This window comes from Erpetoichthys calabaricus, chromosome 11 (genome assembly GCF_900747795.2).
Source record: "Erpetoichthys calabaricus chromosome 11, fErpCal1.3, whole genome shotgun sequence".
Lineage (NCBI taxonomy): Eukaryota > Metazoa > Chordata > Cladistia > Polypteriformes > Polypteridae > Erpetoichthys > Erpetoichthys calabaricus.
The window spans coordinates 62,126,684-62,231,070 of record NC_041404.2 but is presented as its reverse complement, the minus strand read 5'-3'; the positions used below and the strand labels follow the sequence as shown (position 1 = coordinate 62,231,070).

The window sequence follows — 104,387 nt, the reverse complement described above, 5'->3', positions numbered from 1 at the left end:
GGAATTCCAAAGCCCCGGCTTTCAAAGCTGTCGTCGCCCCTGTCAGGTCCCGTCTGAGCAGCAAACCGCAGCAGTTGGGTCGACTCCGACAAGCCCCCCTGGTTTCCTGACAGGAATTCCACTTCTCCACTTGTTTCTCATTTCTGTTTTCTCAGGGCTAAAATGACTGAACGATGCCACGGCGCTAACTCAAAGCAGAAGGTATGGGCTACTCGAGGTGACAGGACGAGGGGTGGGGGCCGCTATTTCTGGGCTACTACAGGTGGGCGAGGATTGTGTTGAATTCTTCACGTCCCAAGGATGAACTTAACGTGCTGAAGAAGGATTTGGGCAGTGACAGGGCGGTCATCAAAACTTTTTGGAAAGAAATCGGTCGGACCAGACGGAGACAACGGGATGGCACCATCGTCACTCCCATTAAGTTTCTTGTAAAAGGCTGTCGGCGAAACATTTTAAGAGCTTCTATTAACACTGCGAGGAGGATTTAATATGACATAATGCGTCTGGAATATCTGTGCTGCCAGGCGAGTGCTGCTCCGCAACTGTAGTGTGCAGGGAATAGGAAAAATAAATAATAAAAAAAATACTCCACGTCACCCCTCAAACAACTCCAAGTCAACACGACGGCTCTTTAACTTTAACAGCGGACTAAAATGAACAGGCCACCCATTTCTTACCACCCGTTTAATTTACTCAGGAACATGGAGGGCGTAAACCTCCTATGAAGAACAAAAACTTTGGAGGGCGTTTTTCTTCGCCCGGACACGGGTCACCGGGGGCCCCCTCTGGAGCCAGGCCTGGAGGTGGGGCTCGATGGCGAGCGCCTGGTGGCCGGGCCTGCACCCATGGGGCTCAGCCGGGCACAGCCCGGGGCTGGACTGTACCACTCTGGAGTTGCCCCCGGTGAGAGGCGCAGAGCGGGTGTGGGTATACTTCTTGCCCCCCGACTTAGAGCCTGTTCATTGGGGTTTACCCCAGTAGATGAGAGGGTAGCCTCCCTCCGCCTTTGGGTCCTAACTGTTGTTTGTGCGTATGCGCTGAACAGCAGTTCGGAGTACCCACCTTTTTTGGAGTCCCTGGAGGGGGTGCTAGAGGGCATACCTTCTGGGGACTCCCTCGTTCTGCTGGGAGATTTCAATGACAGTGAGACCTGGAAGGGCGTGATTGGGAGGAATGGCCCCCCCTGATCTGAACCCGAGCGGTGTTTTGTTATTGGACTTCTGTGCCCGTCACTGATTGTCCATAACGAACACCATGTTCAAGCATAGGGGTGTTCATATGTGCACTTGGCACCAGGACACCCTAGGCCTCAGTTCGATGATCGACTTTGTGGTCGTGTCGTCGGACTTACGGCCACATGTCTTGGACACTCGGGTGAAGAGAGGGGCGGAGCTGTCAACTGATCACCACCTGGTGGTGAGTTGACTTCGATGGTGGGGGAGGATGCCGGTCAGGCGTGGTAGGCCCAAACGTGTTGTGAGGGTCTGCTGGGAACGTCTGGCAGAGCCCCCTATCAGAAGTAGCTTCAACTCCCACCTCCGGCAGAACTTCGACCACATCCCGAGGGAGGTGGGGGACATTGAGTCCGAATGGGCCATGTTCCGTGCCTCTATTGTTGAGGCGGCTGACCGGAGCTGTGGCTGTAAGGTGGTTGGAGCCTGTCGTGGCGGCAATCCCCGAACCCGTTGGTGGACACCGGCGGTGAAGGATGCCGTCAAGCTGAAGAAGGAGTCCTACCGGTCCCTTTTGTCCTGTGGGACCCTGGAGGCAGATGATAGGTACCGGCAGGCCAAGCGGAATGCGGCTTCGGTGGTTGCTGAGGCAAAAACTCGGGCGTGGGAGGAGTTTGGGGAGGCCATGGAGAACGACTTTCGGACGGCTTCGAGGAGATTCTGGTCCACCATCTGGCGTCTCAGGAGGGGGAAGCAGTGCAGTGTCAACACTGTATATGGTGGGGATGGTGCGCTGCGGACCTCGACTTGGGACGTTGTGGGTCGGTGGGGGGAGTACTTCGAAGACCTCCTCAATCCCATTAACATGCCTTCCAATGAGGAAGCAGAGCCTGGGGACTCAGAGGTGGGCTCCCCCATCTCTGGGACTGAGGTCACCGAGGTGGTTAAAAAACTCCTTGGTGGCAGGGCCCCGGGGGTGGATGAGATACGCCCGGAGTTCCTCAAGGCTCTGGATGTTGTAGGACTGTCTTGGTTGACACGCATCTGCAACATCGCATGGACATCAGGGACAGTACCTCTGGATTGGCAGACCGGGGTGGTGGTCCCCCTCTTTAAGAAGGGGGACCGGAGGGTGTGTTCCAACTACAGAGGGATCACACTCCTCAGCCTCCCTGGAAAAGTCTATTCAGGGGTCCTGGAGAGGAGGGTCCATCGGATAGTCGAGCCTCGGATTCAGGAGGAACAGTATGGTTTTCGTCCTGGTCGCGGAACAGTGGACCAGCTCTACACCCTTAGCAGGGTCCTGGAGGGTGCATGGGAGTTTGCCCAACCAGTCTACATGTGTTTTGTGGACTTGGAAAAAGGCATTCGACCGTGTCCCTCGGGGGAATCCTGTGGGGGGTACTCCGAGAGTATGGGGTACCGGACCCCCTGATAAGGGCTGTTCAGTCCCTGTACGATCGGTGCCAGAGCTTGGTCCGCATTGCCGGCAGTAAGTCGAACCCATTTCCAGTGAGAGTTGGACTCCGCCAGGGCTGCCCTTTGTCACCGATTCTGTTCATAACTTTTATGGACAGAATTTCTAGGCGCGGCCAGGGCGTTGAGGGGGTCCGGTTTGGTGGGCTCAGGATTGGGTCACTGCTTTTTGCAGATGATGTTGTCCTGTTTGCTTCATCAGGCCGTGATCTTCAGCTCTCTCTGGATCGGTTCGCAGCCGAGTGTGAAGCAGCTGGGATGGGAATCAGCACCTCCAAATTCGAGACCATGGTCCTCAGCCGGAAAAGGGTGGAGTGCCCTCTCAGGGTTGATAGCGAGATCCTGCCCCAAGTGGAGGAGTTCAAGAATCTTGGGGTCTTGTTCACGAGTGAGGGAAGAATGGAGCGTGAGATCGACAGGCGGATCGGTGCGGCATCCGCAGTAATGAGGGCTCTGCATCGGTCTGTCGTGGTGAAAAAGGAGCTGAGCCATAAGGCAAAGCTCTCAATTTACCAGTCGATCTATGTTCCTACCCTCACCTGTGGTCATGAGTTATGGGTAGTGACCGAAAGAACAAGATCACGAATACAAGCGGCTGAAATGAGTTTCCTCCGCAGGGTGTCTGGGCTCTCCCTTAAAGATAGGGTGAGAAGCTCAGAGTAGAGCCGCTAAGTCAGATGAGGTGAGGTGAGGTTTTCCAGGCACGTCCGACCGGGAGGAGGCCCCAGGGAAGACCCAGGACACGCTGGAGGGACTATGTCTCATGGCTGACCTGGGAATGCCTCAGGATTGCCCCAGAAGAGCTAGAAGAAGTGGCCGGGGAGAGGGAAGTCTGGGCATCTGTGCTCAAGCTGCTGCCCCCACGACCCAACCTCGGATAAGCGGAAGAGGATGGATGGATGGATGGACATGGAGGGCGCACCTGAACGCCGGCCCATCTTACAACACACATAAGGGCACTCATACTGGACCCGCTAGTGCAATTCAATTCACATCTTTGTTATATAGCGCCCTTCACTGAGACAAACTGAGTGCGCCTATGTAGGGCAATCTGAAAAGTTTTAAAATTCTGAAGTTGAATCTAAAGGGCATGTCACATTATGTGACTTCTCCATTCCAGTCGTGTAGTTTGACAGCCCCAGCCACTCGGGAAGAAGAACTGGAGTACCACAGGAAAGTCCATCGCGTACGCTGAGCAGAAGGCTGGCAGTGATTACAATGCAGGGTGCTGGCCTGACGGGCTACCTGCTGCGTCGCCTGGCAGACAATCACAGGTGATGTCATACAAACATATGCCACCATGCAATCTTCATAATCCTGTCACATTAGGAAGGGCTGAAGTTCATGACACGCCTTTCCCGGGTTGGAGCCTCTCAATCCATTAGGCGACATAGGGGGCATCTTAGAGGGCCCTCATCTGAGAGGTGCCATTTATTGAAGATAAGCTGGGACAGAGGGGGACCACCAACCCCCAAAGTCATTGTCCGCGGTGTGTACACAAAGTGGCGCAGATTGTGTTTCTGAAGGATACGGAAGGGAAGGGGACCAAACACAGATGACATAATGGGCACCGTCGCCCACTGAGCGCCGTTTACTCCTCTAATTTAACCCTTAATGACACTTTACAAAAGTGAAAGTGCGCGCGCTCCTTAAAGTCCGAGGCTTATGCACAAAGGGTCACCGTTTGAGTGATTAGAGGGGTCGCTCGCTCCGAACACCGTGGGGGGCATCAAATGTTCGTGGAAGTCACATTAATTCTAATTACCCGCTATATGCTCGAAACCTCAAAGGGGTCTCCCTCTACCCAAATCCACAACCAAGCGTCGATGATCAATCACCAAAAAAAAAAAAAAATCAAGAAAAAAGTTCATCACGAGACCCCCCGACTGTCTAAAGTGGACTGTGGGCCGCGACGTGGAATGTCATCGAGTTCGTTTGGTTTAATCGATTGAAGACTTCATTGACCAACATAACTCAGCACAAGAGCGACCCTGCGAACTCCACCGATCACAGCGACATGTCTGCACTCCGCGCCTCCGCTTTAGACGCTCAGTCGTCACTCCGGACGCTCCAGCTCGGCTCCCGCAAGTCGTTTGTAGCAGAAGCGCTTTCGGCGAGAAAACTGCGGTGACGTGAACTCATCACGCGTGCCCCTCTTAGCTAAACACATCGTGAAGGACGAGCTTCATGTGCACAGAACAAAAAAAAACAACAACACTGGGCTGCTGGGGTTCGCTCTGTGCCACTTGGCATCATCAGAGCGTTGTGGTACCCCTAACACTGGCACCATCTGGCAAAGCATGGAACAATGGAGAGAATGGAAAAGTGACCGCCTCGCAGTGTGGCGCTTTCACAGCACTAGCAATTAAGAAAGAACGGCCCAGTGTGTGTGTGTGTGTGTGTGTGTGTGTGTGTGTGTGTGTGTGTGTGTGAGCCCTGCTGATGGGCTCAGCTGAGGTCCTGCCCTCCCAAACAACATCTACCTCCATTAAAGACGATGTAGAATGTTAACTTATCAGCTGATCGTTTCATTATAAGATTGTCTTCCAATGTGAGCTGCTCGACTGAAAAAAAGCTCCGTTAGCAGGGCACAGCGAAGGGGCATCAAGCTGCCAGTTCAGTCACCGCCCTGAGCAGTTCGTTAAAACTGTGCCCTGATATTGTAAGTCGCCAAGTGGTATAATAACGATAAGGAAAAGTCATTCAGTGTTTTCTAATATACGACATCTCACCATGAGCATCATCTAATGTCAGGTTTAATATGGTGCCTTTAGGACTGAGCGACATTGAAAGTAATTTCAAAATTATTTAAGGAAAAACATCAGCCATTTATGTTATATTAGGATCTTCAGTAATGAGCACCACCTGAAAAAAAATTGGTGTTCTTTGTTAAAGAAACTGATAGAAATGAAAGGCATTTATATAAAAAGATAATGAAGATGCAGCTTAACATAGATAGGTAGATATGAAAGGCACTATATAATAGATAGATAGATAGATAGATAGATAGATAGATAGATAGATAGATAGATAGATAGATAGATAGAGAGATAGATAGATAGATAGATAGATGAAAGGCACTATATAATAGGATAGATAGATAGATAGATAGATAGATAGATAGATAGATAGATAGATTAGATAGATAGATAGATAGATAGATAGATAGATAATGTGAAAGGCAGTATAAAATGGATAGATAGATGAAAGGCACTATATAATATATAACAAACGCCGGGTGAAACTTTACACCAATATAAACAAACAGGTTTGCTTTGCCTAATAATGTAATTCACTATTTGTATTAAACTGAGCCTCTCACTGGTCGTTATCTTTACAAATGCTAATGAGCTTACTTTTTATAGCGTCTGTCACACTGAGCATCATGGAAAACTGTCAGTCATTGTTGTTGTATTAAGACCAACACAGAAAGACATTTTCCGAGACAGAAGTTATGATATGACAGATAATCACTCCATTAAATCTAACGAAAATTTCCCATTTTTTTTTATAGTGCCTTTCATGTATTTAGTTTCTTAAATGCTGCAAGAGAATTTACTGATCAGAGGGACACCTTCTCACAGGCAAATCCATCAGCACAACATGGGGGGACTCCTGGATATCATGGATTTGCCCAGATGTCACTTTTTGGTGCATTCACATTGCTATGAAGCGCCTACTCTAATAGCCGTGTCTGTCTGTCTGTCTGTCTGTCTGTCTGTCTGTCTGTCTGTCTGTCTGCATAAAACAATTCAGCTTCCAGTGACCTAACTTGTTAAAATTTGTCACACTTACTCTTCAGGGAAACTTGTTGTGACAGTTCAGCTCTTGTTGAGTTCTCTTAAATTCAGTGCACTGCACGCGTTTTTCCAATTACGACATCTCCCATAGAGAAGCGTCTGTGAATCTCTGAACTTGTCTCTTAAAACAGGAGAAGCACTCTGAGTGACTTTAGTTTACTGTTTCACTTTTATGTTGAGATGAGTTTCTTCCACTTGTATATATTTTATTTGATGTTATTTTTTTACTTATTTGAGAGCCGCTCTGCTCCTGATGGTAAAGCAGTGAAGTAGCGGCAGTGATGTGTTGACAAAGCAAATACACCTGGGAAGGGGGCGGGACCAGATGTGGGCAGGGTTGGATGACCAAACATTACCATTTATGGAAGGTTTGGACATTAGTTGTCTATTTAATTATTCAGTTCACTAATTATGATATCCTTTATGTATTTAATGTGTAGTGATGGCGCTGTTTCTTTCTTCATTATTAGTGTTGATCAGCGAAATTTGTCAAAGTGCCCTTTGCAGTGAATATGCTGTATTTTCTGGTGACCTTTTTCCACTGAATATCTTCCTGGAAATTCACCCTGTGGCCAGCTTAGGAAAACATTTTTGTTCCCCAGCATCTCAGGATGCTTTGCAAGGCCAGTGTGACATCATAGGGCTGTAGTAGGCTTATGTAGAAATGTCACACGTGCCATACTGTAAGATTGTTGTGGAAATACTTCAGGCATGCATGACATCACAACCCAATCAGTACTCCCTCCTTCCATCCTTCGTCCATTAAAAAAAAAAAAAACTTGCACATTTTTTCATTTGAGGGGTACATTAGCTAACAATAATTAGGATATTATGAGTACTGCTACCAGATATATAACAATGTGCTAGCCACAGCATGGCTAATTTGCAGGCATAATTAGCCATGTGCTGAAGCTACCATCCAACACAAGCCTTAAAGGAGCTGCCCTCCCCCCCCCACAAAGAAAACACATGTGACCCTGTGAAACAATAATAATAATACAATAATAATAATTATAATTAAGATGTATTGGCTGTTTTACAAGGCCTTTCTGTCTTTTTCATGGAAAAACAAAGTAAAAGGCATCTGCATAAAAATTGGAAACAAAAAAGCCATTTGAGCGCCACCTGGTGCCCAGACTTCAAAGAGCCTCCTCTTCATTGCAGGGCTTATGTTTGTCCCAGCGTTGGATTTCTTTCTTTCTTTCTTTCTTTCTTTCTTTCTTTCTTCATTTATTTATTTACTTATTGCTAGTTTGTAGCCATTTGTTGCACTTTGTGGTATTCATTCCATTTGCTTTCTTTGTTTGATGCACAGTGACGCAGCGGTTAGCACTCACAGCTCACGTCAAGTTTTGGCCCCAATAATCAGTCCAGCATGGTTGACAGATGCTTCCCTAATCCCCGGGGACACTTCAAACACCATTGCACCCTTATAACCCACTCAAAACTTCTTCAGTTCCTCCTTTCCTATTGACTTCAATGCATTCCGCGGAAATTGGTGAAGTTTGTCAACACTTCTGTGATTTTGCCGAACTCCGCAGAACTGCCAGATTCCGAAAAATGTACAGCCCAATGACTGCTTTAAAACAGCGAATTTCACAAAAAAAATAGCCGTTGGTTGACAAATGACACACCTTAAAATTGAGCGAGAGGGTTAGGTACATACCAATGCCCTAGTTACCCCTTTAGAGTGATTGACAGGGTATGTACCATCACAACAGCCAAGAACACGTACAAGTGTGAAATAGCAGGAGAAAGGGGGCCAGATGGATGTAAAACATATTAAAATTCGTTGGAGGGGGACTCAAAAATAGACCGAAATACCAGATTGTTTTTTAAAAGTGGCCGCAGAAGACGATCAAAACGAGCCCAACTGGGCGAGAAAACCGCGGACCTGGCAGCAGTGACTGCGCTTGGTGTCGTTAGGGGCGAACAGTCAGCCGCTGACTCCGCCTCATCGTGTGCGCCTCTCTGCGCCTGCGCATGCGCGGCGTCTTCTGTGGCTAGTGGTTTGCTCAGCCGCTCACTGACTGACTGACTGCAGCTGCTCGTTGAAATCCAAGCGGGTAAGTGGCGTGATGTTCATGTTCGTAAAAGTAAACCATAAAAGCAATTTGACTTATGAAGAAAAGTAGGAAAGATGGCCCGGTGACACTTAATGCGGGTTCTCCGCGCTTCCCTTAGCCTAAAATCAAGCCCACGGATGCGTTATTTTAATGGCGATTCCGTGTTCCTCTTGACATTGTAATTAATCGGCAAAGCGCCACACTGACCGGCGTTCTGTCACGTTCGGACGCAGCCGGAGATTTTAGCCTGAGATATGAAATCTGTCGGGTGCGGCGTTATAAAATTTGATGTTTTAAGAAATTTGAACGGCAGTACAGAAATCATTTGAGGGGGAGTCAGGGGTCTGTGAAAGCAACTTCAGCCACACGATATTGTAAAGGGGGAAGTTCAGAAACGGGATGTGTACATCACTAGTACGTGACATTCATTACATTCTTGTTATTTTTGAATGACTTGCTGTTACCAAAATATGTAATAAAACTGTGATGCCAAAGTTGGGAGCATGCGCAGATAGCGGGTTGTCGCACACAGCACACCACGAACCACCTGGATTGGGACCCCCGAGAGTAGCGGGTGACACCTCAGCACCACACTGGAACAGTAACTAGAAAATGTAAAAAAATACTTTTACATCTAAATCTGTGAATGTTACCCCGTGCCGACATTTTGGTTTCTTGTTGTATTGGCACCTTCTGTGTTGAGCGTCATATGACGAAGTGTAAGAAGATCATTTTGTTGTCTTCATTTTTCTCCTCCTTAATTCATGCTCTGCACAATTTTAAGTTTGGAAGATATCAAACTCCATATTGTATAGCGTCTTTCATCGCCAATACTTTACTCAAAATACTTTACCAAGTATATTAAGACTTATTTTTTAATTTAATTCCCCACCTAATGCCGGTGATTGGTTATTTTGCACCCTAGGCCAAGCTTATTAGTGTGCCAACCAACTATTTGGTAGTTAGCCAGTGCGGCTGGGCCCCCCCCCCCCCATGATCCACACCCCCCAGGCGAATACATTATTCACCCTATTTGGTGGCGCCAGCCCTGGTTACCCCTTGCTTTAAAGAAGGGCATGGCACAGTGGTTCAAGCTCCTGCCAGAGACCTGGCTTCAGGCCTTACCTTTGGCGGTGTCTCTGCACATTTAGTGAGTTGGTGGTGCCCAGTTATTAAGCAGCATCTGTTCCCGCAGCCGTGGCTCCAGACTATAATAGTAAGGAGTGCATTTGAAGAGCTGCCCCCTGGGGATTTGGGAGGAGATGGTTTGATAAACTCCCAAAAATCCACCAAGTGACAGAACAGCTGACAGCAAGGAATGGGGGACGGGGCTTAATATGGTACTCTTGGGGGTCTCGGCCTGGCGAAATGGGCCTCTGAAGCATCAATACTACCCCAGAGTAAAGCCGGTGGGACAGACAGCACCAAACACACAGCCTGTGGCGGCCCTGTGGCACAATCCCAGCACTCGGAGAACTTGGGCAGCACTGAGCTGCATTCGGACACAGGCCCGTGGAAAGAGCCGTCTCCGGCGTGGCATTTCTGCAGGAATACAGTGCTGCTGTGGCGGTGCTTCAATATCGTGATTAGATTCAGAGAGGCTTTTTAGTAATTAAGATAAAACATGCAACTCGTATTAAAAGCCGAAGGCCAGTCTGCCAGCTTATGAAGAGCCCACGTGAACAAAAATATTAAAACGGCAGCTAAAAATAGTCTGAGACGGAGCAACGGTCAGAGACGGGGGGCCACTGGGCACTTAGCTGTGACGGAGGCCGGGAGGCTGAGGGGCAAACAAAGATGACCAGCATTGGGCACTAAAGGTGCATTAGAAATAAAAATGTATCGCTCTTATTAATATTATTATTATTACCGCTAAGTTGGGTCTAAACAAGGGGGGACTGCGGGCAAAGTCCTTAGTTCAATGGTGGGTGCTGTGCTCTGCTTTTAAATGAATGTTCTGGAGTCACTCTGTGAAGGTTCAGTATTCATATATAATTAATTAATTTAATTCAAAAGATCTATAGGGTATGACACACAACACACGCCAAGAGAGAAGAAACCAACGGCGGGCGCAGAGCAGAGAATCACCCGTCGACATGGAAAGAGCAAAAGCCGAAGGCGGGCGACTCATCACACCATCTGTCGGCTGCAGCCTTTGTTCTGTAATAGCGACTTGCATAACCATACATACTGTAAGAATACAGCGGGTTGTTTATTTATTTATACAGTATATTATACACTAGGGGTGGCACGGTGGCGCAGTGGGTAGCACTGCTACCTCGCAGTTAGGAGACCTGGGTTCGCTTCCCGGGTCCTCCCTGTGTGGAGTTTGCATGTTCTCCCCGTGTCCAAAGACATGCAGGTTAGGTGGATTGGTGTGCTTGGTGTGTGTGTGTGCCCTGTAGTGGGCTGGCACCCTGCCCATGGTTTGTTTCCTGCCTTGCACCCTGTGTTGGCTGGGATTGGCTCCAGCAGACCCCATCACGCAGTAGTTAGGATATAGCGGGTTGGATAATGGATGGATATATATATTGTGACAGATAGGGGGCGCTGTTGACCCCTTGAACCCTCAGACCACACATCAGACACGAGATAAAAGTCCAAAAATGAATATTTATTATAATAATAAAGTGCACAAAGCACCCCCACTGCACAATACTCAATAATAAACAATAATCAATTCACAATCCTCCACTCCCAGTAGCTCAGTCACCCTTCCTCCCAACTTGGCTCACTGCTGGGATTTCCCAGAGTCCTTTTATAGTCCATGACCCGGAAGTGCTTCTGCTCCCCCCCAGTCCATGTGATTCTTAGCAACAACAAACAACAACAACAACATTTATTTCTAGCACACATTTTCATACAAATAATGCAACTGAAAGTGCTTTACATGATGAAGAAAAGAAAAATAAAAGACAAAGTAAGAATTAAAAAAAGACAACACTAATTAACATAGAATAAGAGTAAGGTCCGATGGCTGGGGGGGGGGGGGGGGGGGGGACAGAAAAAAACAAAAAAAAAAACTCCAGACAGCTGGAGAGAAAAAAATAAATAAAATCTGCCGGGGTACCAGACCATAAGACCACCCAGCCCCCTCTGGGCATTCCACCTAACATAAATGAACAGTCCTCTTTGTGTTTAGGGTTCCCACTGGAAGGACTTGATGATGATGGTCATGTAGACTTCTGGCTTTTAATCCATCAATGTAGGAACATCACGGTGCTTTGATTAGGTGGTTTCATTAGCACTTCCAGGTCAGATCAGAACTCTTCTTTTCTTCACCCCTGAAGTATATCATCTCTTCCGTTCCCGTGATTGGGAAGTCCTTCAGGGCTATATGGAAAGTACAAGTTCCTGGGCTTCCCTGCAGCATCCCCTGGCGACCCCCACGATATCCAGCAGGGCTGTGAAGAAAAACTCCAAGGTCCATGATGCCCTGCTGGAATTCGGGGTACCTCCATGTTGCCGGGAGGGCTCCATCTGGTGGTGTGGGGGTATTGGCCAGGATAAGCGGCCGGCCATATACCACAATATATTTATATATATATATATATAAATAAATACGCCCAGTGCTGGCTGGGATTGGCTCCAACGGACCCCTGTGACCCTGTGGTAGGATATAGCAGGCTGGATAATGGATGGAATGGATAAATCATTTTAGGGGGTTAACCACCATAAAAACTGACAAAGTCAAATGGAGCATGTAGTGCAGAGCAACATCATATTGAAAAAGAAAATAATGCAGACAAGTAAATGGATAGATAATGTGAAAGGAGCTATATGACATGAATAGATTTAAGAAATTATATAATAAATGTACAGGTGAAAGGTGCTATATAATACATGCATAGAGTAGATAAAAGAATTATGTAATTAGTATATAGGTGCTATATAATAGATAGATACATAGAGCAAATAAAGGAATTATCCATCCATTATCCAACCAACTATATCCCAACTACAGGGTCACAGGGGTCTGCTGAAGCCAATCCCAGCCAACACAGGGTGCAAGGCAGGAAACAAACCACAGGCAGGGTGCCAGCCCACCACAGGGCACACACACCCACACACCAAACACACACTTGGGACAATTTAGGATTGCCAATGCACCTAACCTGCATGTCTTTGGACTGTGGGAGGAAACCCACACACACACGGGGAGAACATGCAAACTCCACACAGGGAGGACCTGGGAAGTGAACCCAGACTGGTCTCCTAACTGCGAGGCAGCAGTGCTACCCACTGCGCCACCGTGCCACCCATAAAGGAATTATATAATTAGTATATAGGTGAAAGTTGCTATAAAATAGGTTAGATAAAGGAATTACACAATTAATGTATAAGTGAATGGTGCTATATAATAGATAAAGGAGTTATACATATATGGGACTATATAAAAGACAGAAAAAGGAATTATGTAATTAGTATTTACATGAAAGGTGCTATAGAACCAATAGATTGCTAGATAAAGAAATTATATACACATTGGTATGTAGGTGAAAGGCACAATGTAATAGATAAAGGATTTACATAATAAATATATAGATGAAAGGTGCTATATAATTGATAGATACATACAGTAGATAAAGGACTTATATAATTAATATATAGATGAAAGTTGCTATATAATAGATAGATAAAGAAATAACACAATTAATGTATAGGTGAAAGGGACTATATAAAACATAGATAAAGGAATTATGTAATTAGTATATACCTGAAAGGCGCTAGATAGAGGAACTGTATAATTAGAATGTCGGTGAAGGATACAATGTAATAGATAAAGGATTTACATACTGTAATAAATATATAGGTGAAAGATGCTATATAATAGATAGATACATAGAGTAGATAAAAGAGTTATATAATTAATATATACAGTAGGTAAAAGATGCTATATAATAGTTAAAGGAGTTCTAAATATATAGGCAAAAGGGACTATATAAAAGAAAGATAAAGGAATTATGTAATTAGTGTATATATATGAAAGGCACTAGACAGAGGAATTATATAATTAGTATGTAGGTGAAAGACACAATGTAAAAGATGAAGGATTTAAATAATAAATATATAGATGAAAGGCGCCATATTATATAATTAGTATATAGGTGGAAGGTGATATATGATAGATTGAACTGACAGGCGATATATACGTAAGATAGAATTTGAAGAGTGCTGTAGGCTGTAAGATACAAGCAGGTAGGTGACACTCTGTGACAGATAAAGGGATGTTTTATATATATATATATATATATATATATATATATATATATATATATATATATATATATATATACCTATATAGGTCGGTACTGTAGATAGATATAAATGATGATATTTATGATAAATAATGTGAGAGACTGATAGGCAGGCAGTCCCTTTATTTTAAGAGACACTGTGTCATAAATAGTTAAATGTTGAAGGTAGAATCAGTTTGATAATTAATGTGAATGATGCCATATGTAGATAATGGCACCATGTGATAGATACTGTAGCTAGAGAGCTGTGAAAGGCAATATATATGAAAAATCAATAATGTGAAAGATGTTATAGATAGAGCGATGTAACACACAGAGATGGGAAAGGCACTATATACTGGAGAGGCTGACAGATGATATACAGTATATATGATAAAGGAGTAACATGACGCGTGCTCTCCAAGGATAGCTAAAGGCTCAATAACTAAACGGGTGACCGGCTCAGTTATACACAGATAGCTGATGCCTAATTCCTCTTTGCCATTTGGCCCGTGCCGCTCTGCTGGCATTTTAAAGGCGTCTTTGAGTTCAAAGTGTTTTATGAGTGCATTTAAAGTAAAGTGTGAAGCTCTTCTCCAACAATAAAACGCAATATAAACCAAACTCTCGATCGGGTCAAATGCTGCATCTCTGCAGAGGTCCTGAAGAAGCCATTTGAAAGCATTCGAGTGCCCGTGTTTTTCCTGGCTGTCCAATGCCGCACTGGCACCCCTAAGGTTGTCGCCCTGTGTTCTCTCCTTATTGATTTGTTTGTATTCCTCCATGAATGGAGTGACCAGGAGAGTGCAGGGCTGGCACAGGCTCCCTGTCGTTGCCGTATTGTTTATTGCCCTGCCAGTAAAGCTTTGCTGAACTGAATTGATTGGAGCCGGCCTGGCACTGGCAGCGTGTCAAAGAGCAGCCACCTGCCGCAGTTGTCACAAGCAGTTTCTGCCTCCTGCATCAGAGTTCAGCATTTGCTGCCTTTCTGTGTTTCCTGCTTCACTTGATTTGACTTTGGTATCAATAACCTTCAGTCAGTCCTGGTGCCCTTCTGATGAGCGGCATTAAGTGCTGCCCTTCAGATTTCATTCTAGAAAACATCCAAAAGGCTTTGTCTTTGATTTCCACGGCGCCATTATCATCAGGCACGCCATTAGCGGCAGGTCTGCAGGGCGCAGGCTTTCATTCTGACACATCCTTTAAACCAAAGTCCGGCACGTCGCTGCTGTCCGATGACAGTGGTTGTCTTTTATCATGCAAATGCCAAGTTGAGTACTAAAGACTGGCACAGGCATCTTAAAGGAGTGACATCATTCCGGTGGTGCTGAAGTGGCACAGAGCCACGGGTGACTTGGTGGGTGTGATAAATTATTTGAAAGTTCCTCACCTAACAAAATTCCTCGTTGTCTTTCTGGCTCTGTCACTTTTTCTCAATGGCCTCGGTCCACGGTGTCACATTTGTTAATTAGTTCATAAATCAGAAGTTTTAAAGCGGGTAATGGGGTACATGTATGACCAAACACTTGTGGACACCTGACCATCACATCTATATGAGCTTGTTGGACGTCCAGTTACATTAATATAGAGCTGCCACCCAATAAATGGCATCTGTGAGGTCAGGTGCTGATGTTGGATGAGAAGACCCAGTTCTCAGTTGGCATTCCACTTCATTCCACGTGTTCAGTATGGCACGGCCACTCGAGTTCCTCCATGTCTTTCTCACAATTGTCTCAAATGTCTTTGTCTGCTGTAGCATTAGCCGGACCCTTCACTGGCACCAAGGGGTCTAACATAAACCCTGGCATTATCGCTACACCACCAAGCCTGACAGTAGGCACTATGCAGTCCAGATGGTGGTGTTCTCCTGGCATCGTCCAAACCCAGAGTGCCGGAGAGTGACGAGTGCTTTATCACTCCACGTCTCCACAGCTGCACAGTCCAATGTCAGGAGGCGTCTTGGTATCAGCCAAGGAGTGGCACTTTGTGAAGCCCCCGATGCTCAGTTCTTGTGCTGTTGTTACCTCCAGAGCCTCTTGTGAGTGACGCCACTGAAGAGGGGCCATTTTTATGTGCTTCAGCACTCGGTGGTCCCGCTCTGTGATCTTCCACTTTGAGACTAAGAAGTTGTTGCTGCCAGATGCTTACAGTTGACAGTTGACAGCCAAGAGCTCAGAGGGGCTCTGAATGGGGTCATCGTCGTCAAATCTGTACAAAGAAACCCGGGGACACGAGAGAGAGGAGCCACGGCTGCTGAGAAGGTGTGGAGGCGTTTAATTCTGAGTAGCTGTTTGACTGTTGAAGGGGACATTCAGTTACGACTTCATTCATTTTTAAATTTCATATTTCTCTAATAGTGTGAGTCTGCGTGATGTGATTGAGAAGAATAATAACTCATAACCCGCTCTATAAAGAGAAACACGTGTGTGTAGCTCTCTGTATTAACTCACGAGCATGAAAGGCGACCTACACTGATGGTGACGGCCTAATTCTTCTACTGCTACCCCATATCAGTCGCATTAAGGGCTCGGAAATCAACTGGCTATCGTAACTTACCGTATATACTCACAGATGAGTTCTCCTGCAAATAAGTCGGGGCTTGCTTTTAGAGTATAATTTCTGGTATTTTATAATAATAATTTCCTGTCTTGCTATATGGTGGTGAGACATGGCTGCTATCCAGTGTCCTGAGATGAAGACTCGACTCCTTCATGTGTGTCTCTTCAGACAATCCTTGGGTCCCGCTGGTTTGACTTTGTGCTGCTCATGGAGTCCCGAATGAGGCACATGACCTGTATGGTGAAGGGGGTGTCAGTTACGGCACTAAGGCCATGTGGCGCCATTACCCGAGGGTGATCAGCTCATAAAACCCTCATTGTCGGGGACCCGAGTGGCTGGACCAGACCAAGGGGTCGCCCACGTAACACCTGGCTGCGACAGATAGAGGGTCATTTCCGGAGAGTGGGACTGGACTGCATGTGTGCCTGGGGGGTTTGCCAACCGGGATCCCAAGTTGTTTCATCGTGTGGTAGGTGCGGCAGCGTTCTGTACCAGTGCAGGCTCCCCAACTTGACTTGACTTTATAATGTTGGTCGTATAAGTCAAATGCGGAAAACTCACGCTATTGGTCCAATAGATTACAATATGCTAATGCCCGCCCACCCGAGAGCACACGGCCTTTTCCATCTATGTGGGTGTGGCAATGCGTTGGATCAGCGTGTGCTCCTAACCCCTCTCTCTCTCTCTCTGTTGTGCCCACATGGTATTTAATACCTGCACTATTCCGAAGCGACGTTTGTACCATTTTGTGTTTTTGTATTTCACACCCTCACACACCTTTATTGTAAGAGCATCCCTTATCTACGATGGAGCGTCTGATCAGAAGAAAATAGGAAGCTGGTTTTAAATTAAAAGTCGTTGAAGTACTGAAAGAAATTTGGAACTGCGCTGCCGCAACAAAATTCGACACATCTGAGAAATTGATGAGAGACTGGAGGAAGCAAGAAGATGTAAAAATAAAATGTAAGTGTCGCATTTTTGAACGGGCGTATAAGTCGGGGTCTGATTTTATGATCGATTTTTTGGGTTTCAAGACCCCGACTTATATGCGAGTACATACGGTAATCCTAAAAATTTCAATGAAATGGAAATTGAATTTTTATCTTTAAACTCAGCAAGAAGGGTGCTTGGCGTGACATCTGGACAGAGGAAGGAGGAAAAGGAAACCTGATGGTGGAATGAGGAAGTACAGGAGAGTACACAGAGGAAGAGGATGGTGAAGAAGAAGTGGGATAGTCAGAGAGATGCAGAAAGTAGACAAGAGTACAAGGAGATAAGGCACAAGGTGAAGAGAGAGGTGGCAAAGGCTAAAGAAAAGGCGTATGATGAGTTGTATGAGAGGTTGGACACTAAGGAGGAAGAAAAGGACTGGTGGGCTACAGAGAGGGGCCGAGCTGGGAAAGATGAGCAGCAGGTTAGGGTGATAAAGGATAAAGATGGAAATGTACTCACAAGCGAGGAGAGTGTGATGAGCAGATGGAAAGAGGACTTTGAGAGGCTGATGAATGAAGAGAACGAGAGAGAGAAGTGGTTAGATGATGTGGAGATAGTGAATCAGGAAGTGCAACGGATTAGCAAGGAGGAAGTAAGGACAGCGATGAAGAGGATAAAAAATATAAAGGCCATTGGTCCAGATGACATACCTGTGGAAGCATGGAGGTGTTTAGGAGAGATGGCAGTGGAGTTTCTATCCAGATTGTTTAATGGAATCTTGGAAAGTGAGAGAATGCCTGAGGAGTGGAGAAGAAGTGTACTGGTGGGCCGATATTTAAGAATAAGGGGGATGTGCAGGACTGCAGTAACTACAGGGGGATAAAATTGATGAGCCACAGCATGAAGTTATGGGAAAGAGTAGTGGAAGATCAGTTAAGAAGTGAGGTGATGATTAGTGAGCAGCAGGATGGTGTCATGTCAAGAAAGAGCAGCATAGATGAGATGTTTGCTCTGAGGATGATGATGGAGAAGTTGAGAGAAGGCCAGAAGGAGTTGCATTGTGTCTTTGTGGACCTGAGAAAGCATATGACAGGGTGACTGAGAGGAGCTGTGGTATTGTATGAGGAAGTCGGGAGTGGCAGAGAAGTACATAAGAGTTGTACAGGATATGTACGAGGGAAGTGTGACTGAGGTGAGGCCTGTGGTGGGAGTGACAGAGGTGGGATTACATCAGGGATCGGCTCTGAGCCCTTTCTTATTTTCAGTGGTGATGGACAGATGAGATTAGACAGGATTCCCTGTGGACTGTGATGTTTGCTGATGACATTGTGATCTGCAGGTGGAGGAGACTCTGGAGAGGTGGAGATATGAGAGGAGAGGAATGAAGGTCAGTAGGACCACCAAGACAGAATACATGTGTGTGAATGAGAGGGAGGTCAGAGGAATGGTGAGGATGAGGGAGTAGAGTTGATGAAGGTGGAAGAGTTTAAATACTTGGGATCAACAGTATGGAGTAATGGGGAGTGTGGAAGAGAAGGGAAAAAGAGAGTGCAGGCAGTGGGTGAGTGGGTGGAGAAGAGTGTCAGGAGTGATTGGTGACAAACGGGTATCAGCAAGAGTGAAAGGGAAGGTCTACAGGACAGTAGTGAGACCAGCTGTGTTATATGGGCTGGAGACAGTGGCACAGGAGACAGAGCTGAAGGTGGCAGAGTTAAAGATGTTAAGATTGGCATTGCATGTGACGAGAATGGACAGGAGCAGAAATGAGGACATTAGAGGGTCAGCTGAGGCTGGACGGTTGGGAGACAAAGTCAGAGAGGCGAGATTGCGTTGGTTTTGGACATGTGCAGAGGAGAGATGTTGGGTATATTGGGAGATGGATGCTAAGGATAGAGCTGCTAGGCAAGAGGAGAAGAGGAAGGCCTAAGAGAAGGTTTATGGATGTGCTGAGAGAGGACATGACGGTGATGGGGGTGACAGAGCAAGATGACGAAGACAGGAAGAGATGGAAGAAGATGATCCGCTGTGGTGACCACTAACAGGACCAGCCAGAAGGAGAAGAAGAAACACTTCCCCATGAATCCTGCCATCGTGCAACGGGTACGGCAATGCACTGTTATCCGCATTTGCTCCCAGCCTCCTCCTGTTTACTGATCCCTGTCAACATGTGCGAATAACGCAATATCACCACATAGTTCAGGCAGTGCAAGACCCCAGAGAGTTTTTACTGGCGAGAGACCAACTATGGAGGACGTCTCTAGCAGTGAATTTGAAGAGTGTGATCTGAGATCTCGAGTCATAGAAGGTGGCAGTCAGCTTCTGTGACATCGGTTTTAATGTAACTTCGTTTGAGAGACGCCGATCCTTCTTTAGTAATGCAGTCGAAGCTGAGAGTTGCGTCCTGTGGTCGTATTGATGGTGTAACTTTGATTCGCTCCATCTGCATCTCCTATGCTACAGCAGTATGATGATTGATTATTATTGATGGATTATTAATTTATGTTGTAGCCCGTGTAACAGGAATGACCAAGAAACATCGGGAAGGTTTGGGACAGCCACCCATATAATATTTCCCGGCTGCAAAATTGATTAAACAGAACAGACATGTTCACACGACCGAGTCCAAACCAGAGCTGACTATTGTCTTAAGATGGCGGCTTTTTTAAATGCCCACAGAGAATGTGATGTCATCAGGACCACAACCGGAAGTGACGTCATTGGTTGTCCCAGAACCGGGCGGGATTTCCTGAGAATGGTCTGCAAGGAATTGAGAGAGAGAATCCGTGCACTTCGCCACCCCCTGGTCTGGCGTGGAATTACATCTATTCAGGCCCTTTAGTTGTCCCCTCATCACGCGTGTGTGACACCTGTCATTTTTTTGCACTCCCGCTGTTTGGGACGAGTGAGCACCCATGGCCCCTACACAGACTCCTGTGAATATTTTCCCTTTTGAAATGCATGCAGAGTGAGGGTTCAAAAGCAAATCCTGCACACCCCATCTAAACCGGCTAAGGCAATAGTCAAGTGAGTGTTGGGGTCCCGAGGGGGATGCCCCGTTTAGTAAGACTGTCCGGAGCATGAAAAGAAAAGCGGTTGTCCTGCACAAACAATAACAGCAAGCTGGTACTCTGCAAAAACAGCCAAAGACTGGAGGGGCTTTGACTTCGTCTCTAACTGCTCTGAATCCGAACGCCGGCCAACATCCGGGTGTGCACAGGCTTACATGATCGGACCACTAGGAGGGTTTCAAAGGTTGCGTTAGAAATGACGTCAGTTGTCCTCTGAGGGTTTCTTTCTCCACTCTAAGGAATTCCAGAGTAGCAGCAGACCTCCGGGGCTCCGTCACATTTCACAGATCCTATGACACTTAGCGCTGTTTGCATTATGAGGTTACTTGATACGCCCAGCTCATTTGCATCTTTACCACCACACCCACTTTGAAGGCGGTCCTTGCACTTTGTTCTCATGAAAGATCCTTACACAGCTGGTCAGGATTAGGATTGTGGGAGGAGTTCTCTGACTCATGAATAATGTCGACTGTTGAGAAGGTGTGTCTTGCAGTGGGCGTGTCACGTAGTACAACTGATGCTCAGGTAACGACACTGATTTCCTCAGATTTTTTGCTGTGTAGACCATGTGACATAAGCATGCATGTGTCCATCTTGCAGAGCCGCTACACCGTGCGCCAGCATTGGTCTCCGCCAGCAGTTTTGGGACGTCACCATACGTCTAGACCAGCAGTTTGGTGATAGAAGTTCATAGGTCGGCCCAAATCAAATTGACTGACACACTAATTGTGTCCTGGGTATGACATTAAACTGCATCCGGTCCTGCAAGGGGTCCTCCAACTTGTAGGGAAATCAAGGAGATTAGCACTCTGGCCACCGTAAAAAAAAACTTGACAAAGCTCCGAGACGACAGAAGGGACTCCTTTTTGCTCTCTGCATGAGTAGCTCTGCTATTGCATCATGAAGGGGATGGGGGAAAGCCCTCAGGAGCCCCATCTCTGGATGAGTCGAAACCATTGGAGAGCCAATGGGGTCAGGTCTTTTGGGGATCGGCACTGGTGTGGTGCTGAGGCGTCGCCCGCTGCACGGCAGCACTCGGGCCCAATTTGAGGTGGCCCATATGGGTGGGCGCATGGAACGTCTTGTCTCTCCGGCACGATGATCATCTTCCTCTGTTGTCGGAGGAGCTGCGTAAACTCCGCATTTCAGTGACAGCACTCTCTGAGGTGGGCAGACCGGGGACTGGCCAGATCTGTGTAGATGGATACACCTTTTATTGGTCTGGTCAGTCTGATGGCTGTCATACTCAAGGAGTAGCTGTTGCTGTAGTGGATTTGCTTCTTCCGATGGTGTCCGATGTCACTCCTTTCAACGAGTGTATTATGGGGCTCAGATTGTGGCACTCCCTGGGTGCCTGGTCTGTTGTCTCAGTGTCTGCTAGGACCCCGCGGTGAGTGATGTCTCAGCGGGGGAGACATTTTATTCGCAGCTTTGCTCGGTGGTTGATGGGTGCCCACAGGGTGACACTCCTCTGGTCATGGGTGACTTCAATGCAGCCACTGGCACTGACAGAGCTGGCTATGAGGATTGTCTTGGTCCCCATGGGCCTGGTGACCATGGTGAAAGTGGCACCATGTTCTTTGACTTTGCAAAAGGTCAGGAGCTGTGAATCGCTGGATCCTGGTTCCAGCGCCCTGAACCGCATCGCTGGACTTGGTACTCCAATACTGGTGGTGCGGTGAAGGAGATCGATCACATCCTCGTGGACAGATGCTGGAGGCTCTTGCAAAACTGCAGGGTCTACAGGAGTGCCCAGTTTGTGAATTCTGACCACAGACTTGTTGTTGCTACTCTTAGGATCCAGCTGAGGTCCAGTGAGTTATCACCTGCTAGGAAAATGAGCCTGGACTTGACCAGACTCCAACACCAGGCTGTTTCTAACGAGATTGCACGCAGTTTGTGTGAGGAACTTCGCAAATTTGGGTATGACTGCCGACCCTAAAGTTATGTGGGAGACCTTCTGTGACAAGACCCTGAAGGTTGCTGAGGGTTGTGTTGGTGTTACCGGTGTTGTTTCATCTCGCAGGGCACTTTGGATATCATCGAGAGCAGTCGCAGCGCACGACTCAATGGCAACTCTGGTCTGTACCGGGAACTGAGAAGGAAGGCTGTGAGGACTCTGAGGGCAGATAAGGAGGCGTTTGTTAGATAAATCTGTGAGCAGGTGACACACCATCTGTGGTCTAGCGACCCATGTCCTGCTTACAGAGGAATCAAAGCATTACACACATCCGAATCTGTTCCTCAGAGAGTCACAGTCAGGGCAGCTGATGGAACGGTCCATACAGATGACACTGCAGTTGTGACCCGCTGGGTCAGCTATTTAGAGTAGTTGTTCAAAGCTGATCCTCCGGCTAGGACGTTGGATATCTCTGGTCCACAGTCCTTGAGGCTGATCCTCCAGTTAGCTGTGAACCCTCCAGTCTCGCTGAGATGGCACAGTTGGTGAACCAGCTGAAGGGAGGAAAGGCTGCAGGGGTCTGTGGTGTCCAGGGTGAACTTCTCCAGGCTGTCCTCCTGGCATTGCAAGCAATCTTTGCTTCCATTTGGGACATGGGCATCATCCCAACTGACTGGACAACGGGACTTGTTATCCCTATCTAGAAAGAGAAGGCTGATCGCCTGGATTGCGGCAACTACAGGGGGATAACGCCGCTCTGGGTGCCGGGTAAGGTCCTTGCTAGGGTCATCCTCAATAGGATCCGTGATCACCTGCTCACCTACCAGTGACTGGAACAGTCTGGTTTTACACCTAAGAGGTCTACCATAAACCACATCCTGGCACTGAGGGTTCTCATGGAGTGCAAACGTGAATATCGGCAGAGTTTCTTTGCAGCCTTTGTCGATTTTCACAAAGCGTTCGACTCAGTTGACCGAGTTGCCCTGTGGGACATCCTGAGGGTTCACGAGATCCCCTCAAGGTTGCTGGATATCATGGCCGGCCTGTACACTGGTACTGGGAGTGCTGTGCAGAGTGGAGGCAGGACCTCTGAGGTTTTCCCAGTTGATTCTGAGGTTCGTCAGCGGTGTGTTCTGCTCCTACTCTGTTCAATGCTTGTATAGACTGGTTGTCGGGCAAGGTCGTGGGGTCCAGCGGCTGTGGGGGGCATCTGTTGGTGAAGAGAGATTCATGGATCTTGACTTTGCTTACGATGCTGTGATCTTCACAGAGTCAATGGAGGCTCTGATCGCGAGGCCCGCTTTTAAGGACTCGTAACATCTGAGGAGACGCCTGCTCTTCTGCCCAGGTCCGAGTTTATAAGGGAAGAGGCAAATGTGGACCCCGCGTGCCTCGTCACCGCCAGGTAAAACGTTCATTAATCCAGAAATATCTTTGTTAATTTTTAAAAGGGAAGCCGTTAACAACCAGTGCCGTTCACTATGGAAGCCGAGAGGACGTGCAATATCGTTATTTTTTTAAATCGTCTCCTCGAGATAACAGACTAATTTCATGGAGATCTTGAGAAAACGAACTTTGTTTTCCCGAGATAACGGAATCATTTTATCGAGATCTCGGTAAAACAAAATATCTTGTTTTCTCGAAATTATGAAATAATTGGATCTAACGTTTAGCTTATTGAAGCCACGTCCTGCTTGAAATGGCAGAAGAGCAGAAATCAGCGCGTCACATTTAGGGCTGATATGTTTACGCCTTAGTTTAGAAAATAATAACGTTAAGTGTCTCCGCCGTTGAAGAAGACGGTTAGCAAGGCTCCAGCTGTATAGGCGTCCCAATGTAAGCGAACCTGATGCCTGCAGGAGCAAAGGTTAAGTTTCGTTTTCTCGAGATCGCCATAAAATTATTCCGTTATCTCGAGAAAACAAAGTTCCCTTTCTCGACATCTCGATAAAATTAGTCTGTTATCTTGAGGAGAGCATTTAAAAAAAATAACGATATTGCACGTCCACTCTCGGCTTCCGTAGTTTACTGATAACATTTAACTGGTAATATCGGTTAAATATCATTTCAAGTACAATTAGAAGTGACGTAGCTCGAGTTCGCGCCACTCGGGGCGGGGCTTCAATTTGCCGCCCTCCCACGTATCTGAATATGTTTCTATTTTATAGAAAATTAAAATGACGTATAGAGAAAAAATTAAGATACATTTTGCATAGATTTATTTATATAGAGAGAAACAGCAATATTTTTTTCACATATAATTATTTATAAGCATCAACTAGACAAGAATATAGAACAGACGCACTGATAAGCCGTGTTCTGATTATTAGTTTAATATAATTACGCTGCGAAAACCAGAACCGGTGTGCTGTACAAGTGATAGGTGGGGATGAGCAAGAACGCATTCGGATTGTTAACGAAACGAAATTATACATTGTGAATTAGTTGTTTATCTTACTAGGAATTATTATCGGTGTAATGAATTTGTGAATTCCCCCTTAGGATTAATAAAGTATATATTTACCTATCTATCATCTAATGTTTCTGTTTATTTTTGTTATTGCCTCATAAATTTCAACTGCCGTCACAGAAGGACAGTCGGAAAATGATTTTTGAAGCATTTGTGGATGAAAATCAGAGAATTCATTCATGAGTGATATTTTTCCGAATCCTGCTGCTTACACGGGAGCCAATAATGCCGCCCCCAAAAATGTGCCACGCGGGGCGGACCGCCCACTAGCTACGCCACTGCCTAAAAGAATTGCCATACAGCCAAATGCATTCTCGCCATGATGAGAACACTGTGCTCTCAGCTACAACATACATTTATTTTCTTGCCACTAATCTTTCGAAGAATGGCGTCTATATGTTGTTCAAACACACGAGGCAGATGAGTGTGATGAAGACTGCGCTCGCCTCCTTGTTTCCAATGCTTAATAAAGAAAGGCCGCATCTTCGTCATTTTTTCCGCGGTATGTCTGACTTACATGGACACAAACTGGCGTCTTGCATCTGACGGTTTTGTTGTTTTCCTCTGTTGTTACCTGAAAGGGAACACTTTTTGATCTTAATGTCTCCTGGTTTTTGAGATGGCTTTTAGCTCTGACGTGGTCATTGCAAGGATCTTTCCATGTCCAGTCTATAACTTGCAGAAACGTTGTCCAGATTCGCAAAAGTCGCCAGGGTGTTGTTGTGCCCTCAATATTGCAGTTCAGTTCGTGTTTCTTATTTTTTTTTCGTCGTACTTCAGGTATCTGAGCCTGATCGCTTTGACATTTCTGTCTCGTGCAGCGAGCTAATTCACGTGCCTTTAACGAGACGCGCACAGACAGACAGACAGAGGCGCGACTGGACTACGAACTGCGTTCGCTTCAAACTAGTAGTGAATGATACAACTACAGATTATCTGTCCGTCCATCCATCCATTTTCCAACCAGATGAATCCGAACACAGGGTCACGGGGGTCTGCTGGAGCCAATCCCAGCCAACACAGGGCACAAGGCAGAGAACCAATCCCGGGCAGGGTGCCAACCCACCGCAGGACACACACAAACACACCCACACACCAAGCACACACTAGGGCCAATTTAGGATCGCCAATCCACCTAACCTGCATGTCTTTGGACTGTGGGAGGAAAAAAGAGCGCCTGGAGGAAACCCACGCAGACACGGGGAGAACATGCAAACTACAAGCAGGGAGGACCACTACAGATTATTCAATCAATTAATTTGCTGGTAAATTTTCTAACAGTCACCCCTTCAGTGTCTAAATTCCGTTTTGAAATCTAAAATCCGTTTTTAAGCGTTAATTCCGTCCATCGCAGAACTCATCGGGCCCGATAGGTGCTGGTAGAAGTGTGACTGTGAATTGTTTGTTGCGCCCGTTCACTCTCGTTCGGCGTATGTCGTGGTCTTTCCATCTCGGTGCCCGTTACAATACACGGTGGTCCAGATCTGATTATGCTGATCCAGATCGTCTGGATGACTTTGATTTATGCGGGGACGATTCCAGTTCGGTGCAAAGGCGATTCTTCATGTCGTCAGTTCGCACACTTCTCTGAGAAAAGCGTTATGTAAATGTAATGAATTATTATTATTATTATTATTCTCGATGGTCCAGGATTTTTCTGGTGATTTTCTATGTAATAAACTTAATAAGTTATAGCGTAATGAAAATTGCATAATTAGATCTGGACCACCCTATATTATTACGGTTTGCGTGTGTCAAACATTTCCAACAATGCATTCTGTACGGACTGCACCGCCAATTCTGATTTTGATTTCTTATTAATTGGCCCTAGTGTGTGCTTGGTGTGTGGGTGTGTTTGTGTGCGTCCTGCGGTGGGTTGGCACCCTGCCCGGGATTGGTTCCTGCCTTGTGCCCTGTGTTGGCTGGGATTGACTCCAGCAGACTCCCGTGACCCTGTAGTTCGGATTTAGCGGGTTGGAAAATGGATGGATGGATGGAAGGGTTCTATTCGTTGTGCACTTTTAGAACCTCAACTGGTGAGCGGTGAGCTGAGACCACCCGGACTGGAAGCTGGTCGGCCATAAAGCGTAACACACACACACACACAGACAGATAATTTAGAGAAGAGAAACCTGATTTTCCTCCCACCTTCTTGGGATGGGTGGGTTTTGGAGCAGACAGAATATCTCCGCTGACACTGCGAGAGCCTGCATCCTCCACAAAGACACTATGGTGGGCTGACCACAAAAAAGTCTCCAACGGTAGTGTTGGCTGCCAGTCTCCACGACGAGGGTGGCATTGATTACTAACAGTCAAACAGAAAGAGGCGTAGGCGTTAAAACGAGAGTCCCGTCCGTTACACGTGCTGTGCCAGCGCGTCGCCAGCCATGCAGTGCCGCAGGTGTCATGTTTCATTTAAAAGATTTGTGTTCGCTTCCTTGCCAGATTATTAAACACGACAAATAGAAATAATTAAAAAACAATCCGTAAACATTATTACATAAAAATCGACTGAAAAAAAAAAGAAAGGAGAGTCTCCTGCTAAAAGCGCAGCGCACAGCAGAAAAAGTCACAAGCTGGCGGGCGATGATGAGACACGTGATGACGGGAGTCCCAAAGTGGAAGTGGCGGAATCTTCTGGAATAAACTTGCTCGTCTGCTCGCTTTCCTTTTAATTTCCTGGCACCACTGCCTGTTGTTTAACCCTACAAAAAAAAATAAAATGGGGTTTTCTGAAGATCGGCTCGCCACCTCAGTCCAAATCGAGATTGTGTAAGAGGGATTGGGGACACACATGTGGCTGTGCCTGTTTCAGTGTTGACAGACCACTTGTCCGACGGTGATGACATTCGGTTCATTCTTCACTGCTGCTTCATAACGTATGATCGTGACCCCATGAAGACCTGGCATGTGTATGGCATCGAGATGATGGAGAAGTGTGAAAACCGCGCTGAACCTCCGGTGAGCCATCGGCCACAGTTACTGGTGAAGGTTTACAGTGAAGACGCACCAATGAATAATCAATCAGCCAGTCCAGCGCATTCATTCACACACTGGCACACATGGCAACAACTCAGAGAGCACCTTATCAAATAATGAATACCTAAACCACTTAATCTGGACATACAGTATAATCAATTGTCAGTCATTAAAATCAAGTGACATCTCATTCACAGGATGTCATGGATGGCTGGAGCCCTTTAGCCGGCTAGGACGTCACTTCAAGGATCAAGGGAACGAGTATGGACAGATCATTACCTTCCCCAGAATGCTAGATGGCAGCCCCCCTGGGTGGCAGCGGTGCCTCAGACTCCCGCAGGGCTTCATGGGAGATGGAGTTGGACAACAGCCCCGTTGGGATCCGCCAGGGGGCGCTGCAGCTGTTCCTGAGCCCGTGTGAGCAGCTCCACACCTGGAAGTGCTGCAGGAAAGGGGGAGCAACCAGCACCTGAACAACTTCCATGTGCCTTATCTAAGGGGCCAGCAGACAGCACTCAGTGAGTCAGAGCCGGGTGGAGGGAGATGAAGCTTGCCGAGGAGGAGGAGTGGAAGAGGAAGAGTAAAGAGAATTGTACTAAGGTGTGCTGTTTGTGTCTGGTCTGTGTTGTGGGAACGGGGAAGACGCTCTCCACGTGTGAAGATACAAAAAGTAAAAGCACCCGTGTTTTATAAGTGTGCCTCCTGTGTCTGTCTGTGCCGGGTTGGGTGGCTGGCTGGCACGCCCCCTACTGGTTCTGTCACAAGGTGCAGGGTACTCTTAAAATGAACGTGCCAGAAAAGTTCTGGAGAACAACGCCATAGGGTTGACCCCCAAAAGAACCGTCCATAGGAAGATAAATATTCAGTAAGCACAGGTGGAGTCCACCTGCCTGGGCATTTCTGCCCGACGCACCTCTGATGGTACCACTGTGCCAGCTGCTGGGAGCCACCCTTCATTGCTGTGCCACGTCGAGGTGGTGGAGCAGCGGTGGAGATGTCTCAGGGTCCCTGCTTTATCGTTTCTTCACAGCCCAAGCCAAAGACTCCTTTGTTCCATCTCTTCTGCCAGATCTTTCAGAGCCTGTGATCCCCAAGAGACTTCAGGACCCTCTGGATGGATATTCCTGGATATAATCCTCCATTCTGCTAGTAGGCACACAATTGCCAGCTCTGGCTACATCTCCTTGTTTCTCTCAAAGGCAGCCACCATTCCCTCGTCCCATGGAACAGCCAGTTCTACCATAATGACCGTCCTCAAAGAAGACAACTGGCCATAAGGAGGTTGTGGTGGTCTCTTGTGGGAACTTCAAGTGGCCGTTGAGAGAGCAGCTTTATTTAGATGTGTAACGGGCTTCATGAATAACCAGTAACTAATGATAAGACATTTGTGAAATGGCAGTGGACTGATGACAGGTTGGGTCAGGGAGCAGGCACTGGTACAGCATGTCACCGCAGCCACCACACAATGAAACAGCTCAGGATCCCGGTTGGCAACCCCCCAGACAGACACATGGTCCAGTCCCACCCTCTGTCTGCTGCAGCCAGGTATTAACATGGGCATCACCTTGGCCTGGTCCAACCACTCAGGTCATCAACAATGAAGGTCACCCTCAGGTAATGGCACCACATGGCCGTAGTAACTGATGCTCCCTCACCATGCAGGTCATGTGCCTCAGTCAGGACTCCATGAGCAACACAAAGTCACACCAGCGAGACCCGAGGATTCTCTGAAGAGACCCACATGAAGGAGTCCAGTCTTCATCTCAGGTCACTGGATGGCATTCATTTCTTACAAACCTGGCGCACCAGGACTGGTCAAGTGCATCACCGCACCCTCCACACAACAAAACAGCTCGGGATCCCGGTTGGCAACGCCCCAGGCAGACACACGGTCCAGTCCCACCCTCTGGAAATGACCCTCTATCTACCACAGACAGATGTTACATGGGCATCCCCTTGGCCTGGTCCAGCCACTATAATCCTCAGCAATGAGGGTCACCCTCAGGTAACGGCGCCACATGGCTGTAGTAACTGACCGTCCCTCACAATGCAGATCGTGTGCCTCAGTCAGGACTCCATGAGCAACACAAAGTCACACCAATGGGACCCAAGGACCCTCTGAAGAGACCCACATGAAGGAGTGCAGTCTTCATCTCAGGTCACTGGATGGCGTCCATGTCTCACAACCAGGGAGCACCAGGACTCTAAAGGCTTGAACCTTTGTCCTTTTGCAGATATCGGGAGCACCACACACCCCTTTCTGGTGACCTCATGAGCCCCCCATGCTCTCCCAATCCTTCTACTGACTTCATAGGAAGAGTCACCAGTGTCACCTGAAGGTCACTAAACCTCTCAATGACAAGGTCGACACTCTCTCCACAGACAGACACACTGCTGATGTGCCCAGGAGGTCATTAAAGGCCTGGATGTTGGTTTTCATCAGGACCCTCCCAAGCCCAGACACTCAGACCCTCTCACTCAGTCTACAGGGAGTCACACTGCTCTTGGTGCCAGGTAAGGTCCTCGTTAGGGTCGTGACTTGCTCACCTTTCAGCGACCAGAGTAGCCTGGTTTTACGCCCAAGAAGTCGACCATCAACCACATCCTGGCACCGAGGGGTCTCATGGAGCACAAACGCGGGTATCGGCTGAGTTTCTTTGCAGCTGTCATCAATTTTCATAAATGTTTTGACTCAGTTGATCGAGCTGCCCTATGGGACATCCTGAGGGTTCATGGGATCCCCCCAAAGTTACTGGTGTAACAATGCGCTATATAGGCGCCCGACCCGACACAGATGGACATAGAGGCACATATAAAACCAATACAGACTTTTATTGTCCTTCACCCGTGGGCGTGCGTCTCCCCCGTGACCCACAGGCAATACACAGTCCACAAAGCACTTCTACAACAGTCCCACAACACCATTCTCCCTTTCAGCACCACTCCTCCTCAAGCATAGTCCTCCTCCTCCCGACCCTGGCTCCCTGAGTAGTGGTGGCTGGTCCTTTTTATAGCCCACCCAGAAGCGTTCCAGGTGCTTGACCACCTGGTCCTAAATGCACTTCCAGGTGGGGATGAAGATTCGTCCAGCCAGGCTGTTGAAACCAGACAGCCACCCTGTGCCCCAACCAGGCTGTGGAGGACTCCATCTCCCATTGAGTCCTGCGGGAGGTTAGGGAATCACTGTCGGCCAGGGAGGCTGCCACCAAGTGTCCTGGGGGAGGTACTGAGCTGCCCATGGCTGCTCCCCTGGAACATAAGCAGCAGGGGTGTCCCGACCGGGCATGGGACCCAGCCGTTCGCCATACTGGATATCATGGCCGGTCTGTCCACTGGTACTGGGAGGGCTGTGCAGAGTGGAGGCAGACCCTCTGTGTCTTTCCCAGTTGATTCAGGGGTCCGTCAGGGGTCTGTTCTGCTCCTACTCTGTTCACTGCTGGCAGGGTCGTGGGGTCCAGTGGCTGGGGGGGGGGCATCTGTTGGTGAAGAGAGATTCACTGATCTCGACTTTGCTGACGATGCTGTGATCTTCACGGAGTCAATGGAGGCTCTGATGGGGATGAAGACCTTCACAAAACTAAGATGAGGTTTTCTTCAGGGTCCTGCTGCAGGTCGACCTTCTACACTTTCAAGATTTCAGTTTCGTCCGCAGATCGGTCAATGTTTTCAAAGTCCAAAGACCCGACTTCAGATGCAAAGAGCCCTTCTTGGAACTACATGGCTCTCTGTGAGGCTCAACGAGGAACCACACAAACCAGTAAAGAGCTAATTCTGAACCAGTCCAGGATTTGTAAAAGTGTGGATAAGCAAGTAAACAAAACTGACTGAAGGATCATTTGTGAAATTCATAAGAATTACAGAAAACTTCATCATACCTCTCAAATCTGCCATTGTCTTTGTACAATGAATGTCAGGCAATTCACTTATCTATTAGGTTACGTTGTTCTATTGGCTGGCATCTCGTTTCTTCTGCCCTGTGCCCGATGACTGATTGGCTCCAGCTGCCACCCCTGACCCTGCTCTGGATAAGCAGATTAGGAAAACACATGGATGGACTTTTAGATTTAGACATTTTTAAATATGCGAGATGTAAAATGTTACGTCAAACTCACATTCACTTACCGACTGGGCGTCGCAAAACTGAAAATCTTCAGCTTCTAAGAATTGTCAAATTCATTTATATTTGTAGTCCGCTGTTTTGTCGTGTAGGGTCCTATGGTGACCCTGATTTCCACTGTTTATTGTGTAGACCTTAAGAAAATGGCTCAAATCCCATACCCTTAGCACTATCACCATTCTGACTGTTGAGTCAGACATTTAACTTTCTTTTGAATTGTTCTTCCTCTCTAGTCATTCTGGTGTGTGTCTGTCTGTCAATCTATCATATAGTGCCTTTCCTATCTATCTGTCTGTTATATAGTCGGTCACTTGTTCTCCAATATTCTCTGCTATATCCTAACACAGGGTCACGGGGGTCCAATCCCAGCCAACACAGGCAGGAACAAACCTGGGCAGGGTGCCAGCCCACCGCAGGACACACACACACACACACACACATAAACACTAGAGACAATTTAGGATCACCAATGCACCTAACCTGCATGTCTTTGGACTGTGGAGGAAACCCACGCAGACACGGGGAGAACATGCAAACTCCATGCAGGAAGGACCCGGGAAGCGAACCCAGATGGGTCTCCTACCACAGCGCCACCGTGTCGCCCTTCTGTTATATAGTGCCTTTCTTATCTGTCTATCTGGTTGCAATGTCTATGTCATTCCAACAGATGGTGCATCACAAACATTAATAGTAATAAAATGCCTTGCAATTTTTCATTCCAACAGATGGTGCATCGCAAATATTAATACTGTGATTTTATAAATCACACCAAATCCCAAATGGTTTATAACAGCATTATTCTTGTTTAGATTATTATTTTTTGTTTCTTTGTTGCTTACTCTTTAATATTATTGCCTATTTGTTTCTCTTTCTTGCAATGTTCTCTTTGTCATCTTGTAAAGCACTTTGAGCTCAATTGTTTGTATGATAATGTGTTACAGCAGTAAACGTTGTTGTTGTTGCATTGCGCACTGCACACCGGAGGTCTGCGTTGATTAGTTAAATTTCAACTCATCTTAGACGGGCAGCGCTGCCAGTAACCCCAAATTCTGTGCCAGATGTCACTCATTTTACACTCCACCACATTCTCTTAAAAAGTATACATCAACGGAAATATTTATAAATCAATGCAGAACAACCAAATGACAAGCAAAATGTTGAGTTGCAAAGCTGGAAATTAGAATTGCGTCATTGGCGACCCCGGCATGTTTGTGCCACTCAAGTGATAAGTAAACATGGCTGCCCCACGAAAGCTGGTGTTTCAAAAACAAACGCTAGCTAACTGTGACCCTGTAGTGCTATAGAAGAAGAGACCGATGAGCCAGAAAGGCGCAACAAGTACGTTGTCATGTCTGTTTTATGCGCTTGGACAGAATAATGAGCGCTGTTTGTGCTTCAAAACTGCAATCAACCACAAAGTAAGCATCGAGTATACGAACAGCAGGGTGCATGGCGCTACCATCATCAGTCAGTCCGTTCGTTACCGGCTCTTCTGCCTTCTCGATATTCACTATTATGGATTGTGCTGATTTATTTAAAGTAAATTCTTCTAATTAACAAATTTACCCATAAAGTGTTACTGTACCTCCCGATCGCAGTGTGTGTCGCCGTTTTGGACTGATAATCAGAATCTGAAGTCAGACAAACTCAGACGTGAGAGTGATGGCTTTAGTTTGCGAGTTGGAATTCCGAGTTTGAGGCGCGCGTTCTCTTTCCGTTTTCCAAGTCGGAGGTCACAAATGACGAGTTCCAAGTTTTAAGTGGAACACAGCAATGATGTGAACGCATGACCGTCGAAGGATCGTCTACCGGGCTCCGCTGAGACATGCAATGCCAACCACAGGACGCCAGGGGGCGCTGTTGCTAAAAGTAGCATCTTCGCTTCGCGCCACAGGGCCGAGAACACGCCCAGAAAGGGCAACTGAACCCGAGAAGCTCCACCCCTTTATAAGCTGTCGTGCGCCCGTTTATTTCTCAGTTTGCTTTTGCTGTTAAATGGGATGGCCCGGCTGGCACCTCAGCTTACCTTTGGACTCCTTTAAGTTTGTCACTTGTTCACAGAAGGTAATAGTATATCATTGAGTAAAAGTGACTAATCTCAAATTGTATTACATAAGACTTTTATAAAAAAAAGGGGGTGAGGTTGGAGGGGTTTGCCATTTACAGCTTCGCCTTGAGCAGCAAAAAATACAGACGTCGGCCCTGAGACCATGCAGGGTCCTCTCCCACGTACTCTTTAAAAATCCGATTGTCACGTCTTCAAAGTGAAGCCATTGAGGAACAGTTTTTGGCTCCATAAAGAGCCATCCGCAAGAAGGTTCCTATTCCTTTAGATCTATAATGGGCTTCATAAATATCAAGATGACAGATGTGTGAAATCCCAGTGGGTCCCTGAAGTTAAAACAACCCCACGGTGTTTGTTCGGGTTTTCCTGACCTCTCCGTGTTCTACTAAGTAGCTTACTATACTGTACATCAAAGATTTCTGTTTTGTCCACGTATATATGAAGAGATTCCATCCATCCATTTTCCAACCCGCTGAATCCGAACACAGGGTCACGGGGGTCTGCTGGAGCCAATCCCAGCCAACACAGGGCACAAGGCAGGAACCAATCCCGAGCAGGGTGCCAACCCACCGCAGATGAAGAGATTCAAAGACCTAATTTCATATGCTAGGAAATCTTCCCAGAATGAAATGGTGTTCTTTATCAAGCAATGGATCTGTGAGGAACCACACAGTCCAGTAAAGTGTCATAAAAAAATAAGAAGGAATATTTTACGCGTGTGTCTGTTTTAAAATTACCAGTCTGCACGCACATTTTCGGGTATGATAATGAAGTACAAGGAAATAATATTAATACACTAAAAAAGAGAGAGTGAGGGAGATCGTGCGTGCCAACGACTCAAACCAGCCGCCGTAAACCTAAACTGCTGCGCCACCGCGCCACTCCGAGCTGCTCGCAGCTTTACTGGGTGCTTATTTGAAGCTTTTCTGTGCCAAGCGGCGGGTGCCACGCGTGTTTGCTGGGCTGCTGTCGTGAGGATTTTTTTTTTTCTGAAGATCAAGAAGATCGTTTGATTGCACCTGCTCTTCAGCACCTGATCCCGCGAAGATTCCTGTGCGCCCCGAGCGAAGACGCTTCACCATCGACTATCTGTCACGTTCTGTTATTAAGCCGACGCGTGCGGTGTCCGCATTTCACACCATCTCCTTTTATTGTTTTCTGAGACTCGCCGTCGCCTGTTATCCTCAACACAAGACAGGAACCAAACCGGACTGGTGGTCGTCACTCGCGAGTGAAGTAAGCAGAGGTCCACACTCGTCACCCGAGGTCAGTTGGCAGACCACCATGGACCTCACCGTCTTAAAGCAAAGCACTTGAGCACAAGAAGGTCGGACGCACTTCTCAATTAATAAACCATTATTATTATTATTATTATTATTAATAATAATAATAATAATAATTCATTACATTTATATAGCGCTCTTCTCATTAGAAAGTAGTGCCAGGGTCAAACACCAGTACACAGCTTGCATCAGTAAAGTAACAACAATAGCAAACATCCATCCATCCATTTCCAACCCGCTGAATCCGAACGCAGGGTCACGGGGGTCTGCTGGAGCCAATCCCAGCCAACACAGGGCACAAGGCAGGAACCAATCCCAGGCAGGGTGCCAACCCACCGCAGGACACACACAAACACATCCACACACCAAGCATACACTAGGGCCAATTTTAGAATCGCCAATCCACCTAACCTGCATGTCTTTGGACTGTGGGAGGAAACCCATGCAGACACGGGGAGAACATGCAAACTCCACGCAGGGAGGACCCGGGAAGCGAACCCAGGTCCCCAGATCTCCCAACTGTGAGGCAGCAGCGCTATCCACTGCGCCACCGTGCCGCCGAATAGCAAACATGTACCATTTAATTTGAAAACAATTCAATGTTTAAGGAAGTTATGGCACATTGTCTGGTGGAGAAGTAAAGTTTGCTTTTGTGGTGTCTTACAGGTGTGCCATCTTATCGAATACAACCCACCATAAATCAGCTTCCATAACCACAGAAAATCTTCAGCATGCAGGGAAAAATCAGTTTGTTAACTTAGTTTAAGTTTTTTTTTCACAAGGTATGCAGTTCACCAGGAACAATATGGTAAAAGGGGGCGTGTCCTTATGCAAAAAGCGGCGTTACTGAAACAGCGCTTTACCGTTTTACGTTTTACGGTTGTTTACCTTCGCTCTTTAACAGTTTTACTCTGTAAAATTAACATTTTTTCAGTATACAAGCTTTCGAAGCAACTCAGGCCCCTTCTTCAGGCAAGATGTCAATGTGTTGCATGTCACATGTCATCTCACATGTTTAGTTAGCCAATAAAAGGTGTCATTTTGCTTGGCTCTTCTCTACATTCATAATGGCTAACACGGTACAACACCCTAGTACTACATTTTTTCAGTGTAATTGTAACGCATCAGTAAACGGTATATAACATATTTTAAAGGTAGAAAAATATCGATATTACAGAACTTGGCTGTAAAAAAATAATGAAATGTATTGTTTAAGATATCCAGGTAATTTTCAGTAGAACATAAGGCAACTTTCCTTTTTTTTCAGAAAAGGTCTTTTACTTTCACCATTTACAGTAATTTTACCATTAAATTTACTGGCATTTTTTACAGTGCAGCATTCACGGTACCAGGTCTCCCAGGGTTGGTTATGGTAGTGGATGATAAAGTGCAAGATCTGCCTGTTGGACCGGTCATTGTCTGTCAGCGCATCTCCGGGGGGGTCAGGACGAGCTGCGTTGTGTTGGTTACGTTTGATTGCGAGGAGCTGAGACGAAATCTATAAGGAGTGTATTGAAGGGTCCGCGATTCTCATACTTTTAAGGGTCAATAACAATAATAATAATACATTTTATTTATATAGCGCCTTTCCCATGCTTTTAAGGGTTACCTTGTCATTATAAAAATTGTAACACAATTGGCGTCTGTATGTAAATTCCATTTTCTGCACGCACTGTAAAAATGATGGGATGTGAGTTACCCATAAAGTTTAAGGCAGTGATGTGCGCCCACTTTACTTGGGTACGTGCAGAATACCCCCCCCCCCCCCCCCCCCCCCCCCCCCATGTTTAAATGAGTGAAGAAAACACAACTTTAGTGCATTAAACACGTCCAAGGAAATTCTTTAAAGTCCGCCTAATGTCGCAGATTTAGCATGTCAGAGTCACAATAGAACACCTCATTATATTTGTGTCGTTTACCAAATTACTCTGAGATATTAGGCGCAATTTACTTGTAATTATCTTCATTTTGTGGGTAATTATTTCTACTTATTATAAGACGTCATGGTTAAACCGCCGCATTTTCCTAACCTGCTCATCCAGGGCAGGGCTGCCAGTGTGCCATCCCAGCAACCACAGGGCAGAGGCAGGAACAACACCTGGTCAGGATGCCAGTCCATCACAGGGCACCACACACACATGCCAATGAGGCTCCAGGCTTATTTATTTTTATGATTTGGCACTTTTTGTTTTTTTACATTTTGTATATATTTTTTTTTCAATTATAGTTTATAGTCATTGTAATGAAACATGGCTGATGCCATCGATACACATCCATCCATCCATTTTCAGACCCCCTTATCCTGGGCAGAGCCACAAGGAAGCTGGAGCCGATCCCAACAAGCATAAGACGCAAGTCTGGACAGGACAACCGTCCATCACAGGGGGAACACAAACACATTGGGGGCCAATTTAGTGCGCCAATCCCACCAAACCTGTGTGTCTTTGGACTGAGGGAGGAAACCCAGAGGAACAGAAGGGGAGAACATGCAGACTCCACACAGGGAAGACCTGGGAAGTAAATCCTGGTCGCCACTACACCACCATGCTGATACTATGAGGGTGCTGATGATGAGTATTACTATTAAGAGGAAGGAGGCTATTATATTTGGGTGTTTGCACTGATTGCTAATCACAAGGCTCTGCACCACATGGTCACCCCATGACCACCACTGTGACTCTGAGGGAGCCTTTACCTTGGCCTTGATCCAGTTGTCAATGACAGTAGTGACCACCATTTTGCATTTTCCGGGCACAGGTGCACTGCCCGCGTGAACTTTGCACATTGCTGGTTTCTTTGTTTTTCTTTCAGACGTCCTAACATTATGGGTACTCCGCTCATCAAGAACAGTAAACTGGCTCGGCTTGCTTGAGCCCAGAGTATGAAGGGGGGGGGGGGGGGGGCAGCAGCAGCCCTCCATTATGAACTAGGACAAATGGTGGGATGACTTTATACATATTGGGCTGAATGGCCCGTTCTCGTCAAAAGCGTTCCAGTGTATTCGTCACTTTATCCATAAAAAAAGATTACCGGCGCAGTAAACAGGGGGAGCCCCCAAAATACAAATTTGCTGGGTTTGCTGACAGCTTTGTTCAATTAATTATTTCCAGAAAATTCATAGAACAGTCAGCTGCCTTGTGAGATGACATGTGACATGCAACACAACTTACCAGGTGGTTCTGGGATAGATCACCATGGTAACAGCTGATGCAGACCCTCAAAATGAACAAATAAATAGTTTTCTTCTTTTTCATTTCACCCTAAAATAAAAAGATTCATATTATTTTCAGGCTTCTTGAGGTTCAAAACTTCAATGTGAATGCGTACTTATGGCTGTTAGTGGTCATAGGAGCACAGGAGATGCAGAGAGAGATAAAGGGCTCAAGTGTTGTGCTTGCAAATGATTTTCCTTACAGAGCAGTGATTTATTTCAGATAATCTGGTGATCTTTTGACATCCCATAGGCATCCACAACCTTCTTTGTGAGGGACCTCTGTCAGTATTCACCCGAGGACACCACACACGTCAATAAGAAAGGATAGCTGGGCTTTAAGCAAGACAGACAGCTCCTCTCGGGAGGCTCCGATCATTGGCACCTCATCTGATTGCAATTTGGTGGCTTTGAAGTGGTGATAAACATAGGGATGGACTCGCTTCTTCCATGTGACAAATCTGCATTGTTGCTTATTTAGATCATGAGAATGAATACACCACGTCAATTTAGTGTCACCTGTGTCTGGAGACACAAGTTTTCCTGTTCAGATATGGCAAAAAGTCAACAGTTTCCAAGGGGTGTACTTACTTTTTCACGTGATTATCTATCTATCTATCTATCTATCTATCTATCTATCTATCTATCTATCTATCTATCTATCTATCTATATGTGTGTGTGTGTGTGTGTGTGTGTGTTTGTGTAGATATTGTGGAAGACCAGCCTCGACACAGACAGACACGCAGACTCACAAGTCCCAAAAACACACACGTTTATTATTTTTCTCTTCACAGCACAACACAATGCACAAACCCACAATGCCCAGTCCTTTCTCTTCTTCTCTCTCTCTCTCACTTTCTTCCTTTATGGCCACATCCACTCCTCCCTTCACAAGCTCTGTCCTCTGTAACTCGAATGGAGTGAGGCGGCCCCTATTATAGTCCACCTTGATGACCGTCCTGCAGCACTTCCTGCAGTCCAAGGCGCCATAACCATTCTGGATGCCCCCTGGCGGTGACCACGGGCCCCAACTGGGTTGAGTTTCTATACGCTCCGATCCCGTGGCCCCAATGCAAACCAAGGCTGCTGCCCTCTTGTGTCCCAGGAGAGGTATTGTCCCCCTCCCGGTCCTTCCATTCCTCCAGGCGTCCCAGCTGGACAGGAGCCCCAGCCATCTGCCACAATATATATATATATATATATATGTATATGTGTATGTATATGTGTATATGTATGTGTGTGTATATGTATATATATATATATATATATATATATATATATATATATATTGTGATATATGGCCAGCAGTTTATCCCGGCCAATACCCCCAAGCCGCCAGATGGAGAATGATGTACTTCCGGGCTGGAGCAAAGAAGAAGATTTCATCTGACCCGGAAGTGGAGGACAGAAGCATTTCTGGGTCAGGGACTATCAAAGGACTCTGGGAGATCCCAGCAGGGAGCCAAGTTGGGAGGAAGGGTGAGTGAGCTGCTGGGAGTGGAGGATTAGTGTATTGTGATTATTAGATTGATTTATTTGAGTATTGTGGAGTGGTGCTGCTTTGTGCACATTGTTATTATAATAAATGATAATCTTTGGAGTTTTACCTGGTGTCTGACGTGTGGTCTGAGGGTTCAAGGGGACGACAGCGCCCCCTATCTGTCACTATATATATATATATATATATATATATATATATATATATATATACCCGTGACCCTATGTTTGGATTCAGCGGGTTGGGAAATGGATGGATGGATATATATATATATATATATAGCAGATTGCTGGCCAACCACAAGCGTTACCTGGTAGGTAACCACCCATACAATCAGATTGTGACACAGACTACGAATGCCGTGAATATATATATATATATATATATATATATATATATATATATATACAGTATATATATATATATATATATACAGTATATATATACAGTATATATATATATACACACATATATACTAATGCACACTACATTCAGGGTGCGTAGCCCTGGACACTGCAATACCTCCCCTGGACGCTAGATGGCCGCCCCCCTGGTTCGGAGCAGTGCCTCGGTTTCCCACAGGTCTCCCTGGGAATTGGAGTTGGGTGCAGCCCTGTTGGGTCCCGCAGGCACCACTTGGGGGTGCTGTGTTTGGGACTCCCGAGTTTGTGTGGGCAGCAGATTCATCACACCCGGAAGTGCAGCCGGAACTCGGTGATCAAGCACCTGGAGCACTTCAGGGTGAACTGTAAAAGGAGCCAGCGACCACCACTTGGGGGGCCAGAATCGGGAGGAAGAGGATGAGGTTGCCAGGGAGGAGTGACTGGTGCCAGATGAAGGTTTGGTTGTTTTGATTAAGTGCTTTTGGGACTGTGGGGTTCACGGGCAAGACATGCCCCACAGGTGAAAAAAAATGAAAGTGCCTCAGTGTGAATGTGTGCCGGGTTGGGCGCCTACTGTATATAGCGCCTTAATTCATAACATATAATGTGTGTGTGTCAGGGGAAGAATTTGAATGCAGCTGACGTTTTAGCCCAATTTCCATTTGCCGTCAAGTGGAGGAGGACTAATCCGACAGATGCTGATGTCACTTCCACCCATCAACCTGCCTTTTCCACCTCCAGCTCACCTGACCCAGAAGGAGGTCATCTCTTAAGAGCAGGAGGTCAAACAAAATGGACGTCGTCCCTTCCCTTACCACATCACAGATGATGTCAATAACACAAATTCCCTTTTAAACTTTTGTTTTTCTTTTTTTGAACATTAAACAGGGCTCACATTGGCGCCCCAAATCTTTGTGCTTTGTTTGCGCTACATAAGTCTCCCAATTGGAATAGAATGCAATGCCTGACCTGGCACGTGGATGGAGGTGCAGCCTGCCTGGATGGTTACCAGTTTTAATTCCAATCACATAGAGGCCATAATGGAAGGATTGTTTGAATCTGGATGTCTGGAACAATTTCTTCCCCACTATGAGACGTGTTTCTCTGGTGTGGTCCCAGTTTTGGTTTGCCTGGGACTTGGAAAGGGTGCCTGTAGGGTTGCTGCCAGGAGAGGACCACCCTGTTTTGCAGAGCTTCCATATGACCCAGAAGTGTCAGGATAATTCCATCCATCCATCCATTATCCAACCCGCTATATCCTAACTACAGGGTCACGGGGGTCTGCTGGAGCCAATCCCAGCCAACACGGGGCACAAGGCAGGAAACAAACCCTGGGCAGGGTGCCAGCCCACCGCAGGGCCTGGATAATTCCTTGGCTCCAGAAGTACTTCTGGGTCCAACATTAAAGGAGGCGTCTCAGGTGGATTGAAGATGAAGCCTGCACAAAGTATGCTGTGAAATAAACGGCCTTTTGAACCTGGGACTTGTGACTACGTTGTTGTGAATGGGGTTTGGGGTGATATGGCGCCCTCTACTGGTCACTGTATATTTAGATTCATCTGTTGCTAATTTTGGCCGCTTCTTGCATTTTATTTGTGGCTACTGCTCCATCTGCGTATTTTGTTGTTTGAGGCAGCGTGGCGCAGTAGTTGGCACATTTTCCAGTTACGAGATTTCCTATGCAATAACATTTTATCTGCTCCAGAGTGTTTATGGTGTCTTGGAGAAGAAAACGAAAAAATAACTTACAGGACATCTTCCCAAATGTAGGTGTTACTTTCAGTCATTATACCTGGCATGGCTTGTCACAATTTCTTGTGGTTAGTGATTGCTCTCCAAGCTCCGGCTAGTGAAGAATAGGCTCCGACCCACAATGGGACAGCGAAGACTACTGAGTCACTTGAGTCTGATGTCGATTGGGAGGGATCCGATATGGAAACAGGACTTTAGTGGTCACGGTGGCGCAGTGGTAGCGCTGCTGCCTCGCAGTTAGGAGACCCGTCTGGGTTCGCTTCCCGGGTCCTCCCTGCGTGGAGTTTGCATGTTCTCCCTGTGTCTGCATGGGTTTCCTCCCACAGTCCAAAGACATGCAGGTTAGGTGGATTGGCGATTCTAAATTGACCCTAATGTGTGCTTGGTGTGTGTGTGTGTGTGTGTCCTGCGGTGGGTTGGCACCCTGCCCGGGATTGGTTCCTGCCTTGTGCACTGTGTTGGCTGGGATTGGCTCCACCAGACCCCCGTGACCCTGTGTTCGGATTCAGCGGGTTGGAAAATGGATGGATGGATGGACTTTAGTGGTCTGATCTGCAAAATAATCCAGAGAAGTAGCATTTTAAAAAAGCAAACATTACTTTATGTTAATATGGAGGAAGGCCTCCGCACGGTTTATTAGTCCTGCATTTACAGTCGGGTCCGATAGCTGACTTTTCAGACTTTGCTTTGTGACGGTGACTTGTCACCCGTGCGCAGCGTTGGCTAATTCAAGTGATAAGATTTGGTACAGATGTTGGGTCTCGGAGAGTAAGCCCATATTTTATCTAATCTTTGGATTTTTGTCATTCATTCTAAAGCTGAGACTTGGTGGTCGTCATTTACTTTACTTTGTTCAACTCTGAGACTTTCATATTGATGCGTGGCGCACTCCAAGTATTTTCTGTAGTTACGACCCCAAAAATGTCGTGCATAGTCCAGGGACCACCGCTGTCCTCACTCCAGCCCTGACTTTGTCAACAAGCCACGTCACTAATCGAATCAACGCTCTCCCATGTTAAAGTCCGGCTCAGGTTTGAAATTCGAACTGTGCTTGGATTTAAATTAAATAACTTAATACCTGAGTATGTATTTATTTATTTTGTGTATTTATTTATTCATGTTTTGTCTGTCATTGAGTATTCCGTTGATATCTGCGGTATTGTGCGGGTGCTCGAGCTGCGAAGTGATCGCCTGCTGAATTGCGCGCGTCTCCTTTAAGAGTGGCCGTGTCCGCACGCGGGGGCGCGGGCGCGGGCGCGGTGGGGGCTGCGCGATCCCGACGCGACACAAACTCTCCCGGCTCCATTCACACGGCTGCCCCGCCGCAGAGCGCTGCACTTAAACGGAGAGCTGCTCTTCTGTGGGACCCCAGTCGCTGAGAATCACGCAGGAATACCACGATTGGGGTGGGGGTCAAAGAGCAGAATGAAACTATTTTCCCCACTTCTTCGGTTATCATAAGAGGCAGAAGGGTCCTTAATCTCCGTTTACAAGCCCGGTTCGGGTTCTCTGGTATTCATTTTTGTTATTTTGTGTTCGCCTCTAAGTTGCCGTCGCCCGCTCATCAAAGTGGCCGAGAAGCTGGTTTGTTAAAGGGATACGTTTGTGCGGAAATCCACGGTCTGCTATGGAGGAACCCAACTTCCAAAATGTGTTTAGACAGTAATGGTGCTTTGGATCTGGGGTGTAACGAATCCTTTGCACGCCTTGTGCCACAGTACCAGGAGCTCGCCTCGAACACTTCCAATGGGACCTCCGAACAAGAGCCGCTCCCATCCTTGGACATCACCAGAGCTGCCACGGTGGGGCTCATCCTCGGCGCTTTCATTCTCTTTGCTATCGTTGGCAACATCTTGGTGATCCTTTCCGTGGCGTGCAACAGGCACCTGCAGACCCCGACTAACTACTTCATCATCAATCTGGCCATCGCGGACCTGCTGCTCAGCACCACCGTGCTGCCGGTGTCCGCCACCAGGGAGATCATTGATTACTGGGTGTTTGGCAGAATATTTTGTGACATCTGGGCTGCGGTGGACGTCCTGTGCTGCACTGCCTCCATAATGAGCCTGTGCGTCATCTCCATCGACAGGTACATCGGAGTGCGCTACTCGCTCCAGTATCCCAGCATCGTGACGGGAAAGAAGGCGCTGCTGGCGCTGCTCGGGGTCTGGATTCTGTCCATGGTCATCTCCATCGGACCACTGCTGGGATGGAAGGAGCCGGCCCCGGCCGACGAGACGGAGTGCAACATCACCGAGGAGCCCTTCTACGCGCTCTTCTCCTCCCTGGGCTCTTTCTACATCCCCCTCATTGTGATCATTGCCATGTACTGCAGGGTGTACATCGTGGCCAAACGGACTACGCGGAACCTGGAAGCAGGGGTGATGAAGGAGAGGTCAGACTCCAAGGAGTTCACGCTGCGAATCCATTACAAAGCCACGCAGGACGACCTCGGAGGCGTCAATAAATGCCGAGGCCAGCACGCCAGGAGCTCCTTGTCCATCAAACTCCTCAAGTTTTCCAGGGAGAAGAAGGCCGCCAAGACGCTGGGGATCGTGGTGGGAATGTTCATCCTCTGCTGGCTGCCGTTCTTCATTGTGCTGCCGCTAGGTAGGTAGAGCAAAATCGCCAAGGAACGGGAAACGTTATAGCAATGGCCGACGGCACAGGAACGTCTTTGTAATGCGAAGGGCTCGGCTGTGATTCTATCAGAGGAGCTTTTTAGATGTCAAGAACTTCCATTATCTCTGTTTGAGCTGACAACGCAACGCGTCTTGTCTTTCTTTTAGTGCGATTTTCCATGGCTGAAAATGAAAGGCGCTATATGATCATTCTTTCTTATGTGCAAATATCTTAGCGACAAAACTGAAAGGCGCTATACAGTGAAAAAAAGGTGACGATTCACACTTAATATTTTCAATCTGAACCAATATAATTCTTTTTAGCTTATTGATCCCACAATTTTTAAGTTGAGGCAAATCATTTAGAGTGCTTGGGTGCAATTCACTTGTTTTATACTAAATCTATTTTTTAAGTTGTTCTTCTTTTTTGGCAGTTGGAAAGCCAGCACGCTGGAAAGTTCGACCAGAAAAAAATACAAACGGCCCCTCAAACACAGCACACGAACAAACTAAAATATTAAGTTAACTGAAATAGGATTTCTACGTTTATTCCCTCCATCATAACTTACTTTGGTACAAACAATTTTTTTTACTTTGATTGCGATCTGAAACCAAATATTTCAAGCTACAACACTAAATGACTAATCTTAAGTTTGCTTGAAAGAGAAAATTTACGTTGAATGAACAACATCAATGTTATACTTTTTTCAGTGTATGATCATTATTTCCTATAGTGCATTGCTGGGAATGAAAGGCGCTATATGGTCATTTCTTCGGCAATTTTCTTACCGTGGAAAATAAAAGGCGCTATATAACCCTGCTTTCTTATAGTGCAATTTTCTCAATTTTGAAAATGAAAGGCGCAATTTGGTCCTTTTTCTTTCTTTCTTTCTTTCTTTTAGTAGTTTTATTTTTACTGAGAATGAGAGGCGAAATGTGACCTTTCGTTCTTTCTTTCTTTCTTTCTTTCTTTCTTTCTTTCTTTCTTTCTTTCTTTCTTTCTTTTTTTGTGTAAGCTTTATTTCCGTTTTTTCTGCCATACGCTGAATTACTCCTGGCTTTTATATTACTAAACCGATTTAAAACCCAAGCCTTTTTAACAGATCTATACTTATTATATCCTATTACGATCCATCCATTATTAGGCTTCTCCATCTCGGACTCACGTTGATCTCCTGCCTCTCCCGGCAACGTTGGCGCACATCGGAAAACAATTCTTATGTTGAAAGTGTGACGAGTGGAAACTAAAGCGTTCCTTTCATCGTTACGAAACAGTTCATGTTTTCGTATTTGATTTATATGCACACATTCCTCAAGGCTTTGAAATGCTCAAAGTATTTATTTATTTATTTACGAATCGCCTTTTAAGTTCTGTCCCGATTAACGAACTCACGTAACCCTTAGCTTATCCCTGCAGTCGGCGGATTCAACGCCTTATCAACATGTTCTCGGCGATGTGGGAGTAAAGCCCATCGTGATACGGAGAAAATGGGCGCACAATGCAGGAGATTCGAACACGGGACACCGAATCTCCCATACAGTCGCTTAAGCACTGCGCCACCCTGATTGCAAAAAACTATAGGCAGAATTAGCAGGCTGTCATGGGAAAGCCATCAGTTCAATGCGGACAGTCTGTGTGGTTAAGGCGTTGGACTTCAAACCCTGAGTTTGTGGGTTCAAGTTGCGCCACTGACACAGTGTGACTCTGAGCAGGTCACTTCACCTGTCTGTGCTCCAACTGAAAAAAAGGGAAAAAAAAGAAGCTAACAGCATCTGAAAAGTGGTAAGTCACGTGACAGCCAAATACTAATTACGAGGTATGGCGGACTGATCGGTCAAGTGTCCCGTGTGCAACGACGCTTTTTCTTAACGCATGTATTCTGATTCTCCTTTATTACTATTTAACTGCTTGTGTTTTAAATGTCCTTTCACGCCGAGGAAGGCGCTATACCTTTTTGTTTGTTTCTGTTTTCCTCTTCTGTATGGTCATTGAATGGACAAATAGTGCGGGGCTGCGTTTATGTTACTCCGCTTCAAACGACTTTGCTCTCCAAATAAATCAAATCCGTGTCTGCGTGCTGCGTACTAAAACCGCAATTTAGTCCTTCGGAGAAATCCGTGCTTTGATTTTACCTTCGAACTTGTTACGACGCTCCAAACCGGCACTCGGTGATGACAACGAGCGCTGGGATACATTTATTTATAATAATAATAATTCTTTGTATTTATATAGCGCTTTTCTCACCACTCAAAGCGCTCAGCAATTGCAGGTTAAGGGCCCAACAGAGTAGAGTCCCTATTGGCATTTACGGGATTCGAACCGGCAACCTTTCAATTGCCTCACAGCCACCACTCCACCTAATTTATATATTATGGGATGCCAAACAGGCAAATGTATTGAATTTCTGAATATAAAAATCAAAATATAAATATATAAAGTCACACCTAAATACATAAAGTAAAAGTCAGAATATATGAAGTCATTCCTGAATGCACGCATGTTCAGACGTTGACTTTATAGATGACTGTATATATCTCGGCTTTTACTTAGTGGTAGCTCTGCTGCCTCCCAGTTAGGAGACCTGGGTTCGCTTCCCTGGTCCTGCCTGCGTGGAGTTTGCATGTTCTCCCCGTGTCGGCGTGGGTTTCCTCCCACAGTCCAAAGACATGCAGGTTAGGTGGATTGGTGATTCTAAATTGGCCCTAAAGTGTGTGCTTGGTGTGTGTGTGTGTGCCCTGCAATGGGTTGGCACCCTGCCCGGGATTGGTTCCTGCCTTGTGCCCTGTGTTGGCTGGGATTGGCTCCGGCAGACCCCCGTGACTCTGTGTTCGGATTCAGAGGGTTGGAAATCGGACGGATATTCAGGAGTGACTTTATATACTGTATTTAGATTCTGAATTTATAACAATGTTAACTTTACATATTAAGACGTTGTGTATATTCATTCAGGCTTTGACTTTTTATTTTGCCTTTATATATTCTGACGTGTATATATTGAGGAATGACTTTTCATATTCTACATTTTAAATTTTCAGGAATAATTTTCTATATAATCAAACTTTAGATTTTTGTATACATTTTTCCATACAAGATATATAAGTAGTAATATAAGAAACACTTTCTGAAACATACACAGGAAACTTTTAATTTTTTATTTTTCATCACACGCACTTCTGCACAACACTCTAGAAATGCCCCTGTGGCGTGTCATGCGCTGCGCTGTTAATGGATGGCCACATCCACCTTCCCAGTGTCCTACAAGCCGCTGATCCAGGCAGGGTCGCGGGGTCTTTCCAGCAGGAGCGGCACGACAGCAGCCCACGGCAGGCCGTCCTGAAACTGACCATTCCGGTTAACGTGTATGGCGCGACTTGGGACTGCTTGAGGAAGTCGGAGACCGCGAGTGCCCGTTGAATGAGCTCAGATTCCGAAAAGCCCCAAAGCGCGGCGACGACTCAAATCGGTGCACAAAATGAAAGCAGCGCAAAGAACACAAGAGATCTGACAAAAGGAGGGGAGGAATTTAAAGTCCCTTTATCGCTCGTATAGATAGATAGATAGATAGATAGATAGATAGATAGATAGATAGATAGATAGATAGATAGATAGATAGATAGATAGATAGATAGATAGATAGATAGATAGATAGATAGATGGTGTAGTAGGCAGGATTAGATATAGATAGATAGATAGATAGATAGATAGATAGATAGATAGATAGATAGATAGATAGATAGATAGATAGATAGATAGATGGTGTAGTAGGCAGGATTAGATATAGATAGATAGATAGATGTGTGCAAGGCACTATATAATAGATAGATAGACAGATAGATAGATGTGTGCAAGGCACTATATAATAGATAGATAGATAGATAGATAGATAGATAGATAGATAGATAGATGTGTGCAAGGCACTATATAATAGATAGATAGATAGATGGTGTAGTAGGCAGGATTAGATACAGATAGATAGATAGATAGATAGATAGATAGATAGATAGATAGATAGATAGATAGATAGATAGATAGATAGATAGATAGATGTGTGCAAGGCACTATATAATAGATAGATAGATAGATAGATAGATAGATAGATAGATAGATAGATAGATAGATGTGTGCAAGGCACTATATAATAGATAGATAGATAGATAGATAGATAGATAGATAGATAGATAGATAGATAGATAGATGTGTGCAAGGCACTATATAATAGATAGATAGATAGATAGATGTGTGCAAGGCACTATATGATAGATAGATAGATAGATAGATAGATAGATAGATAGATAGATAGATGTGTGCAAGGCACTATATAATAGATAGATACATAGATGTGTGCAAGGCACTATATAATAGATAGATAGATAGATAGATATGTGCAAGGCACTATATAATAGATAGATAGATAGATAGATAGATAGATAGATAGATAGATAGATAGATAGATAGATAGATAGATAGATAGATAGAAAGGCACTATATGATAGATAGATAGATAGATAGATAGATAGAAAGGCACTATATGATAGATAGATAGATAGATAGATAGATAGATAGATAGATAGATAGATAGATAGATAGATAGATAGATAGATAGATAGATACTTTATTAATCCCAAGGGGAAATTCACAACTAGTTTGTTGCTCGCTGTCCCAATCTCCCATAGCAGCTCCTTCTAAATTTCAAGGTTGTCACGGGTTCTTCTTCCACTCCGTGCCTCAGTAATTTATTACAGGTAATCCATCCATCCATCTATTTTTCAACCCGCTGAATCCGAACACAGGGTCACGGGGATCTGCTGCAGCCAATCCCAGCCAACGGAGGGTGCAAGGCAGAGAACCAATCCCAGGCAGGGCGCCAACCCACCGCAGGACACACACACACACACACACACATACACAGGTAATCATCAGTCCATAATAAATTGACACGAAGACAAGAAAAGATGAAACGACGGCCATTCGAAGGGAGGAGACCCCTGCACGGTGGGCACAGTAAACGTAGTTCTAATTTGTGAGACCCCCCCAACAAGTTTCCAGTCCTAATGACGACACTTTACCTGCATGGCGTGGACACTCTAAGGTCAGCAGAGACGGACCTCATCCTTCAGAAGGCCGATCAATGAAAATTACAGCGAAACATCAGTAACGACCTCCGGGCAGATAAACGACCGGGAAACACACATCTTAAAAGAAAAGAAAAAAAGAAGGCGGCGGCGGCGGACATCAGCCCTTGTCTAGGAGTGTCTCACAAGCGGGGAGTGTAGCTTATTACGCCTCCCATCGCGACCCCGCTTCTGTGATATTAACTGTTTTACACTCTCGAAAGAAAAAAAAAACCTCTGTCGGTTCTAAGGGGGCTCTTTAGTGGGCCCGTTAACCCATCGCTTGACAAAGAACCATTTCATTCTGTGCAGGGGTCTTTGCACACTAAACGGGTCACTTGGGCTTTGAAAAAGTTCCTAAAATGTGGACAGAACCGAAATGTTTACTGTGCAGTTGGCGGACTGCGAATGGACCGAGACAACCTGAACTGCGCATGCGCCGGCAGCAGGAGCCCCCCCTCCCCGCCTCAAAAACAAATGACATGTTCGGATTTCACAAACGTGTTTTCATCTCTTCGTACTTATTTATCGAACTTGTTAAAACGTAAAGGTTCTTTCTAGAACTTTCATCTGGGTGGTTCTTTTGGAAAATAATTGTAAGAGTTGAGTGCAGAGCCGATGTGGTTCAGTTGGTGACTGGAGTTTGATCGTCTGCCATCACTCAGTTTACCTAAAGTGCGCAGAATCCAGGGGGTGAGTGAGTGCCCTTTGAACCCGATTGTCATGGTGGTCTGACTACCCATGCCAAACCAAAAGCACAAGTCTCATGGACTTCCATAAATTGGGGGATGATAGTGGATGGCAGTGAGTGCCCGTCTCTCTTTGAAGTGGTCTCCTGCAGAAACGACTTATGGGGGACGTGGGGTTTTGGTCACTAGACCCCGGGAGCTGTTGGGCACTTCTGTCTACTGAAATGGAAAACCACAAACGTGCCAAGTCAGCTGCTACATAGTATCTTCTAACCTTGGACTGAGATGGACCCCAAGTCTAAGGGCCCCTGGGCTCTCCAAATACCTCCCTGGGCCTGACAAGATATTGGGCCACTGGGCCTCTCCCCCCACCTCAATGTCAAATCAAAGTGTGTCATTCAAAGTGCTGATGTTTTATTTGCATTGTACTGACCAGACAAGTTCAAGGGTGGTTCTTATATTTAGGGTGCCTTTTACCCCTCTGGGTCACATCATGGGACTCCTAGTCGTGGGGTATGTCAGACTCGCCGACTGCAGTCGCTGATGTTGTCACTGGACTGTGTCAGTTTAAATGACTAAAAATTGGGGGCACACCTATTTTACCTGAGTGGTTTTGTTGGGGGGCATCCACCTCTCATCTTCAAGAACCCTCCTGTGCCCCCTCCTGTGTGTGTGGGGGGGGTCTAAGCCCCTGTTAACTGCTTAAGCTAACAATGCGCCCGCTTCCAGTGCAGTTGTGCTTTAACTGAAGCGCTGCCTGACAAAGCCAGCGTTGTATGAAGGGTTAACGGGTACCAGGAGTTCGGCTACATCATTTTTCTTTTTTTTTTCATTCTGCAGCACCTAAAACACAAGACATCACACAAATGAGCCCCCCTTCTGTCTGGGAGACCCGAAAAATTTGTGTCCCTTATTCCTCGCTGCTGCATGCATTCCCTGCACTGTACTTCTGGATAAGCACTCATTCATTGCTTAAACCAAACCTGCTTGAGGGGCGAGTTGCCAACTGCACGGACTGAGGCTCTCTGGATGTCAGCGTACACGACTCGCCGCCAACCGTCACCAACTCTCTTGAGATTATATAAATAAAGGCTACGACTGAAGATCGCTAAAAAAAAGTCACATAATGTGTCCTGGCCTTAACCGCAACATCACATTATGCCACTTTTTGTCATGGGGTAGGTCAGATTTGCCAATCACAGGTCAAATCACACAATTGCCGTCTGTCACGTTTAGGCAGTTTGAGCCAGCCTTCCACCACAGTTGTGCCCGCCCCTTTTTGTCTGACAGCCAATAGTGTGCTTGCTGCCTGACGTAGCCGCCAAAGGTTTAACAGCTGCAGCGGGTTCAGCAGTAATCCCTGCCCTTTATTTCTTTTGTTCCGTTGCTGTGATATATAAAATACGAGACACCAGGCAGACGAGCTTCTGGTCGATTTGTATGGTTCAAATCTGGCGTGTTCCTGATTCCACGTCGCTACATTCTATGCTTTGTGCACTCATTGGTTCATTTATTTGTCACTTTGCATGTACAGAAAACAAGAATATCCATCCATCCATTTTCCAACCCGCTGAATCCGAACACAGGGTCACGGGGGTCTGCTGGAGCCAATCCCAGCCAACACAGGGCACAAGGCAGGAAACAATCCTGGGCAGGGTGCCAACCCACCGCAGGACACACACAAACACAGCCACACACACCAAGCACACACTAGGGACAATTTAGAATCGCCAATGCTGCTAACCTGCATGTCTTTGGACTGTGGGAGGAAACCCACACAGACACGGGGAGAACATGCAAACTCCACTGCGCCACCGTGCCGCCCAACGAGAGTTTCAAACCTCTTAAATTTTATCCAAGCCAGACGCAGACTAGTTGGTCTCAGGCACTGGGCACGCTCTTAAACCTCCTGGTTCTTTAATGGCACTCTATAGTCCTTTTACTGGTTTGGGTGGCTCCCCATTAAACTGTTGCTCGACGTTCCGTTTTTGAGACGGGTTCTCTGCCTTTATGGAGTTGGTTCTTTGTGGTCTGAAAACATTATTATGTAGAAAAAAAGCAGGTCACTAACAATTTAAGAAAACGTGAATTCAGCCTGAGTTATTGTATCCAGTAAGAGACAGTTTAAAATCGCGAGCCATTGGTATTTTACAAATCTGTGACCGTCTGGTCACGGCTATTTACTCCAAAGAGCCAGTTACAAATCTAAATAAATAAAGATTCTTTCTGGAACATTTATGTGGAAGATACTTTTGGGGAAACAAAAATGTATTCCCAATGGCATCGCTCTGAAGAACCGCTCTGGCACTTTTCTTTTTTAAGAATGTACTGTATGTCACATTTGACGATCGGCATCACAAGATCGAGACGCCGACTGCCTCCGTCGGGTTCATTATGTAAATGAAGGCCACGACTGAAAATCATTGGATAAGACGCGTCATGTGACTTGTCCTTCAGTTGATTGCCTGGTGTGTGGACACGCGCTATAAAATCGTATAAACTTAAGCAACTGGCTGTTAAGAAGCCTCTGACTAAGTCAAATACTCACGCAGTGCTGAATGCTGGTGGATGCTGAGCCGTTATTTATTATAGTCTTCCTCACGGGTATCTTTGTCATGGGCCACGCTGCGCGAAGAAGCCCGACAGTATTTATAATCGCTTAATTATTGTAAACGTGTACATCGCACATACGTCATCAATCACGCAACAATAATATGCATTGGGATTGCTCGGATAGGCTCCAGCCCCCCGCGACCCTGCTCAAGAAAACCAGGCGGATCTACAAAGATGAATGGATGGATATGTGGGGTTAGCGTGCTTTATATAAAGAGCTGGCAATGGGGGAGAAGTTCAGCACTCGTGTCATCGGGGCGTTCTGGGTGCGCGCTCCCCTAGGGTCCTGTGACGGCAAGTGGCCTTTTGCGAACACGCACAGATACGCATGCGCGCACATAAAACTTGTGCTTTTTTTTACCGGGGCATTCTGTCTGGCATCGTTTTAGCGCACGTTTGGATATAAAACACTTGGAATTTCTGTGTTTACAATCGGACCTCTCGACACTTTGTGACGTTTGCTGTGACTCGAAGGCCAGCCTTCCAAAGACTAACCGCATATACTCGTAAATTCGCTAAGACAACCGGGCGAGACAGACGGTAACCGAGGTGACCCGTCTCTGATTTCGAGGCGAGGTGGGTACTTAGGGTTTGATTTAATTTACACTGACAGACAAAGTGCTGAAAACTCGGGGGGCGAATTACTAGGAGGCTATTTATACGAAAACCCGCAGGCTACAGAGAGAGATAGGGAGATGGACAGACAGACGGACAGATAGAGAGAGAGAGAGATTGATGGATAGAGAGAGAGAGATGGATAGAGAGAGAGATGGATAGATAGACAGACAGATGAATAGAGAGAGAGAGAGAGATGGATAGATAGACGGACAGATAGAGAGAGAGAGATGGATAGATAGATGGACAGAGAGAGAGATAGATGGATAGAGAGAGAGAGAGATGGATAGATAGATGGACAGAGACAGATGAATAGAGAGAGAGAGAGAGATGGATAGATAGACGGACAGATATATATAGAGAGATGGATAGATAGATGGATAGAGAGAGAGAGATGGATAGATAGACGGACAGAGAGAGAGAGATGGACAGAGAGAGAGAGATGGATAGATGGACAGATATATATATAGAGAGAGAGATGGATAGTTAGATGGACAGATAGAGAGAGAGAGAAATGGATAGAGAGAGAGATGGATAGAGAGAGAGAGATGGATAGATAGACAGACAGAGAGAGATGAATAGAGAGAGAGAGAGAGATGGATAGATAGACGGACAGAGAGAGAGAGATGGATAGAGAGAGAGAGAGATGGATAGATAGATGGACAGAGACAGATGAATAGAGAGAGAGAGAGAGAGAGAGAGATGGATAGATAGACGGACAGATATATATAGAGAGATAGATAGATAGATGGATAGAGAGAGAGAGATGGATAGATAGACGGACAGAGAGAGAGAGATGGACAGAGAGAGAGAGATGGATAGATGGACAGATATATATATATAGAGAGAGAGAGATGGATAGTTAGATGGACAGATAGAGAGAGAGAGAAATGGATAGAGAGAGAGATGGATAGAGAGAGAGAGATGGATAGATAGACAGACAGAGAGAGATGAATAGAGAGAGAGAGAGAGATGGATAGATAGACGGACAGATAGAGAGAGAGAGATGGATAGATAGACGGACAGAGAGAGAGAGATGGATAGAGAGAGAGAGAGATGGATAGATAGATGGACAGAGACAGATGAATAGAGAGAGAGAGAGAGAGATGGATAGATAGATGGACAGAGAGAGAGAGATAGAGAGAGAGAGATGGACAGAGAGAGAGAGATGGATAGATGGACAGATATATATATAGAGAGAGAGATGGATAGTTAGATGGACAGATAGAGAGAGAGAGAAATGGATAGAGAGAGAGATGGATAGAGAGAGAGAGATGGATAGATAGACAGACAGAGAGAGATGAATAGAGAGAGAGAGAGAGAGAGAGAGAGATGGATAGAGAGAGATAGAGGGAGAGAGAGAGAGAGACTGTATGTGCTGCACGTCCCTCCTTTAATTTCCCTCCTTACTTCATTAAAGCGGATTTACGCCTCCAGCCATCTTCTAAACCGGAGCTCAGTGAAGTCGACAATGGAGGACCAGAGTGGCTGCAGGTTTTTGTTGCAACACAATTTCTGATTAAAGCTGTCAAAGCATTTATGGCTCAAAGAACATTTTATGCTCTTTTTAGTTGTCTTGCCACCACATGTGTGTTTACAAGTACTGTATACAGAATATAAAACACAAACTCATGAATAAGGTTTCTTATTCCAATGTGTACAATTAATTTCTATTAAAAATACAAAGTAATCCAATAAGTAAAACCACCCAAAGACGTCCTACTCCTGGTCTCTGCATTGTTAGCAGTTGTGAAGTCCCACAGCCTCTCCTAGCAGTAGCTGGCAACTAGCTGAACAAAAACCTGCAACATCCATCCATCCATTTGACCCGCTTATTCAGAGCAGGGCAGCTGGATCTGCAAGCACTGGGCACAAGGCAAGAGAAAACCCCAAACAGGGTGCCATGCCAGTCACAAAGTGAACACACACACATGCCAGGGGGCCAGTTTAACATCGCCAGTCCATCTAACCCTGCATGTCTTTGGACTGTGGCAGCAAATCCATGATGACACGGGGAGAACATGCAAACTCCATGCAGTCACCTTGCTATGAGGACGCAGTTCTACCACCAAGCCACCCTCTATTAGAACATTTGAACAGGCTTTTCCGCCTAACAATCTCGTCCATCCTGTCCATGTAAAGTTTCCAAAATAACATCCAGTCGAGATGTGCAGGGCTCTGATGTCCTGCTCTACACAACACCGTGTGGTCATTAATTCCAACCTGCTAACATCTGTGCCCTTAAGTGCCCAGGCTGTGGTTTCCGTTTTCTTGTTGCAAAATTCATTTTAAAGTAACAAAGTTGGACCCACTGGACTCATTCCCTTCAGTCATGTCCCGTCTTTATCTCAGCTTGCTTCAAATGAAAAGGTTCCGCTCCTTCTGTGTGTCCTCAGGGTGTCCTCAAGTCCTGAATTAGCCTTGTCACTCTTCTCTGGACCTTCTCTAGTGCTGTTATGTCCTTTTTGTAGTCTGGAGACCCAAACTGCACCCAGGACTCCAGATGAGGCCTCACCAGTGTGTTATAAAAGTTAACATAACCTCCCTTGACTTCACGCTCATCATGGCGCTATATAACCTAACATGCTTCCTTCATTACTTCTGTGTGCTATCTGGACGTAGAAGGTTGACGAGTCCACTACAACGCCTAAGTTCTTCTCAGTAGTTTCAAGTCTCAGGCCTCCCGTTGTGTATTCAGGTCTAACATTTTTACTTTCAGTGTGTAATACTTTACATTCACTTACAGGACATTTCATCGTCCACAAATCTGCCCAGGCCTACATGCTGTCCAAGTCCCTTTAGCTGATTCTCCATTCTCCATGGTATCTTCTGCAGACTTAACCAGCTTGTTACTTGTTTTCCCATTCAAATCATTTATTTATATTAAAAATAGCAGCAGCGGCCCCAGCACTGACCCCTGCTGGTCACCACTCTTAATGTCATCCTAATTCTTATAAGGTTCCCCCCCTCCCCACCATAAGCCCCTGCCTCCTGTGTTTTTGTACCCATCGTCTCACCACACCTTCAATTCCCACTTTGTTTAGTTTGATGGCTGATCTTTCACGTGAAATCCTTCTGAACATTCAGGTACATCTCTCTGATAATAATAATTCTTTGTATTTATATAGCGCTGTTCTCACTACTCAAAGCGCTCAGCACTTGCAGGTTAAGGGCCTTCCTTGCTCAAGGGCCCAACAGAGCAGAGTCCCTATTGGCATTTACAGGATTCGAACCGGTGACCTTCTGATTGTCAGTGCAGATCTCTAGCCTCAGAGCCACCACTTCACCTGATGGAATCCATTTGTGGCTTTCTCATGGAATTCAGGCATATTAATGAAACACGACCTCCATGTCTGAACCCATGCTGACTGTTCCCTAAAACTCCTGTTCTAGACATGCGCTGCTCCGTCTTTTCCTTTATAATTCCCTCCATTAATAAGCTTACTGGCCTGTAGTTATTTGGATCTTCCCGCTCTCCCCTCTTCAATCAGTGGGATCATATCGGTAGCCCCCAGTCTTAAGGAATTCCTCCAGTGTGGAGAGATTTTCAAAAATCAGTGTGGACTGATCAGCCTGGACCCCGACAGACACCGACTCACAATGTCCTTCAAGCACACACTTTCATCTTCCTTTCCTGCACAACACCAAACAGAGTCCAAACTGACAACAATATTCACATTTGTTCTTTGACTCTCTCGTTCTTTCTCTTCTGCCTCCTCCACTCCTCCACTCATAAGCTCTGTCATCTGCCTCCCGACTCCGGCTCTCCAAATGGAGTGAGGCGGCCCCCTTTATGTGCTCCAGCTGCTCCCTGTTCATCTTCTGGCAGCACTTCCTGGTGTGGCATCCAGGGCTCTGAGATGGTCCAGGTGCCCCCTGGCAGTGGCCACGGACCCCAACAGAGTTGAGCTTCCAAGCTCTCTATCCGTGACCCTGATGTAATCCAGGGGAGCTGCCCTCTTGTGCCACGGGATAGATATTGCCCCTCTCCTGGTCCTTCCCTTCTCCAGGTGTCCCAGTAGGGCGAGGTCCCTGGTCATCTGCCACAACAGGTTGAAAGTTTCTAACTGCCCTCACTAACCTGATTGAAGTTATCTGGTCCTGGTGACTTGTTCAGCCTCAGCCTGTTTAATCCAATCAACGCTTCTCCCTCTCCGATTTTCTCCTTAAGCCTCCTTATCACATTACGCACCTTTATGTCGTGGGGTGTGTCAGATTTCCTCACCACATTCGTTGATCTCGTCGCTGTGCCATGTCAACTTAACAGACTAAAAATCACAGTCCGTGTTATAATTACTGGGATGGGCACCAGCCGTGTGGACCCCTTTTTCTGACAGCCCATAGTAATAATAATAATAATAATAAATTTTATTTATATTGCACTTTATATTTTAGCAATCCCAAAGTGCTACAGAGTAAAAATAGAATAATAAAATTAAAAAAAAAAAAAAAAAAAAAAAAAAAAAAGAACAGAAGTGTGCTAGTGTGCTGCCTGTCAGAGCTGGCGCCGTACGAAGGGTTAACAGCTGCCCCAATCTCGACCTTTACTTTTTATTTCCATTCTGCTTTAGTGAGTAAAACACGAAACATCAGACAGATGAGTTTCTCTTATGTTTCGGATGCTCCTTCTTCCTCAGCGCCTTATTCTGCACATTGTACTCCCGATGAGCTGTGATTGGTTGTCAGCTGTCCTGCTCTGACAGCCCGCCCCGCCACACCTCCAAAATCAAACCTGCCTGATAGTAGCGAGCTGCGGACCAGTCGCAGTGAGTCACCTGCCACAATAGGAAATCACCTTCACGGACGCTCGCTGCCAACTCCCTCCGACTCACTAAGATTATGTAAATGAAGGGCGTGGTCAGAGACTCCTATTTTGAATATCGTTTGCTTCTGTTGGGGGATTTTATCTCCATAAATTATCCATTGGGTTCAGTTCCAATTTTTGACTTCCCATTTAGGGTGTGGTATCACCGCCATTCTTACAGCACAAATGTTGTTTCCTGTTGCTAGGGTGAGCGTGTCTTGAGCAGTCAGTCGGCCAATCACAACATGATGGGGTGAAAGGTCATCCAGGGGTATCCTTTCCCCAGTCCGACTGCATAGATAGATAGATAGATGAAAGGTGATATATGATAGATAGATAGATAGATAGATAGATAGATAGATAGATAGATAGATAGATAGATAGATAGATAGATAGATAGATAGATAGATAGATAGATAGATAGATAGATAGATAGATAGATAGATAGATAGATAGATACTTTATTAATCCCAAGGGGAAATTCACATTCTCCAGCAGCAGCATACTGATACAAAAAACAATATTAAATTAAAGAGTAATAACATCCATCCATCCATCCATTGTCTCCCGCTTATCCGAGGTCGGGTCGCGGGAGCAGCAGCTTGAGCAGAGATGCCCAGACTTCCCTCTCCCCGGCCACTTCTCTTTTGGCTGTTTGGGGACTCGAACCAGCAACCTTCGGGATACCAGCACAGACCCTTAGCCTCACAGCCACCACTCCACCCCAAAATGCCAACATCTTTGGTAAAGGCGAGGTGGCCGGATGAGCTTCCTTTTCCTGGCGCTATGGACGTGCAGCGTTTTGTGTTTCTTCCACAGTGCCGTGAATGGAGCGAGGCCTCCAGTATTTAATCAAGAAGCAGGCCGGGATTTTCAGTGGTCTGCCCCAGAAGAGGCTCACTTAGTCCAGCCAGGCTCCAAATACTAACTGCTGGCTTCAGGTGGGGCAGGCCCAAAAATGGGGAGCTAGAAATAACACAAAAATAAAGCAAAAGCTCCACAAAGAGGAGGATCACTGTAAACCTCTGGCAATAAAAAATCTTTATAAAATAAAAGATGTGCTACAAAAAATATACATATATAAAGTACAAAAGCTCAAAAAAAGAACAAAAGCACCGTTCTCTAAAATGCAGTTCTCAACTACCAGGTCCCAATACAAGATCTAGAAATTATAAACCTTAACCCCTTAACCGCCCTCTGACGGATATATCCGGCATCGTAGCGTTATTGCTGACGCCTTACTGCCGGAATTATACTGACTTCAAGTGAGGTTTTGCAGGCGATTTTGGACAATAATTCTGATCATGATTGTAGCAGTTCTGAAAAAGATTTTATCGACAATGATGATCAGCAACGTGCGCTGCATGATACTGTGAATGACGACGCATCGGACGATAGCGATGAGTGGGTGTATCCCCAGCATCTCAACTGGACTGCTGCCCGTTATCTGAGCCAGATAAGAAAGATCCAAACCGTGACTGCTTGTTCAAGCTACGTCCTTTGATGGACCATTTATTTGAAACATTTCAGGAGGTATTTCAGCAGGTAAATACTGCTTGAATAAATGTAAAGTAAAAAAACGAAAATTGTTCAGATTTCTCCTGGCATGGGGAATATTTAGGGAGTTGGCGGTTAAAGGGTTAAACAGAATTGTAAATAACACCAAAAAGCCAATAAATCAATCCAGAGAATAACATACTAAACGTAAAGTGTAGAACTCACCAACACCGAGCGCATATCATGAACCTCAAGCTGGCCGCAGTTCCCATGAGCCTTTAGGGGGCTGGGGGCGGTCATTTAAAAGAGGCCCCGCCTCTTGGGGAACCACCCACAACACACAAGTCACAACGAGCAACCACACAAACAAACCCTAAATAAAAAATGTAAATATACAAGTAATAAAATTTAATAACATCATTAACATAAATGCAAATAACCAAAGGACCAACAATGAACTAAAGCAGCATAATTAGGAACTAATTGAACATAACGCCATGCGGCCCGTTGCTCTGCCACTTTCTTCAGGTGTCTGCCTGGCATGTTGTGTCCTCATTTTTAAGTCGCCGCTTGTACGATTTTTCTAGTTTTGTTTCTCCGTCTAAGTTGGCGCGCCTCCCAATTGGTTTTCGTGATGATGGATGATGGATTCACTTGGACCCCCGGGGTAATGGCTGCTTTCACGTGGGACAGACAGGAGGTCCGAGTTTTCTAGTGGACTAACCTTGGAGTATTGACTTTCAGCACAGAGAAGAGTCTTACTGGAATCAGCCGTCTTACGAGGTGACGTCGACCTGTCACTTCAGTTCAATAAATAAAATACAGAATAGTAAGCAGGTCAGCCAGAGGATTGCTTTATTGGTTTCAATGTCTTCAGTTGCCTTTTTTATTTTCCGTCTCTGTAATTGCTATTTGTGCAGGCAGCGAGGTGGGCGTGTGAGACGTCACAAGAGGTGAGAGTGTCCTCGTGATGTCATTGTCACGGCTCATGGTGCGCCACTCTTCTCGTTTTCATTGTCCTTTAATTTATTGCCCATTGGTGACACCTTCTGGCTGAAATAAGAAATGCGGGTCCGAAGCATTTTATGTATGTTGATGATAATAATAAATTTACAGCCCGATATTCTCATGACCTTGCAAGCTGATGGGGGAGCAGGAGATGAATTCACAGACAGAGTTATTGATGTGCTTCTTATGGATAAACATCCCAACATTTTCTGGATCTGCCTTTTTCCGCCACAGGGAATCAAAATTTATCTGAGTAGATAGTGGGCATAAGATAGGAGTCAATCCTGGATGCCATGCCAGGCCTTCACAGGGCATTCTCATGCACAAAGTGGGTAGAAGCAATCAATCAACCTGAGCACATGGCAGTGGAATGTGGGAATAAACTGAAATCCCAGGAAAAACAAGAAAAACATTCTCAGGGACAACATGCATGGAGCTGGGGGTGACAGAGCCAGGACTCACCCAGAGAATGCCATCATGGCAGGTGTGCAGCAGACGTGTCTGTGAGGATGAAATCGTACTGCAGGATTAATAAGAGATGAAGGAATTGGATCAGTGGGATTGGAGGATGAAAGGAAGAAAGGAACTGAGAGAAGGCTGCAAGTGCAGGGGCTCACCTGGATCAGCGCTGGACACCAGCTTGGGTCAAAGATCTGTTTTCAAAAACAACTGTGAAGAACTCAAAGGCGCTCTCATCAGCATTAAAACGGACACCAGGAAGGACACCAGGGATAAAAACACCATTTGGTCTCATCATTTATTATTACGTATTCAGCAATCCGCCATCTCTCCTTGACCCTCTAATGAAAAACATGTCTTCAGAAAATCAATGGCAAGCTGCAGAGCTGCTGCACTATGTGTACAATACTGTATATAAGATGACTTCGCGCTGTCACTGCCCTTAGACGGGCTGATTTTAGGGCCACACACTGCCAGCTCCTCTTCAACACACGCCGACAGCACATTTCTCTGTTGGACTGGAGCCATTTTCTCATGAGGAGCAATGAAGTCAAGTAATCCGATGGAGTTTGGAGGGATGCGTGAGAATGTGTCTGGACAATGTAACATTCCGGTGGACACTTGAAAACCGCACAAAGGCCACCATGCGTAGAAATGTGCTTGTGGCCGTGACTTACGTGTCACTGATCTCCATCTGCATTTCTCAGACTTACTTCAGATGTTACTAGCAAGTCACAATACAACCTGTGCGGAATTTAACTGACGTGGACGCTTAACCACGAGAGCCAGTGGGGAAGAAGGCCGAGGGGCATCCACTGGGGGTCAGACAGGCAATCTGTGTGACATCAAAATAGGCAAAAGTTTAAAAGGAAAGGCAAAGATCAAAATGAATGGCCGCTGTGAGCTTGGGAGGGCGAGGCGAGTCTGACGTCTGCAGGGACGGAAAACACAAAATAAATAGAAGTGTCAGGGCTCAAGTAAGACCTCCGGTCTGTCTGTCTGTCTATCTGTCAATCTATCTATCTATTATATAGTGCCTTTCACTCTATCTATCTATCATATAGTGCCTTTCACTCTATCTATCTATCTATCTATATATCTATCTATCTATCTATCTGTCTGTCTGTCTATCTATCTATCTATCTATCTATCTATCATATAGTGCCTTTCACTCTATCTATCTATCTATCTATCTATCTATCTATCTATCTATCTATCTATCTATCTATTATACAGTGCCTTTCACTTCTGTCTATCTATCTATCTATTATATAGTGCCTTTCACTCTATCTATCTATCATATAGTGCCTTTCACTCTATCTATCTATCTATCTATCTATCTATCTATCTATCTATTATATAGTGCCTTTCACTCTATCTATCTATCATATAGTGCCTTTCACTCTATCTATCTATCTATCTATCTATCTATCTATCTATCTATCTATCTATCTATCATATAGTGCCTTTCATTCTATCTATCTATCATATAGTGCCTTTCACTCTATCTTTCTATCTATCTATCTATCATATAGTGCCTTTCATCTATCTATAAATGCAAAGAATTATTATTATTATTATCTATCTATCTATCTATCTATCTATCTATCTATCTATCTATCTATCTATCTATCTTGTAGTGCCTTTCAATCTATCTATCTATCTATCTATCTATCTATCTATCTATCTATCTATCTATCATATAGTGCCTTTCACTCTATCTATCTATCTATCTATCTATCTATCTATCTATCTATCTATCATATAGTGCCTTTCATCTATCTATAAATGCAAAGAATTATTATTATCTATCTATCTATCTATCTATCTATCTATCTATCTATCTATCTATCTATCTTGTAGTGCCTTTCAATCTATCTATCTATCTATCTATCATATAGTGCCTTTCTCTCTATCTATCTATCTATCTATCTATCTATCTATCTATCTATCTATCTATCTATCATATAGTGCCTTTCACTCTATCTATCTATCTATCTATCTATCTATCTATCTATCTATCTATCTATCTATCATATAGTGCCTTTCACTCTATCTATCTATCATATAGTGCCTTTCACATCTATCTATCTATCATATAGTGCCTTTTGCTCTATCTATCTATCTATCTATCTATCTATCTATCATATAGTGCCTTTCATCTATCTATCTATCTATCTATCTATCTATCTATCTATCTATCTATCTATCTATCTATCTATCTATCTATCATATAGTGCCTTTCACTCTATCTATCTATCTATCTATCTATCTATCTATCTATCTATCTATCTATCTATCTATCTATCTATCTATCTATCATATAGTGCCTTTCATCTGTCTATCTATCTATCTATCTATCATATAGTGCCTTTCACTCTATCTATCTATCTATCTATCTATCTATCTATCTATCTATCTATCTATCATATAGTGCCTTTCACTCTATCTATCTATCTATCTATCTATCTATCTATCTATCTATCTATCTATCTATCTATCATATAGTGCCTTTCACTCTATCTATCTATCTATCTATCTATCTATCTATCTATCTATCTATCTATCTATCTATCTATCTATTATACAGTGCCTTTCACTTCTATCTGTCTATCTATCTATCTATTATATAGTGCCTTTCACTCTATCTATCTATCTATCTATCTATCTATCTATCTATCTATCTATCTATCTATCTATCTATTATACAGTGCCTTTCACTTCTATCTGTCTATCTATCTATCTATCTATCTATCTATCTATCTATCATATAGTGCCTTTCACTCTATCTATCTATCTATCTATCTATCTATCTATCTATCTATCTATCTATCTATCTATCATATAGTGCCTTTCACTCTATCTATCTATCATATAGTGCCTTTCATCTATCTATCTATCTATCTATCTATCTATCATATAGTGCCTTTCATCTATCTATCTATCTATCTATCTATCTATCTATCTATCTATCTATCTATCTATCATATAGTGCCTTTCACTCTATCTATCTATCATATAGTGCCTATCACTCTATCTATCTATCTATCATATAGTGCCTTTCATCTATCTATCTATCTATCTATCTATCTATCTATCTATCATATAGTGCCTTTCACTCTATCTATCTATCTATCTATCTATCTATCTATCTATCTATCTATCTATCTATCATATAGTGCCTTTCACTCTATCTATCTATCTATCTATCTATCTATCTATCTATCTATCTATCTATCTATCTATCTATCATATAGTGCCTTTCATCTATCTATCTATCTATCTATCTATCTATCTATCTATCTATCTATCTATCTATCTATCTGTCTATCATATAGTGCCTTTCACTCTATCTATCTATCTATCTATCTATCTATCTATCTATCTATCTATCTATCTATCATATAGTGCCTTTCACTCTATCTATCTATCTATCTATCTATCTATCTATCTATCTATCTATCTATCTATCTATCTATCTATCTATCATATAGTGCCTTTCACTCTATCTATCTATCTATCTATCTATCTATCTATCTATCTATCTATCTATCTATCTATCATATAGTGCCTTTCATCTATCTATCTATCTATCTATCTATCTATCTATCTATCTATCTATCTATCTGTCTATCATATAGTGCCTTTCACTCTATCTATCTATCTATCTATCTATCTATCTATCTATCTATCTATCTATCTATCTATCTATCATATAGTGCCTTTCACTCTATCTATCTATCTATCTATCTATCTATCTATCTATCTATCTATCTATCTATCTATCTATCATATAGTGCCTTTCATCTATCTATAAATGCAAAGAATTATTATTATCTATCTATCTATCTATCTATCTATCTATCTATCTATCTATCTATCTATCTATCTATCTATCTATCTATCTATCTATCTTGTAGTGCCTTTCAATCTATCTATCTATCTATCTATCATATAGTGCCTTTCTCTCTATCTATCTATCTATCTATCTATCTATCTATCTATCTATCTATCTATCTATCTATCTATCATATAGTGCCTTTCACTCTATCTATCTATCTATCTATCTATCTATCTATCTATCTATCTATCTATCTATCATATAGTGCCTTTCACTCTATCTATCTATCATATAGTGCCTTTCACATCTATCTATCTATCATATAGTGCCTTTTGCTCTATCTATCTATCTATCTATCTATCTATCTATCTATCATATAGTGCCTTTCATCTATCTATCTATCTATCTATCTATCTATCTATCTATCTATCTATCTATCTATCTATCTATCTATCTATCTATCATATAGTGCCTTTCACTCTATCTATCTATCTATCTATCTATCTATCTATCTATCTATCTATCTATCTATCTATCTATCTATCATATAGTGCCTTTCATCTGTCTATCTATCTATCTATCTATCTATCATATAGTGCCTTTCACTCTATCTATCTATCTATCTATCTATCTATCTATCATATAGTGCCTTTCACTCTATCTATCTATCTATCTATCTATCTATCTATCTATCTATCTATCTATCTATCTATCATATAGTGCCTTTCACTCTATCTATCTATCTATCTATCTATCTATCTATCTATCTATCTATCTATCTATCTATCTATCTATTATACAGTGCCTTTCACTTCTATCTGTCTATCTATCTATCTATTATATAGTGCCTTTCACTCTATCTATCTATCTATCTATCTATCTATCTATCTATCTATCTATCTATCTATCTATCTATCTATCTATTATACAGTGCCTTTCACTTCTATCTGTCTATCTATCTATCTATCTATCTATCTATCTATCTATCTATCATATAGTGCCTTTCACTCTATCTATCTATCTATCTATCTATCTATCTATCTATCTATCATATAGTGCCTTTCACTCTATCTATCTATCATATAGTGCCTTTCATCTATCTATCTATCTATCTATCTATCATATAGTGCCTTTCATCTATCTATCTATCTATCTATCTATCTATCTATCTATCTATCTATCTATCATATAGTGCCTTTCACTCTATCTATCTATCATATAGTGCCTATCACTCTATCTATCTATCTATCATATAGTGCCTTTCATCTATCTATCTATCTATCTATCTATCTATCTATCTATCTATCTATCTATCATATAGTGCCTTTCACTCTATCTATCTATCTATCTATCTATCTATCTATCTATCTATCTATCTATCTATCTATCTATCATATAGTGCCTTTCACTCTATCTATCTATCTATCTATCTATCTATCTATCTATCTATCTATCTATCTATCTATCATATAGTGCCTTTCATCTATCTATCTATCTATCTATCTATCTATCTATCTATCTATCTATCTATCTATCTATCTGTCTATCATATAGTGCCTTTCTCTCTATCTATCTATCTATCTATCTATCTATCTATCTATCTATCTATCTATCTATCATATAGTGCCTTTCATCTATCTATAAATCTATCTATCTATTATCTATCTATCTATCTATCTATCTATCTATCTATCTATCTATCTATATATCTTTCACTCTATCTATCTTTCTATCTATCTATCTATCTATCTATCTATCTATCTATCTATCTATCTATCTATCATATAGTGCCTTTCATCTCTATCTATCTATCTATCTATCTATCTATCTATCTATCTATCTGTCTATCATATAGTGCCTTTCACTCTATCTATCTATCTATCTATCTATCTATCTATCTATCTATCTATCTATCTATCTATCTATCATCTAGTGCCTCACTCTATCTATCTATCTATCTTTCATCTATCTTTCTATCTATCTATCTATCTATCTATCTATCTATCTATCTATCTGTCTATCATATAGTGCCTTTCACTCTATCTATCTATCTATCTATCTATCTATCTATCTATCTATCTATCTATCTATCTATCTATCTATCTATTATACAGTGCCTTCCGTGTCAATCTATCTATAAACAGACGAGTTTTTTTCTGATATCCATTTTTAATGCCCTTGGGTCCTGAATCTGAAAATCAGGTCACTATTTGTGGAAAGTTGGTATAAAATGATTTTACTTTAGCAGCAAATCAAAAATTGTGATTTTATTGCATTTAAATCAATTAAAGATAAGGTAGCGTATTCTACATTCCATCCCGATGCACTTCTTTATTTCACACTCTTTGTGTGTTCATGGACTCTGCACTTTTTGATGAGGGCCCCTTACTGCTCAGACCGTGTCAGTGGTCTTCTTCATGTGTTTCTTGCTCGTTTTGCTCTTCCCGTTGTATTTGAAGGTCCATCTGTGAATGTCTTCGAGTTTTGTTGTCTCCATCCACTGAGTTTCCCTTTCCAGTCCATTCTGATGGCCGATTTGCCTCCTGGTGTCGTAGGTCTGATTCCGGAGGCAGGCTGCTCTATCACTGGGTGTTATTGACATTTATATCAAGTGTTTAATTTTTTTTTACCTTAACTTCATTCTTTGAGGCCAGTGATTACACTTAACATTTATATCCATCTATTTATTTTCAAATTTGTTCAAGTTCAGAGGCTTGTGTTTAAATTTCAGTCCAAGCACCAACTACATGGAGTCAGTGTGTTCTCCCCACGTCTGTGTGGGTTTCGTTAGGTGACATGGGTGTGGCAGCTCGTGCCCGATGTTGGTGTGGCACCCCATCTACTGTTGGTTCCCAGCTCACATTATTCTTGGGCTTATCATCTGTAATACATAATTTAATGTCTAAGTGAACTCCTGCCTGTTCTTTAATCAAATCTAATTGCATGCATTCATAGATTTTAAATTTAACGTATGAGGGCTATGGCAGGGATTTGAGGACATTTATTTAAGTTCTGCGTAATTCAGAGGGGTCACCCTCAGACCCCCACACGTCAACACACTTAATAATAATAAATAATAATAATAATACATTTCATTTATATAGCGCCTTTCCCATGCTCAAGTCTTGACATAGTCAGCAAGATTCTTGGGTTACTTTGTGTTTCTGAGTACTGTTTTGATGAGTGTGTGTGTGTTAAGTGCTGTAAGATAAAGAGAGAAAGCGTTGGGGTACCTTACGGGCAAACCCCCTGTTTTGAGATCTTGATTGAGATTCTGAGATCTTACTCTTCCTGATACGTGACTTCCAACGACAACGACGGTAACAATGATAAGAGATGCGCACAAACGCGAGTGTATTGGCGTCGAGTGTTTCTCGATGATTTGTTGCCCGTCTACTGTCCGTTGCGTCGCGTCAAATGTTTAACGTGCAGTGGACACGACTTCAGTACGGAGATCAAATCTCGTTATTTTTTGGCAGACCAACCCCAAACCGCATTGTGATTTGTTTTTATCGTAGCTGTCCATGTGTTGTGTGTAATTCGGCCCCCTGGTTTGGAGTCTCTTGCCTCTTCTTTGAATCTCGAATGTCCCGCAATCCAAACATCCCACGGTAATAACCCGCGGTTCACACACACAGAGACCCCAGCAGCTTTGTGATGGTCTTTGTATGGCCGAGTTGCTACATTATGGTATCCAATAAGCTAAATGTTAAGTTCTATGCTTTGGGAAATTTTTGGATTTCTTGAGATCTCAGGAAAATGATCCTGGTATCTCAAGCAAATAATTAACAATAAATAGCACAACTGCATGGACGCAAGTCCCCGTTTAAATCAAAAGTTCACTCTTATATGAATACCAAACACGCTACACTTCTTCAGCCTCCATTTGCTTTTCTTCTTCCACCCCTCCAAGCGAGTCTTGTTCACTTCCACCCAACTCTGACTCCCTGTACTGAAGCGGCGCTGCTTCCTTAATGCAGAACCCGGGACGACTTCCAATGTCGCGAGAGTGTCTGTCAGAAGCCCTTACGGGTGAGGGTGGCGCCCCATAAAGCCGGGACCATTAATCTCCTCAGCCCCCCCTGGCAGCACCCATGGAACCCAACAGGGCTGTTCTCTGGGACGTTTGTTTCCAGCATGCCCTGTGGGAATCCGTAGAGCTACTGTAAGCCAAGGACACTGCCACCTAGTGTTTTGGGGAAGAAAATACCGCAAATACCCGTCCATTATACTCGGGGTAAGAATCTGTGCTCAGTCCACTCCCTGCATGCTGTCCTTTACAATGCTTATGGTGTTGCTTACATGTGTGCTTCTTAATTTGTGTTCCTCATATTCATCATTGCTGTTCTTCACTTGTAAAAGCAAACTGCTGATGAATGTCTAGCGGACAGTGCCGGACTGGCCATTAGGGCCTTTGGGCAATGCCCGGTGGTCCGCGGACTCTGGTCTGGTCATGGGCCGGCCGTTTCATGAAATAAATGTAATGTACTGGTTACTGTTTTATATTAAAATTAATTTTCTAAACTACTAAATATTATTTCTATAGTCCTATATAATACGTCATCAAGTTGTTTTACTTGTCAGTACTCAACGTTGCAGCAAAAAATTTGGTCCAAACTGCCTTTTGCCGATTTCTGTTTCGATATCCGCTACATCGGTTAGCATTTACATTATAGCAGTTTATTTTATCTCATTTCAATTCTTCGGTGCTAATAATTAGTTTAGATTATGTATTATGCATTAAATTGTTCTCTAGTCATCGGCGTGAGCGATAAGTGTTTTTCAGCTGCGATTATTAAAATGATGAAATAAAGTTATAAAGCACAGGAATAGGAATTTTACATTATCTATCTATCTATCTATCTATCTATCTATCTATCTATCTATCTATCTATCTATCTATCTATCTATCTATCTATTAGGACGGAACATTTCTAGTTTACCATTAAGTTAATGGAGCATTTGAATCGTGTGAGTTTTCCATTATAACCTCGGTTATCATTTATAGGGCAGTGGTTCTCAAACTGTTGGGCGGGCCCCCCTAGGGGTGCGCGAAGTAACAAAAAGGGGGGCGCGAAGATGTGCAAAAAGAAAACAAGAACTGAAAATATAAAAAATACATCTATTGAAACCAAAACAAATTAACTTAAACTTCATTCTGATAGTAGAAAAATAAATATAGAGTTAGATAAATGTCGATAAAAGTTAAGTAGGTATAATAAAATATGAATCTATGATATCCATCCATTTTCCAACCCGCTGAATCTGAACACAGGGGTCTGCTGGAGCCAATCCCAGCCAACACAGGGCACAAGGCAGGAACCAATCCCGGGCAGGGTGCCAACCCACCGCAGGACACACACAAACACACCAAGCACACATATAGAATCGCCAATCCACCTAACCTGCATGTCTTTGGACTGCGGGAGGAAACCCACGTAGACACGGGGAGAACATGCAAACTCCACGCAGGAGGACCCGGGAAGCGAACCCAGGTCCTAACTGCAAGGCAGCAGCGCTGCCCACTGCGCCACCGTGCCGTTCTGAATCTATGATATATCATTAATTAAAAAAGAACAAACTAATATTAGTGGGCTCCTTTCAAAAAAACGTTAGGGGGGCGCGATTAAAACTGTTATGAAAAGTCGGGTCGCAAATATTTAAAGGTTGAGAAACGCTGATTTATTCCATTGTCATTGAGCAGCTACTGACCTACTAGGGTACTGGCACTTGGACATGACATTGACACTTGACATATACTCTAATAACGTGTAAGCCGTGTTACTATGTGTTTTTATTTTTCTAAACATGTCGTCAAATTTTAATTTGTGTCTAAACAGCTTAAGTTTGGCAACAGTTTAGGTAGAGTTCATATCATAGGATGATAACAAGAAGCGAGCCGCGTACTCATCAAAATGTCGTCACTTGTCACCTCACTCGTTGAAGGAGGCCCGGGCCGGTTTGGAGAGCCAGTCCGCTCCTGCTCCTGCTAGCGGGGAGGACACGTCCTCTTCATGTTTCATGCCCAGTGTAGGCCTGCTCCATACGTGTTTTTCCTTGTTTTTGTCATTTAAAAACTTGAACACGTAGCCGTGTGGACAGAGCATTAGTGCTCTCTGCGAGTCCCCGCACCCCAGAAGTTCGTTTAAATATTCTACTGAGCCATTCTGCTTTATCGATTTGTACTATCCATCCATCCATTATCTAACCCGCTATATCCTAACTACAGGGTCACGGGGGTCTGCTGGAGCCAATCCCAGCCAACACAGGGCGCAAGGCAGGAAACAAACCCCACCACAGGGCACACACACACACACCAAGCACACACTAGGGACAATTTAGAATCGCCAATGCGCCTAACCTGTCTTTGGACTGTGGGAGGAAACCCGAGTTGTACTAGTGTGTCATAAATCGATGGTTACGTCAGTCGGTCTGAGTTGTTATAAGCAGTTAAAATGTTAAACCCAAACCTCTAACGTGTGCCCTAAAACTGCCCTGACGTCACGGTACTGTGGTGCTGCCCACAGATGGTACTGCGCAAAACTCCAGCGGCACGACTTGTGTCCCTAAACGCGAGAGAATACACGAAACGCAACTGGGGCAAAAAAACAAAGAAAATCGAGGCCGAAAAGCAGGAAAGAATTCGACAAAAAGAGAATCGCACACCAACGCTGTCAGGAACGTGAGGTCTGTCATCAGGAAAACTAATAACATAAAATCAATGTGTCCACTGGTCTGTGCTGTAAATGTGTTTTCTGTATGATTCCAATGCTTTTAATAATTTTTATAGTCGACATCGCTGAATTGGCGCGTTTCCTGTTCAAATTCAGGAGAGAAACGCGAGGGGCGGCAGCGACGAGTCTCACCTCCCCTCGGACTGCGCTCTCCTCACACACTGACGGGGCTGATGGCTGCGATTAGCACGTGCCTGACGCTATCTCTCTGTATGTCGCCAATCTAAGGTGTGCAGACACGTTTATTACACACCCTGACACTCCACAGTCTGGCTAATATCTTTAATGAATGTGTCTGACATATTTAGTCGTGCTGATCGGACATAAAACCGCAGTGAGAAGGCACAAGGTGAGTGAGGCAGACAGTAGCGTGGCGTCCTGAAGGGGGCGCATGTGAGCACAACAGGTGCTCGTTGCTCGAGGCGCCAATCAGTTAGCGACATCACAAAGTCACGTGCACTGCAGCGGGCCGTTCGTTTTTATTTTTCATTCTGACTGACTGCCAAAATGGAAGATTAAGACTTTTAATAACTAAAGGAAAATAAGGAGGACTTTTACAAGAAAGTGACGGAGATTTTCATGGAGAAGGACAGGCGCATGGACTTCATTTTTTTTTTTGTTCTTTATTTCGCCTTATACAATTTCTTATAGGAATTTGTTAGTTTTCGCATACCCCTTGGGGTCAGAGCGCAGGGTCAGCCATTGTACAGCGCCCCTGAATCAATTGAAGGTTAAGGGCCTTGCTCAAGGGCCCAGCATGCAGAGTAGCATCTCTTTTGGCAGTGACGGGGATTCGAACCGGCAACCTTTGAGATACCAGCACAGATCCTTAGCCTCAGAGCCACCACTCAAGGCAAAGACAATAAACGGTTTTCAATTAAAAAAAATTGAATCAGACTAAGAAAGAAAATCCAATATTTAAAGACCTTAAATAAAATATTCTTTTGTTTTTCTTGTTATCCTTTGTTGAACAGTCTGTATTAAAATTGATTAAGGCATCAGAATTGAACGCTTTTAAAAACAACTAAATATTTAAATTAAAGTCAAAATTGCAAGCCGTTTTTTTTTTCTCCACCACTCTATACATTCACTTGTATTGAATGAGTTTGAATTGTGGAATTGAGAATGGCGGGTGAGGAGCAAATGCGCTTTCTCCGCTCTCTCTCTCTCTCGCACCGTTCTTTCTAAATATGCGCCTTACCTGTGTGTGTAAAGAATGAGATGAGATCTGAAACATACGCAGTAGTCAATGTGCAGGCTGCCGATTGAATAGTCAATAAGCGGCTCTTTGGGGTTCATATATTTATAAATCTGACTCTGAAGGGGTCAGCGCCTCACCAGCCATGAACCTCAGCGCACGTCACTGAACGCTGTTAATATTCTCAGATACTAAACGGGATTTGCGCGCACACCTTTGGTGACGTCACACGCAGTGCCTACTGGGAACAAGCAGGAAGTTTCCACAAAACACCTGCTTCCCCAGGTAGCCCCTAACCCTTAGCCAACTACTGGAGATGTCCCTTTCAAGTTGGACCCAGGCATGCAGGGGCTGATCAGCCATCAGGGCGTTGCGTGTCCAGGTCTTCTCATCTAAATCCCGCAGTAGGCACTGGAATTATCCAAAGGGCGATCGATTCTCCAAGTACTGGAGAAAGAGCCCGGTGGTCCTCGCACAGGATTGTTAATAGGAAGATCGGGTTTCCTAATCCAAGCTTGCAGGGGTGCTACAACATTCTAAACTTGGAGGAACAAAACCGACATATTTAGAAAATGTAAGCTGAATTGCCATTGATGTCCCTAAAAATTCATTTGAACAGAACAGAAATATTAGAGCAGGGGTGCACTGGGGTCTGCTAATTCAGAATCCCCTACTTTTCCAAATATAAACTTAACATTTCACAATGCTTTATTCTTTTATGGCACACCCTGCTTCAGTTTTCTTGTAAATTTCTCCATGCAGGGGTAATGTTGTAATAAAACGTAATTAGGGGGAAGAAGCCGACGGCTGCTGAAATACGAGGAGCGCCGCGTGTTTCTTGTTAACGAGGAGCTCTCCTCCGAATGGCCTTTATGGAAGCCGGGCTTTGAACTTGGGATCGGGGGGCCGCACTTCACATGGAGAAGTAAAATAGAAAGCAGAGCGAAAGAAGGCTGCGGCGAAGCCCAACGTGACAGAAATGGATGTGTGCGACGCGGGGCGAGGGGTGCAGGCGCACTTCAAGCTGATGGATGCCTTTTGAAATCCGTGTCGAGCGATCAAACCCCATCTTGTGACGAGAACGCCTCTGATTAATGACAGTGGGGCTGCCGCCTCGAATGACCGAGGGGTCTTTCTAAAAGGCGCATCTTGACGTCCGCCGGCCGACACGGAGGTGCGCTCCTCTGATGCCCGCTGACGGTTCCTCGTACGGTGAGATGCCTTGTCTCCCTTCAGGAACGATACGACTGGCCTTCGCTATTCAGATTTATTCTTTCAGGTCTTGTCCCGTGGGTTGCAGAGGTTTAACGCTTTTATCCCGAAAATGAGTTTCATTTTTCTTTTCTTTGCTGCTCCGCAGAATACAGCAGAGGAATGAGTTGACATCCAAAATGTAAAAGGCCGTACGTTTATAAAATGCGTTTATGGTGGTGCGCCCATCACTTCTGATGATAGAATGATCTGGAAAGTTTAGAAAAATACATTATAATAAAAGCAGGCCCCCGTGACCCTTAGATATAGCGGGTCGGATAATGGATGGATGGATTATAATAAAATGACAAGCCCTGTGTAAAGCAGTGAAAAAAAACAAGTCGTGAAAATATTGAAAACAGATCCTCGCCATTCAGGTCGCTGAAAACAATCATTCGTCATATAAGGAGAAGCAGCTGGTGTGGTGAGACGCACATTCACACTCCGTTTTCGTTTAATGCAAACATTAGCTTCCGTTTTCGTCTTTCGTCCACACGACTCTAGTATTTTAAACACTGAAAATGGTGACTTTTGGAAACGCCCAGTCCTCACGTAGCGGGTATTTTTAAAATGGGAGTTTTCCTCCTCCTTTCTTAAAAAAAATTCCTCCTCACTCGGGCTGTTTTTTTTAAAAAAAATCTCTACCCACATGAAAACCCAAAAAACGCATCCATGGCACCGACGCACTGAAGGATGCCAGGAGCCCCGTTAAAGTTTGTCTACTTGGCTTCATGTCTTACTATTTTAGAAACCTCCTGTCTTGAGAACCCAAAGGCGTTTGCCATCTTGCATAATCCATCCATCCATCCATTTTCTAACCCGCTGAATCCGAACACAGGGTCACGGGGGTCTGCTGGAGCCAATCCCAGCCAACACAGGGCATAAGGCAGGAACCAATCCCAGGCAGGGTGCCAACCCACCACAGGACACACACAAACACACCCACAAACCAAGCACACACTAGGGCCAATTTAGAATCGCCAATCCACCTAACCTGCATGTCTTTGGACTGTGGGAGGAAACCAGAGCGCCCGGAGGAAACCCACGCAGACACGGGGAGAACATGCAAACTCCACGCAGGGAGGACCCGGGAAGTGAACCCAGATAGGTCTCCTAACTGCGAGGCAGCAGCGCTACCCACTGCGCCACCGTGCCGCCCTCTTGCATAATCTCCCCTGGTAAAAAGTAGAGGGCGACAAAACTGAGGGGTGGTCTCATTACACTTGTCTCTCCTTCGATGTGCGGGCGAAGCAGCAAACTCAAAAACAACTGTGACGTCCTTGACAAACGAAAATTCTCTCGTCATTCTTCCTCCGATTAGCTGTGAACCTCCCAGTCTCACTGAGATGGCACAGGTGGTGAACCAGCTGAGGGAGGGCAAGGGGGCTGTGGTATCTTGGTGAACTTCTCCAGGCAGGTGGTAAGGCTGTCCTCTTGGCGTTGCAAGCAATATTTGATAATCAGACAGACAGACAGACAGATATTAATTTTAGCATAGTAGGCAGGATTAGAGAGATAGATAGATAGACAGACAGACATTTTAGCATAGTAGGCAGGATAAGACAGACACTCTGATTTGCTTGTGCTTATTACTAAATTGCGTCTGTGTGGTTTAAATGAGGTTTGATGAATCCCATGGCTAACGACATTACCAGCCCTTCAGAGATGTCTCTGTTGATGGGTGAACACCTAGCGCCATACGTGTTTTCATTCATTTTAGCGTGGACAGAGATATGTTTACAAACACTAGTGTGGACGGAGAGCTTTTTTGTTTAAAAATGCTGTATAGTACAAAATAATACAATTTATTTTTGTGTAGCCCAAAATCACACAAGAAGTGCCACAATGGGCTTTAACAGGCCCTGCCTCTTGACAGCCCCCCAGTCTCGACTTTCTAAGAAGACAAGGGAAAAAAATGGAAGAAACCTCCAGAAAGGCAGTTCAAAGAGAGACCTCTTTCCAGTTGGGCGTGCAGTGGGGGGTCAATACAACACAATACACAGAACAGAAGACAAGTCATCCTCAATACGATATAACAGTGCAATTGAAATATTACAAGGACAGAGCAGAATTCAACAGGAGATGATATCCCATAATAGGATTTGGATTGGTTCAGAGTCCTGGAGACCTCGGCCCTCAAGCCGCCTCCCCCAATTGGCCATTCCACAGCTGGGCCAGCCAATCCGATGAAAGGACCCCTCTACCCAATGATTCTTGTTATCCTCCATCAGAGATGAGTTTACCTTAGACAGGCAGGTGGGCAGTGGCACCAAGTGGCACATTTGAGTACCGAGAAGAGAGACAGAATTGGTGAGGGTCAGTAACAAATTAGAACTGTCATATCATTGATGTTTTAATGCTAATGACAGTCTGTACAGCTAATCAGCAGCTCTAGTCAGGGTGTGCTAAACTCAACTAGTGAGTCTTCAGCCGGGATTTGAAAGCTGATAGAGTGTGGACTTAGCCTCAGGTGTGGGTTCTACAAACAATCAACGAAATCCAATGTCAAGCGTCTTTATGACTGAGGTGGAAGGAGCAGGACATCCAGTTCAGTAGTTGAAGACATGATGTCGGAAGGCTGGTCTGTCATGGAGGCAAAAGAGCCAAAGGTAGTACTGACAGTGTGGTCCCACGCTCAGCGGTGGTATTGCCCTTATCATCAGAGTCCTGTAGTCGCCCCCCTTCTCGCATGTGTCTGACGACATATCTAGCAAAGGAGCCCCCTAAAGTATCACATCGGGTGCCACGCTGGAGGGTATACATCACAGCTTGTTGGACTTGGTCACCCCATCCTCTCCACACAGTTTTTCAGATGCCCCCCTTTACTTATTTCATCCGCTGCCAGGTGTGAGCCCCGGTTGGCATCCTTTGCCTGTCCAGCTCAATTTGTGACATAGTATGTGACATAACTGGCCAAGCTCAAGTATTACAGCATGAAGTGCTACGGGGCAGCGACTTTGAACTGCGATGTTTATTCATGTTGTGCTCGCTCTAGCGGTTCTTCACGACTATTTTGTTTCTTTTGTGGGCCTTTGAAGTCCAGAGAATTTGATTTTTTCTTATTTTCATTTTTTTTGTGTGTGTTTTTGCCACCACCCAACAAAGGTGAATTTTCATTTTCCTTCTACCACGTTGCCAATTTGATTTTGTCACGGGTACTGCCACCCAAAGTCTGGAAAAGGGGGTAGCTTGGGAATCTCCGTAGTGAGAAAAAAATAAAAATCAACGTAGCGGTCACCACTGTGTCACCGTGTTGCTAAATGCACAGAATAATAGACATCAGCGGCTCAAAGCGCCATATTCCTCCTTTGCGGGCTCTTGAGTGGGCACCGACTTCCAGTGGACCTCGTGAATATGTATGATGCAGGCAGAAAGGGGCGGGGTTTGGGTGATGACATCACCGGTCCTTCAGTTTTATATCTAAAGAGATAGATGGAACAAAAAGGAGTGGCAGTGTCACTCTTAATTCCTTCCCCGTATTTGCCCAACACAACCCCATGTGTCTGACAGGGCATTTTGTTGAAATCTGTTGAAACGCACCCCAGAATTCTCTACAACGCGGTCATTAGTGACGTCCGATGATTGATAGTCATTAGACTATTAGACTTAAATGGTGTTGAGGTTGTTCTGATATTGGACCTTAATGGATAACAAATCCGTTCTTTGCAATAATCTCCACCTACCTTTTGAATTCCTGGTTACAATCTCTTGTTCTCGTGTTTTGACTTTAAATTTTTGATTCGTGTTTTGGGCTTTCATGAAAGTTCTCTCTGATTCTTGGGCCTGACCTTGGACTTTTCCTTGACTGTTGCATTTCCTGATCATTTTCATGTTTTGTCTTCTGACTCCCTTTAGACAGAACAGCAGCTGTGAAAACGTATTGCGCACTGCAGGACAAAAACCAAGCCGTAAAGTCAATGGAGGTCCAAGAAGACCTCCCAGTCACAGCACAGTCTCGTCCTTCTGTTGTTCCTGTAGCCAGTGCCCAAAGTGCAAATAAGCAAGCAATGCCAGTCGAAGCCCACATGGAGACCTAGGTGTCCGGCATGTGTTCTCCAAGAAAATGGCGTCCCACAATGTCCATACTCCACACCTGGGGTGGCAGAAAGGCATAGACCAGGTGTCATTGACTTACATAAATGGCACCCCTTGGAGGTCCATAGCACATTTAGACTTCAAGGACCAAGAGGGGGGTCTCCCTTGGTGTCTGGGACATGCACAGCTTGGGTTACCAAAATGGCACTTGTGAGTGTCCATAGTAATGGAGAAGGGGGATTCTGGGGCACTGGGCCGCTTGAGTTACATAAATGGGTACCCCTCGGGCCAACCGCTGGTGTCACCTAACAGATGGACCAGCTCTGTAAATAAAGTGGTGATGCCCTCTGTTTTTGTTGGTTTCTTGGCTCTTCTTTCAATGCGTTGCTAAATTTCCCTGATGTCTTAATGGAGTGGCAGGGGGTCCTGTCCGGTGTGTAGCTATTTAAGATGACTGAACGCTCCACAGATTGTAAGATGACAGTTATTTGAACGTCTTGAAGTTGAGGCGGATCCTCCTGATATGGTAGACAGAAGGCGGAATCTCTAAGGTCAGGCCATAGATTTCTGTTCTCAAGGTCAATTCCCAGGATTTTTTGGGGATTGTGGTCCTATGATTTGAAGGACTCAAAAGAAAGAGAAACTGTGTGCTCCAAAAACAGGATTCATTTTTTATAAGGATTTATCAATGAGGAGTCCAAATTTACCAAAGACCCTAAATCGCAAAGGCTGAAGGATAAACCAAAAGGACTAAATGAACAAAAACAGAAACACAACATGTTCAAGATTCCGAATTCTCAAAGAACACTCCTGGAGTGTGTTGCAGTATTTTAGGGCTCAGACGTTTACGTTGCATTTTCGACTTTGCTTTTGTTGGATCTGCTGAGTTTGGTGGTTTTGGTTTTGCTGCCCAGTTTTAGACTCCTTCATCTTAATTTTTGACCTCGACTTTCTCTTTTTAATCTCCAGCTTATCAAGCACATCTCCTCTGCCTTTATTTTCCAGCTTAACATTGACCTGGACTGACTTAATAGCGTGCCGCCATCTTAAATAGCCTCTAAATCAGTGTTTTCCAAATGCTGGGTCTTAGAAGTTTTTCTTTTCTTTCTGGGCCATGAAAATCTAGTAGGCCGTATATTTTAGTTCAGTCTTTCTCACCTGCCGGTCCATGGTGTTCTCCGCTCATCAATGTATTGTTAGTAGATAGATAGATAGATAGATAGATAGATAGATAGATAGATAGATAGATAGATAGATAGATAGATAGATAGATAGATAGATAGATAGATAGATAGATAGATAGATAGAGTCATGGCCGAAATTATTGGCACCCCTGGAATTTTTGGAGTTCTGTGTGACATGATGTCAGATTTGACTTTTTGTCTGTTTTTTGTGTTGTTCCAATGCACATAAAGGAAATAAACATGTGTATACCAAAACATTTGTAATTGCAACAATTTTCTGGGAGAAATGGTGCATTTTTAAGGAAAATTCCAGGGGTGCGGATAATTTCGGCCATGACTGTAGATAGATAGATAGATACTTTATTAATCCCAAGGGGAAATTCACATACTCCAGCAGCAGCATACTTATAAAGAACAATATTAAATTAAAGAGTGACAACAATGCAGGTATACAGGCAGACAATAACTTTGAATAATGTTAATAATAATAATGTTAATGTGGATGGTGAATACAGTAATCCCTCGCTACTTCGCGGTTCACTTTTCACGGATTCACGACTTCGCGGGTTTTTTAAATACAAGTGATTGCCGCCTATCGCGGAAGTTATGTTCCAGACCCATCAGCAACAGGAGAAAATCCGGCGATATAGAAAGACCATATAAATAAAACATTTTTTATAGTTTAAGCCTTAAAATAACCATCCCACATGCTTTAAACACATGTAAACTTATAAAACACACTTTGTTAACACATATGATATGTGGATGTCGGGCTAAGGATATGAGTAACATCTCACTATTATAAAACATTTTAACTTCACGCAAGACAAGACAGTGAGACAGGAAAATTGGTGATGTGCAGGCTTTTAAATTATTGACAGGCAGAGCGACAAGCAGCACAAAGTCCACTTCTCCTTAGCGTTCATTCTGCTCCCCACCCCCTTGACAATGCGAAGTGGCAGGAGCTTACTGCGCTTCCGGGGAGGGGGGGTTTGAGCGAAGGTGCGTTCAGCTCTCACACACCCACACACACACACACACACACACACACACTCCTCCTCCTCCTCCTTCCGAACGCGCAGAGCGACAAGCAGGCATTTTTGGCAGAAGCAGCACAAGTCCATTTCTGCTCTGCTGAGAGTTCAGCTGCCCCCCTTCACAAAGCGAGTGCAGACACATTGACTTCTGATCGCTGCGTGCAATGTGCAGTGTTGGTCTGCGGTGTTTAAGAATGTAGAAAGTGTTTAAGAGCATAGGAAGTGTTTATAAGAGTGTGGGAAAGGTTAACAAGAGAGTGAGAAAGGTTTATAAGAGTGTGGGAAGGGTTTAATAAAGCCTTAGAAATATGTATAAATAATAAAATAAATATAGGTCGCTACTTCGCGGATTTTCACCTATCGCGGGGGACTCTGGAACGTAACCCCCGTGATAGGTGAGGGATTACTGTACTCCACAGGCCCCCGCTCTCCAATCCAATATTAGTACATCTTGACACTACACAAAGGACCACCCCACCCACAGTCTGTAAAGAGTCTATCATACTTCAGCCAGTCCATAAGTCAAATAGGTTGAAAACCGCTGCTCTAGATGATGACATCACAAGTCATGAGATCAGGGGTCACATGGTCCAAAAATCCTAATTCTGACACAACCAAGTTGATGACTGAAACAAAATCTGAAAACTTCTGGATAAACGGGTTTGGAAAATGGATGGATAAATGATATTATTACTATATCAGATATGAATAAGAGTGTATATGTTGAGCCCCAGTGACATCACACGTCATACGTGAGGGACCACTGACACCACCACCCCCATTTCAGGGACAAGCCGCTGTATGTTGACTGCTGTTAAAGTTCGTTTGGCTCCCTTCTGACTTTGATTTTCTAGAAAGAAGTTTTGCAAGTTTTACATTTATTGGATCTTTATTGGACTTACTTTCAATTTTTGGATTTTGGTTGTGGGTTTTGTATTTTTCTGGTTTTGCTTGGCTTACGTTAATAAGTCGTTATTTAGTCATTCCTCATTTGTTCCTTGAGTAGTTTTATTTTTTTAAATAAAAACTTTAAATATAAACTACAGTTGAACCTCGGGTCACAAACGTCCCGGACCACGTACAAATCAGGTTACGACCAAAAAGTTCGCCAAACTTTTGCATCTGTTCACGACCACACACTTGGGTGACGAACAAGCCAGTTTCCCTTCTGGTTCGTACGCATCGATGATTTCTGCACGTGCTCAGTCTCTCCTTGTGCACTCCCTGTGCAGCGAGCGAGCGAGAGAGAGAGAGAGAAAGAGAGCAAGTGCGAGTGAGCAAGACAGAGAGAGAGAGAGCAAGACAGCGCGAGAACACAAGCAAGCAGCGAGAGAGAAAGAGCGAGAGTGTGAGCAAGCGAGAGAGTGAGATAGAGAGAGAGCGAAAGAGAGCACGAGGGAGACAGACAGAGAGAGACAGCGAGAGTGCAAGCAAGCGACAGAGAGAGAGCGAGAGAGCCCAAGCAGAAGAAGTAAGTAAACATTTAGTTTACTATCACACTGTGTATTCTATGGTACAAGTAACCCAGCGATTCGCTAGCGAATCGGAAATCCAAGAATGGCAGTCAGTTACTGTTCCGTCTGATATTTGGATGGATGACATATCATGGAGGGTGGGTGCGTCTGGGAAATGTCATTTAATTAAATAAGCATATCTGTACTAAAGCGGTTTCATTTTGTGGAGACGTGATTCTGCTGCCTTTGCTGACACCGACTGCTGGCAGAGTGGAGCACAGCAAGTTTAGTTTACAGGTTGTGGTGTTCGTGTGCCAGCCACTGAGTCAGGGAAGCCGCTGGGTTTGAGTCTGTAACCGTTATGTGATCAATATTACTGGCACAGTGGATTAGAGCAAGTGTAGTGAACAGGTTGTGTTGTTTGGGCGCCACCTACTGACTCTGGGAAGCCGCTCTGTTTGAGTCTGGGGCATGCGCCACGGTGCAATATGCGTCTCGGTGGGAAGCCGCTGCGTGATGAAATATCATGGAGGGTATATGCGGTGGTGTGGGCGGTCACATCCAGGCGGTTGTACAACCTGGCGTGCACGCTTTACCTCAGGTGTAGTTCACAGGTCGTAGGCATGGTAAAGTTTCAATTTAATTCAATAGCCCTATTTGAACTAAAGCGGTTTCTTTGTGTGGGTGCCTTCGTTCATCATTTGTATCCATACGGGCTCGTTTACAGGTCGTAGCCATACAGGCTCATGTTTGTATTACTAATCGTTGAGCTCCCTCCATTTGGATACGTGCCTCCTTTGCCTGTGGTGTGTCAAAAGCGCGTTGTGGGCGCGCTCGTTCATTGTCCAGGCGGTTGTACAACCTGGCGTGCACGCTTTACCTCAGGTTTAGTTCACAAGTCGTGGGCATAGTAAAGTTTCCATTTAATTGAATAACCCTATTTGAACTAAAGCGGTTTCTTTGTGTGGGCGCCTTCGTTCCTGCGTTTGACCCTACAGGTTGTGTTGTTTGGGCACCATCTACTGACTCTGGGAGGCCGCTGCGTTTGACTCTGGTGCGGGCGCCATGGCGCAGTACGCATGCGCCTTGGTGCGTCCACCGTGCATAAATTAACTGTGGTTTAGTAAGATAGATAATTTTTGTGCTTAAAAATCTTTAAAAAATATATATTTACATACAGTTTGTATGGTCTGGAACAGATTAATTGTATTTACATACAATCCTGTGGGGGAAATTACTTCAGGTCACGACCAAATCGGGTTGCAACCAGAGTTTTGGAACGAATTACAGTCATTACCCGAGGTTCCATTGTATGTATTAATTATTGTGAGCCAGGGGTTTCACGGTTTCCCCTCTCTATTGTGATCTTTTTTTCCCTTTTGGGCTGTGCAGGCCACAAGGGCTGCTCCTTGAGTTTGGGGCCAGGCTGATTTTGTCTCAGTGTTGTAGTTGGAGCCTTGCAGCCGAGATTATAAATGGCAAATCATGACAATGCAAAATCTCCAAATGACAAGTTCAGGAGAAATGTGTCTCATAGGTGGTCTTTAATGGAGAATCAGGTTTCATTTTATATAGCTCCTTTCATGCTGAAACCCCATTATTTATGTAAAACACAACCTCACAAAAGACCTGCACTGTCTGTACAGCTAAAGAAACAGCAGAATTTAGGAACAGATCAGGACCAGGAGAATGGAAATGACATCTAAAGTCAGAAACTGGTCTGTAACCAGAAAGATTATGTGGCCGAGTGCTGGAATGACAGGACAAAGACCAAAGAGCAGTTGGGACACCAACCAGATCATCCCATTTAATTCTGCTGGCCAAAATAAAATAAACGTCCTTTTGGCTTCAAAACTGAGCGTATCAACAAAGGAACATTAGCAGGCTCTTCAGCCGTCAGTATCTGGGTGTTTTCAGGGAGCTCCGTCCGGCCGTCTGCCTCCTTCTGGGTGGCCGGGCTTCTTATCGCACCTGGACCAGAAGGGGCGGGGCTAAGTGTCCTTACTGGGGGGGTTTCTCTGTGCTGAGAAATACATGTCAGCGTCAGCACCCCCTCCTGTCCCAGCAGGGTATTACATACCTTGAATGAACCCGTGAGGAGATACTCGGACACACATGCCAAAAACGGTAACCAAAACGTTAACCCTAAATCACAATCGAGAAAAGAAATGTTGAAGTTTCAAACTGGAATATTGCTTCAGAGAACACACACTAGGGCTTTAGGGTTATCCATAATCTCAGGCGATACAATATCCATGGCAGCGACTTTTTGAAATGTTGCGTAATTAACATTATGATGAGCCGACTTCTGGTACCGCGTCTCCCGTAGCAACCAGGATGATGCAATTTCCATAGCGACCACTTTTGAAAACGACTTATAACTGACGTCACGATGCACAACTCCCCTAGCAACAAGCGTGATTGGTTATCAGTGGCAGCCGCTTTTTAAAATGTCATGTAATCAGCATCATGACGTGTGACTTCTGATACTGCGTCTCCCCTAGCAACCATGATGATGCAATATCCATGGTGATGACTTTTCCAAATGTCGTGTAATTAACAACCACAACATCGAGTCTCTGCAAGCAACCAGTGGCTGCGTCTCGCCAAGTCCCAAAGTGGCGGCGCCCACAACAATAAACAAAATGGCAACACATATGAAATGTATGACAGGAAGTCAAGCCAAACGTTTAAAATGAAGGAAGGAACTTGAATTGTGTTTCAGTCGTAACAAGTAAGATCTCATGGAATCGTAAGTCCTGTTATGCCAAGGAACTGCTACAAATAACAGTAGGGTGCTTGAGGACCCACAGACAGTAGGGGTCTCTATCCCACACAGAGAAGAGGAATGTAAAGAGCTGGGTGGGCCGGCACCCACAATGCAACCCCCCCAAATTTCAAGGTTCGAGGTGCCGCCGAAGTGAATTGTAACTGGGCAGGCAGCCCACTAATGTCAGATAGGCAAAGCTGCTCCTGCAGCCCCCATTTGCTGACCCCGTGACCCTTGTGCTTCTTCTCTGCCGCCTGCACTCAGATGTCCTGCGCCCACCACAACCTTTCAACTCGGCTTGAACTCCGGGGGTGTGCTGACCTCTGACCTGCTTGTCCATAAAGCTGGTGAGATCAAGGCAGGATCCTGTCTTCAATTAAGGAGAGCCTGAGGAGATGAAAAGCAAGGGGATGAGTTTTAGGTGAGTGATGCCCACCGCAGGCTCGAACGACACGGCTCAGTGACCGGCAGTTAGCGTCGTCACGGCCCTCAAGAACCCGACCTGCCAAACATTACTGATGAGCCCCGTCTTATCATTTAGAGCGCATTCAGAAAGTAGCGAGACCCCTTCCTTCACTTTCTGCACATTTTGTGCCGTAGATTTCATTTTAAATCTGTGCCCATTTTTGCCCATCAATCTACACTCATAATGACAAAGTGGTGACAGGTTTTAGGAAAGGCTTGCAAATTTTTTTCAGAATCACAAACTGAAATCTCTCCTTCATGGACGTATTCAGACCCTTCAACCTGCACCCCTTTGGCACCAATTCCACCTTTGAGTCTTGCCTTCTTCTCAAGTCCTTAAAACCAAAAGTTTCATATGCCATTGCACTGGCGAGCACAGGCTATGGCTCTCTCGGTGGCCACGGTGAGGTCCTCCATGGTGCGTCGCACCGGTCGCTGTCATCAGAGTATCCCCACTTGGTCATGTTGACTTTGGATCTGCCAGTCCTGGTGTGCAGGAGGTTCAGGGTTTTCCATGTCGCCCAGTCTAGGTCCCACCAGCGGGTAGATGTTCTCTCCCTTCTGTGCTAATGCCATTGACTGTGCTGATGTTTCTGCTGTGCTTGTGCCATAAGTCCAACCTTGTTGCTGCTGCCGTTGAGCATAGAGGTCTCTCGAGCATGAAGCTTTTACGAGATTTGAGGCATCTGGCGACATTGATATGGCCGTACAGTGGGTGACTGGGGTCCTCTAGCTGCTTTCGCTACATTTCTTCTTATGCCTGGGGGAGCAATGCCAGCCAAGATGTAGAGGACGTTGATGGGTGTCAGTTTTAGGCATCCTGTGATGTAGCGACGGCTCTCATTCAGCACAGGGTCAAGTTGTTTGGCATGTGATGACTGCTCCCAAACTAGAAATGCATATTCTGCAGTGGAGCACAGGGTGGTAGGGTTGGCACCCCATTTGGTGTTGGCTATTTTTCTGAGGATGTTGTTACGAGCGCTGAGTTTCATCTTTTCCACATGAGCTCTGTAGGTCAGGGACCGGTCGAGGGGGACTTCTGAGATACGTAGTGTTCAGATGGTGTTCAAGTGGCGTATCATTCCAGATAATTTGTAGTTTCTTGTTTGCTTCCCAGTGGCGCAGATGGAAAGCAGTGGTCTGTGTTTTGGTTGGATTTGCTCTCAGATAGTTCTTACTGTAGTCGGTTACACAAAGCAGATATAAGGACCTTAACCAAATAAAGTCTCGCCTTGATAAGCCTCTACAAGCTTTGCCCAGCAATATTTGGGCAGTTTATCTCATTCTCCCTGGCAGATTGGATGGGTAGCATCTGCAAACTGCCATCTCCAGGTCTCTCCACACATGTTCTCGTAAGGGTTTGGCAGGACCACGCCAGCGTTGTCTTGGCACGACATTCTTCTGGTCACTGAACAGTCCGTCACCCCAGTCTGAGGTCTCTGTATTTGGCTCGATTCATCCTTCCCTCAGTTCTGACCAGTGTTCTTTTCTTTCTGATGCTGCCATCACCATGCTTCACCATAGCTGGCCGATGAGCAGTGCCTGGTCTTCTCCAGACATGGTGCTTGCAGCTCTGCCCAAAGACTTCACTTTGTCTCATCAGACCAGAGAATCTTTTTTCCTTCAACTCTCAAAGTCCTTTAATGTGCCACACGCCTTTTATTCAAGAGGGGCTTCCATCTGGATACGCCTGATTGATGGAGCACTGCTGAGATGTTCTGACACGTCCTTCTATCTCAGCAGAGGGGTCCTGAAGGGCTGTTAGAGTGATCATTGGGTTCTTGGCCATTCTTACCTGGTTACTCGGTTTGGACAGATGGCCAACTCCTTATGGTTCCAAACGTCTTCCATTTGACAATTCCTGAGTCCACTGTGCACCTGAGGACAGTCAAAGCTTCAGAAATGGTGTGGTCCTCTGGTCCTGCCCTGTGCCTCACCACAGTTTTATCGTGGAGGTCTCCAGAGAGTTCCTGGGGCTTCATGGTTTGGTTTGTGACCTGTGGACCTTCTATACACAAGTAGACGTGTGCCTTTCTATACGACATCCAATCAATTCAGTCAGCCACTCCAGTCAAGTTCTAGGAACATCTCAAGGAGAACTGAAGCAAACAGGATGGACCAGAGAACCCACAGCAAGGCCTCTGAACACTTCTAGGAATGAGAAATTTCACGTTTTGATTTTTCATTAATTTGCAAACCTTTCTTTTTTGTTAGTATGGGGTATTGACTGGAGTTTTGCCAATTTATCCATTGAAGATGAAATCTGCACCACCATAACGTGTAAAAAGTGAAGGGGGTCTTGGTACTTTCTCAGTCCGCTGCTTGCACAGCTAAAATGTGCTTAATGTCACGTGAACAATGCAGCCGGCCAGCCATATTTACTGTCACTCAGCTACTTCAATGGGTTTGTCTTTAGGGGTCAAAGTTTTTCCTGGCAGCACTGGAACCCAATCCTGCATGGGACGCCAGCCCACCCCAGGGCACAGTCATTCAAACACAATTTAGAGGGACCATGCGATCCAATCTGCTTGTGATGTGTGATGTGTGGGGCGGGGGGGAAACCCGTATGATGTGGAAAATAAAAACAGTAACACTACTGTGACTTTGGGGGTCCCCGAATATCGAAGAAAAACCTCTGGAGACTTAGGAAGGACTTGCAGTCTCAATGCATGCGGTGACCAGGTGGGGATTTGAACCCAGGGGTGTGGGAATGCAGCGCTAACCACTGTGCCACCATGCTGCACAATCCATAAATAATCAACGTGGGATCTGAGCTTCTCGATTTGTGATTTCCAGCCATCAGAGCTTCTCTGCTGCACAAAACTCCTGCTGTGCTCTGCTCGTGAGGCCGAGGGTGGTCCGAACCACTCATGTTGGTCTGCTGATTGACTTTCAGACATCTCGCTTTATCCTAAGGGCAGAGGGCCTCGATTAGAAAGGTAAGCTTGGGATCAGCAAAGAAGTCACAGGGGATTCAATGGAGCCAAAGGCCAGAAAGAGGGGATATGAAAAGGTGGGTTTGGGGGCAAAGGCCAGAGGGGGGGCTTCAAAGCGGCTTTATGACTCCAAGACAGTGAGCCAGTGGTGATAGCAGGCTTGGTTAACAGTGGGGGGCAACGGCTGTGGTCCTTAACCCATCACCTGTTATCTTCTTTCTTTTTCTTTCGGCTGCTCCTGTTAGTGGTCACCACAGCAGATCATCTTCTTCCATCTCTTCCTGTCCTCGTCATCTTGCTCTGTCACCCCCACCACCATCATGTCCTCTCTCAGCACATCCATAAACCTTCTCTTTGGCCTTCCTCTTCTCCTCTTGCCTGGCAGCTCTATCCTTAGCATCCATCTCCCAACATACCCCTCATCTCTCCTCTGCACATGTCCAAACCAATGCAATCTCGCCTCTCTGACTTTGTCTCCCAACCGTCCCACCTGAGCTGACCCTCTAATGTCCTCATTTCTAATCCTGACCATCCTCGTCACACCCAATGCCAATCTTAACATCTTTAACTCTGCCACCTCCAGCTCTGTCTCCTGTGCCACCATCTCCAGCCCATATAACACAGCTGGTTTCACTACCGTCCTGTAGACCTTCCCTGTCACTCTTGCTGATACCCGTCTGTCACCAATCACTCCTGACACTCTTCTCCACCCACTCCACTCACCCACTGCCTGCACTCTCTTCTTCACTTCTCTTCCACAATCCCCGTTACTCTGTACTGTTGATCACCAAGTATTTAAACTCATCCACCTTCGCCAACTCTACTCCCATCATCCTCACCATTCCACTGACCTCCCTCTCATTCACACACATGTATTCTGTCTTGGTGGACCTACTGACCTTCATTCCTCTCCTCTCATATCTCCACCTCTCCAGGGTCTCCTCAGCCTGCAGATCACAATGTCATCAGCAGACATCACAGTCCACGGGGTCTCCTGTCTGATCTCGTCTGTCAACCTGTCCATCACCACTGCAAATAAGAAAGGGCTCAGAGCCGATCCCTGATGTAATCTCACCTCCGTCACTCCCACCACAGACCTCACCACGGTCACACTTCCCTCGTACATATCCTCTACCACTCTTACGTACTTCTCTGCTACTCCTGACTTCCTCATACAATACCACAGCTCCTCTCAGTCACCCTGTCATATGCTTTCTCCAGGTCCACAAAGACGCAATGCGACTCCTTCTGGCCTTCTTTAAACTTCTCCATCAACATCCTCAGAGCAAACATCACATCTGTGGTGCTCTTTCCTGACATGACACCATCCTGCTGCTCACTAATCATCACCTCACTTCTTAACTGATCTTCCACTACTCTTTCCCATAACTTCATGCTGTGGCTCATCAATTTTACCCCCCTGTAGTTACTGCAGTCCTGCACATCCCCCTTATTCTTAAATATCGGCCCACCAGTCCACTTCTTCTCCACTCCTCAGACATCCTCTCACTTTCCAAGATTCCATTAAACAATCTGTTTAAAAACTTCACTGCCATCTCTCCTAAACACCTCCATGCTTCCACAGCTATGTCACCTGGACCAACGGCTTTTCCATTCTTCATCCTCTTCATCGCTGTCCTTACTTCCTCCTTGCTAATCCATTGCACTTCCTGATTCACTATCTCCACATCATCCAACCTCTTCTCTCTCTCTCATTCTCTTCATTCATCAGCCTCTCAAAGTCCTCTTTCCATCTGCTCATCACACTCTCCTCGCTTGTGAGTATGTTTCCATCTTTATCCTTTATCACCCTAACCTGCTGCTCATCTTTCCCACCTCGGCCCCTCTCTGTAGCCCACCGGTCCTTTTCTCCTTCCTTAGTGTCCAACCTCTCATACAACTCATCACACGCCTTTTCTTTAGCCTTCGCCACCTCTCTCTTCACCTTGCGCCTTATCTCCTTGTATTCTTGTCTACTTTCTGCAGCTCTCTGACTATCCCACTTCTTCTTTGCCATCCTCTTCCTCTGTATACTCTCCTGTATTTCCACATTCCACCACCAGGTTTCCTTTTCCTCCTTCCTTTGTCCAGATGTCACGCCAAGCACCCTTCTTGCTGTCACCCTTACTACGTCTGCTGTCTGGTGACTCTTCACTGCCACCCAGTGCCATTATCACCTCCTCCCTAAACTCAAACTTGCAGTCTTCCTTTTTCAACTCCCACCATTTGATCCTTGGCTCTGCCCTCACTCTCCTCCTCTTCTTAGTCTCCAATGTCATCCTACAGACCACCATCCTATGCTGTTTAACTACACTTTCCCCTGCCACCACTTTGCAGTCTTTAATCTCCTTCAGATGGACTCTTCTGCATAGGATGTCATCTACCTGTGTGCATCTTCCTCCACTCTTGTACGTCACCCTATGTTCATCCTTCTTCTTAAAATATGTATTCACCACAGCCATGTCCATCCTTTAGGCAAAATCCACTATCCTCTGACCTTCTTCATTCCTCTCCTTGACACCATACCTACCCATCACCTCCTCATCTCCTCTGTTCCCTTCACCAACATGTCCATTGAAATCCGCTCCAATCAGCACTCTCTGTTCATCACTTCATCCAACTCACTCCAGAAATCTTATTTCTCACCCATCACACACCCAACTTGCGGTGCATATGCGCAGATAGATAGATAGATAGATAGATAGATAGATAGATAGATAGATAGATAGATAGATAGATAGATAGATAGATAGATAGATAGATAGATAGATAGATAGATAGATAGATAGATAGATAGATAGATAGATATACTTTATTAATCCCAAGGGGAAATTCACAATATAATAACATTCATCATCACACCTCCAATTTCAAGCTTCATCATCCTCACTCTGTCTGGCACTCTTGACGTGCTGTTCCTTCAGATTAACTCCTACTCCATTTCTCCTCCCTTCCACACTATGATAGAACAATTTGAATCCTCCTCTGATCCACTGGCCTTACTCCCCTTCCATTTAGTCTCTTCACACACAATATATCAACCTTCCTTCTCTCCATCATGTCTGCTAACTCTCTCCCCTTACCAGTCATATTGCCAACATTCAGAGGTCCTCTCCTCAGTTCCACTCTCTTCACCTTCCTCTTGTCCTTCTGCCTCTGGACACGTCTGCCCTTATATTTATTTTTGTAGCCCAAAATCACACAAGAAGTGCCACAATGGGCTTTAACAGGCCCTGCCTCTTGACAGCCCCCCAGCCTCGACTCTCTAAGAACTCCCAAAAAAAAAGGAAGAAACCTCCGGAAAGGCAGTTCAAAGAGAGACCCCTTTCCAGGTAGGTTGGGCATGCAGTGGGTGTCAAAAAGAAGGGGGTCAATACAATACAATACAATACAATACACAGAACACAAGTCATCCTCAATACAGTATAACAGTAAAATAGAAATAGTACAAGTAAAGAGGCGGCACGGTGGCACAGTGGTAGCGCTGCTGCCTTGCAGTAAGGAGACCCATCTGGGTTTTGCTTCCCGGATCGTCCCCGTGTTCTTCCCGTGCCTGCGTGGGTTTCCTCCCACAGTACAAAGACATGCCAGTTAGGTGCATTGGTGATCTGAAATTGTCCCTAGTGTGTGCTTGGTGTGTGTGTGTGCCATGCGGTGGGCTGGTGCCCTGCCCGGGATTTGTTCCTGCCTTGCGCCCTGTGCTGGCTGGGATTGGCTCCAGCAGACCCCCGTGACCCCCTGTGCCTTCTCGCTGCAGTTTTATGTCCGATCAGCGAGACTAAATATGTCAGACACATTCATTAAAGATATTAGCCAGACTGCGAACAGTCAGGGTGTATAATAAACGTGTCTGCACACCTTATATTGGCGACATACAGAGAGACAGCGACAGGCACGCGCCAATCGCAGCCATCAACCCCGTCAGTCTGTGAGGGAGAGCGCAGTCTGAGGTTCGATTGTCTTGTCACTGCTGCATCTCGTGTTTCTCCGCTGTATCTGAACAAGAAACACGCAAATTCAGCGATTTTAACTATAAAAACGATCACAATCATATAGAAAACCAATGTACAGCACAGACCAGCGGACACATTGATTTTATGTTATCATTATTAGATTTTCCACCTGCCTCCCCTGACCGACCACATGTCCCTAACCTGTACTGATCAGCTGGCACCAAGAATGTCCACCGTGGGGGTCTTTGACAGATTTCAGATAACAGAGAGGATCGAATGCTGAAACGTTTTTATGACTCGACACGTCCGAGCGGCAGGTGTGTGATCGTTGCGCGCCTGGCTGTCTTCAGACACAATGGTAGATGATTTGAAACAGACAGGTGGCCTATTGACCAATTAGATGGACCACTGAACATGAGGGGCAGGCCTAGGGAGCAGGGTGCTTCAGGGCAGCAGGTGAGAGCCCAAGTGCTGGTGGTCCTTGAAAACGTCTTGCCCCCCCTGACAAGAAAGTCCAGGTGGTGATCGGAGGAGATGCTGGGGGCCTCTGCAGGTCACTCGAGGGCTTTAGTCAATCAGATCATCAGCGGATGCGCGAGGGGATTTCATTTTGTAGTCTGTGATGGTGTGCAGACCCCTCCAGACGGCTGACAGGGGGGCATCGTTGGCATCTTGGATTGTGTCTTTCTGCAGACTCCACTGTTTATGTTGTTTTCAGTTTTTGGTGATGATTTATTGCATTGCCGAATGGGCTGTCGTGGCACAAACTCTTATTGAGCGCCACCTGCAGACATGAGTCGGGCACAGACAGACACTTGAAAGTCCGACGAGACATCAAAGTCCTTTTTATAGCAATAAGACGCAACCCAGTATGGAGTCGCCGTGTGAGGGCACTTCCAGGCTGGCACAGACATCTGTCACCTGCTGTCACCTGGTGAGACCTCAAGCAGCCATCCAGGAGGTGAGATTCACAGGTGAAGTTGGGGGCTCAAACTCCGGAGCCCTGTGGGCAGCACGATGGCTCAACAAGGAGATTGGGGTTCAACTCCCAGATGTACCCTGTCTGGAGTCTGCATGTTCTCCCTGAGTCCATGTGGATTGTCCCCCTTGTGACCACTAGTGGGCACCCCAGAACCTGAACTGCAGACATAACCCCAACAGTCGCAGGTTCAGATAAAGTTCTTTAATGATACAAGAGCACCTCAGCAGGCTCGATATTCAGTCCGGCACAGTGCGGCCCTCCTCCTTAGCGAGCATCATCCTCTTCCTCCAGACTCTGACCCCTAGAGTGACATGAGACCCCTCCTTTTATTTTACTTCTAGTGCTATGGCTTTGCACAACGGGAGCTGCACAAAACCGGGAGGTCCTCTCCTGGCAGCACCCTCTGGTGGTGCCCAAGGACCCCGACATGGCTGTCCTTCTCAAGTACTGGAACCAGGCCACCATGCGGGTGTCCAAGCTGGAACCAAGCAAGAAGAGCACTGCCACCTCTTGGACTGGGGGATGAATTGTTCAAGATATGAGGTCTACCCCAGTCCATCCATTATCCTTTCACCAACAACTGGGATAAGAACTGAAAACCATCCCGAGCAGTTTGTACCTCCATCCTAGGCGGGATGCCAGTCCATCTGTTATGGCATTCACACCCTACGTTTTATTCACGTAGAGGCCTGGTGAAGTGGCATTGTTGAATTGGCCCACTGTGTGTGTGTGTGTTCACCCTGCGATGGGCTGCTGTCCCATCCAAGTGTTGCTCCCGCATTGCCCCCGATGTCTGCTGGGAGGGGCTGCAGCTGCCATGTAAGCCTGTGCCAGATAAGCAGGTGTGAATGATGGATGGATGGTGTGGTCAGCAGTCAGGGCACACTTACACTCCTCACTCACATGCCAACACTCACACATACTGGGGGCCGCTTTGTGATTATTGCACCAATCTAACATGGGCATTTTGGTTTTTTTGGATGTGGCAAACAAAAACGAAAAAGTAGGGAGCATCTGGAAGAGAACAAAACCCCCACAGACTTTGGGACAACAAGACAGCAGCACTGACTGCTGCACCACCATGCCACCCTATAACACTGCATGGCACAACTACAATGGAACAAACCCTGGGCAGGGTGCCAGTCCATTAGAGGACCCGTTCACACACACTCACCCACCCACGCACGCACACACTCAGGCCCAGATTCAGAATGACCGATCAACTCAACAAACACGTTAAAGAGGAATCGGAGCACCTGGACAGACAAAGGGAGAGCAAGCCAACTCCACATAACCCAAACTGGGAGGGGCGTCCAGGGTGGGCTCCACTCCCTTACCTGGCCAGGAGGCCTTGATAGCAGAAGGTCAGGGAGGGGATGACAATGACAATCTCCTTTCTGTGCCAGGACCCAGATGTGGAAGTTTGTTACAGTGGCATCAGCACAGCAGGTAACTGCCCCATTATGGGAAGAGCATCCCCCTGAACGCTGGGGTGGCAGCATCCTGTCTGACAGGCGCCTGCTGGGTGGTCCCATGGGCCTGCCGTGTCAGGGGGAGCTTTTGGATTGTGATGATACGCGGACCCCTGTAGTGCTGCTTGCCTCAGCAGTGACCCCTGGAGGTGGAGATGTGACACTCACCTCAAAGGTGTGTTTATGTGAGGAGGCTTTGCAGACACAACTGGCGGTGAGGATTGTGCAGCTGGGATTCATGTCTGTTTATTGGGTTGAGTTTAACTGATGAATCCATTTTTCTACATTTTTCAGATTCAGGGTTAAACAACGGTGCACAGTCACATGTGATTTGAATCATTTGTGACATGGAACAGTGGTCACCTTCAGTAGGCTGTAGGGTCAAGCACAGCCAGTGTGGATTTTTCAACTCATTTCCACCGACTCAAGACTTTCCTCGAGCATTGCTCTAGAAGGTGTGCACCCCCATTGTTCTGTTATGCAAAATTTGAAACATTTAAAATGAAAATATACCTCCGGATCTTTAGAGCTAGCAAATAAATACGGCACTGGATGTGTACGGCATTTAAAAGGTTCATACTAAATTCATTTATATTGTGTTATGTCACTCAAGAGTCCCAAAGCACGCAAGTCCTGAAAAGGAACAAAATGCCCACTAGAGGGGGAAAATCCCACCAAAAAACCCCAGCTAATAACACAGAGGGACACACGGAATCTTTATACATAGAGCACAAAAGACAAAAGGAACTGCATGAAGTAGTGAGACACTCCAGGGAATGGTCCATCAGCGGAGCGGAAGGGCAAAAGATCTGTAGATGTCACAAAAGTACAAACACAGCAATAAATAAATAAATAAATAACACAAAAAACTCACCAACTCCCTGGCACATTTAAAAGAACCACCAGGAACTGTGGGAGACTGTCACCTTTATAGGGCTGAGGGCAGTGACGGGCACACAAGACACAAAGCACATCACTCGGGCATAGAAAACAAAGCAGATAATTAACAGACAGACATAGATAGATAGATAGATAGATAGATAGATAGATAGATAGATAGATAGATAGATAGATAGATAGATAGATAGATAGATAGATAGATAGATAGATAGATAGATAGAATTTGGTATAGTAGGCAGGATTAGATAGATAGATAGATAGATAGATAGATAGATAGATAGATAGATAGATAGATAGATAGATAGATAGATAGATAGATAGATAGATAGAATTTGGTATAGTAGGTAGGATAGATAGATAGATAGATAGATAGATAGATAGATAGATAGATAGATAGATAGATAGATAGATAGATAGATAGATAGATAGATAGATAGATAGATAGATAGATAGATAGATAGAATTTGGTATAGTAGGTAGGATAGATAGATAGATAGATAGATAGATAGATAGATAGATAGATAGATAGATAGATAGATAGATAGATAGATAGATAGATAGATAGATAGATAGATAGATAGATAGATAGATAGATAGAACTTTATTCGTCCCCAGGAGGAAATCTGCCTTTTAACACTAAATAAGTAACTAGATAGATTCTCGTATTAAACTGAGGTTCCACTATTAGGTTTCACCACCTGAGTCCTGATCCCGGGCTCCTGCTCCACTCACCTGTCCTTTCTTTTCCTCCGCAGGCTCCTTCTTCACTCAACTCCGAGCACCGCCCACCATTTTTAAGGTGATCTTCTGGCTGGGATACTTCAACAGCTGCTTGAATCCTATCATCTATCCGTGTTCAAGCAAGGAGTTCAAGAGGGCCTTCCTACGCATCCTCAAGTGCCAGTGTCGCCGTAAGAAGCGTCCCGGCTGGAAGGCCTACACCTACCGCAGCTGGAACATCAGCTCCTCCGAGAACTCCAGGAAGGACTCCATGGACGACAGTTCCATCTACCTGAACGGCAGCCAGAGGACGCTGTCTTCGGCCAATCCCAGTCCAAGCTACATGAACAAGAGTCTCCAGCAGAGCCTGGAGTTAAACGCCATGCCAGACTTTCGAGCCTTCCACATTGGCCAGGCAGAGGGGTCCCACAAACAGTACCGCTCCCTGAGGGTGGTCAGCGAGTACAATGGCTTTGTGACGTCGCGGAGGCCATCAGAAGACTTGCCGAGGATCAGAGAGGTTGACGACACCCTTCCGAATGGACTGTTTCTGTCACCATGTGTAGGTCGGAATTAGGAAACCCCTCATGAAGTTTTAGAGGGTGTTGCATATGGTGGCCATTTGTGTCCCATTGGTGCTACTCCTTGACATTTGCACTTGTGTATGATGGGGGTGTTGGGTTTGGAAGATGGGGGGGACAATATTACAATACCACCTCCGGAGATCACAGCCAATTGTCAACCTTAATGGAGAGTTCATACGTACCGTCAGACACTTTCAGGTGGGACGTCTGAGGATCCCCGCCTTCTCTGCTGTTTTCATGCCCACTATGGTCTTGCCACAGTGTATTATGATGGACCAACCCTGGATGGGGCCCCAATTCCACTCTGCTTCACTGAAGTAGTGATGTTGGTATGTGCAGGCCCATCATGGGCGTCATGAGATGAGACTGAAAGACCACTGGGCATTTCTAAATGTGCTGAGAAATAAAACAAATCATGATAATGGAAGACGAGTGTGCGTAGAGCTCTCTGCATTCATCCATCCTTATATCCTTTGGTGCAGTGCATGCTGGGTCATATAATTCAGCTCTCCTCCAGATTAGCAGGTGGAATCTTCCAGAAGGCAGGAGATGAGGGCCAAACTCAGGAATTAACTTTTTTATTTTAATCAGGGGTCAGTTACATTTGCATTTATTTGCTTAGTCAACGCTTTAATTTCTAAAATGACCTACAAAAGTGGTCAACATAAATGAGTAGACATCAATCTGGGGGACGGTGTGGCAGCAGAGGTGACAGGACAAGGTGACAAAATTTGTCATCACAAACGAGGAGCTTAGAACAGGGAAGGAAACCGCACTTCCTTAGTGACAAGAACCTGCCAAAGTCATTAAGGGTTAGGCAGAAATTCACAGAACCAGAGGGTCTTCAAACGCTTCTCAAACACACTGAGGGGGGGCAGAAGTTCAAATGGAGGTGGGCAGCAAGGGGCACCACGTGAAAAGAGTCTGGACTGAGATTTGATCTCTAGTCATCACCGCCAGACCTGAAGTGTCTCCATGTGTGACCCAAAGAGCACTCTGCAGATGCACATCAAGCTTAATATGGGACGCTACATGGAGCCAATGAAGTGATCTGAAAAGTGGAGTCATGGCTGGCTGCACATTTTGAATCCTCTGCAGCGGCTTGGTGACATCAGCCAGTTGTCCTGCCAGCAGCGAGTTGCCGTGGGCCAGACATGACAAGAGCAGAGCCTGGACCAGGACTTATGCCGCAAACTCCGTCAGATAGGATTTGTAGGAATTGAACTGAGTGAACCTGCAAGGCTAAGAGACTTTGGTCATTGATCACCACCTCAAGGTTGCTTACAGACATTGTGGGTGATTGTGATAATGAGCTGAGCTGAACAGAGATGCGGTGCTCAATAAACAGACGAGCTGGGATCACGTAAAGGTCCGACATGTTGAACGCTGGAGGTGGTGTTTCTTCATCCAGGGCTCAAGATCAGTGAGATATGCAGGGATTTCGCTGATACAGTGCTGGTCGAAGACCAAATGGAGCCCTAGGTGGGGGCAGAGGGCATAGGTGGGGCCCTCTTGGTGTCCGAACTTACATGCCCCTCCAGTCACTAAAACAATATCAGTTGGTGTCCATAGTGGGTGGGAGGGGTGGAGGGCAGAGAGGTCCAGAGTGCGTGCAGATTGATTTACATAAACGCCACCCCTTGCTGTCCATGGAGCGCATTCAGTATTGTTAGACTTTGAGGACCAGGGGGCTTCCCTTTGGTGTCCGGAGCTCACGTCCCTTGAGTTACAACAAGATCAAGAATTTATTTCTTATATAGCCCAAAATCACACAAGGAACACCTCAGTGGGCTTTAACAGGACCCCAATGTTAACTTTCAATTACTACAAATGTTTGTGAGGCACCATCTGTTGGAATGGAAAATGCAATGCATGGCTTTTTACTACAAACGTTTGTGATGAGCCATCTGTTGGAATGATGGAGACATAATACCTGGAATGGACACACACACACAGAGACACACTGACAATTATCATTTAATTATTGTGCATTGAATCATTAGTGTCACGGGGTGGTGGGGTGGTGCAGTAAAGTGACCAGAGTTCATGTCATGGCTCTTCCCTGATTGGAATGTTGGCATGTTCTTTCCATGGCTGTATGGGTTTTCTCAGGATACTCCGATTTCCTCCCACAGTCCAAAGACATGCAGGTCAGGCGGATTGGCGGTGCTGAGTTGGTCATCAAGTGTGTTTGTGTGCTCACCCTGTGATGGACTGGCGTCCTGTCCAGGTGTTGTTCCTGCCTTGTGCCCCATGATTTCTGGGATCAGCTCCAGCCCCCCACGACCCCATTCAGGATTAAGAGGGCTTAGAAGATAGAATGATGTTGTCATTTGTACAAAATAATCACGTGTACTCATTCATATGCAACACTCGCTCATCACTCACGGATGCCATCATTAGTGAGCAGGACAGCCTGACCTTGAAATAATGGTGGAGTGTCTGAGGTCCATTACTAATAATATACCCAATTATAGCGCCCTCTAGTGTCTGAACTCTGTTATATGTTTATAAGGTTCTTATGGTCACATGTAGATCTTCTCTTTTGTGGATGGGCAACCCAAACACGGCCTTAAAGGTGTGAGGCCTCCAAAAACTAACCAGACCAGGCCTCCTTTAACCGTCTGGAGAAGGCCTCACCCCAATGGGGGCCTAATCCCAGCTCCAGTGGCCTGTCTCAGCTTTAGTAGGCCCAAAAGGGATTTTAGCCTCAAAATAAACGTCATCATCTCAAAATCTCCCAAAAGTCCCAAAAGAAGAAGGATGACCGGTTAACCCCCTGTTTGCTCACAAAAAGAACAACAGAATCTTTATTAACTTTTTGAGGGCTGAATATTTTGTCGGCAGCCGTCAGGAATGTGCAGCAGAGCAGCTGCTGGCCGCCGGAGCTAAAGGCGGATCTGGCGAGAGAGCAAAGCGAATGTCCATCCATCCATCCATCCTCTTCCGCTTATCCGAGGTCAGGTCGCGGGGGCAGCAGCTTGAGCAGAGATGCCCAGACTTCCCTCTCCCCGGCCAGTTCTTCTAGCTCTTCTGGGGGAATCCTGAGCCAGGAGACATAGTCAGCAAAGCAAATGTGCAATGCACAATACTCTGTAGAGATGGTTTTGCCTATTGTTGCTGAACAAGACTCTGACCGATTTTGATGCAAGTGATCTGAAAATTAAAAACAAAAGTGATGCACCAGCGTCAGCTGATCGTAGTGCTGACTGCGTTTGTGGACAGTGTGAAGACACTACTATATGTCATTATAAGTCGGCACCTGTCTTGAAAGAGTTAAAAAAAGGGTTTATTTAGAAAGTAGAAAAATTGCTTAACAGGGCAAAAGGAGTGGCCTAAATTGGCCTAAATCGAATAACAGAGCAAAAATGAATCAAACATAATAAAATGCATGGATGAGAAATGGTGCTGGATCAGAGAATTCTGGGTACAAACCCAGGGTCCCGACATGGCCCACCACCTCAGCACAATACAACAATCGCGTCTTCACACACCAAAATGATCATGGCTTGATAAAATGATCGAGTTGTCTCAGCTAGAGGGGGAAATACCAGGCAGCATTAAACTACTGGGTGTCCACTCACTGCTTTGTTAAAAGTCACCCGGAGGACAGTGGGGGTCTTCATCTGCTCAATGCGCTCAGTAAGACTCCCAACAACTACAATAACTCAACTGCTGACAGGAATAAATAGCCAGAAGGAGGAGCCAACAGCCATGACATCATGGAGGCCCCGCCTGCTGGGGCTCCACCCACAAAATACAAGGAGTGGAGACACATTTAAGGAGACAAATCACAAATAACAAATGATGAAGGAAACCAGCAGAAATACAAAAATAAATAAATAATAACTCAAAATTACCAAAAACAACAATAAAACAGAAAATACACATTTAAATGGCCACTCAAGAGCAAATAATCCTGTCAAAGAATAAGTCACCTTCATCATTGTCCAAACCATAATGGTCAGAATGCTCAGCCACATTGTCCAAATGTCAGTACGCTCCTTATGTAATAACTCACTCTGGCAGCAGGGGACGCTGTCGTTAACGCCGTCTTCACTGACAAACAAACTCTTAACATTCTGCCCAGTGAGGACAAGTAGCTCCACCCCTTCCAGTCCCACCAACATAAATCCCGGGGTCCCAGAAGGAGGTGTCACTTTTGGCCCATGTAAGCCACAGGACAGAGCTCTCTGACTGGCAGACCACCTTAAAGCCCGTGAAGGGACCTGCACTGAGACGTGCAACTTATGTAGTTTTGTTTCTTATGTTTTTTATGTTTGGACAAATAAAGGGGACAACCCGGCTGGGGTCCTGGAAATTCTCTCAACAACAACAACAACAACAACATTTATTTCTATAGCACATTTTCATACAAAAAGTGTCTCAAAGTGCATAATGAAGAAAAGAAAAATAAAAGACAAAATAAGAAATTAAAATAAGACAACATTAGTTAACATCTCCAGCCTGTCATAACTGTACCCAACCACACACGTTTATGTTTTAAATTTTGTTGGAGGTTCTCATTTATTATTAATGCTGCGTCTATAGGAGGCGCTACAGGCTCTGTGATCTGGTATGAAACCATAAGCCATGCGTGATCTGTTCAACATCACCCACAACATGACCTGAGACCCCCACTGAGTCTCTCCAAGCACCTGCCTTCACCTTAGCAGGAGTACGGAAACAGAAGCGCTCTGATGGGACGTTCACTACAGGAGGCGCTATACAGATTGCATTTTAAGGCTCTGTGACTTACCAGGCCCGAGTTGTCAGTTCAACACCCCACTGGCTCCCTCTGTGGTCCTCACATGACAACAGTGAAGCACACACTGCCATCTGTCATCTCTGACCTCCTAAATTGAAACCTGCTAAAATGCATACCGCGGCAGAATTTAGGGGCACTCAGACCCCTCCACCTTTTCCTGGTCCACTACTGCTGTCCATGTCCATTACACACAGAGCTTCACTCTTCCTGCTGTTCCTGCTTTTCCCAGCTTACAAATCCCAGGGTGTCCTCTCGACCTCCACCTCTCCTTCTCCAGAGGATCCCCTTCATTCGACATTCTTCAGCGAAGGGTCTGACTCTGGCGGGATGATCCCAAAGCTCCCTTTGTGTGCCCTGAACGCAGCTCTCTGTGCTAATGACAAAGTTACAGCTGCTTTATTTGTACCTCTTGTGACAGTCTGCCTCCTAGTGGTCATTCTAATTCGGAACTCAGATACCAGACATGAATTCAGTTTAGTAAAACCCAGACGACCAAATACAGCAAACAGCGGCTGGGGGTGCACAGGGTCCGAGCTTCATGACACTCGTGTGGCTTACGTGCCATGATAAGCACAGAGCACATCAGCTCCCTGCTCCTCGGCCCATCAGCCCAGACTGCGACCCCTCACTCCGCTGCACATTAGACCTCTTGGTGATGTTTTTACCACAAGAATTGTGGTGGGGCAGATGGCCCCTTTCCTCCATGTGTGCAGACGACTCCAGCTTTATATGAAGTGACCTCACTTATCACACCTTTACCACCTTAGCTAACGACTAGCAAGACGTCCAAGTCTATGCAGACAAATCAATCAAACACTGGGCTGCCAGCGCACGGTCAGTGTCGACTGGCATCAGATCACAAGCTAAGTAAAGTGAAAGACCCTCAGTCACCATGGTGCCCCACCATGAACTGTGAAACAGCAGCACCTCAAGTCTGGAATCAAACAAGCCAGAATGAAAGAGACATGACACAAAGTGAACACTGCACTTCTGGTAGCAGTGCGGACCATCGAGGAGTCAGGTGTCTGGTGGTCCGCATGAGGTGCCCAGTAGACAACTGAACAAACCACTTTCTCCATCCAGATGAGTTCTTTATGCACTTCCCTGGCACAGAAGTTTCAGACGGACGGCTTCTTTACCACAAAGTGGACGGAGCACACGTGGGCTTCCTTGGTGTCAAATTCCAGTCTCCTCTGTGCTGAAAGTGTCAAGTCTTGTGAGTGATGCAGTTCGTCACTTAATTTAAGTGACATCTGGTGGGGTTTTGTCCCACTGGCCCTTAATGCAAAAACAGCATTGATAATACTGGGCCTGTGTGCTTATAGTGGAGGAAATCAAAATGTCGCCCCAAAGTAAGGATAACTTCTGACGTGTCCCAGAGTCACAATCAGGATCAACAGCTACGCTCTATGGTCCGATAAGCCCCATGCTGTATTTAGAGGGTCGGACCACCATAACTGCCCTGAGTTTTACAAGTGAAGGTGTATGAACCCTAGGGGCTGAAGAGGGGAATAGATAGATAGATAGATAGATAGATAGATAGATAGATAGATAGATAGATAGATAGATAGATAGATAGATAGATAGATAGATAGATAGATGATATGAAAGGCATTATATAATAGATAGATAGATAGATAGATAGATAGATAGATAGATAGATAGATAGATAGATAGATAGATAGATAGATAGATAGATAGATAGATAGATAGATATGAAAGGCACTATATGATAGATAGATAGATGTGACAGGCACTATATGATAGATAGATAGATAGATAGATAGATAGATAGATAGATAGATAGATAGATAGATAGATAGATGCGAAAGGCACTATATAATAGATAGATAGATAGATAGATAGATAGATAGATAGATAGATAGATAGATAGATAGATAGATAGATAGATAGATAGAGTGAAAGGCACTATATGATAGATAGATAGATAGATAGATAGATAGATAGATAGATAGATAGATAGATAGATAGATAGATGATATGAAAGGCATTATATAATAGATAGATAGATAGATAGATAGATAGATAGATAGATAGATAGATAGATAGATAGATAGATAGATAGATAGATAGAGTGAAAGGCACTATATGATAGATAGATAGATAGATAGATAGATAGATAGATAGATAGATAGATAGATAGATAGATAGATAGATAGATAGATAGATAGATAATATGAAAGGCATTATATAATAGATAGATAGATAGATAGATAGATAGATAGATAGATAGATAGATAGATAGATAGATAGATAGATAGATAGATAGATAGATAGATAGATAGATAGATGTGAAAGGCACTATATGTTTAATAGACATTTATATAGGAAATACACCAAATGCCAGATTGACAGATATTACAGGTGCTATATTTAACAGCGAGACTGACATGAAAGTCGCTATACAATAGAGAGAGGTAAGCAGATATGCAAGTTACTCTAAAAGAGGGAAACACTGTAAGAGGCAGCACATAATGAATAGACAACAATATGGAAAGAACTATACAGTGAACAGATTCATATGAATTTGCATCTTATCATTTTAAAGTCAATTACTTACAATCAGAGTCCGGGCAAGTGAACTGACTGTCTCAGGGTCACACAGAGAGTCAGTGGCAGAAGTTCAATGTATTCTTCTGACTCTATATAGTGCCTTTCAATCATGGGTAAAAGGCAGGGATTGATCTGTTGGCA

The 104,387-nt window shown here is 45.1% G+C and overlaps 1 protein-coding gene across 1 annotated transcript; it reads left to right on the top strand.

Annotated features, from left to right (window-relative positions):
• Positions 1-43,130: 43,130 nt before the first annotated feature.
• LOC114660464 (alpha-1A adrenergic receptor-like) lies at positions 43,131-97,684 on the top strand. Its single transcript, XM_028813174.2, has 2 exons — positions 43,131-44,580; positions 96,356-97,684. Exons 1-2 carry the CDS (start codon positions 43,620-43,622, stop codon positions 96,895-96,897), a joined length of 1,503 nt encoding a protein of 500 aa, XP_028669007.1. The 5' UTR covers positions 43,131-43,619; the 3' UTR covers positions 96,898-97,684.
• The last annotated feature ends 6,703 nt before the right edge of the window (positions 97,685-104,387 follow it).

What these genes read in the sequence shown, in the direction of transcription:
- LOC114660464 (XM_028813174.2), top strand. Translation starts at nt 43,620, where the DNA reads ATGTGTTTAGACAGTAATGGTGCTTTGGATCTGGGGTGTAACGAATCC. An exon ending in CTTCATTGTGCTGCCGCTAG is followed by an intron (nt 44,581 to 96,355) that starts GTAGGTAGAGCA and finishes TTTCCTCCGCAG; the next exon opens with GCTCCTTCTTCACTCAACTC.